We start from the raw sequence: 144,179 nt of genomic DNA on the forward strand, positions 1-144,179 counted from the left end.
ATTAGGCTCGACAACCCGCAGTCCCCTATGTGGCTCGTCACAGGTAACTCTTGCGAGAATGCTGGCACTTGGTGGCACCGTAACGGTATCGTCGGCAACTCGCAGGGCGGATCGAGAACCCTGGTGCGCAGGTTCGTCTGTGGCCATTGCGGTAGTAAATGTCACCAAGCGATTCGGGAGGTCTATGATAGCACCGTGCTCGCGAAGAAAGTCGATGCCAAGGATGACATCACGAGAACATTCGCGCAGAACGAGAAAAGTGGCAACGAATGTGCAGCCTCGGACCGTAACCCGGGCCGCACACATACCGAGTGGTGCGACAAGATGTCCGCCGGCCGTACGTATGTCGGGGCCGTCCCAGGGTGTCGTCACTTTTTTCAGGGCCGTCGCAATCCGTCCGCTAAGGATAGAGTAATCTGCGCCCGTATCGACCAACGCGCTAACCTCCTTTGTGTCGACGAGAACAGGGTTATCCAAAGAGACCCTTCCTTCAGCGCGGCCCGTCGATGCCTGTTGTGGATGACTCAGTCGGTGCGGCGGCGGAAACTGGTCGGCGACTGGGGTTGCGTCGTCGGGGCGATTCAAGCGGCGGGTAGAGGGAAACTCTTCGGCGATGCGGCGTTCGGCATCGGGGCGATTGGGTCGGTGCGGCGGCGGAAGCGGGTCAGCGATTGGGGTTAGGGCATCGCGGCTAGTCTTAAGGCGCGTCGGGGAAAACTACGCAGCGTTGCGGCATCCGACGTCGGGGCTGTTCGGTTGCTGCGGCGGTGGAAGCTTTGCGGCGGATCGGCGTTCGGCGGCCTCGCCTCCAAAGGCCGCCGGAACTAGTTTTCCCGACGAGGGCTCGAGGAACCGCGTTGTCCTGAGGCGAAACGGAGCCCAGAGGGTGAAGACCGGCGTGGAGAAGGCGATCGCGACTCGCGGCGCGGAGGAGACGGCGAACTACGCTGGCGGGTGACATACTCGGCGATGTCTTGAGGGTGCTCTCTAGGCCGTGGACGGGGGCTGTCGATAGAAAATCCGCGTAGTCACATTTCGCGATAGGGGCACCGCCGGTAGAGATGGCCGGCCTCACCACAGTGATAGCAGAGCGGTCGTTGATCCGGGGTGCGCCAGAGGTCAGTCTTCCGCGGTGCCTGGCGCTGATCCGCCCAGTAAGGAGTAGGCTGAGCAGAGTGCACCGCGACCAATGGTGCGCTGTAAGGCAAAGGCCCAGGAGATGGGGCCGCGCGGCGCACGACGTCCGCGTACGTGACTGGCTGGACCGGAGTCGGGTACAGCGCGGGATCGTATGGAGTCGGTTGCGGCACCGGCAAACTGCAGCGTCTGGTGCTCTGAGGGCCTGCCGGACTTCCTCGCGGATGACGCTGGTGACGGAATCGACGCGAGGGGCAAAGGGTCCTTGAAGGTGCTGCAGCTCCTCGCGGACCACTGAACGGATGAGTTCACGAAGGGAGTCCGGATTCGTCCTAGGATCATGGTCGAATCGGTCCAACGTTGACAGTGTCGACGACGGACGCAGTTGCCGGTCGTGGTGTTGGGATCTCTGCTGCAGCAATTTCTCCATGTGGACGGCCTCGGCCAGAAACTCCGCGACGGTGTTGGGCGGGTTCCGCACGAGGCCGGAAAAGAGCTGGTCTTTCACGCCGCGCATGAGGTGCCTCAGCTTTTTTTCTTCAGGCATTGCCGGATCGGCGCGATGACAAAGACGCGTTACATCCTCGACGTACATGGCAACACCCTCATTGGGGAGCTGAATTCTAGAGGACAGGGTGCGCTCCGCGCTCTCCCGGCGGTCGCTGTTGGCGTACGTACTCAGGAGCTGACGTCGAAAGTCCTGCCACGTCGAGAAAGTAGCCTCATGGTTTTCGAACCACGTGCGTGCAGAGTCCTCAAGGCTAAAGTACACGTTACGCAGCTTTGTAGCGGCGTCCCAGCAGTTGAAGGTCGCAACCCGTTCGTAGTGCGCCAACCAATCTTCGGCATCTTCAAACAGGTCACCGTGAAAGGGCTTAGGCGTTCGTGGGGTCTGAAGAGTGAGATAGGTGGGGCTGGCTGCAGGGACAGTCGGAGGCAGGGCGGGTATTGGCGTCGCCATGAGTGTAGGGGTAGTCGAGGGCTCACCGACAAAAGGGAGGGCCTCGGGGGAGAAGCCTCGGATCCTCCGGATGGCACGATGGACAGGGGTGGTCACAAGAGGCGGGCGTGTCGAGTCGTCCTCAGGAGTAGGGAGCATCGGCCGCACCTCCACCAGTGTCACGACCACAGGGGCCGTGGAGATAGGCGTCAGGAAGAAGCCAAGACTGGGAGCCTTCTTTTAATTACAGCGCCAGGTTCCAGGACACCGAACAGAACAAGCGCGCCTCGAGAGCCCCCCGCCGCTTCGTCGTCGTCTTCGACTCAGCGCGGAGGCCGCGCGGCGCGTTAGGCGCGTGGCAATATTTACATTGTACTAATTACGCTTCTTAATTAGAATTGTTTATTTATTTGTGGGTAAAAATGGGACATTACAATGTAAAGTTGAGAAGACCTCGACGAGTAGAATCTGAAAATATATATAACCTTACAGCTATTGTTCAAAGATGGGTGTACCAGGGTAGACCCGTATGATTTTTTTTTTTCAGTTCTGTTCATATAGCGCGACCGAGAGAAATTCCTGCTGAGGTTTTCGGCATTTCCGTTTTCTCGCCCCTTCCGGCTGCAGATCGCAAGTCTGTATCACTAGAGCCCTAAGCTGGAGTGTAGAAGCTCCCATTTTTCAGCGACATGTTTTCAAGTTACTTCAAAGGCAGTGGTAGGTTTCTACAAACAACTGCCAACCTGCTAAGTAGCAGCGCAGCCTTTCGGTAACCCAGACTAAACAGGCACGTTCTTTCTCCGGTTTACTACATGCCTGCCTTGTGGTTGTCAGTTTCCGGCTAACAAACAATATCGGGAGCCCTTCTTTCAGCATGTCGCACTGACTGAGCACTGCCCCCAAGCCTCTTTCCCACCTATCGCACTGCACAAGAAGCGTTCAGAGTCCCGACCTCTCAAGATCAGTTTCCGAATAACGCCTTCTTTAAAGAGCTAGTTCATATACTATCGGAATGGGCTCTGTTATCTCCAAGCAGTTCATGATGTAGCTATTGTTATAGCCAGTTAGACGCTGTAACGCCTGCATGTTTTCGCAACCTTCCCGGGGTACTCCTGAATTACAAGGACCTTCGTCACCAGTGGCCGTCAGGGAGCACCCGCCAATAACGTCTTAGGTATTCCAGCTCAGCCATAACCAGCTGGCTTTTCTCTGCACTATCAGTTACGCCTTCCTGCTGCAAGCGGGTCACCACTTCGCGACTCTCGACAGCGGCATAAAGGCTCCTCGCGGCTGCTAAAAAAAAAGAAGTGATGTCATCAAGGTAGGGAAGCGCGTAATCTTCTCGATTCGTTTAAGGTCGCTATCAATAAGCCGTGAGAAACTAAACGGGGAGTGTTTTGAACTGCTCCCAATTTCTTCAGGACCAGAAATCGTACAGAAAGCGCGCGAAAGGTGCCAGTGGGCGAGATGAACGCCGCGTGACAGCTTGCAGTTTTCGTGAGAGCAACCTCCCCGTGTCAGAAGCGCTGGTTTCCTTCTCGTTATTTTCTAGTTGTTTCTAGTTGTTCGTTGTTTTCTAGTTGTTCGTTGTTTGAGCTCATTTCCTCTCATTAGTCACATTTTGTCAAATTTGCTCTAACTTAACCTAAGCTGTTCTTTCCATTACTTTTCATTGTTTTTAGAACACTTAGTTTTATGACTCAAGCATACCTTGCTCTTTTGTTCCAGCAAGTCCGAATAGTCCATTATGTTTCAATGCGTTGCATAGCTTTATTACATAAAAGGAATTGGTTTTGTTTTGTTATATGTCACAAGGTTGGTGCTTCTAGTAACGAAAAACGCAGAACAATCGTGCGTAACAATTTGGGGTTAGGCATATTGTCACGAAAAGCGAAACATTGTGTGGGCGTGCACACGAAAGTATTCTGCTGTAGTGTTGTATTCGTCATCAGGGGCTACTCACCGGCATCCGGCCCCTCAGATCGGCGAATTGACGCACCACGCGACCTTGGATGCGTTTTATTTGTAGGTGCAAGAGATGGAGGTCGCAGAACGGTAGCGAGGCACTTTGTTGTTATACTTCCTTTCACATGGCGGAAAGGAAATTGAATGTTCATAAACTTCAGGTGTTGTTAAGGTTAAGATTAGCAGCGGAGTGGGAAACTTTCTCCGGTGGAGAGCCTTTATCTCTTGTGTGGAAACAAGAGCTTTTAGTAAAGGCAAGTCGGAGCAACTGAACAAGGCGGCGGTCAGACCAGTCCCTCAAGCGAAAAGTATAAAACAGGTGCATCTTACCTACTCCTCAAGATGCCTCTACCCTGCAGTCGCTGTAGTCAGGCTGATGGTGCTGATGATAAAAAATTAAAAGTGCTTCCTGTTGCGTTCGTCCGTTTGCTTTAATTCGCGTCTCACGCATTTTTCTTAAGTATTGTTCAAAAACTAGTTAAACGAATTATGAAATCATAATGCTGCATTACATTCCCCGTAACGAATTACAGCAAGCGTTTACCGCGATTATCCGTTCCTGTCGGGCACGAGGTAACTGCTCTGCATTTAAGAACATTTTCTCATTATAAACATAAAAAATGATGAATTTTTCCGCTTCTTATATCGTTCGATGTATGCTTGTTTGGTTTGATTCCTTCGTATGCTGGTCCTTCGTATAGTGTCGTCATGGGTGCTTATCCTAAGTTTCTCTTTCTTGTTGTCATTGTTATCATTTTTTTACAGTCTGAGTATCAGTGAGTAGACAATGATGAAGCCGATCATCTTAAATTTTTATTGGCGCTGCCTGTACGCAAGGACCTAGGGTAAGGTGTAGAGGCGGCAAAATGCAACTATTCACGGGTCAGTGTAGCAACGGGATGTTTTATGGTAACTCGCCAATCTGCGCGTACTCACTCAAGCAATTGGGTTCTTTTTGAGAAAGAGCATCTTTACTGGGAAATATTTCACGTGGGCGGGTCAATATTTTGCGCGAGGCAGTACGTGTGTCGAAATTGACCTACTAGCAGAGTCTTGGGATTTCACTGCTCATCTGAAGAGCAATCTCTTGCACCACGCATTAAAGAAAGTGCACTGACTATAAGTCGTAGTAGTAGTTAGGGAGCCGGCCTCTAATGGTATTGTTACCCCTCTGCTCTGGAAATATAGATGTACAAGAAAGCGGCGTACCAATCGATGATCCGATTAACCACTTAAACTTCAATCAACTCGCTCTCTTAGTCGTTGCCTGTGGAGAATAATACGTATATCCAGGTGCCGGAGATCACGAGTGTTGTAGAAGAAAAACAAGACGAATACCTTGTGCCATGGCGTTCTTTTGCCACAGATGCCCTTGCGCAATAAGGTTCATAATCGTCGTTTGTTGGAATTGGTGGTCAAAACAATTATGCAAAATCAAACCTTGTGATTATTTATTATCTATATTGTAGGAATTCATTCAGGTTTTTTTGGCAGAAAATCGAATGCATTTACACTGGTGAAACATTCTCTCGTAACACAAATGTGAATATTTGCGATAAATGACCTTATTCGGGCGTTCCAGCTGGCCAACACAAGTTTGAGCTTCAGTCGCATTTGTTGCTGAAAAATCAATTGACCATGCAATAGAAAATGGCCTTTATTTCGTATTGTGCACTCAGTACATTGAATGGCCGAGAACGACCACAGATGGACAACGCAAGTCCCTCGCAATAAACAGGACTTGCTTCTTGCACCTACAGCTAGCCTTCGGTTGTACGAACAATCTTTATCTATATCAGATTCACACAAACCGTCTCTGCTGTCTTTAACCTAAAAGGTATTGTTGAGTGAATCTTGTTGGGGATATTTATCTGAAGACAATGTTAAGAACATCAACCTTGTTTCGAACCGCTATAATAAAGAGCTATCAAGAACTGCTTCTGATATCTGCTAAATTTCAAACACCGCACTTGAATTCATGCCGGTGCTAATAAACATACCTGTTAACAGATTTGTGAGTGTGCCTACTTGTAATATGATGCAAGAGTTTGTGCGAATAATTTCTATGAGTAACGGGATTAAAATTATTAGGAAGCAATAGGTTTCAGGCCCTAAAAATGCATTACGATCGCACGATTCAAAATTGGACGCAACAATTAGAGACTGCAAGGATATCACATATTTTATTTCATTTCTTCTCATTCTTTATTCATTCAACTCTGATATTTTCAATATAGTGGCTTGTGCAGGCTTTGTATGCAAATATATTGAGAGGCAATTTGGACAAAAGCACAAGATACATAGTAGTTGTACATTCGTAGAGGGTGAGAGGAGGCGTTAGCAACAAACATTTTAATTAGGAAACGCGACAGGCAAGTTTTGCAAGAATACACGCGCATATGCACACACAAGGACCGAAATAAGCGGCATGACGTCATTGCCCTTATCATTCGCCACAAGTAAAATCCCCGGCTGTTAGCATTGGATTTCTTGTCGATGAAGATGATGGGCACTCAAATATGTGTTTTTGCATTTCACTAAAATCAGTGTTCAGAAACGCAAGGTCTTGAACAACAGTAATCAAAAGTCAACGCTGATCTTTGTTTGTTTGTTTGTTTCATGCAGCCCTGTACTTCTGCCGCGGTGCTTTTTCAGTAAAGGTCAATTTCATCACTTTTTGAGAATTCGGTGTTATTCAGGGAAGTAAATCTGCGTCCGCTGTAGGTTAGCAAGACAAGGTTTTCGCGTTATCATTGAAAATGGTAACCGAACTGACGATTAAATTTCGGCTTCTTATAGAACCGGAGGAGGACGAAGACGCTAGATGTGACGTCATGGACGGTAAGATCTTAGATTTCCACAGCCGTCAACCACACCCTGCCGTCCATCTTTGTAGGCTGGGAAAGAAGGCTCGGCGGCCTTTGACTTCCGTTACATTGCTTGCCTTCCTTCAAGCTAAGCTTTGCGTTCTATTATAGAAAGCTTCGTTGAAAACTTACCGTTACCTCATATGACGTCATCTACGATCCTAACTTTGCGCTGTGTGCTAGGGGAGAGCTGACTATTTCTGCTTTTAGTATTCAAAAAGACATGGTAATGAATTCATGGTGCATTTTATGCTCTACAGAAAAATAACGCAAATTCGAAAGCACTTGGATGTCACGAAGATGGCGAAAATAAATCCGACACTTCAGCAGTTAATAGCTTATTCAATGAGTTAATCAATTAGTCAAATAAGTGATTACCTGCTCATAATTCATTGATTGACCAACCAAACAATGAACATTTCTATTTAATGCATCATATCGGTGGCTCTCTTCAATCGGAAAATCTATTCTGAGCTAGTTTATTGTGAGCTAGATATAGCCAGTTTATTGTGGTTTGAACCCCAAAACATATTTTTTTGTGGCTCTCACTGAACGTCTCCGTTTTTTAACAAGCGCAAAGTATTTTAAAATTTCATCACTGTTCTTAATTTACCTCAAAAAGGTCTATATAACGGCTTTCTTCGTAGAGGTCAATCCATTATGAGGATTTGTTAATGTGACAACAATGGCGAAGTGCTTATGCAGACGGCCACGGGGCAGATCTACAAGAAAGGGTTTCTGAATCTCGGCGCCGCAAGGAAATGCGCGCTTGTACCAGAAACCTCGCACTTCCGCTGCGCAGTTTAACACCATGCATGGCTTGATGTTACCGATGGTGACTTGTGCCCGGAAGGGCTGCACCCGTCTTGCGCTGACGCTGACGCCCTTGGGTGCTTCGGGTGGGGAGAGAAAACAGAATGAACATCACGTCATGTTACTAGCGCCGGCAGGAACAAGCGTGTGTAACTTCGAAAAAGTTTCAAGATACACAAATTCTCCTAAAGGTTTCACAGCACAGGTGCATGAGAGATGAGTAATTTTATCTCATAGCAAATATCGATTGCACGTCCTAGAGCACAGAAAGCGCGGACTGGAAGAGAAAAAACGACCACAAGTGCACCTACCAACAGAAATCTGCTAGGTTATTATTCGCATCGAATAAATCCAGCAGTGGCCAAAAGTTACTCAGGAAATGCGTCGATAAAGCTGTCACGTTTGTTCAAAAATCTATTGTAAAGGATTAAGTTATTTAATTATTTTACATTTCGGTACCTTGAGGGGCCAGAGGGCAGTGGACTGAATTGATTAAATTCCAAAATATAACACATGAATGCGGCAAAACAACAGAAGGAAAAAAATAAAATACAGGTCACCTGGAACAAACATGTTTCCGATTATATACTTGAACAGCAGCGTAAAGATTCTTCTGGCATTTCAGGTGAGCAGGTGGTTGCGTTGGTTTGCTATCGTAGTAATAGTTGGGGACAAAATGCGCTAGGTCGACAAAGAGGCATGACTACATTATTAAGGTTATATCTGCAGTGAAAAATGGGGGATGTTTCATAGAGGAAGTCTTATTGAAAGATGTTGAGTGTGATGATAGATTTGCGCAGTAGTGATATTCGAGAGAATTTCCTTCCAAAGCACACAAAGCAAAGGTACAAAGTAGCTTTGATTAAGGACACACTGGATAAACGAGAGAAGTTACGAAGTATAGATCTCTCGCTGCTATTTGTGCAGACTACAATGTTCAAATCAAATCAAAGACAATTATTTTTGTAACGAAGACAAAGAAAGCTGAAGCCAAAGGCGTGTGACGCCTGATGAACACTCAGCTCACTTGTATAGTTTGGAGTAGAGTGCACTTGAAAAGGGTGAGGCGTTACAGTGAACGAAAAGTACGCAGACTGCTTGAAAAATTGGAGAGCCCACTCAAGCTCCGCCTTGAGGGCATGGAGCGATAGCGTTCGTCGGCAGATCGTTCGCGACAAACCCGATGCCACCAACGCCAGCATAGCTTTCGCGCTGAACGAACGGGCAACAAACCCCCAGCTGCGTGGTGAGCGCGCATTGGATGTTCGCTGCTTTGTTCGCCGCTCACCGCGTGATTTCTGCGTCCCCGCACGGCCCCACTGCGCCCGAACGAGACGAGCTGGAGGCGCTGCCATCGTTGCGCGATCTGTTGGGGCAGTGGCGTACATTGCAACGAGGAGGAGGGAGTGGTTTTTGGTGGGCACCGCCTGATGACGCTACGTGCGTGCCAATCGAAGAGGAAAAGTAGTGGAAACGTACTTTCATACTCGTTTAACTGCGAGTTCTGTCATTTCTATGCTCATAACTATTAATATACACGAAGTACCTGTCTCTAAAGCACACTTATAAGACAACACCGTATTCACTAGAAGCGGCTTTGTCGGTTCTAAACCATCGAGCTGGCGTGGCAGAATGGTTAGTGTGGTCATCTCGCACTCCGGATACCCTGGTTCGATTCACCAACTTGGCCGACTTACTACTTGGTTTTATTTATTAATGCCTCTGGGATTTTTCAGTCACCGCCAACGCCGCCGACGCCGACGAAGACATCAGCTGTTTTCTGCGACACGGTTCTTTTAGAGCTACCGCGTTACAATGGTTGCAGCAGAGTAACAAGGCATGACCTAAAATCCCGTTTCTTCTGTACACAGAGACAAATAGATGAAAAATACATGACTGCGTTAGAGTATAGTAATACGTATCTGTAGAAAGTGCATGTCAAATATGCTATGTTCGTGTCAGAACATCGCATCAAGAGAGTTTAAGGGAGTTCGCAATCAATATTCAAAACCAGGATCCCACACATCGCACGCAACATCATATATTGCACGTACAAAGGTCTTCTAAAGCAACATCTTTGAGGAGGAAGGTGCCATACTGAATTACGCCCTAAATATCGAAAACGCGATTGAGGATGCTGACAATCAGTTTATAAGCATTTGGTAGGGCAGATAATCGGTTATGTAAAGACGTAATAATCTGTACGATGTTGCGCGTTCTAGTGAGAAACCTTATATTTGGTAGTCAAAAACATGCGCGCAAAGAGAAGCCATATTCTTGCAAGTTCTTTTTGCTTTGCACTTACTGAGGTTAAGTTGTAGTTTTCAGACGTTGCTTCAGTCGGACATTTTGTCAATGACCGATTGAATTTGTATGGAGTGAAAATTTAAATAATTTATTCTCTATATTAAGCAGTCATGAAGAATATTTAATATGGTCAATCAGGTCATTTATGCATGTAAGCGAGGTTAATGGTCCTAGCTTCTAACAGTGAGGTAAAGAGGCCTAAACTGGAGAAGAGGAATAATCATAGTTGTTGGGATTTACAAACTGTTTTAGAGAAAAATGTCGATGCATGCCAAAAGTTTGAGGCTAATGTTTCGCTTATTAGGCTTTAATCAAAGATGTCGATGTGGGACAATCATCAATAAGGAGCAGGTAAAAAGGAGGTAGTTACTGTCTCGCCGGTCAAACATGGTATTTGGACGGCTTTCAATGCATTGTGGGCTGTTTCCCAGTTCTCACTGACTAGAGAACTTGAATTTCAGTCTATTACCATAGGGAGGGAAGTGGCTGTGTGCACAAAAAGCACATTCTGAGAACTGCATGCGCTTATATAGCTAATTACCTCGATCTATATAGTGGCTCTATGCCAAACCACACCTCAGTAAACGTACTATACGTAAGAGCAGCGTAAATTTAAACGTAAGAGCAGCGGCTTCGAGCTACGCTGCCTTGAAATTGGAAACTTTTATTGCGTAGGCACGATGTGTCTTCTAAGCAGAATTAAACTTCCTTTCGCAGTTAATCTTTTAATTATATGTGTGCATAGTACTTCCTGTAAGCCATAGGAAGGTTTAAAATGTACAAATTTTGAGATTTACGAAAGTAATAATCAAAAATGATGCCTCAAGATGTTGCCTTTCCACGTGATATTTCTTTCAACATGTTGTACCTAATAACATTTTTCACATTTTCATTACAGAGTGGGAAGAACGTACTGTCTGATAGGAATATTGACAAGAGTCATAAACCACAGTCTATCGCACAGGACCTTTGAGCAACAAGTCATCTGAAAGATGAAAATTCTGTGGTTGTTGTTCCAGTTAACTATAACCATATAGTAAAAACGACATCGTGTCCTAGGGGACTGCAATCAAGCTGAGTTCTGTTGACGTTAGTAAGGCGTAGCCGCCACTACTTCGTCTTTTCTTCTGCAAAGTTAGCTATGCGGTCAGGCATAATTAGCTAGATTTTTAATGTTGACATAAAGAAAGAAGTTGCTTTCAAAAGTTGCACAGTGCCTCTAAATGCAGCAGAATGAAATACATACTGCCAGGCACCCTTTGCGCGTATTTTTGTAAGTTTCGAAAATACTGGCACCTAATCGGGACGGTTTGTGACATCCACCAGGGGCCGCTGACACGTCGGAGAAAGCCAGCTGGCGTCACTTTCTAAAGCAGTGCGTTGCTAATGGGAGCAAATCAAATAACGGGATATTTTCATTTAGCGGTAGCGATGGCTCGTCACAGTATCTAGGCATCTCTCATCAGCTGGCATTGAGACGCTAATGCACTGCAACAGAAGCACACCATATTCTTAGCGCCCTTACGGATAATGGTCTTCCGCAACCCCAAGAGGCACTTCTGCACGAGGACAGAGGCAGGCTTTGTTAATAGCTTCGTTCAGCACATGGTTTGCGTCGTGTTCCATGCACGGCCTGCATCTTCCGTCCCACACATCTTCCACCCGATTTTTTTTTAATCCTTGCATCTTTCACTCCATTCATAATTCGTTTTCTTACGGAAGACTCCAGATGTCCGCCTGCTACAAGACTGCTACTGCGCGTTTTCTTTCTTTATGGCTACCACAGAGCGCTATGAAGCCAAGCACGCAGTGCGGCTTAAGCACTGAAAAGGTGATTGCCCTTAGACATATCGCGACTTCACTACGCCCACTGCAGGGTAAAGGCCTCTCTCACGTCTCTCCAATGAATCCTGTCTTGTGCTAGTTGCGGCCACCGTATCCCCGCAAATTTATTTATCTCATCCACCGACATTTCCGCCGCCCCTCCTAAGCTAGCCTTTTCTTATAATCTACTCCGTTACCCTTAAGGAGCAGCGGTCACCTTGCTTTCATATTACATGCCCTTCCGGAAATTTGATATCTATATTCGGATGTTTGCTCATAACTCTCTTAATTGTAAGGCTGTTACTGACACAATTCAGCAACACTTCGCACTGCGAGAGCCAAATTATACACACAAACGGCGCAACGACTGGCTAATAACAATTAATGCAAAACAAACGAAAATAAGTGCCTTTCCATCGTCTTCGTTGTATTCTCGTGTTTAACTACCCTATCTCTGACGTTGCTATCGACGTTGTCCTATTGCGCATGTGTCTTGCTGTTAAGCTTTGTAATAGTCATACATCGGATACGCATATTTCGCGAATATCCTCCGCTAGAAAAAAAGCTCTCCTTTCTAAAACGCCATTTCTGCTCTGTCCGTAAGCAAATGAAGCTGTTAGCCTCCAATTTGCTAGTTAGGTCAATATTAGAAGCATCTTCTTTCTGGTCATGGACACAGCCAAACGTCATTTCAACGATTGAAGCGGTTGAGAACGTTGTCACTAGATTCATTGTTTGACCATACTTCTCGAATATCAGCATATCATCTTCAAAATTTCAGAACCATCTACATACATGATCGTCGCCGCATTGCTAGTTTGTGATTGTTTCTTAGGTTCTTCATTCAAACCTACGAGAAGTGGCATATTGCAGCGGGTAGACAACGACGATGACAATGAGAGATTGCACGGTCTGAAGGCAGACGATGACGACAACGAAGTTCTCGCTGCGTTCTCGGCGCCGCTGGTACTTATTCCCTTTGCTTGTGCAAATAACTGTAAATATTGCCACCGTACGAACCACTCAGTGGCGCCGTACCGCGGCCGAACTGTTTAAGCTGGGACTTGCCAAGCCTAGGGCACTCGAGGTGCTCGAAGATCGTCTTCTTCCTCGCTCGAGCTGCCTGCTGGCTGGCAAGCCCACCTCGTCTACTTAGAACCTGGTCTGTTTCTTCAACAGTTTGTCGGTGACATATTTGGTGAAGCAGCTGGGTAGCGTCCCATGTACTCTAATTGCGAGGACTCTCTTGACGCCTGTTATCCACGCGTGTACTCAACACCCGTCCACAAGGCGAGCCGCCGCCTGCAAGGCCTTCAACCACAGTTCGGCCAACTGGCAGCGCCGGTAAGAGCGGTAAGAGCAATGGCATCAACCGTGGCTAGCCAGACAACTCAGCATTCCGGGAATGCCCCGCCATTCATCCTTCGCCCACCTCGGTCACCGCCACCGTTCCACGGGGACAGGTTCGAGGACGTAGAAGACTGGCTGGCCAGCTTTGACCGAGTGGCGGGTTTCAATGAATGGGACGGCGAGCGCAAATTGCGCAACGTATACTTTGCGCTGCAGAACTCCACCAAAACATGGTTCGAGAACCACGAAGCTTCCTTTACCACCTGGGAGGCTTTTTGTCGAGAACTCCTAGCGACGTTTACCACCAGCGAAAGAAAAGAAGAAGCTGAAATTGCTCTGCACTCGAGGTCCCAGCAGTCCAACGAGAGCGTCGCGATGTTCATCGAGGACATGACGCGACTGTTCAATCGGGCCGACCCTGCTATGCCAGAGGCGAAGAAAGTGCGCCACTTAATGAGCGGCGTAAAAAAACAGCTATTTGCCGGAATGGTCCGTGACCCGCCAGGAACAGTGGCCGACTTCACAAGGGAGGCAACGAGTGTCGAGCGCTCTCTGCAGGAACGGGGCGCGCACTACGGAGGTGAGGCTACTGTAGCAGCCGCTTCCCAGTACACGCCTACGTCGCTTCGTCGAGGAGCTTCGGAAGCTTGTAAGAAGCGTTGTGCGTGAGGAATTGGCGAAACTTTGTTTTGAAGGTCCACAGGCCAGTGTCGTTGCCGTAACGGACGTGGTCTGTGACGAAATCCGACGAGCTGTGCAGCCGCCCCCAGCTCCACACCCCGCGCCATCTGTTATGACGTACAGCGAGGCACTACGAAGTCCTGGGGCAGCGATGCAAGCCTTTTCCCCGGTCGTTCCCATGCCAGTGCCATCTCTGCAGTACCCAAGCACAGCAGTACCATCTGTGCCGCAGGAGTGCAGGCCCCCCATGAGCAAAGCCCACGTGTGGCGAACGCCAAACAATCGGCCGCTCTGTTACCACTGCGGGGAGGCCGGCCACATCCTCTGTCACTGCCCCGACCGGAGAATGGGTTTAAGGGGGTTTTCACCTGACGCACCTCGACCGCGCTACGGTGAAACACCACGGAATATCGAGCTGTACCTGGCCGATAACGTGCAGTCCTCGACCCCGCAGCGGCGTCAGTCCCGATCGCCATCCCCAAGGCGGTTCTCTTCGCCCGGCCGCCCGTCATCCTCTGGCCAGTTCAGAGGCGCGTCCTCACATCGGGAAAACTGAAGACGGCGTCCTCCGGGGGTAGGGCCGCCACTACTGAACCGTGTGAAGTGCTTCCATCCGAAGATTCGCCGCGACGCTCCGACCGACAACGACCTGACCCGACGACCTCAACGACGCGCTGCGACCGACTGGCTTCTGCCGAAATTCCGGTATCCGCGGACAACCACGATATTACCGCACTAGTGGATACCGGTGCCGATTTTTCTGTAATGAGCAGTCGGTTAGCCACGGCCCTGAGGAAGGTTCTGACCCCTTGGTCTGGGCCGCAGATCCGGACAGCTGGTGGCCACGTGGTAACTCCGATCGGTGCCTGCACTTCACGAATCCAGATCCGCGGAGTTACTTTCCCTGGTTGCTTTGCTATATTACCCGAGTGCTCCAAGGACCTCATACTCGGTTTGGATTTTCTTCAGGAGTACGGTGCCGTTATCAATCTGCAGGAGCTAATCGTGTCGTTTTCCACCCAAGGTCCTGTCGACGCCGATACCGAGCCACGTAGGCCTAAGCTATGCGTCTGTGACGACCAGGTACTAATCCCGTCAAGAGCCAGCATGTTTGTTACCGTAGAGAGCGATAACAGCCCCAGCACTCGTGGCATCGCTGAAACCAACATCTCGCTGCTCCTTGGTCTGCAAGTCTGCGTAGCTCGCGGAATTATTGAACAGTGGGCGAACCGAACTAATGGTGACCAATTTTGGTTCTGAACCTCAGTGTTTGCCTGGCAAAACAGCTATTGCGTATTTCGAATAACGTTGTGAATTCGCGACACAGCATGCGTTGTCCGAAATCCCGGCATCAGTGGAGGCACCGACCACTCCCATCAAGACCGACGTGAACCCGAACCTCCCGTCTCATCAGAAACGCTGCCTGGAGAGCATTATCGAATCTTTCCGCGACTTTTTTGCCTCGACCTCTAAAGTTAGGCAGACTCCGCTCACAAAGCATCGCATTATTGTTGACGCCAACCAGCAACCGTTATACCTCCGCCTTATCGAGTCTCTTCGAAGGTACGTGACGCTATTCGCCGACAAGTTCAAGAAATGCTCCAGGACGACGTGATACAGCCGTCGACGAGCCCGTGGGCATCGCCTGTTGTTCTTCTGGCGAAGAAGGATGGAACCCTACGGTTCTGTGTTGATTACAGGCGTCTGAACAAAGTCACCAAAAAGGACATTTATCCTCTGCCGCGGATTGATGACTCCCTGGATCGGCTACGCCACGCCACGTATTTCTCGTCACTAGATTTACGTAGTGGCTATTGGCAGATCGAGGTGGACGAGCGCGATCGGGAAAAGACCGCCTTTATTACACCGGATGGTCTGTACGAATTCCGGGTGCTCCTTTTCGGACTGTGCTCGGCTCCTGCCACCTTTCAGCGGATGATGGACACCGTGCTTGTCGACCTAAAATGGCAGTCCTGCCTCGTCTACCTGGATGACGTTGTCATCTTCTCCGCTGCGTTCGAAGAGCACCTGAGGCGCCTGCGCGCCGTGTTCGCCGCAAGTCGTTCGGCCGGTCTTTCCCTCAAGCCCGAAAAGTGTCACTTCGCTTTCCAGGAGTTGGAGTTTCTGGGCCACATCGTGAGCGCTAAGGGAGTAAGCCCTGATCCCGATAAGACAGCCGCCGTCGCTGCTTTTCCCATGCCAACCGATAAGCGAAGTATGCGCCGCTTTCTGGGCCTCTGCGCCTATTATCGGTGTTTTGTGCGGAACTTCTCCCAGATTGCTGAGCCCCTCATCCACCTCACGAAATATGCCGAACCGTTCTTCTGGGGCCAGGAGCAACAACAGGCCTTCGAAGACCTCCACACTCGTCTGCAAAGTACGCCCATCCTTGGCCACTTCGACGCGTCAGCCGACACTGAACTGCACACAGACGCCAGCAACATCGGCCTCGGTGCGGTCCTTATGCAGTTGCATGATGGTCTCGAACGCGTAATCGCATTCGCAAGCCGCACCTTGTCACGCTCGAAAGCGAACTATTCCACCACTGAAATGGAATGCCTGGCAATTGTGTGGGCAGTGATGAAATTTCGCCCATACTTATACGGCCGCCCTTTTAGAGTCGTCAGTGATAACCATTCGCTGTGCTGGCTGGCGAACCTCAGATCCCTCGGGGCGGCTTGCACGCTGGAGCCTTCGCCTTCAAGAATTCGACGTCACCATCGTCTATAAGTCCGGCAGGAAGCACAGCGATGCCGACTGTCTGTCTCGTGCTCCTGTTGAGGACAACGGAGCTGATCCCGACGCGGATTTTGTTTTTCTCGGCGCCATCTCCACGTCCGTCCTCGCTCAACACCAAAGAGACGACAGTGAACTACGGCCTCTCATTCAGTATCTTGAAGGAAGCGCTGAGTCTCCACCGCGAATCTTCTCACGTGCACTGTCTTCGTTCTGTTTGCGCGATGGCGTTCTGTATAAGAAAAACTACCACCCGACGGAAGCTGTCTATCTGTTCGTCGTACCTGCTGCCTTGCGTGACGAAGTCCTGCAGGCGTGCCATGGTGACCCATCTTCTGGTCACCTGGGTTTTTCCGCCTTTGGAGCGGATACGCCAGAAGTACTACTGGCCCAGGGTAGCTGCAGTTGTACAATCGTTACTTGAGAACTTGTCGCGAGTGCCAACGTCGCAAGACTCCACCGACTAAGCCAGCCGGACTACTGCAGCCTATTGATCCGCCACAAGCCCCCTTCCACCAAGTTGGCACGGACTTACTCGGCCCATTTCCACAGTCCTCGCTGGATAACCGCTACATTGTGGTCGCCACCGACTACCTCACCCGGTACTGTGAAACTAAGCCTTCGTGGTACCGCTGACGAAATTGCGAACTTTTTCGTTCAAAACATTTTGCTTCGTCACGGTGCACCGACCATCGTTGTAACTAACAGGGAAACGGCGTTCACCCCGCTCCTTACGCAGGAGGTTATGCGCCTTAGCGGCACAAGTCACCGCAAAACAACCGCTTACCACCCTCAAACGAACGGACTCACCGAACGGCTCAACAAGACGATCGCCGACATGATCTCCATCTATGTTGACGCAGACCACCGGAACTGGGACGCCATACTTACGTAAGATTCTACTATAATACTGCTCTGCAAGAAACGACGCGCTTCACTCCATTTCGTTTAGTGCATGGTCGCGAAGCCACCACCATGCTGCACGCAATGTTGCTTCCGAGCAGTACTCCCTCTACTGTTGTGGGTGCTGACCACTTCGTTCGTCACGCCGAGGCCGCCCGCCAACTCGCTCGACAGCGCATCTGGCACCAGCAAACCCACGACGCTCGCCGCTATAACCTCCGCCGCAGAGCTGTTAGTTACCAGCCCGGCGAACAAGTCTGGGTTTGGAGCCCAACCCGCATGCGTGGACGCTCCTAAAAGCTTCTGCGCAGATATTTCTGCCCCTACGAGGTACTCCGCAAAGTCAATGAGGTGAACTACAAAGTTCTTCCCCAAGGAACAGTTCGCTCCTCCAGAGGGCCGACCTCCGAAGTCATCCATGTCGCCCGGATGAAGCCGTACCACGCCCGCTAGCGCTTCAGGCGTGTCTACACCTGCCGCCGGACACATGCGGCGTTCCTTCTCTTCGTGCTGCCCACTGCTGCGGCACCGAGTCGGTGCCCTTAAGAGAGGGGAAGCAATGCCACCGCACGAACCATTCAGTGGCGCCGTACCATTGCCGAACTGTTTAAGCTGGGACTTGCCAAGCCCAGGGCACTCGAGGTGCTCGAAGATCGTCTTCTTCCTCGCTCGAGCTGCCTGCTGGCTGGCACGCCCACCTTGTCTACTTAGAACCTGGTCTGTTCCTTCAACCGTTTGTCGGTGACAATATATTCTTTCTCGCAATAATATTTTCGGAACCACACCCAGTATACCCTTTTGCACCGGCCATCCACAAGCGTCAATTCCACCGCCCGGACAGCTAAATTTTCTTCGTCATTCTGCCCTCGGATCTCTTTGCTACTAGAACGGCCTGTTACGATAGCTGGCTGCTATTATGTGCACATCAGTATTTCGTGAGCGTTTCAGCGTGCGGGTTCATGATGAAAATCTTTCGTATATTCAATGCTCTCCAAGAGAGATTCCTTGAGTGTTTTTGTTTTCGTTTCTATGTGTCGCACGTGTTATGTAAAGCCGCCTGACAAAAGTCTTCAAGAGAATAACCTGAAGGAAAAGGTAGAGCCTTCATAATCGCTGAAAAAAATTCGCTTTTTTTTCATTCGGTAGCCGTTGCAATCTAATGCTTCCAAGCTAGTTATCACCGACATGTCACCGGCTGCTGCCATATACAGGGCGTGTCACCTAAGACTTTCCCCGATTTTAAAGGATTCGGCTTTTCAGTTAAGAGAACGCTATCTTCGGCACAGCATTATCAGAGATGTAGTACATCAGAATAGAGCAAAGATTTGCTAACCAGCAGGCTGGTTAACTAATACAGAATAGTTAGCTTTGTAACTATTACTCTCAGGCTCTTTCATTATTGAGAGCCGTTAGCCCACCGTATGTCATATCCACATCAGTTGTTAGACTTTCGAAAGGCGGTTTCGGTTGGGCCTGAGCGCTCAGGCCCAACAATTTCGGCCACATACACTCTTAGAACTAAAGGAGTGCAGAGGAGTGCCCAGAACACACTTTGAAGGAGTATTCGCTTGTCCCATATTCCACTCCTTTTTCCAGAATAAAATTACTCCCTCTGGACAAAGAGTGATCCAACACCTACTCAAGGAGTACTGTACTACTCCTGCAATAGAGTACAGGCACTCCTCCGAGGGAGTAAAGCTACCACATTGAAACAGCATCCTACTACTCTTTCAGGTAGAGTTCCAGGACTCCGTTTGTTAGAGTGACTATACTCCTTCAAGGAGTATCAGCCCAGATCTTATATTACTCCTTCCAAAGGAGTTTCATGTGTTTTCAATGTATCGTACTAATTTTCTTATTTCACATATTCTTCAGAGCAAGTTGGTCATATGTTTTGCAGGATCCACCTGCGCTACATCTACAAAAGAGTAATGAGCAAAAGGGATTATAATCTTTGAGTAGAATAATTTTTGCTCATACAACTACTTTATGGCTACACTACAGTTTGCACATTAGTATGGTTCTCTGTCTGCGTTGGGAATAACAATGGTTCAAGAAATAATGACACAAATGTACAACACTGAAAACTTTTATTTCTCAAGTCATTGCTGTGATTGCTGTGGCTGCCCAAAACACGCTCGGGAGGCGCTCGCTAGGATCAAGCCCCATTAGTGTCTCAAGCAGCAGACAAGCCCGCTTTGTTTTTGGGGTGTACTTGACATTAAATGCCAAGAACACTGCCAAAAGCAAAGTAAACCCATCTACCAAATCCACCGCAGTGAGCTGTAAGCGCTCAAAAGAAACTAAGATGCTGGATGATGCCGTAGCTTGCTCGGCTGAGTGAAGGAGCTTTGGCTATGAGTGCATTTCACCGGGTGCCTGCAAATATGAATGAAAATAATGCAAGTAAGAGTCAACTCCAATGCCCTTTTCATACTATCCTGCATATAACCCCATGAAAAAAAAAGAAAGAATACAACTAGAATGTACTGATCGTGTGTGTCATGTCGCCACTAGTGTGTACCTATATTGTGACCAAGTGCAGACACCTTTCATTGCAAACCTTCATTCAGAGCTACAATTTTATGAAGCCCAATACAATTATCACTATGCTAGTCCTTTCAAAAGCTGTGTGCATGTAAAACAAGCACATATTTACCAAATGAAAATTTTAACATGAGCAAGCTCTTCTGCAAGTATCATGATCAGCCTGACTACGCCCACTGCAAGGCAAAGGCCTCTCCCATGTTCTCCAATTAACCCTGTCCTTCGCCAGCTATGTCCACCGTGTTCCTGCAAACCTTCGCCCATGGAACATTTTGCTGCTTCCTGCTACGCCTGCCTTCTCTTGGAATCCACTCCGTTACCCTTAAGGACCAGCGATTATCTTGCCTTCGTCTTACATGCCCTGCCCAAGCACCCTTCTTTCTCCTGATTTCGACTAGGATGTCTTCAACCCGCGTTTGTTCCCTCACCCACTCCGCCCGCTTCCGATCTCTTAACGTTACGCCTATCATTTCTATTTCCATAGCTCGTTGCGTTGTCCTTAACTTAAGCTGAACCCTCTTCGTTAGCCTCCACGTTTCTGCCCCATAGGTGAATACCGGTAGGATACAGCTGTTGTATACTTTTCTCTTGAGGGGTATTGAAAAACTGCCATTCATGATCTGAGAGAACCTGCCATATGCACTCCACCCCATTCATATTCCTCTAGTTATTACTCTTCATGATCCGGATCAGCGGTCACTACCTGCTCTAAGTAAATGTATTCCCTTATCACTTCCAGTCATTTCTAAAACCACACCTATTGTGCTTGACGGTTCTTGTCACATAATACATTGTGCAGTTTAAAATATAGGGTAACCTTTAATCGGGAAAACACTTAAACCAATGACAGTTTTCTTGCTGAAGAGAAATGGCTGTTGCAATTCCTGTTTCTCAGATACCATTAACTGAATTTCATGCTCTAAAATAGTGAAGGAAAAATTCAAAATTTTTCATCTCAAAGAGGCAGACAACAAATTTCAGTTTGGTTTGGGTTGGTTTATGGGGTTTAACGTCCCAAAGCAACTGAGGCTATGAGAGACGCCGTAGTGAAGGGCTCCGGAAATTTCGACCACCTGGGGTTCTTTAACGTGCACTGACATCGCACAGTACACGGGCCTCTAGAATTTCTCCTCCAAAGAAATTCCAGCCACCGCGGACGGGATCGAACCCGCGTCTTTTGGGTCAGCAGCCGAGCAAATTTCAGTTGCACATTTTTTTTTGTTTTTAATGATGCATAAGGCATTACTATGCACGGATAACCACACAGTATTCGCCTATGACTGCTAAATAATTTGTAATTAAATATCTTCTCTCTCCTGCTTCACTTTTAAAAACTGAGCAATGGCATCAAAGGTCAGTATAAGCCAGGGGAGGCATGAGGAAAACTGCAATATAATTGCGGCTTCGTCATTCATTGTGATTCCGACTCTTAAGGCAGGCTGGCTTTAGCATTGTAACTAATTAAAACGATGAAGTAGCGATATAGTAGCTTTTTTGTGCCTTCCATAACCTATACTGAACATTGATGTCATAGCAATTGCTATGCTATTGAAACAGGGAAGAAAAGAAATCTGGTTGTAATTCTTGATGGAACAGCGCAAAACATCGGGACAAGAGACAAGCGCTGACTTACAACTGGTTTTTATTTCGAAGAAACATTGCTTCTTATACCTTCTTCACCCTCTCAAAAAACACATGCGTCGCAACCATATCGTTCAAGCGTCCACAAAAAAGCATAAGACAAATAATCACAGATATTTATAATCACATTTTTAACATGTCAAATTCTTTCTTAGTCAAAGCAACAGACGGCGTGCTGACACAATCGTCGCGCAGACTCGCTATCGAAGCTGCCTCGATTGTTCCCCGGACTAACTGGTCTTTGTGATTAGCCAAAGCTTTGCATTTTTGGAAAACCGGTGCACAACTAGTTGAAGGGCAATCTCTGCAATGGATTCCCAGGTTCCTGCAAGCTTGCTCGAAATTATTTTTGTGTTCTAGCAGCCTTTCATTCATGCACCTGCCAGTCTGCCCAATGTACTGTTTACCGCAAGTCACTGGCAACGAATAAACAAGGCCTTCGGTGCACTCCACAAAGGGGGTTCGATGCTTTATCGTGCATCCCTGCTTCTTTTTGGTCGGATCGGAGTTGACTCGTCTGCAGAGACTTTTGAGTTTATTAGGAGCAGTCATCACTACATTCACGCCAGCTTTTCGACCTATGCCTTTCAGGCGATGGGAAATATTGTGAAGATACGGAATTGCTACTACCGGCCTCCTTTCTTTCTGTTTCTGTGCATCATCTTGCTGCTCGGGCCTAGCCTGCATCAGGTGCTTTTTCATCTGCTTGGCAACAGATACCAACAGGTGCGAGGGGTAACCCGAGTTGCCAAGCCGTTCCGCCTGGCGAAGAAAGCTCACATTCATTTTGTGAACACAGGATTTCCTCAAGGCATTCGTGAAGCACAAGTTCACAATAGCCCTCTTGGTCAGCTTAGAGTGAGCTGATTGGAAGGGCATTGGCGCTTTCTCCGCTCTGGGCTCATAGGCCCAGCAGGCGTGCCCTCTAGTGAACTCAAGTCTCAGGTCTAAAAACCTGAGTGACCCTTGAGCAGGAAGCTCGTGCGTGATAATAAGTGGCTGCAAAGCCTGCGCAAAGCGACCCACCTCCTCCATTACTGCTTCTAGCGTATTCGCCCTTTGGCCATCACAAAGAACTAGGTAGTCATCAACGTACCTAAATACCTTTTTAACACTAGTACCTGCAAGGGTTACGTTCAGGAACCTGTCTTTTCGCGCCAAGTACAAATCACTGAGTAGAGGCGCGATACATGAACCAATGCAAACACCGCGTTTCTGGAGATACACTTTTTCCTCCCAACAGACGTAAGTTGACCTGAGGTACACTGCTAATAGCTCCAGGAACCCTCTAATAGACATTCCGCAGGCGTTTTGAAATGCAACAGCACCATGCGTATCTATGCATTCTTCTACAGACACCATCAGCTCGTCATGCGGTATGGAATAATACAAATCTTTTACATCAACTGAGCATGCGGCAAAGGCACTGCTAGAATTGTCAGTTAAAAATCTAGCTATATCGTCCGAAGATTTCGCCTGAAATGGGTCGTCAATTGTTAGTAGTTTTAATTTTGCTTGCAAGAAGACACCAAGAATCTTTTGCCACATCCCTCCCTCAGAAATTATTACCCTCAAGGGCCAGTCTGGTTTGTGAGTTTTTACAGTGAAAAACGCGTCCAAGTTAGACTTCTTGCAAGTTTTTATGCCTCGAAGGAAGTAGTCAAGTTTAAGTTCTTTGCATAGCTTCATAGCAGTTACCTTTGCTTTCCTAACAGCTGATGTCTTGTGCTCGTCAAAAACAGAGCTGATGGTTTCTAACGCCTTAGTTTTGTACAAGTCCTTGGAAATCACAGCAAAGCCCCCCTCTTTGTCAGAGGTCAGCAACGCAAGAGAATTGTCTTTCAAGTACCTTACAGTACGTCCCACTGGGAGATTCCTCTCGCAGAGCTGGTAGCGGCCAACGACGTCGGCTCCGTCTGAAATACACCTTGCACTTTCCGACTCAGGGCTTGCCTTGGCAATGCGCCGCACCATGGCAAGAAGCTCCGGTGTTATCTTCTTCGGTTGGATGGCAAACTTAGGCCCAAGGCTAAGCACCTCGCGGACCGGTTGTGGCAGAACATCCACACCAAGCGTGTGGATCTTGTTTTCTTGGCTTTGTTCGGTCATGCCTCTTCTCCTTTCATTGTAGTCAGCGCGCAGCAAGGTGCAAGGAAAGTGCAAGGTGTATTTCAGACGGAGCCGACGTCGTTGGCCGCTACCAGCTCTGCGAGAGGAATCTCCCAGTGGGACGTACTGTAAGGTACTTGAAAGACAATTCCCTTGCGTTGCTGACCTCTGACAAAGAGGGGGGCTTTGCTGTGATTTCCAAGGACTTGTACAAAACTAAGGCGTTAGAAACCATCAGCTCTGTTTTTGACGAGCACAAGACATCAGCTGTTAGGAAAGCAAAGGTAACTGCTATGAAGCTATGCAAAGAACTTAAGCTTGACTACCTCCTTCGAGGCATAAAAACTTGCAAGAAGTCTAACTTGGACGCGTTTTTCACTGTAAAAACTCACAAACCAGACTGGCCCTTGAGGGTAATAATTTCTGAGGGAGGGATGTGGCAAAAGATTCTTGGTGTCTTCTTGCAAGCAAAATTAAAACTACTAACAATTGACGACCCATTTCAGGTGAAATCTTCGGACGATATAGCTAGATTTTTAACTGACAATTCTAGCAGTGCCTTTGCCGCATGCTCAGTTGATGTAAAAGATTTGTATTATTCCATACCGCATGACGAGCTGATGGTGTCTGTAGAAGAATGCATAGATACGCATGGTGCTGTTGCATTTCAAAACGCCTGCGGAATGTCTATTAGAGGGTTCCTGGAGCTATTAACAGTGTACCTCAGGTCAACTTACGTCTGTTGGGAGGAAAAAGTGTATCTCCAGAAACGCGGTGTTTGCATTGGTTCATGTATCGCGCCTCTACTCAGTGATTTGTACTTGGCGCGAAAAGACAGGTTCCTGAACGTAACCCTTGCAGGTACTAGTGTTAAAAAGGTATTTAGGTACGTTGATGACTACCTAGTTCTTTGTGATGGCCAAAGGGCGAATACGCTAGAAGCAGTAATGGAGGAGGTGGGTCGCTTTGCACAGGCTTTGCAGCCACTTATTATCACGCACGAGCTTCCTGCTCAAGGGTCACTCAGGTTTTTAGACCTGAGACTTGAGTTCACTAGAGGGCACGCCTGCTGGGCCTATGAGCCCAGAGCGGAGAAAGCGCCAATGCCCTTCCAATCAGCTCACTCTAAGCTGACCAAGAGGGCTATTGTGAACTTGTGCTTCACGAATGCCTTGAGGAAATCCTGTGTTCACAAAATGAATGTGAGCTTTCTTCGCCAGGCGGAACGGCTTGGCAACTCGGTTTACCCCTCGCACCTGTTGGTATCTGTTGCCAAGCAGATGAAAAAGCACCTGATGCAGGCTAGGCCCGAGCAGCAAGATGATGCACAGAAACAGAAAGAAAGGAGGCCGGTAGTAGCAATTCCGTATCTTCACAATATTTCCCATCGCCTGAAAGGCATAGGTCGAAAAGCTGGCGTGAATGTAGTGATGACTGCTCCTAACAAACTCAAAAGTCTGTGCAGACGAGTCAACTCCGATCCGACCAAAAAGAAGCAGGGATGCACGATAAAGCATCGAACCCCCTTTGTGGAGTGCACCGAAGGCCTTGTTTATTCGTTGCCAGTGACTTGCGGTAAACAGTACATTGGGCAGACTGGCAGGTGCATGAATGAAAGGCTGCTAGAACACAAAAATAATTTCGAGCAAGCTTGCAGGAACCTGGGAATCCATTGCAGAGATTGCCCTTCAACTAGTTGTGCACCGGTTTTCCAAAAATGCAAAGCTTTGGCTAATCACAAAGACCAGTTAGCCCGGGAAATAATCGAGGCAGCTTCGATAGCGAGTCTGCGCGACGATTGTGTCAGCACGCCGTCTGTTGCTTTGACTAAGAAAGAATTTGACATGTTAAAAATGTGATTATAAATATCTGTGATTATTTGTCTTATGCTTTTTTGTGGACGCTTGAACGATATGGTTGCGACGCATGTGTTTTTTGAGAGGGTGAAGAAGGTATAAGAAGCAATGTTTCTTCGAAATAAAAACCAGTTGTAAGTCAGCGCTTGTCTCTTGTCCCGATGTTTTGCGCTGTTCCATCAAGAATGAATAACCAACATGCCCAAGCTGCTGTCCTGGTTGTAATTATTTAGCGATTGGAGACGAATACTGGTTTGGTTTGGTTTGGTTTATGGGGTTTAACGTCCCAAAGCGACTAAGGCTATGAGAGACGCCGTAGTGGAGGGCTACGGAAATTTCGACCACCTGGGGTTCTTTAACGTGCACTGACATCGCACAGTACACGGGCCTCGAATTTCTCCTCCAAAGAAATTCAGCCGCCGCGGCCGGGATCGAACCCGCGTCTTTCGGGCCAGCAGCCGAGCACCATAGCCACTGAGCCACCGCGGCGGCAGGAGACGAATACTATGCAACAATTCTATGTATACGAATGCCCAGCACGTCACTACAAAGAACACACATAACCAAAAAATTGGTGTTTATACTCATTTAAGGTAATACTACTTCCCACGCAAGAACACGACAGCCATGTGTAAACTTTTTGCTTTCATAGTAATAAAATCTATCCAACGACAAGTTAGGCGCAGCATGCCTGCTCTTTATAAATATGCAATACTGACAATGTTTGACACTAGCATTTGGCATGAACGAGATAACTGTGATTACTTCGCACATTACGTGCCAGTCCATACTATTATGCACAATTTAGATTTGCAAATGTAATGTGTAATTCTCTCTGACTGCCACGTTAGTGCACTGCAAACCAATGAAGTTGCCTTGCATTTGCAATGTTCTCACTACTTTTATGCAACACTGATCACTTCAGTATATCTGCATCGTTCTGTTAGACGGCCACGGGATAGCTAGAATTAAGGCTATTTTATGTGATGGAAACCATTGACTAGACAACAAAGAAGAAAAGCCTCAACTACTGTCCTGGTGCTGGGACGTCTAATAAGAGCTCAGAAAGACTCGGTTTCAATACGCCAAACCCTCCGCATAATATTACCCTGTGCGAAAATACCCCACCCCACCCTAGCTTAATTTCTGTCCACATGCACCAAGGCTCACTGCACCTGTTATAAATATTGCCCTAAATATTGCAATCAAGCTGCCCGTGTATGCATAGGCTATCTGTGCATCGAGAAAGATAGAAGTTGTTAGGAATGTTTCACACCAAAAACAGAAAAAAAGGCAGCCTGTTTCTCAGAAACAGCTAAGAGCATGAAATGGTGTGTCCAAAAAGATTAGGCTGCTTTGTACTTATTTATGACAACGAGAACTGTCAGGGCTGCGCTTTCAAAAATTCAGGAGCTTTGTGCACAAACGTAGCTTCCGTATGCACGTCTTGCAGCACCAACGCTTCCGAATTGAAACGACCGATGAATATGCACAGGAAAAAGCAAATAGAGAGCGCTTGAATTTAAAAGAAAAGCTACCTTGCACAATCAGAAATTTCACGACAGAACCTTCCAAACAGTGACGTGTACTGGTTGCGGTATACCGAATATATACCTAGCAAATAAGTGTGCGCTTTGTTAACGAGCGGGATTCTGTGGCGGCAATGCTACAGCTCCAATTCCGAAAACCTAATGCTACAGAAATTGAGTTTTCAAAATACGTGCGAATGCACGATACACTTTTGCACGCATTTAGAACTTTCAGTTGTGAAACACAGACAACGAATCTTGTGTATGCGTCTTCCTTGGCTGGTAAAAAAATTCTATAAGTCTCCAGTTTGCTTGTGTACTCCACAAATTCTAGGATCCCTGTCCGCTACATGTCAAATTTCACTGAAGCGAAAGTAATACAACCGACAGCTGATGATCTGCTAGGGCAACAGGATTTCAAAAGTCTGAGAAGGGCAGTGGGAGTCCAATCCAGGTGGAGTAATGAAATTTGACTAGTAACAGACAGGGATCCTCCAATCTGTGGAGGACACCGGCAAATTGGAGACTTACGGAGGAATTTTTTTACCCGCCAAGGAACACGCATACACAAGAGAGAACCACAGAGGACTACGGCTTTTACCAGCCCTTGTCCTGTGCGGTTCTGTCTTGTGTATGCGTCTTTTTCGGCTGGTAAAAAAATTCTTCCATAAGTCTCCAATTTGCCTGTGTACTCAACAAACCGCAGGATCCCTGTCCACTACTAGTCAAATATTTCAACTCCACCTGGCTTGGACTCCCACCGCCCTTCTCTGTGGAGAAAGGGTGACAGCAGCTGGCAAAGGACAAGGTTAACTGCAGATCAACTGGAGAAGCATTATCCTGCACTGATTTTGACGGCAGGTTCACAAGACAAACAAAATCAACTCGGGGAGCGGGGTGCACATCATGCGACTGAATGTCAATGGCCAGTGAAAATGGCACCAGCACTGTGGAATGCACATGCAGAAAACGAGACGCATTTTTTTGTCAACTTTGAGTAGCAGTCTACTGCAATTTTAAAGAGCAAAGCTCTCAAGTATGGCAACACTGGCACTTTTTGTTTTACTGGGGTGAGGGTCGTCGTGAGGGTTGAAGTCCATATTTCTTTTCCATCCACTGTGTTAATTGCGAGCTATGTTTACCTAATAGGGGCTGGGCATCTAACATCACCGTTATTTCTTTGCAGCAGTTAAAACAATACAGCATACATTTTATAACATGCTTAACGAATTTTTGGGAGCAGCATGCTTTTACCCTTCTACTATTTGTTGCTACTGAATCAGTTTGGCGTTGACAAAAGATCTGTAATAAGGAGTAATTACTCATTGACATCCACTCGAGCACAGCCAAATGGCTACAAAGGAAAGCTATACAGCTTTCACAGAAACTTCGTAGTTAAAGAAAGATTCGTCCTGGTCCGGTGTTCGAACTCAGAACCACCACTTCACAGGAGCAGTCGCTCTATCAATTTGTCCAACCTGGACGGCAAGCTTATGGTAGGGCGAGAGCGAAGTGATCAATAACTCGAGTGGGAACTGTGTTGGTCCAATGTTTTAGGACCCCTAAAGCATTGGACAAACTCAGTTCCCGCTTCATGTTACCTCTAAAACATTGGACAAACTGAGTTCCCGCTTCATGTTACAATACTGAGTGACATTTTGGTCTATACACCAGAAATACCGGTAAAGCATCATGATAGAACACAATGTTTTTTAAAGGGATAAAGGAATATGTTCGTCCTTTCAGAGGGCACATATGCATAAGAGGCAACATGTGTGAAATAGTCTCTGCACCTGAAGCAGTGTAAATTCCATTATGTTAACAGCAGCAGTCAAAAGCTTCATGAGCGACTATTTCATACAGATCATGTAATTACATTCATGTAATTCAGGATCAGATTCATGTGATTATACAGGGAGGTACTGCTGCTAAGTGCACGTAGAGCTCTGCATGCATTTCTAAACCCGGCTGTGAGCCTATGTCTACGAAATTTTTCTAAATAGGCAGGTAAGGTATGCATCACTGGAAAACAATACCTACCACAAACAGCTGAGGAGAGATAGCACAGCCAAAAGCTGGAAGCACGAATGGCCCAGTAGATACTGGCAGCTGGCAACTGCAAATAAATATGTCAGAGCAACTGTTGTCAGTGGCCGTAACAATGTCATGAATGACAAGAGAAGAAATTGTCTACTGCTTCATAAATTAGAATAAGGTAGTAACATAGGAACACAAAAAGCAATGAGAGGGCCCATGACAAAAGAAATGAACAGATTGTACGTGATGCACCGATATACATTTTTTCAGTAGATTTACATGACTGTCACACCCGCATAGAAAGATGAGCAGGCTGGAATACCACTATTTTTATGCATGATGAAAAGAGCGTAACTATTCGAATATAGCATGCACAGGATTTTATTACTACTAGGGTGCTTTGCAGCAGCACCGAAGGTATTTTTAAATTGAACGTAGCGACCAGTAGACCCGTCTGCTTTGCACAAATGATGAGAGGATGGAAAAGGCATGCATTCATTAGCAAGAAGCACGATATCTCACATCACAGCATGAAACGAAAATTGGTATTGCATTTAACAAATCTGCACAGAAATAAAAACTGCCTAGTGGCAATGCAAGTGAGAGCAAGGGAAAAAAATACTGAAGAAAACTGGTGAGTGTGGTGCAGGGAGGTCTGTGGGTAGGGTCTCGTGCCTGGGAATAGTTCCGAGCGCGGAGAATCGCCGGCAGCACAGCTGGTGGCAGTCAACCAAGAATAAATAAGAGAAAGTGAAAATCAATAACAAACCATCACCGATATAGCGAACGACTTGAAAGCGGGCCGCACAAACGAGGGATATAGCAAAAAGCTTGAAATCCTAAATAAGTGCGCAGTTGCATCCCAAACAGTTCTCAAAATCTGAAGGCGAGGAAGCATCGACACCTACACCTCAGGGCAGACGCAAGAACGATCTAACTTTGACATAATACTGTGTCAAATTCTGTTCCATGGGGAAGCACAGATAAAAATTTACAAATGACTAGGCAAGGGATATGCCCCAGCCTTTTACACGCGATCATTGTCCCCGAAAAAATTGTATGACAAATATTAAGGCGTAAGCACTAATCCCACGAGTACACACACTGAGCACTGTCTGTTGGCAGCTGGCCTAGCGCGAGTGCTCTGTCGCGCGGCACTGCCGCTCATCGTCATCTTCTAAGTAGCACAAATCAATCCGACGGGCACCAGCCGCGAGGCAACTCGACCGTTGTCAGTTCCCTTGTCTGTCCGCAGCTGGCCTAGCAAGAGCGCTCTCTAACGTGGCACTGCACGCTCATCATCCTCTCCTACGTAGCACAAATCTATGCTATTGGAATGTAGTAAACTTTGTCTGTTGTTTTTCGCAGCGCTAGCAAGCGACCGCATAACTCTGTTGTGATAACTGGTGGCATTTTTATTTACCGCGGCACCCGAGTACTAAACGCAGATAGAGACTATGGAGCAACAGTTGCCATGCGGCCTATACGCCCGTTCTTTTCTGGTAAAGGCCGATTCACACGATTTTCCGTTCGCCCGCTGCCGCGGCCGACAGCGCGCCTCTCAATGTGGTGACGCATGAATACGTAGTGCGCGGGCCGCGGGCGAACGGACCGTCGTGTGAATCGGCGTTAACGCATTATAGCTGAGGCAACCGCACGCAGACTGCCTGCACTGCCATCCCTATATAGGCGCACACTAATAACGCGTGCGAATAGAGATCAGAAGTAAAGAAACGTACACGGGACTCACCGTTCAGACGGCTCATCAAGGCTTAGCAAAACCGCACATTCTTCTTCGTTGCCTCTCCAGATGACAAGAAGTCGTAGCGCTACCTTTCTTCAGGGCTTTACCCGTTCAAAATCACCATTGTTGATAGGGCGTAATTCTCGTCGTTGGTTTCCAAAACACACTTGTGTTCTTCATACACGTCCACCGCACGAGCACTCAAACAATGCTACGAAAACCCAAATAACACAAAACGTGACGACGGCTGCAGTTTTGCTTCGTTGAAAAAACCTACAAATGCGCTTTTTTTATTACTAATATTTGAATTGTGTTCGCAACAAAAACAAATTATATTTTTTCATTTTATTTCTTTATTAAATGCGAATACCAAAGCGCTTTTAGATACTTTTGCTGACATGTCGTTTGTAGAAGCTGCGATCCTGTGATCCCATCCCCGGGTGTCCTAGCAGACGACGGCGCAGACGACGCTGTTGACGGAATGCAATTTCGATTGACGGCAGCGAAAATCCCTTAAATGCGACAAAAAAGGCAAAGAAACGCACCGTATCGCAAACTGGTCCATATCAAGGATATGTTCGACGCGAGCGGTAGGACAAAGAGCAGCTGCGATGCATTACTCTACGCGACACTGGCATGGTCGACGGAGATCTACATGAAACAGAGCTTAAATGTGACCCGTACAAGCGGATTACTGTGATATCAACTGCGTTACGGAACTACGACGATACTTGCTTCACACTTTAGCTTGTATGCAACAGCGGCCCGCACTCGCCGCATCCTGTTCGAGTGTACTTTCACTAGCAAGAGCCCACATGCATGGAAGCCGACAGAAGCAACTGTCTTTTCGAGTTCAGATTGTTCCGAATAATACGAGCAGCTTACTTTAGCACGTACTCGAATTCAAGTTCTCAGCCTGTGTGTCACGTATGGTGACGATGGCGTCGAGGACGAGCTTAAGAATCGCCTTAAAGTGGCCGCAACGCAGCCGGTATCCCAAGCATTCGTGCGCTAATTGTTGTTCACCTGTACTGCGAACGTGCGCTCAGTCGCAGGCCAGCCGCTAGCTGCTCGATTTGCCAGCCTTGCGAGTACAATTCGCAAGTTTCTGAGCCAATCTTTGAGCGAGCCGAGCTTTCAGCTATGACGCTGCTCGCGAGCGCGCCGCGCGACGAGCTTCGGCCTGCTCCCTGGCTGCCGTATTCGTAGCTAAGCCTAGGAGGTTTCACTTCGATGCCAGAGCTGAGAGCGCTTTGAAACTGGCTAGCGCTGAGGTGCTACTCTTTGCATTGTAAGTACGTTTTATTGTGAACTATGTCTCGTAGTGAAATAAAGATATGTTCGGGTCCACCCGAACGGTGATGATGGCGTCGAGGACGAGCTTAAGAATCGCCGCAACGCCGCCGATATTCCATGCATACATGTGTGCTAAATTTGTTCACCTGTGCTGCAAACGTGGGCATAAAGGCTCGCTCAATCGCAGGCCAGTCGCTGCTCGATTTTCCAGCCTTGCGTGCGCGATTCGCAAGCTACGGAGCGAATCATTGAGCGAGCCGAGCTTTCGGCAACGACGGCGCCCGCGATCGCGCCGGGCGACGAACTGTGCGCTGCTCGCTGGCTGCCCTTGTCGTCGCTAAACCTAGCCGATTTCACATAGATGCTGTAGCTGAATGCGCTTCGAAACTGGCCAGCACTTAGGTGCTACCCTCGGCACCGTTTTACTCTGAACCCCGCGTCATAGGGAAATAAATATATGCTCGGTTTCCGCGACCCCTTCAGGAGCGGAGCTATAGCAGAGGCCAGGCGAACTCCAGAGCAGCAGCAAAGCGGCTATGGGAGGAAATTTGTATGGCTGTTATCGCTTCTACCAACAACTCGACATTGGCTAATGATACTCTATCCCAGAGCTTTGGTCGTGAACAAACAATACCAGTGCATTTTTCTGACGCCGGCATCCAGGCTGGCTGGCCGGCCCCGAGAAGCTAGCGCGCCCTTACGATTGTATGGCCGTAAGGGCGGAGGAGTAAAACAAGCACTGAACTCCCTTGGGGTATGCAGGAGTGGAAATGCCATTTTACTCTTTTGTCAAGAGGAGTGAACAGGACCTTTCACTCTTTCTCGTTTGTAGAGAGAGTAGATTGAGACCTGCAGGAGTAGCGAGGCTCTTTTACTCTTAATGCAGGAGTAGCAGTTCTTAGAGTGTAGCGCCAATACACAAGAGCTTTCGAGAAGCTTGCAGACAAACCAACCACTCCAGTGCATGTCGAAATAGCCAAAATATGTTGGGCCACAGCGCTAATGATAACGTGTTTTCGCCACCGTAAAAGCTGATATAGATATTACTTAAGGTTGGCTACATACCTATGGGTAACAAAGATGCCTAACGATAACAGTTAAAGCAGCCACTATTCAATATGAGTTAACCACCCTGCTAGTTACCACGCCTCAGCTGCATTCTGATGTACTAAACCGCTCACAATGCTATGCCGGAAAAATTCTCCTTCTAACTAAAATAGGTTATTTTTAAAGATTATGGAAAATTTTAGGTGAACCACACTGTTTTTCGCGGCCACTGCAAGCGCAGAGGCGTGTCGGAAGCAGCGCTTCTGGGGTATCAGGTTTTGCTCCCAGAAAGTGGGTCGTGGGGCGATCAAGCAGCATTGCTATCACGTAGGAATGTTTTGTTCTTCGCAGCCTTTCTTTCCAGACACGTAAAAAAAATCAATCAGTGCGAATGGCGCCTGGTTGTGAATATTTAATAGTGCTGTTTTCAAAGATGAACTGAAAATCAGAATCTACAATTCTTTCTCGAAGTCAATATACAGCAAACTAGAATACATGATAGTAACCTTAACTCACTTACTTTCACTCGATAAGACAGCGATTTATTTTCAGAAACGTGGTTAAATTTAGAGGAATGTGCGTCATATCGTGAGAAGGACAAAAAAGTGAAGACAGATATCACGCCAAATGCAAGAACAACTAGTAGAAATCACTACTTTGCTCATAGTTCCTCACTAAACTAGTCCCGAATTTTCTTCCGCGGCAGCATTTTGCCATCACTGCAACGTAGGAAGCATGTCACGGGTCAAAAATAAACAAATGAAAAGGTCTCGATAAGCGTAGCAACGGGATATGTCCAGCGCCTTTTCAAAGTGCTTAAACAGGGCTCCTTGGAGTGTAAAAAGAAGCGAGGACAATGGATAGAGCGATTTTGACGGGCATATGTGGCGGTTTGTCAATTCATTTCATTTATTTTATCTATTTAATGGACATTTGGAGTCAAATTATTATGTCAACTTTGCGTCTGTTAACAGTTTGCAAAATGAGTTCAGTGAATTGATGAAGGTGGTCAGCTTCACTCAGACCGTCAGTCATAAGTTCTACGCTCTCAGCCTGATTAAAGCCGTTATTACGCTTGTGATACTGCAAAGGGCGAGTTTTGGAACACACATTTTCAAAAATGCTACTTTCTTAGGTTTTCACTGGCAAATAAGCTTTGCCGAATGGTATCGCTGCTGGCTGAGCGAGATGAGCTAATATAAGAATGAAAATATCATTAGGCAACTGCCATGAGTTCACGCCTTTTCAGATCGGCTTAGTCACGTGTCCTACCAAACACCGCGTTTTACAACGCACTATATCTTCCGTCTCACTACTTCTCACTTCGGAGATGGCAGGTAATAGAAACTCGCTTTCGGATTCAGAGCGTCTTGATGTTTTCAAATATAGGCATCTAAAAAGTGTGATTCTGAGTTACAGATAATGCTATCTGTCTAGGAATGTGTGATTTGCCGGTAGAGAATTTTGTTTCCATGTAAATACGCCAACTTGAGTAATGTAGTCATTGCTTCGAAATAAAGAAAATGTCACCTACCTCCGCCGGTGATGAAGATACCCTTATGCATGACACCAGGAGAGGTGAGTGTTTTAGGTCCGTTCCGCAGAGTGCGAACTCTCACGCTCACTTTAGTGCACGCCTCGAGTTGTGTGCAAGTGATACTGGTCTGCTCCGGACCTATGGTGGTGTTGTGACACGTGCCAAAGCGGTGCTGTCCAGGGTTTCCGCGACTGCGGTTCTCGTCGATGAAGTCAACCAAGTAGGAGTCGAAGCAACCTTCCGGTCGACTCCAATTAAGGGTGAAGGAGTTCGTACCGATGGCTGCCAGCGTGAGGTTGACCACGTCAGGAGGCCCAGCTGCATTTGTATCATCACGTGACCAATGAGCTTTTATGCAAAGGTACAACGTTATGCTTTCAATAACCGATTCTTGCCCGAGAGTGCATAGAATAATTACAGGACTGCGTTTAGATAAAAATTGACGCAAAGCCTGATTTCGTGCGTCCCCTCATACTGGGAAAAATATTGCCACGCGCCTAACGCGCCGCGCGGCCTCCGCGCTGAGTCGAAGACGACGACGAAGCGGCGGTGGGCTCTCGAGGCGCGCTTGTTCTGTTCTGTGTCGTGGAACATGGCTCTACAATTAAAGGTAGGCTCCCAGTCTTGGGTTCTTCCCGACGCCTACCTTCACGGCTCCTCTGGTCGTGACAATAGTGAAGTAAACTAGCTTTAAAAAAGCGACTTTTCCGCCGTCCTTTCTCTTAGAATAATAAATACAAAAGTATGGTGTTATTGTGCCTTGCGCCACTTGATATAATTACTTTTTTTTTTGCTCTGCAGCTAATACCAAAAGGTATTCCGGTATTCGAATAAGCGACACAAAGGGCACAAATGGTGGGAACACGAACAAGCAGCCGAAGAAAGACGAACGTTATACATTTCCAAGCATCCTGAGGGGTCTTTGAGGCTCGCCAGCCAGCTAAGGAGTTGACGAATCCCGTCCTCGGATGGACGAAATAAAGTAATAAGTATTCTACAGAGCACAAACAAGCAGCTGAAGGAAGACAGAAGGTATACATTGATTTTCCACCTAGAGTTGAGTGCGATCTTCTGAGACAACAAGGTTACCAGCTTCAGCAAAGAATTACAGCTAGAGAGCAGTATTCATGCAGGCGCAACCTAGAAATCAAGGGAATGCCTCAGCTGGAGAGTGAAAACCTTCCTAAAACCCTCGAGCGAGTTGGGGAGCTACTGAGCACGCCCATTACTTAAGGCGACATCGAAGTATGTCATCAGGTTCCTACGAAAAACAAAAACGAGCCATCTAACATTGTTGTTCAATTTAAGAGCCGCTCAGGACGTCACGAGGTGCTCCAGAAAGCAAAGAAAACGCGTATATCAACAGAAGACTTTGGTCTCACGCCAAAGAATCCTTTGTTCGTGAATGAGCATTTGTGCCCTGCTGTGAAACAATTGCTCGGAGCTGCGGTTGCAAAAGAGAAATCTGCAAACTGGAGTTATGTACGGACGAGCGGTGGAAAAATACCGGCCAAGAAAACAGACACATCGTCTGTACTCTACAGTCGTACCGTTCACGATATTGAGGAGATGACGTAAAAAGTGTCTTTTCATTTGCTGGCACTTCTTTCACACTAATAATGGCCGTTTCTCCGAGTGACGTCAATGACAAAGTCAAGTCTTGTAGAAATTTTAGTCTTAGTTGTTTTCACTTAAACATACGTTCTGGCAGACACAAAGATGATGCTCTGTCAGTACTATTGGACGAGTTCGACTTCGAATTTGATTTAATAATGCTGACAGAAACATGGTACACGTCTGGCACGGAAATCTATAAGCGTCAAGGCTACCGCAGCTTCTTTTTAAACAGAGCAAATCGACATGGGGGAGGCTGGTTGGTTGGTTGGTTTATGGGGTTTAACGTCCCAAAGCGACTAAGGCTATGAGAGACGCCGTAGTGGAGGGCTCCGGAATTTCGACCACCTGGGGTTCTTTAACGTGCACTGACATCGCACAGTACACGGGCCTCTAGAATTTCTCCTTCAAAGAAATTCAACCGCCGCGGCCGGGATCGAACCCGCGTCTTTCGGGACAGCAGCCGAGCACCATAGCCACTGAGCCACCGCGGCGGCCTACATGAGGGAGGCGTTGCAATTTTAGCAAAGAATCAAATAGAGCGTGAAATTCTTCCGGAATCTTCTGTTATTTCTGAGGACTTTGAATGTCTATCTTTATTATCTGGCAATTACATTTTCTGTGTGATGTACCGTCCGCCTGATAGCGGTTTGAACTCTTTTATTGCTCACCTTGACAGTCTCTTGAACCATGTCAATGAGAGAAGATGCAAGTTACTACTCGGAGGCGATATTAACATTGATCTGTTGAAAGCTAGTTCAGAGAAAGCATTGCTCTTGTATAATGTAGTATCAAATGGCCATACCGTTATCGCAGACACGCCCACTCGGGTTACTGCGTGCACAGCGACGCTCATCGATATCTTTATCACTAATACAGATACAGATGATGCTTTATCAGGCGCGCTGTACTCAGACATAAATGATCATTTTCCCATATTTTTTTCTTTCGAAAGCTGCCGTCAAACCAAAGCGTCAGAGCATAGAAACGTCATATCAGAACATCACGCCGACAAACTTGGATGCCTTTCATAATAGCCTCATGAACGAACATTGGAATACAGTTAAACATTGCGATTCTGCTGATGCTGCCTACGAACCGTTTATTTGTATATTCAAGCTCATTTACCATCAGCATTTTCCTGAAAAACGCTTCAACAAAAAGTGCACTAAAGGCCGTAAGCCATGGACCAGCCACGAATCTCTGAAACGAATACAGCATAAAGTCAAACTATACAAAAACTTTTTGAAAACGAAGTCGATTGGAGACCTGACTAAATACAAGCAGTACCGCAATAAGTTAAAGTCATTTTTCAGTAGTGCGAAAAGTAAGTATCTACGTTACCAGTTTAGTAGTGATTGCTGCAAGGGAACGGCTGATGTTTGGAGGAAACTTAACGGGTTGTTGAATCGTTCACAAGTGTCTTTGGGCGTTAATGATGTTATTCTGGAAGGCCGTCATATACATGATAGAGACTTGGCTGAAAAATTCAACAAATTCTTTAAGGGCGTTGCCAGTCAGGCGCAGCACGCCTTAACCACAGCATGCGACATTAAGAGAAATAGTCACACCATATATTTAGAACCTACCGATGAATTGGAAGTGCGTGATATATATACATCTGTAAACAATACCAAAGCACGGGATATCGACGATATTCAAATAGAACCGGTAAAATATGTGCTCGATGCCATTACCCCGCTGCTTGCATATATCTGCAACCTTGCGTTATCAACGGGTTGCTTCCCTAAGCTGATGCAAGTTTCCAAAGTTATAGTTTTATTTAAAAGTGGCGACAGAAATGATTCACGAAATTACAGGCCAATTTCCATTTTGCCTATTTTTTCGAAAGGTCTGTAAAAAATAATTTATAAAAAAGTATCCAATTTTTGTCATAAGTTTCATGTTATCAACCCGTCACAGCATGGATTCCTCTAGGGCAAGTCCACTGAAACGGCTCTGCTGACGCAGAAGGAAATTTCTCAAAGCCTTTCAACTTAAGCTATTTTGCATAGGGATTTACGTCCATTTTTCAAAGGCTTTTGACCGCCTGAATCACGAAACTCTGTTTAAAAAGCTGGAATTGTACGGAATTTGTGGGACATCCTTACTTCTGCTTAAGTCCTATCTGCAGCATCGTGCCCAGTGCGTTAGCATTGGAAACGCTACATCCTCCTTGGAGTATATTTCTACAGGTGTACCCGAAGGAAGTATTCTGGGGCCACTGCTTTTCATTTTGTATATTAATGACATTACTTCTACAAGCAGTGACCCGAAATATGTTGTCTATGCAGACGATACTACGTTATTACTTCAAGGTAGTGATATGCAGTCTCTGGTGCACACAGTTAATGACACCCTGTTAGCATTAAATAAATGGAGTGAACTAAACTCACTACTTATTAATACCTCAAAAACAAATGCTGTCTTTTTTCATCCACGGCAACGTGCGATGCCAACAAACTATGAATTATACCTTGCAAATTGCTGAATAACATTTGTTGAGACAATGAAAACTTTAGGTGTTTACTTTAACGCAAACATGTCATGGGATGCCCACTTTGAACATGTCGAAGTACAACTTTCAAAAAGTGCCGGGATACTCGCTAGATTTCGCTGTTTTCTTCCTATTTCTATTAAGATTTTGGTCTATAACGCCTTGTTTCTTTCTTATCTTAATTACTGTTTTTTTGGTATGGGGAAATTCTACTCAGAAGAATGTTACCAGAGTATACCTTTTGGAAAAAAGGTCAATCCGTTATATTGCAAACATGAATTATTATTCTCACACTAAAGGACTATTTAAACGTTAAAATATTTTTCCTGCACATAATTTATATGACTACTGTTCATGTGTTAAGTACAAGAAATGTGTAAATAATAACCAGCACGTCTTTCTGCAGCTAGCTGATCTTAAGGCCAATGTACCAACTTACACACTTCGGCAGCAAGAATTCTGGCACGTTCCAAGTTCTAGAACTCAATTCACTTGCCAGATGTTGTGTTCCACTATGCCACGACTTCTAAATACCTTTTGTACCAGCAACGTACAATTGGAAAAATGCAGCTTGCGTTCCATCAAAACCAGGTTCCTCTCATAACTTGTCAATGTAATTGAATGGTGGAAGAGTTATCTGTACCATGTGTATATTTTTGTTTTCTTAATAGTATTTCATCTACAAACTAACAGAGTATGAATTGATATGTGATTACTTTGTGTGCTATTTCACTGTATGCCATGTACAGGGGGGCGCCGGCGCATTCAAGCGAAACCTTTTTCGCTTTTTGCCGGTGCCTACCCACATCTTCTTGGTGCGAATGAATGAATAAATGAATGAATGAATGAATGAATGAATGAATGAATGAATGAATGAATGAATGAATGAATCATTGATTATTGTTTACAGTGTGAAGCTAAAATTATTTCCCTCATACTATTCAATCAAGAAGCCCTCCGACGGTGCTATTTGAGCCGAAAAAGAATAATGTAATTAGATCGATTATTTTCTCTTTTAGTCTCATAGAACTCTCTGTCAGAGCAAGCATGATACCGAAAGAAGCACTCCACTCGGATGCCAGTCATCACAAACTAAGAGCTGAAACCTGCGCAGGTCGGTATCGGTGATTCTGGGAATGAGGGCTGAGGTGACCAAGGCGAAGCTGACATGAGAGAACTCACAGTTTTTTTTTTCGTTTGGCGCATGCGCCAGTTTATGCTTACATGTCACATCAGCCTTTGTCGTCTGGGAAGCTTTTAGTCGGAAGATAGCGCCTGCAGTGTGTGCATCGGTTCATTGTCCGCCACCTTGGTTTGCTCTATCACTCATGCCATAGGCTACAAATCAACACATACGCAATTAATAGCTTAACTGAGGTGAAGGGGCGTGCATTGAAATATTACATTCATACCTCTAAATTCCATATGTTAAACATTCTGTTTTTCCAGACACATTATGTTGTGGGAAAAGATTTCGAAGAAGGCGGAGACAGTTTTTATGCTGGGGCCTCTAGGAGGTTATTTTTTCTTTAGTTTTACAAACAGATGTTGAAGAACTATGTGAAATACTTCGGCGCAGTTTCTAAATGTAAATTGTAAAGGAAGGCGGCAACCATACATGTTGATAAGGCTGAACGTCAAAAAGAATAATTCAGTAAATTTACCTCAGCAACCTTTTAATTTTATATTTTAGAGACCAAACTATTCTGAAAAATTGATGGCCGCCAACACTGAAGGGATCCCAGCTTTTAAATTTTATTTATCGCAGAGCGGAGCGAAATACCGAAATTAAACATTGCGCATTTCAAATCACTTTGTGTGAGCTTTCTTGCGCTACATGTTTATAAAGCTTTCTCGCTGCGAATGGTATCTTTTCTGAAATGACGTTAACCGCTTCTACGTCATAAAACATGCAAACTGATTATATATTAACTGCATTATAAATTCAAGAAACACCACTTTTTATACTGCAGTGCGGAAAAAGGAAATCTACTACATTTGAAATGCGTATTTTAGACGTTCTATATTTTAAACTTTGAAGATAAAGTTTTGAAACTGGGCTCACCTTTAACATTGAAGGCGTTCAATGCACCGATTGCGCCGTGGACTCTTGGACATTTTAAGAAATAAATGTATCTTATCGTCAGAAACATCATCCCGTATGTGCGAATATGGGTAGAACATACATCCCACTGATCTAAATCATCTGCTGAGAAACATGTGTGCTTGGAGTTTAATGATAATTTTGATTTTCTATTCACATACTGAACTGCAGCTTTTAATATTGCCACGTATCATTGTAGTGTTTGTTCGTTCACGCTCAAGGCTGCAGGAAAGGGCTGTTATCATTTTTGTTCGTGACGCGAGAAGCGACCAGTCTAATCTTGATTGATCGCAGCCATGAAAGGCTGCATCTAGGTTTTTCCAGATTACTGTAGATGACCTTGTCCTGCTATCTGGAAGTTTCTTTGCCGGCTTTAAATTGAGCGATGCCGCGAGCGGCGGGCATTCGTAGTTCCACGATTGACGAGCACGCTTGTTGCTTACGCCGCCACCGAGTGAGGCAGTTCTTTTGCGGGCGCAAGTCAGCCCAAATAAAGAGCTTCGTTTGCAAGTATTTCTGGTGTCTTCCTGACCGCTGGACTGCCGTCACTACAACGTGACAATATAAAAAAGGCTACCGATGCACCTTGTATTTTTTGCGAATCTGTTTAAACCCTTTGCCGCCAAATGGACGCATTTCGGCACATGCGTTGCCAAGCTGAGTACTTACAACGCTACTATACATAAGCTTGATAAAATTTTTGTTCTGAATACGTTCTCAGCTAACGCCTTCAGGACTATCTTTTTGGTGCTACTGTGAGCAAGCTGTTATAAGCATACATGGTGGGAATGTACAGCTTTCAGCCACCTTTGAGCAAATCCTCGATTTTTTTTTCTGGCAGAGTTTAGCAGGAAACAAGAGAGCTGCGGTATAAAAAGTAACTACTCTCTTTGGACCTTCCTGCTCGTTAAAGGCTCTCTAAAAAAAATCAGGCTGGCTGTGCAAAACGGTTGAGACGCAAAATTTTCGGTAATTCGCATCATGTTTATTTCGCACAATTTAAGCGGGGCAAGCCAAATTTAGCTTGTTTGTTTGGAATATTCGTTGACTAGGGGAAATAATGTGGGGCTTCTAAAACGTTCACACAGCCCTCTGTTGATTTCAGACCAGAAATGCTTACAGCCTACCAGAACGTATTTAATGTTTCCAACACCCCCTCCCCCCCCCCCCCACACACACACACATTTTAAGCAAAAAGGATCGCCCTGCTTCTACTTAATTCAATACTGAATTATTTACACCATTTACTTTTGGATTTCAATTTCACATTTCTTTGTTTTGAAGTGATGATTCTTTCGTTCCGAATTTTTGTCTCCACTTAACCGTATTTTGTCTTTAGTTTCGCTAACCTTGTAGCATCAGAGCTATCCCATGCACTGCGTGATTAACACCTCCTCGACTGCCAGCTGTTTTGTGGTCTGGACACGGGATAGCGCTGCTCTTCGAAGCGCTAGGGACGGCATGAGGAGTCTTCTGCCTTGTGCTGCGTGCGACTGCTTTCGCTGTTAAACATCATACCTGGTACGCCGCGGTTGCTCTGTGCTTATGTCATTCGGCTGCTGACCCAAAAGACGCGGGTTGGATATTGGTCGCGGCAGTGGAATTTCGATGAAGGCAAAATTCTAGAGGGCCGTTTACTGTACGGCGCCAGTGCACGTTAACGAACACCAGGTGGTCGAACTTTGCGGAGCCTTTCAGTACTTCGTAACTCATCGCCTGAGTCGTTCAGGGACGTTAGACCCCCAAAACAATCAACCATAAACATCATACCTTTTCTGGCTAAGTAGATGCCCCGTAGTGTGGTTCCAGGAGAGGTGCGTTCGTTGGGCACGTTCCTGTGGGTGTGCACCGAGACTCTGAAGTTTCCACACGTCTCGAACTGGCCACATGTCACTCGCGTCTGGTCAGGATGGATGATGGTACCGTTTCCGCACGAGCCCACACGATGATAACTGCCGCTGGTGCTTCCATTGTTGGCCTTGTATTCGCTAACCTTGACCATGTAGTAGTCAAAGCGGCTCTTTGGTCGCTCCCATGTCACGGTGAAGGAGTCGTCGGTGACCTCTACCAGATGGAGGTTGGTCACATCAGTAAGCACTGCGATGGGAAATTAAACGCGTTTGAGACTGAGCGTCACTCTCTTGCATATAACCAGAGTTTATGTGCGCCTTGATCCTCTGAGTTTAGTGTTGGCTGTCAAAATTAGAGCCGACGAATTTATTAGGGCTCAAAAACAAATTAAGCTTTATACTACTTTTGAACTCTTGAGCACTTTGTTTGGGTAACGAAGTTTATGAGCTCGAAATGTTTTTACACCATGCTCTGTTCAGTCTAAATCGTCCAGAACCCCACAACTGCAAACATGTAGACGCGGACACTAACGCTTGATGTGCCCCGTAAACGAACTGTTTCCGGAGTCTTTTATTTCAGTCTGAATAGTATCGCGTTAAAAAAAAAAATTTGAACAGTTTCAAGGATCGCCGCGAGTTTTGAAAGAACACTGGGGCAATTGAGCAGCGACCTTCCTCTGTACCTCTGTAGTAGGAGGTTACCCTGTCAAATATTGAAGGAATTTGCAATCTTTAGTGACAGTATTTGCTCAGTTTTATCTTCCTGTAGTGTTGCAGATTTGTCCCTTGCATACGAATTCCAAGACGTGCTATAGGACCATGACAGTTAAATAGACAGAAGGGACTGAAAATTAATATGCAGAAAACAAAGCAATGTTGAACGGTCTCAGAAGAAAAAAGCACTTTATGATAGGCAACAAAGCATTGGAACTGGTAAGGTACTACATAAACTTTGAGGAGGTTGCTATCGCACATCAGCGCCGTGAGATGGAATAAAGAGTACAACAAGAATGAAGTGAAGCACATTCGACAGGCGCTCTGGTTTGTTAAAAATGGTACTTTACGAGAACCAATCAAGAGAAAACTATACAGCATGTCCCAGCTAACATAAAACAGGGCTTAAAAATGAACGGATGCACTTTGAATGACACGAACAAATCCGAATTATTCGCTGTTTTTGGAGCAAGTTACAACAGTTTTTTTTTAAATTTCTGATTAACGCATAATAGGTTGATGTAAACCGATAATAACATATTTACCATATCTTTCAGCCGGTTCTGCTGCTGCATAAGACGTGACAAGGCCGCGACGCATGCGTTGTCTGTCCAGTTTAGGCCGGCGGTATGCTTCCCTCGTGGCGGTTTTTGACACTGAGAAGCAGACGCTTATCACTTCCGCTGGCTTAAATCCCACAGCCAGAGCATGCGTCATTGCCCCGTAACTTCTAGGGAGACAACACACCAGGCTGAATGGTTTGTTCGTTTGTATGCGAAATGTTCGTGAGCGCTGCAATTGTGGTGCGCAAACGGGCATGTGACGTAGTATTTTTTTGTTCTCCGCGGGCATCTCCAGTGAGCCGAAAAAACTGTTAATAGATGGAAAGTTCCAAAACTGTTGAATGAGGTGATTTGCGGGCCATTCAAGGAGTTTCTAATTGGGAATTCCTGCAGATTTTTTTTGCTTGCGAAATGGGTTATTAATCTAGGCTAATCTTGCAATTAAGCAGAATATAAAATTTACTGAGGCTTGATCCATGCAATAGCCAGAGAAAAGCGTTTCGTCGCGTCGTCTTAGGTGCAATGGAGTACTTTTAAACCTTGCATAAAGACAGCTGGGGCACTCTGTACGACAGCTTTTATATATCCCGTACGCATAAAAAGGGCAGCATTGCGCGGGATACCGAGAAGAGTAGAACCTAAGTTGAGGACAGCTCAGGGAGCTACGGGAAGAAAAAATTATAGGTGTAACCTTAAGATACAGGAAAGGAGAAAAGCCAGTTAGGGAAATTATTGAGGTCTTAGCCGAGATAACTGCGAATAAACCGGCCTGGGCAGAGCACACAATGTGAATGCAGTAGAAGAGATAGTTATTAAGGGAAACTTTCTACATATGAAAAGAAGCCAAGAGTAGCAAGGGCAGCAGAAGGTCTGATGAGCGGATGAGGTAGGCTGAGTACGGTGGTAAAAGGGGGCGTAGCTGGCACAGGAGAGGGTTTGGGAATTGGTTGTGGCCTTTGTCCGGAAAGGGGCTATCACTACGCAGCTAGCGTACGTCGTGGTAAAGAGTGTGAGGAGTGCTGCCGAACGGGAGCAGGGCAGCAGGAGAATGCGCCGAGAAAACGGGAAAGACCGAAAACGGCTCCGCGTGCGAGTGTCGTGCTTCTCGGCCTCAACGAGTGGGGAATGGTTTCTTCTCGGGTGTCGGTTCGAAACGCGAGACGACGACAGGACTGGTCGGGTGGACAGGCGCTGAGCTTGTTTTCGTTCTCGCTAGCTAGCCAGAGCGGCTAACAGTGGAGCGTGTGTTTTAAACTGTGTTTGTTTTTTTCTTGGTGTAGTATCCTCTAGTATGCTATGGTGGCCTATAGCGAGGAGTGTGTTTTATATTGTATTATATATTATATATTGTGTACTAGTCTTTTGCGTTGTGACCTCTTACTTCTAAACGAGGGCGGGAAAGTCATCTATTTGCTAAAGAGTAAGTTTTGGCGGGAGGATTGTCTATAGGCTGATGATGGAGATTTTGGCGGGAATGTAAAGAGATGGATGCGCGCGAATGAGAGCGCCGAAGTAGTGTGTGCGGCAGCCGGACGGAACGGTCGTGTGCGGGAGTGGTGGTCCCGGGGCCGAGAGAATAGAGTTGGAGACGCGAGTTACTTGAGCGGCGGTCGAACGGGTTGACCGTGTGGTGGCCGGCGGTGGTCCGGAGTCATGGAAGTGAGGTTTTATTTTTAGTTAAAGCGGAGAGGCCGAAATGTTTCGGCGTATATAAATAAGTTGTGTATATTGTTACGGGGATGTTACGGTATTACCGTTACGGTAAGTCTATATTGGCGGCTGCTCTGAGATGGCCAGCACTCAGCTCAGACTCCAAGGGCCCAGCTACCCACTGTCAAAGCTGTCGTCGTCCAGCGCACCGCCACTTCTTCGTTCACGATTCGTTCACTTATTCAGTCACCAGTTTACCAGTAACACTATCCCCATCGGCTGAAGACAACGTTCCGGTGCGTGTTAGGCGCGTGATCTGGAAGGTGGGTGATAGGGCTTGAGGCGAGCCACATGAACGACTTCGGATGTCAGCGGAGCGGACGGGGACTTTGGGTGGAGCGGTGTGGTCTCGTACGTTACGTCGGTCATTGCCCGTAATACACGATAAAGGCCGTGTAGCGCGGCAGAAGTTTTTCACATAACCCCACACGTCGGGATGGGAGCCATAGGAAGACGAGAGATCCGGCAGGGTAGCGCACATCACGCTGCAGGCCATCGCAGCGGTGTTTTTGAGCCTCTTGAGAGGCGGAGAGCTTGTGGCGAGCAACCTGGAGGGCGGCGTCTTCTCGGGCGACAGCGTCTCGCGCATATGTAGTAACAGGGCCGGCTGTGGGTAGCAGAGCGCCGAAGGGCAGTAAGGGGTCTCGTCCAAAGAGAAGATAGAAGGGCGAGTAACCAGCGGTATCATGGCGCGAAGAGTTGTACGCGAAGTTGACAGACGGCAAGCTGATGTTCCAGTCCCGGTGGTCGTCGGAGACATACATGGCGAGCATGTCTGTCAGCGTGCGGTTGAGACGCTCCGTAAGGCCGTTCGTCTGAGGATGCTAAGCCGTCGTGAACTTGTGACGAACGGAGCACGAACGAAGGATTTCATCGACAACTCGGGAGAGGAAGCAGCGGCCACGGTTGGTAAGGAGTTGACGGGGAGCGCCATGGTGTAATATGACGTCGTGCAGAAGGAAATCAGCGACGTCAGTGGCGCAGCTGGTTCGAATGGCGCGACTGATCACGTATCGCGTAGCATAATCGGTGGCGACGGCAATCCACTTGTTCCCTGAGGAGGACTCCGGGAAGGGCCCAAGTAAATCAAGCCCAAACGAGAAAACGCGTCAGTCGGGATGGGACTCGGCTGCAGGTGTCCAGACGGCAGAACAGCGGGCTTCTTTCGGCGCTGGCAGAGGTCGCAAGCGGCCACGTGCGTTGGATGGATCGGCACAGACTAGCCCAGAAGAAACGCCGGCGCACGCGGTCGTACGTACGGGAGACACCAAGATGACCAGCCGTAGGTGCGTCATGGAGTTGTTCGAGGGTAGAGGAGCGGAGGTGTCGGGGAACAACTAGCAAGTGCTCAGCGCCATCAGGTTGCATGTTGCGGCGGTACAGCGTGTTCCCGTCCAGCAAAAAGCGGTCCAGAGAAGTGTCGCGCCGGTCGGTGCTGAGGCGGTAGATGAGAGAAGTGAGGGTCGAATCTAAGCGCTGTTCGTTGACAATGTGGGAGAGGTCGGAGATGGAGAGGACACAGGCATCCGACTCACAGTCTGTAGAAGAAGGAGGATCGACGGGATAGCGTGAAAGGTAGTCTGCACCTTGATGGAAGCGACCCGAGTTGTGAACCACGGAAAAGGTGTATTCTTGCAGTCGCAGTGCCCACCGGCCAAGACAGCCAGTAGGGTTCTTGAGAGTAGAGAGCCAACACAAGGCGTGGTGGTCGATTACAACAGTGAATGATCGACAGAACAAGTATGTGCGGAATTTTCCAATGGCCCAAACAAGAGCCAGGCACTCGCGTTCTGTGATGGACTAATTCTTCTCGGCAGAAAAAAGAAGACGGCTTGCGTACGCAATCACTCAGTGCTGGCCGCGTTGTCGCCGAGCAAGGATGGCGCCAATTCCGTGACCACTTGCATCGGTGCGAAGTTCAGTCGGGGCAGACGGGTTGAAATGGACCAGTACAGGAGGGTTGGTGAGGACGGCGATAAGGCTGGAGTATGCAGTAGCCTGTTCTGGTCCCCAGGAAAAAGGAACACCTTTCTGCAGCAGATTGGTGAGAGGGCGAGCGAAGGCTGCGAAGTTCGGGACGAACCGGCGAAAGTAGGAACAGGGACCGATAAAACTGCGGACATCGCTGTGCGAGCGGGGACAGGGGGGGGGGGGGGGGGGGGGAGTACTGACGGCACGAACTTTATCAGGGTCAGGTTGTATGCCACTCGCATTCACCAAATGGCCGAAGACTTTAAGTTCGCGGCGTTCGAAAGTGCATTTTTTCGAGTTGAGTTGAAGACCTGCGGGGCGGAAAATTGCCAAGATAGGCGAAAGGCGAAGCAGGTGTGTTTCAAAACAGGGCGAGAAAACAATTACATCATCTAAGTAACAAAGACAGGTCGTCCACTTGAAGCAGCGGAGTAACGGGTCCATCATCTGTCCAAATGTGGCAGGGGCGTTACAAAGGCCGAAAGGCATGCCCTTAAATTGGTAAAGGCCATTCGGGGTGACGAAAGCTGTTTTCTCGCGGTCTCTTGCGTCAACAGAGCTTTGACAATACCCGCTGCGAAGGTCGATGAAAGAAAAGTAGCGGGCGCCATGTAAACAGTCCAGGGCATCATCTATGCGCGGAAGGGGACAGACGTCTTTCTTCGTGACCTTGTTGAGATGACGATAGTCGAAGCAAAACCGCCAACTTTGGTCTTTCTTTTTCACGAGCACGACAGGAGATACCCAAGGGCTGTTAGAAGGCTCGATGATAATGTTCGCCAACATCTTGTCGACCTTCCGCTGGATGACTGGGCGCTCAGGTAGCGACACACAATAAGGCCTCAAGTCTATAGGTCTTGCATCGCCGGTGTAGTGCGGTGAGTCACTACCGATGTTTGACCCAGAGGAGCAGAAGCAAAGTAAAAAATGTAGGTGTAGAACACCAAAAGGTTGTGAAGATCCTGTGCATGCTCGGGGCTGAGGTCAGAAGCAATCACCGCAGAAATGGATTGCGGAACGTTGGCCGAGATGTCGGGCGCTTGAGAAACAGTAGAATGCGATCCAGCTGAGAGAGCAGTGACGGTAGAGTCGGTGAGAGAGCAGTGACGGTGGCGTCGGTGAGAGAAGACAAAGCAGCAAGCGATATGCCTGCAGGGAGAACTTGTGTTGACAAGCTGAAGTTGAGGACAGGAAGGTAGGTGCTATTCTTGATGACGCTCACGATGAGGTGCGGAAGAACAACGTTGCGGGAGAGAACGACATCGGCGAGTGGGCAGGCAAGATAATCCCCATCAGGAACCGCAGGAAATGGTGACATAGGCAGATAAACGGCAGAGTCGGGGGGCAGGCGAGCGTACTCGGTGGAGTGAAGGCGGGGCATAGAGCTTGAGAGTGTGTCGGCTCGTCGGGTCGTCGGCATGTCGGCTCCAACCCGCACCTCCACCAAAAGATGTTACGGGGATGTTACGTTATTACCGTCACGGTAAGTCTATATTGGCGGCTGCTCTGAGATGGCCAGCACTCAGCTCAGACTCCAAGGGCCCAGCTACCCACTGTCAACGTCGGCGTCGTCCAGCGCACCGCCACTTCTTCGTTCACGATTCGTTCACTTATTCAGTCACCAGTTCACCGGTACAATATATTTGTAATAAATAATTTCTTAAAGAAAGTCTTCGAAGTGCCTCAGCATGCGAAGACCTGCACATCTGTCTAAACTCACCATGTCACTAAGTTCGTCCCCAGGGTCCCTCACGAGACCCGTCCTCTACCACTGCACGTCAACATCAGGAGAACAACATCAACAAGAAGATAGGGAATAAGTCGTGACTGGGGCCTAGTTAGGAAGATTATGATGTGATTACTCCCTACATTTATCTTGCAGTACTGCATGAGACTTTTTAAGCGCGACGAGTTGGCTATTTGACCATGTGCTTAGGACATATGGCTTCGCAAACGCATGCTGTTTCTTCGCATCGGAAGCATATTTTAGCGTATACTCATTCAGTGTTTTTCTCATGCAAGTTTTATAGGAGCACTGGGTTTCAGTTGTCACGAACATCGTCTGCCAATTTAAATGCAGTGCCTTTTTCTTCACCACAAATTCCTGGCTTTTCATTCGATTATACGGAACACTTTATATTTGTTGAGGCAGCTTTCAGTCACTGTATGAGTTATTGAAAGCCTGTACATTAGATTTCACTAAAAATTCCGCTGCCGATGCTTAAAAAACGGATGCATAATTACTGGCTAGGCACACAAGTTTAAGTGTCATTTGGCAGCTCTTGCATTTTAAAAATAATATCTGTGTTTTCTAAGGAAAAATTGTTACATCGAAGGCAGGGGACTACAATATATTTTTAAAGCACTGATATTCTTACAACGTTGAGAAACATCGGGGTTGGCCTGGAAGAGATACCATTGGTCTCAAGATCACTTTTTTGATCGCATTAACTCTCGTCCCGCTTTTTGTGTTGAGGGGAAAGCTTTAGCCAACTCTGTAAATTGATAGTAAGTGGACGAATGTCGTTCAACTATATCACTGTGACCTCCAAAGATAGTTTTTGCTTGCACCATCAACAATTCAGATAATCATCTCTATTCCCGCAAGAACGTTCAAGGAGCTTACAAGCACCCGTTTAATATTGTGAGAGGGGACCCACGACAGATTATTGTTGAGAGTTCAGCGCACAGTGAACGTGACGTGCACCCAAACTTTGCAGTGATGTGTACAGTGACGTTAACAGTGAAGTCTGCCTACAGTCCCGCGGTAGTGACATTTTCTTGCATGCTTTCCACTGTACCATATCGCTAGTGTGTTTTGCATTGCTACTGTTGACATTCCGACTCAACCACCGAAGCCTCGCAAAGAAAAAACGTAAATGAGATGATACGAGGGGATGTGAGATATCTGCGTTAGCATTATACATTATATATTTTTGCAGGTACAGTGATAGCCTTCCAGCGGCATCTCTGTTTGGATTTCGCCGCCAGCTTTAAATTTTAGTGAGACATACGCTTTGCCTGGGTGCAGACATCTGGATGGTGAAAACGAATGGATGATTGGTGGTTGTTTCGTTTTCAAAGACGGAATTGGGCGTTTCGTGAAGCTTCGATTGAGGTGAGGTGGGTTAGCTGTGGCAATTTCTGAGGAACATGGTGGGCGGAGGACAAATGTGAGTGGGTAGTTGGTGGAGGCTTTATGGAGGGTGCACAGCTTGTTGGTGGTGATATTAGCTGCTTTTGGCGGGTATAGCTGGGTTTTCTCGTGGTAGGTGAATGATTGTTGAGGATAAATAGGGGGAGGGGAAAACTGGGCGGCCACTAGGCGTAGGCCTTCAGGAGGGTGACGGCATCGCGCAGTATCATACAGGCAGATTTCGGAAAAGTAAGGAGAGCAGCGCTCACGCATCAAAGAAAACACTAAATCTTACGGGGAGCGAATTCTTGAGTGGTCGGGTGGCTCCATATGATCTCGCTACCGCACTGTGTGCCGGCAGTGACCTGCACGGAATAATCCTCGTCGCCAGTATGGTTGAAGTCGAGGAACGGGCTCGTTGTGTTCTTGGTCCAGCAGCAATCTGAGTCTCCCCAGGCGCACCAGTCGCATACTTTAACCATGTAAATGGCAACTGGCGTCGGAGACTCCTTCCACTGCGCCCGTACAGAAGTCCCTGTGCGGGCCGCTGTAATGTTCCTCGGGGGTTCTGGGACTAGTGGAAAAGAAAAAAAAACTGGTTTGATATACCACTTGGTGCACCAGTCATCAAACGGGTCCAATAAACGCATCGCGGAAACAAGTGTAAAGGCGAGAAGAACAAATGCATATTATTGAAAGGGTGAACACCAATACACTGTGAACACTTGGGAGCCGAGAGCAGCAGAACCATCTAGCACAAAGCTTCGTGTGCCCTCTATAATATATCTTTTGTTCTTGCACTGCATATTCGTGCATCTGTTCAGGTAGCTGCATATATATCGCCCACAATGGCTATGATTTAGATTAGATTGTCGTTTTCACAGCCGCTGGAATCAAGTGTGCATCCAATTTCAATGGTACAATTTATTGAACGTACAAATGGATATGCATATGTTTTTAACTTCAAAAACACCACACTAATGCATTGTGTACAGAGGATGTCCAAGACGAATTATGTGACAGTTATGAATAATTTGGTCACGAGATTTCACCTGACCTAAGTACCACGCTATAAACTAGAACTATCCAGCCTTCCCAGCAGCATCGCTGTTAAAAGAGAATTCGTTCGCGGACCAGGGCCTTAAAGTGCGATGCTATAGATAATCGTATTTTGCAGTTGTGGTTATTTTTCAGCCATGCGGTCACATTCACAAAATACTAAAGAGGGAATTATTCTATAATTACTAATAGGAGAACGTTCTCGCTCATTTTTCACTTCACCAGGTCAAGTTTTAGAATACCTAATACCTCTTGTGTACTCATCCTTTTGACGCAACTACCGAGCAGTTCTACCCTATTCTGTGTGGCACTTGACAGCGTTTTGATTTTATTGTTGGTTACCTGTCCACATAAATGTATTCGCAAGGCCTACCCATGAGTCCTATATCGTGAGACTTGCTTTTCTCTGTTTTCGTCTGCACCGCAAGAAATGAAATGGGTGTCCGAAAAACCAAAAATATCAAAAATTAGTTGCCATAAGCACATAAGGAATTGTTCGCCCCTCTAGGCAGTGGAGTTCAAGTGCTTTTAATATCGACGCTGGCGTACTGCCAGAAGGAAAGTGACAGCCTTAGGGAGACATATAACAGAAAGGTAAATAAAAAAATCAACATGAACAGGAAGATGCCTGACTCAAGACTTACTATATGCGGCCGATAAACGTGAGAGAGAAGATAAATTTTGTGCATTGGAGCAGAATGTTCAACATGTATCAGAATTGACACACGATTACGACACTCAGTAATGCACCTCTCAGCGCAGCTCTCCAGACGCCGCCTGGCACCACTGGCAGGTGACGTCTTTTCCGCTCTCGCCATGGCAGGTGGCGTTTCTCTATGGTACTACACTCGTCAACACGCCAACTGATGATGATGTCCTCGGGATTAAAGGCACTTAACCACGGCAGGGGATTGGCCAGGGTGCATAAGGGAGGGTGCCACCTGTCAGGTGGTGTGTTACGTAGGCGATGATGATGACGCCGCACATTATTGCATGTCACAAAGGCAACAACAACGACACGGAATATGAGAATGGGCGCCTGAGACTAGAAAAACTTGCGGCAAATTGCCATGCTTTCTCCGACAATATGGTAGCATAGTGTAGTACATCTGAGTAAATTACTGCTCGTGTAATACTGCTAGCATAGTATAAGCGAGATAATCGCAGGTTCTTTGATGCAGCGCTACACACTAACTGCAAGTGCGGCTGTGAGTGACAGACATTTAAGGCAGGAGTGTTGAGGTTGGGAAGAATACAGCTGGCGAGCAGGAAAAGAATAATTTTAGGTCAGTGGGAAAGGCCCTTTGTCCTAATGGGGAGATAGTCAGGCGTATGAGGATGATAATGATTATATATGGCTATAATATAGCTGGTGAGTCGTTTCTCTGCGGTCACGTGTCAACGCGATAGAATTCATGCTGCCTTGTAAAAGAAAAGCGAGTGTCATTGTGTGAACTGAATTGGAATGACCAACTTTGTTACTGGGGTTTGGTGGGAATCGACACCAGGTTCATCTGATTGCGAGACGGGCACCCTACCCAGAGCCCATGAAGGCTCATTTATTCAAGCTGAATAAAAGTGGACCTAGCGATAGCATTGTAGCCTTTCACTTAGTGAAACTTCCTGGATACATTTATTGATGCGTACATGACTACTTATAAGCATGCTAATTAGGAAGTCGGCAAATGAGCGGGCAGTACGGATACTCTTAAAGGTGAAGCTTAAGTGCCCTCCATTTTTTCGCGTTCGTAGGAGCAGGTCACTTTGTGGGGGCTGGGCTTTAACTAAGGGGCTGTATGCGTAGTCTCCATTTGCATGAGGACAGCTCGAAAAATGTGATACGATAGGCCTCCAGATCGATTAAGCACATTTTGTTAGGCAGCGCCTACTGCTCGTTGCAAGTTTTCCCCGCTCTATTACTGTCCGTGTGACATTAGCTATGCTACGCTCACTGAAGCCTGCCAATAGGCTTTAAAGGAAAGATGAAGGACCCCCCGATTAGAACAAATAATTGGCAACAATGGTTTTTGTGCCGTCTGCAAGCGATTTCGAACACGCCCTTCGTAATCCGAGTGCCGCCTTTAGGATGAATTTTTTAAGATGCCTTCATGTATGCATTTTTCAAACATAAAGATCCGAGTTGCCGCTCCAAGGCTTCCGACGCAGCACAGCTGTTAGCGTTTTATTTACCCTGCCGTCTGACTGAACAACCGTGGTAGAAATAGACTGGTGCACATAATCTTTTCGCTCAATGGTGCGATGCCTATCTACTGATCAGTTTCGAGAACAGACTCATCTACAAAGGAGCCCGGGAGGGTGTCCCGTCGCATTTTTTTTCCGTACAGAGAAAAGAAAACGTGCATTACCTTTGCCTGGAATAGAGATGCTTGCGATGGTCGCACCCCTCGATCTGCGCCTCGGGGGTCCGTTGACTTGTGTGCGCAAGGTGAATGAGAGGTTTGTGCAGGGCTTCACCTTGTCGCAGGTAAGCCGTGTCTGATTGTTTGGGAGATGAGCCCCAAAGGCGCAGGAGCCCACGGGGTTGTATTGAAAGGCACCGCTGGCATTTCTGCCAATCGTGGTTTCTACCCAATAGGAGTCGAACCTGCCCTCCGGTTGCGTCCAGGTCACGGTAAAGGAGTTTGGAGTAACAGTTTCCAGGCGCAGGCTGACTGGAGCAGGGGGATCTGCGGAGAATTGTATTTGTTCATTAGTCAAAACAAACGTATTTATCGGCGCTACTGAAGCCAATAAATGATTGTTTAAGGAGCAATGTTAACACTTTGTGGTTTGCCTGAAATGAGCGGATGTTCGTGGTAACATTTTTCTTCATTTCGTTTTACACAGCGCGGGTATGGGCTTTTCCTTCTGCATTCAAACTATCGAGAAAAGTAGCGCAGAACGCCGGAGATGTACCATATAAACGCACGTTGGGATCTCACAGGAGCACGTATTTTGCTATAACATTGACAAATTCTAAATATGCAGCCATGAGAAAAGTAGTGTACACTCGGCGACGTGCTTCCTCTTCTCAACAAAACATGATTATCGCACAGAAACAAAGAAGCTGCCATGAGTGAAGCTAAAAAGATCTCAGCGCATGCGTCGACCGCCGGCATGGCTTGACTATGGCGTGTATGTGAAAGACAATAAAAAATAAAATACTATACAGCTTTTGCACCTTAATGTGTATCCTTATTCTAGTCCCAAAAATGGCTGCTTTTCCGTGAGATTGGGAAAAGCGATGACTGAAAATTGCCTTAGCAGTTACAACAAAAAGCACCTTGATAGGTTAAGATTCATTATTATGTACACTGCAGTAAATTTCCGAGAGGGCGCCACGTCGCAGTGGATGGCCAGCAGAGTCTCGAAGAGCAAGCACAAGCAGCGGATCATTCAGCGGCTGACGCCGTCTTTCGCCTTGAGCGCCGGCCACTGAAGATTACGGAGCCGAAGGTTTGTTTTACAATAATTGTATTTTTTTTAGTTATCTATGGTTTTTATGTTGTAATCCTTTCTTGCGATTTATGCTGCCAACTGACTGCGGTCATCATCGCCATCATCAGCCTGGCTACGCCCACTGTAGGGCAAAGGCCTCTCCCAAGTCTGTCTAATTAACCATCTCCTTCTTCAGTTGCACCCACCGTATCCCCGCCAACTTAATCTCATCCGCCCACCTAATTATCTGCTGCCCCCTGCTACGCTTGCCTTCTCTTGGAATTCAATCCGTTACCCTTAAGTACCAGCGGTTATCTTGCCTTCGCATACATGCCCTGCCCAAGCATATTTCTTCCTCTTGATCTCGACTAGGATGTGATTAACCCGCGTTTGCTCCCTCAACCACTCTGTCCGCTTCTGATCTCTTAACGTTACACCTATCATTTTTCTCTCCATAGCACGCTGCCTTCTCCTTAACTTTAGCTGAACCCTCTTTGTTAGCCTCCACGTTTCTGCCCCATAGGTGAGTACCGGTAAGATACAGACAGCTATTATATACTTTTCTCTTGAGGGATATTGGTAAATTGCCATTCGTGATCTGAGAAAAGCTGCCATATGTGCTCCACCCCATTCTTATGAATTATTTTTAATCCTTGTTTTGAATAGGACCGCAGGCTGTAGTCAGGTTTTCTGTTACGCCTTTTGGCCTTCGCTTTCTTCGTTGGAAAATCAACTGTAAGCCATAATCGAAGGGATGAAAGGATGTTTTTTGGGTAATACTGGGAAAAGTGCCTGAATGCTCTTAGGATTTTTAGATTCTCTTATGGTACAGTGTCCTCTCCGTGCCTGGTTGCTTTTGCTTCGGAACGCAGCTAGCGCTTAATATTAGCCTAAATTAAACCCCAAAATGAATCATGCGATCACAAATTCTGCCGGAATGGAAAAAATACACATCTGTAATACACCTGAAATGCACAGCAAGGAGCACTTTTCGGAATATATATAACGTGCGAGGTTGACCTCTAGGTGTACTTTATATGCTGAAATATAATTCTATAATTTGAAGGTATAATTCTCTCAGCGCTGAAAAAGACGCAGTATCTCTGCAATAGAAAACAAATGCATTTGATTGGCATTGACATCTGAAAGAATTCGTGATTTAAACCAAAGATATTTGAGCACGCAATTTAAATAAAATGTTTTCCTTGCAGTCTGTAAAGATAAGAATAAACGAATTACCTCCAATCATCCACTATGTAGCCAAGTAGAAGCGAATATTTCTCATTGGGCCTCTCTTTAGCAATGCAGTCTATTTTTATTTCTAAAAAACACAGATCTTTGGAGTTTGTGATTAAGTCTTTCAGCAATAGGAACATTGAGGTTAGCGCCGTAGCAGATCAAAAGAAGCTATTCGCCTCAATGTCTTATCCCATCACCGCGACCAGGGTGGAGAGGGGGCAAATACTACATGAATAAATTCCCATCTTTTCCTTTGAAGCGCTCATTGAATGCCTTAATATGAGTGTAATGTAGACGAGAATGAAATGATCCTGCATGAACAGTAAGAAGCCTTTAAAATACATTTTGTTGATTTTTCGCATATGGCAAGAATCTCAGCATTGAAAACAAGGAAACTTAGTTAAAAATGGCCAATATCTGCCATGAATTGCTTTTTGATATCAGAGAGCGTAGTATGTATCCTTTAGTTTTACTGAAACTCACTAAATCGTTAGATGTTTACAGAATACTAAGTATTATGTACAAAATGGGTTCATTTGTGAAAGAAATCTGTTTTAAAAAAACTGCCTGTAAAACAGGTCGAAACGTCAAAAATAGGCGAATTAAAGTGGATCAAGCATGAAGCACAAAAACGTAAGGTACAATGCTATAAAATTAAGAGATAAATTTTCTCTGTGTTGCAACCATTACACCCCCCTCCCCCCCCCCCCCCCCCCAACCACCAAAAAAAACCGCCAGAACGAACAGACAGTAAGCGGGTAGAAACCAGTCTCACCGAAGGATGGAGTTTTGATCTCTAAAACTGAAGGCCGACTTCTGAGGACGCCGCTGCCGCATCGCGCAGTAGCAGTGATGACAATGCAATAATCTTTGCTGACTGTGCTAGCGAACTCCATTGATGTCTGTGACGTCTCAAATAGCTTGCAGGCATGGGCGGTCTTCTCAGAGCATGTGGTAAAGGAGTCGCATACTTTCACCCAGTAGGCATCGATGTTGCCCGACGCAATCTTCGGCGGATCCCAGCGAAGAAGTGTGAGTAATGGGGACTTCCCGACCATGGAAATATTTGACGGTGGATCCGGATCTGGGAATAGAAAAACGAAAATCATAGGCTTTCAAACTTGCCGTCTTTCAAATGTAAAGAGTTTGCAATGCGGGAAGTTTCTCCCTCCAGAGTGAGGAGCCATGAATCGACATATCCCCCCAAAAAAGCACAATTTACAACATTGACTGAGGAAGGAGTTGTAATTTTGGTGGCATTCATTTCGTACATGTTGTAGGTGCCGTCATTTCTCCTGGCAACGGATGAAGCTAGATTCCAGCTCCAAATACGCAATTCAATGGGTTTTAAGACTGCCATGCCCCACACGAGGAAACGCACTTTTTTTCTGTACATTTGTGCTCCGCATCATCAGCAGAGTTCAAATCTTTAAGGCAAAAGAACAATGTAAGGCTACCTTCAAGAAGCTGTTGCTCGCTAGAGCTGCTACTGCACTGATTTTATCTGCACTGTTGTCACAAAATTCGGCGCAATTTTGGGAACAAAGAAACAAAAACTGCGCCGCGCGGACGCGTCTCGCCGGCGCTAGCCGACAGGGGGAGAAGGAAACCCCCGCTGGGCGCCTAGCCTGTGTGCGTGTGCTCTTTCTCCCCTCCATCACCGCTCACCGACACGGCGTGCGCCGAGGGAATCAGTCATCCACGCCGATTTCTCTAGAACGTGCGAGTCGTTTCTACTGCTAACCGGGGGAAGAGGGGGATGCCTTGCGAGCGCTAAGACATGTCCCCCTCCTCTGCACTCCGACGTCGGCGACGGCGCAACGCCAGAACACGCTCGAATCTTCGAGATGCGACCCCCGACCTCTGACCAATGAGGACGCGCGGCCGGCGAGAGAAAGGAAGGGAAACTACAAGGGAGATGCTGCGTGTATGTGCGCGCCTACTTTGGCGCGTATAACAAACAGACGTGAGAGCGAACGCATAAAAGAAGGACGTTGACCGCTGTCAAGTCAGTCCGGACCGCCGTTTAAGCTTCATCGAAGCGCGCCCGTTCGACTCCCGGGAAAACACCACTCGGCCAGCATCGGAACAACGAGCCAACGTTCGCCAGTCAGCAAGACGGCATCGTCGTGAAACTCTGGTCGTCGGACTGCCGCAGTGCCCGGTGAACAAATTGTGTTTTATTTGTTTACCTCTCTCTCTTGTGTGAGTGCACTTTAGATGCAATATTGCCTCTGTATTGTATTCTCTCTCGAGTTTAACTTTCCACGAGCTGTATTGTTCTGTTAATCACTTTGTATGTGTCTGTACTAGTGATTGTGAAATCCTCTGTATCGTCTCGTTGCTGTATAAACATTGTTTTGTTTTGTGAACCTTTGGCTCCGACCCATTCTCTGGCTTGCGACCGGCGAAAGCTGGGCACCAAACGCCCAAAAACCTCTTGTCGCTTGGTAGCTGGTCTCCGCTGAGTTTGCCACGCTGAGTCGAGGGCATCTCCTTTGACTCCGAGACCGCTACCCCCACACGCTCTAAGGGTGTCTGGGGGCTTCACGCGTAAAAGTGCGCGAAGTGTGGGTGACAATGTATTCTGGCGTCCGCGACAGGACGTTTGGTGTTTGTAAGCGCAGAGAACGGAGAAAGAGTCGGAAGGAGTTTACGAAGAGGACGTAAACGAGGGTTAGCAGCAGAGCGATATTGTGAGGTGCCGCGCCGAAGCGGTTAGTGATGTTCACCGTTTAGAGGTATTCAGTGCCTTGAATGTAGAGTTCGGTCTCCAGATATGAGCTTCAAGGAGCTGAAGGAGCTAACAGAGGTCGGTCCCCAGATGGGGATGGCCGGAGCCGAACTGCGAGAATGGGTGGACCAGGAAAGAGAGAGAGCTGAGAAAGAAAGAGAGAGAGCGCGCTGGAGAAGCCGCTGAGAAAGAGAGGCAAAGGAAACGTGAAGAAGAAGAGAGAGAACGGAAAAGGCGCGAAGAAGCGGCCGAAAGAGCGTTTGAAATAGAAATGGCAGTCCTTCAGAAGAAGCTTCCTGAAATGCGGCGTTTGAGGAACGTAACGGATCCAGTGGAGCTTAACCTCAGAGAGGCCGGGCGGAAGACTAACGAGTCTATTTTGTTGACAACTACGGAAGAGGTTGTAACTAGCTCCACTAGTGAGAGTGAGGTTGTGGAACAGCCTGTTCCTGCAACTGAAACCACAGAGAGTGAAGAACAGACCGGAGTGTCGCTTCCTCTGGAAGTTGAAAGTGTAGCTACTGCCGAGGTAGTAGGCACTGAGGAGAAGGCCAACCTGACGCTTCCGTCGGAGGTGATCTTAGGGCAGTCGCCGGAAGATGAGGAAGAAAGCTGGAGTTCCAGCGAGAAGTCAGCGGGGTGCTCGACTGACTGTGGCAGTAGAGACCGTGAGGAAGAGCGGTCAAATTTCGAACAGAACGAAAGCTCCGACGCAGTAATAGCTGAGAGCGCACTCAGAGAAAACCTGGAAACCATTCCGAGAGAACCCTCGAGCAGCGAGGAAGACTTTGCTTATGAGGAAGGCGAGAAAATTTGTGCCTATGAAAAAGGCGAGGAAATTTTTTCCTGTGAGGGAAGAGAATGTGTAGTTGAAGGAAAGGAGCAGAGTCAGGAGAGGTCTGTATACGGCTGCACGGAAAGTGACCAACTGAAGCAAGGAATTGGGAAAGGAGAATTCAGAAGTGAAGAGAATGATTCTCCAATGGCTCCTGAGCCGAGTTCTGAGCATTACGCTCGAAGAGTAGTAAGGAAAAAGAAAAGGAAAGAGGACTTGAAGAAGAAAGCTCAGCCCTCGAAGAACAAAAGAGAGCTGAACCAGTGGCTTCATCGCGAGAAAACACCGCGGATGACGCAATTGACAGTGAAGCGGGCTTGACCCGAAGGAGAATTCGGAAGAAAGTAAAAAGAAATGAGTCGGACACCACCAAAGCAGGTGAAGCCGAAAAGCAGAAGCCCTGGAAAAAATTCAGGAAGAAAATGAACAGAGACAGAACTAAGCTGAAGACAGCTGAGTCGAGTCCAAGTGAACTGCGGGAACATCGCACCAAAGTGAGAAAAAAGTTTACACGAAGAAGCTCAGCTTTCAGCAAGGTCTCATAATGGAGGCGCAAAAGAAGACAGAAGAGCGCGCACCGAAAAAGAGAACACGAGGAGCGGAGCCGTCGTGAGCGAACTGGCGTAAAATTTGTTCGCAACAGACGCGCTAACCACAGGAAAGAAGGAAGGGTTCGAAGCATGAACCGATGCACAGACAGTACAAGTAGGAAGCTGGGTCACAACCGCGTTCGGAAGAGAAGCCTCAGCATGAGCCGGAAGAAGACTACAACCCGCGACAGGAAGAAAAGTCAGAATCGCGTGCCAAAGAGAATTAAAAGCGCGACTGAAAGCTTCAAGCAAACAGTAATTCTCCAAGCCCGCTTTGCAGGCCAAACTTGGAAGTATAGGCGAAAGTGTGCCTTGTATTTGCGTGCTCCATGTTCGTAGCCTTGTGTTAATGTACTGCCCAATCGCTGCGTGTTTTTATGTGCATTGTGAACTTTGCACTTTTTTATGTATGTGAAAGCATCAAGGTATTGATGCGTGTACTTTGGCATTCGCCGTTGACTTTGAGAGCGCATCCATAAGCGCCCGAATTTTGTGTTTTGTGAATATTGTTCCACAATATTCTTAAAGGAAGGGGCAGTGTCACAAAATTCGGCGCAATTTAAGGAACAAAGAAACAAAAACAGCGCCGCGCGGACGCGTCTCGCCGGCGCTAGCCGTAAGGGGGAGAAGGAAACCCCCTCTGGGCGCCTAGCCTGTGTGCGTGTGCTCTCTCTCCCTTCCACCACCGCTCACCCACACGGCATGCGCCGAGGGAATGAGTCATCCACGCCGATTTCTCTAGAACGTGCGAGTCGTTTCTACTGCTAACCGGGGGAAGAGAGGGAAGCCTTGCGAGCGCTAAGACATGTCCCCCTCCTGTCACTCGGACGTCAGCGACGGCGCCACGCCAGAACACGCTCGAATCTTCGAGATGCGACCCCCGACCTCTCACCAATGAGGACGCGCGGCCGGCGAGAGAAAGGAAGGGAAACTACACGGGAGATGCGGCGTGTATGTGCGCGCCTACTTTGGCGTGTAGAACAAACAGACGTGAGAGCGAGCCTATAAAAGAAGGACGTTGACCGCTGTCAAGTCAGTCCGGACCGCCGTTTAAGCTTCATCGAAGCGCGCCCGTTCGACTCCCGGGAAAACACCACTCGGCCAGCTTCGGACCAACGAGCCAACGTTCGCCAGTCAGCGGGACGGCATCGTCGTGGAATTCTGGTCGTTGGACTGCCGCAGTGCCCGGTGAACAAATTGTGTTTTGTTTGTTTACCTCTCTCTCTTGTGTGAGTGCACTTTAGATGCAATATTGCCTCTGTATTGTATTCTCTCTCGAGTTTAACTTTCCACGAGTTGTATTGTTCTGTTAATCACTTTGTATGTGTCTGTACTAGTGATTGTGAAATCCTCTGTATCGTCTCATTGCTGTATAAACATTGTTTTGTTTTGTGAACCTTTGGCTCCGACCCATTCTCTGGCTTGCGACCGGCGAAAGCTGGGCACCAAACGACCAAAAACCTCTTGTCACTTGGTAGCTGGTCTCCGCTGAGTGTGCCACGCTGAGTCGGAGGCATCTCCTTTGAGTCCGAGACCGCTACCCCCACACGCTCTAAGGGTGTCTGGGAGCTTCACGCGTAAAAGTGCGCGCAGTGTGGGTGACAACTGTGGCTTAAAATATGTGGCCACCATAGGGTCATTCCACATCAGACCACCGACATTGCACGCTGAGTGATAAGAGATCTTTTACTAAATGTTTTGTTCACCAGAGGTACTATGGTGAACTTCCTCCTAGGTTATTTTAGTCTTAAAAAATGCCAATACATGTCTATTGTATCTGCTTCGCTTCCAAGCAAGAGAAGAAGCAGTCCGCTCAGAGTAAAACGCCTAGAAAGGCATGCATGGGTCTGATGAACGCCATTGTCGGCTATGGTGCACGCACCGAAGACTCTTTGCCTGCCGCCCAAGAATTCAGTATTCGGGTTCCTACCCTTTACCCGTTCTAAACATTTGGTGTCGAAGCCTAACCCAGGATTACTTGGCACTTTCACTGTATTCCTGAGCATCTTCATAAAACTTTGCTCACATGGCGTCGCGTATAGTCAGGCCTTCTCTGAAGACCTTCAGCACTGATGCGATGAGTGGGTAAGACACTTGCCAGATTTGAAGAGCTTGCTATCCTGCATTACATCGGCCACGGAGGTAAGACACCCAACGTCCTTGAAGTATGTCTCCTTTGTGATGCGCGTCGACTACCATGCAGTGCAGAGATCTGATTCAATACGCACACGCATAGAGAAGCAGGCTTGCTTCTTACGAAGTTCCGTGATGCCCACTTAAGACTGTGATTCTTTTAGTGTTTCCCGGTGTACTTACCAGATATGAAAGTCGCTTACCAGAAATGAAAGTAGCTACTCGACTTTCAGGGTTAGCGACCACACGAGGAACTCCACATTCACGTTGTAGGGTATAGGAGGTGACTACGTCAAGTGCTGGCAAGATAGGTAGGTAGATCTCGCTGGTTGATCTTTTAAAAGATACTGTGCAGCTCCACATGACGGTACGGATCCGATACGCTTCAAGAATCGCCAGAGGAATGGCTGTTGCAGCAGTTCGGCCCTTTTGACAGCGAACAGCGCGTAACAAGTGATGCGCTTGTAGTCAATGCTAATTGCCTCGTTTAGGCTCTGAACCTGTGATTGATTTCACACCGCAGAGTAAAATAGATCGACTCCTGGGTATCATGGCATAGATATTTTGATTTCTGGACCATTGCCGAGCCGAAATACAACAGGTGGTCATCTATAGAGGTAGAGTTCTTGTAATTCGATCGACACTGGGTTCTTCATGTTCGAAAGGAGGCTTTTACGCGGAAATAAGTTGTCTCACTAGGTATGCTCCCCTCTCGCCAAAGGTGGCTAGCCTAATAGCTTTGGACAAGTTGACGCACCAGCTGACCTTGGTTACCTTGGTGGAGGACATTCTAGAAGCGTCCTGCTGCGTCGCAATGAAGCTGCTTCACTCTCCCTCTTCTCAACGTATATTCCCGTATATTCCCTTGAGCGAAGGCATCCATTCTCTCCTTGCACGCTTCTCCTGCCTATATATATATATATATATATATATATATATATATATATATATATATATATATATGACAGAAGCCAACAGCCACAGACACCAAGGGGCACAGGAGATTTTTTTTTAATTTATTTATTTAATTTGTGGTGTTGATCAATTTAGAATATTACTGAACATGTCATCGCTTAATGCTAATTTATTAGAAAAGCAGAAGGAAAAACAACCACATGCCGCCAGTGGGATCCGAACCCACGACCATCCGATTCCCATCCCGACCGTAATTCGGAGGTTGTGGGTTCGGATCCCACCGGTGGCATGTGGTTGTTTTTTCTTCTGCTTTTCTAATCAATTAGCATTAAGTCATGACATGTTCAGTAATATTCTAAATTGATCAACACCACAAATTAAATAAATAAATTTAAAAAAAAAATTCCCTGTGCCCCTTGGTTTCTGTGGCTGTTGGCTTCTGTCGTATTTATAACGAGCCCCTCATTCCCCTTCCCTTGTATGCCTATATATATATATATATATATATATATATATATATAGGCATACAAGGGAAGGGGAATGAGGGGCTCGTTATAAATACGACAGAAGCCAACAGCCACAGAAACCAAGGGGCACAGGGAATTTTTTTATATATATATATATATATATATATATATATATATATATATATATCTATATCTATATCTATATGTTGTGGCTGACTCGTAACTCACGTTTAACGGTCCGAAACACCTGCACCGCTGGGGAGCGGTCCGTTCTGTGATGAAATGTACTGTACATATGCATGCGTGCGCTTGTTTCTTTCTTCTTTTTTCTTTTTGTGTTTTGTTTTTTGTTTTCTTTGTGGTTTTGCTTTGTACTTTCCTTGTTAGAATATTGTTTTTGTTCATTCTGCTGGGTTCACCACCCACACCGAAGGGAGCTCCTCTCCAAACATTCTTGCTGGCGCCTTCTGAGAAGCAACTAGTTCCCTCCCTATCTATTTCTATAGCTTTGTTACCCAAGCCTCTTCCGTTGCCTTCCTATATTTATTTTTTATTTTTCAATGTTACTTTTGCTTCCGTTATTTTTTATATTTTTACGTATAAATGTTTTTCCCCTTCCCTGCCCTTCGCAACTCTCACCCTCTTCCCCCTAAATGGACTGGAGCACTTGCGTCTTTTACCGACTTTGCGTCCCTTTCCTCTAACGGGAAAGAGAGTGGTCTCACCTCTCCCTTTTGCGTACGGTGCCTAGAAAATTGGAAATTGTGGTCTTTCGTGTGTATACCCTGAGGAAGGACGGTCCTCCGTCCGAAACTGTCGGTATTAAATGAAGATAATTGCAATGTTGTGACCCCTTCTTCTATATATATATATATATATATATATATATATTGTCACGGGGATGTTATGGTAAGTCTATATTGGCGGCTCCGCCGAGATGGCCCACACTCAGCTACGACTCCAAAGGCCCAGCTACCCACTGTCAACGTCGTCGTCGTCCAGCGCACCGCCACTTCTTCGTTCACGATTCGTTCACTTATTCAGTAACCAGTTCACCGGTAACGCCATCCTCCTCGGCTGAAGACAACGTCTCGGTGCGTGTTAGGCGTGCGATGTCGAGGGTGGGTGATAGGGCTTGAGGCGAGCCACATGAACGACTTCGGATGTCAGTGGAGCGGACGGGGACTTTGGGTGGAGCGGTGTGATCTCCTACGTTACGTCGGTCACTGCCCGTAATACACGATAAGGACCTGTGTAGCGCGGCAGAAGTATTTCACATAACCGCACACGACGGGATGGGAGCCACAGCAAGACGAGTGATCCGGCAGGGTAGCGCACATCACGGTGCAGGCCATTGTAGCGGTGTTTTTGAGCCTCTTGAGAAGCGGAGAGCTCGTGACGAGCAACCTGGCGGGCGGCGTCTGCTCGGGCGATAGCGTCACGCGCATAAGTAGTGATAGGGCGGCTGTGTGCAGCAGAGTGTCGAAGGGCAGTAAGGGGTCTCGTCCGAAGAGAAGATAGAAGGGCGAGTAACTAGCGGTATCATGCCGCGACGAGTTGTACGCGAAGGTAACAAATGGCAAGCTGATGTCCCTGTCGCGGTGGTCGTCGGATACATACATGGCGAGCATGTCTGTCAGCATAGGGTTGAAACGCTCCGTAAGGCCGTTTGTCTGAGGATGATAAGCCGCGGTGAACTTGTGACATACGGAGCATGAACGAAGGATTTCGTCAACAACTCGGGAGAGGAAGCAGCGGCCACGGTCGGTAAGGAGTTGACGGGGAGCGCCATGGTGTAATATAACGTCGTGCAGAAGGAAGTCAGCGAAGTAAGTGGCGCAGCTGGTTAGAATGGCGCTACTGATCACGTACCGCGTGGCATAATCGTTGGCGACGGCAATCCACTTGTTGCCTGAGGAGGACTCCGGGAAGGGCCCAAGTAAATCAAGCCGAACACGAGAAAATGGGTCGGTCGGGATGGGAATCGGCTGCAGGTGTCCAGACGGCAGAACAGTGGGCTTCTTTCGGCGCTGACAGAGGTCGCAAGCGGCCACGAAGCGTTGGACGGAGCGGTACAGACTATGCTACAAGGAAACGCCGGCGCACGCGGTCGTACTAACGGGAGACACCAAGATGACCAGCCGTAGGTGCTTCATGCAGTTGTTCGACGATAATGGAGCGTAGGTATCGGGGAACACCTAGGAAGTGCTCAGCGCCATCACGTCGCATGTTGCGGCGGTACAGCGTGTTCCCGTCCAGCAAAAACCGGGGCAGAGAAGTGTCGCGCCGGTATGTGCTGAGGGGGTCGATGTTGCGAGGGGAGGGCGGGATCCAAGCACTCTTCGTCGGCAATGTGGGAGAGGTCGGAGATGGAGAGGACACAGGCATCCGACTCACAGTCTGTAGAAGAAGGAGGATCGACGGGACAGCGTGACAGGCAGTCTGCATCTTGATGGAGGCGACTGGACTTGTGAACCACGGAAAATGTGTATTCTTGCAATCGCAGTGCCCTCCGGCCAGGACGGCCAGTAGGGTCCTTGAGAGAGGAGAGCCAACACAGGGCGTGGTGGTCGGTTATAACAGTGAATGATCGACCGAACAAGTATGTGCGGAATTTTCCAATGGCGCCGACAAGAGCCAGGCACTCGCGTTCTGTGATGCAGTAATTCTTCTCGGCGGAAGAAAGAAGGCGGCTGGCCGCATTGTGCTGGCCGTATTGTCGCTGAGCAAGGATGGCGCCAATTCCATGGCCACTTGCATCGGTGCGAAGTTCAGTCGGAGGAGACGGGTTGAAATGGACCAGTACAGGAGGGTTGGTGAGGACGGCGATAAGGCTGGAGAATGCAGCAGCCTGCTCTGGTCCCCAGGAAAAAGGAACGCCTTTCTGCAACAGATTGGTTAGAGGCCGAGCGACGGCTGCGATGTTCGGGACGAGCCGGCGAAAGTGGGAACAAAGACCGATGAAACTGCGGTCATCGCTGGGCGAGCGGGGAAAGGGAAAAGCACTGATGGCACGAACTTTATCAGGGTCAGGTTGGATCCCACTCGCATTCACCAAATGGCCGAGGACTTTAAGTTCGCGGCGGCCGAAAGGGCATTTTTTTTAGTTGAGTTGAAGACCTGCGGGGCGGAAAAGTGCCAAGATGGACGAAACGCGAAGCAGGTGGGTTTCAAACGAGGGCGCGAAAACAATTACATCATCTAAGTAACAAAGACAGTTCGTCCACTTGAAGCCGCGGAGTAACGAGCCCATCATCTGTTCGAATGTGCCAGGGGTGTTACAAAGGCCGAAGGGCATGACCTTCAATTGGTAAAGGCCATCATAGGTGATGAAAGCCGTTTTCTCGCGGTCTCTTGCGTCAACAGAGATTTGCCAATATCCGTTACGAAGATCGATGGAAGCAAAGTAGCGGGCGCGATGTAAGCAGTCCAGGGCATTATCTATGCGCGAAAGGGGATAGACGTCTTTCTTCGTGACCTTGTTGAGATGACAATAGTCGACGCAAAACCTCCTACTTTGGTCTTTCTTTTTCACGAGCACGACAAGAGATGCCCAAGGGCTGTTCGAAAGCTCGATGATGTCTTTGGGCAACATCTTGTCGACCTCCCGCTGGATGACCTGGCGCACTGGTAGCGACACCCGATAAGGCCTCCGCTGTATAGGTCTTGCAACGCCGGTGTCAATGCAGTGAGTCAGTACCGATGTTTGACCCAGAGGAGCAGAAGCAAAGTCAAAAATGTCGGTTTAGGACACCAAAAGGTTGTGAAGATCCTGTGCACGCTCGGGGCTCAGGTCAGTAGCAATCACCGCAGAAATGGATTGCGGAACGTTGGCCGGGATATCGGGCGCTTGAGAGGCAGTAGAAAGCGGTGGAGGTGAGAGAGCAGTGATGGTACAGTCAAGCGATATGCCTGCAGGAAGAACTTGTGGTGAAAAGCTGAAGTTGAGGACAGCAAAGGTAGGTGTTATTCTTCGTGATGATCACTATAATGTGCGGAAGAACAACATTGCGGGAGAGAACAAGATCGGCGCGTGGGCAGGCAAGATAATCCTCATCAGGAGCCGCAGGAAACGGTGACATAGGCAGATAAACGGCAGAGTCGAGGGGCAGGCGAGTGTACTCGGTGGAGCGAAGGCGGGGCGTGGAGCTTGACTGTGTGTCAGCTGAGCTGAGAGGCAGATTCAATCCTAGAAGGCCGCTGGAGCAGTCGATAGGAGCATAGTGAGCGGTTAGAAATTGAAGACCAAGGATCACATTGTGAGGGCAGTGTTCGAGGACGGTGAACAAAACTGGGATGTGATGATCGGCAACAGTGACGCGGGCAGTGCACAGGCCAGTGACGGCAGCAGTGCTGCCATCGGCAACGCGAACGGTGGGCGAAGGGGCAGGGGTCTGGACTTTTTTGAGGAGACGGCAAAAGGATGAGCTAAGAACCGAGACTTGGGCACCAGTGCCAATGAGGGCAGAAGCAGGAACACCGTCCACAAAGACATCGAGGAGATTACAGGGCGGAGGCTGGGTCAGTAGAGGATTTTCAGGTCGGGGCACCAATGCAGCATAACCTCCAGGAGCTGCACTGGCTAGTTTCGCGCGAGGCGGCCTGCAGAGGACGGTGAGTAACTGCGGTGCGGAAGACGTGAGCGGGAACGGTGGGCTGTCGAGGAGGGAGAGCGGCTGGTTGTGCGAGGAGGCGGTGGGGACTCGGCGCTGGGTGGGTCATTCCGAGGCGTGAAGCGACGGGGTCCATAGTCATAGCGGTGGTCAACGTAGGGCAAAGGTCGGGGTGGTGCGGACCAACGGCTGCGGCAGTGGCGAGAGATGTGGCCTACGCGCGAGCACGTGAAGCAGATTGGCCGGCCATTAGTGGTACACCACTCATCTGGATTGCGGTATCGGTAACTTGGGACGAAGGTGTTGCGGGCCGTAGCGGTAGCGGAGAGACAGGACGGGAGAGACAGGGCTCGCACTCCGAGGTTCGACGGGATGGCTATAGGGCGTGCCCAAGTTGGCGACCCCCTGGCGGACGACAGCTTGAATAAGGGATATTGTGCCTAGGGTGTTGTCCGACAAGGGCGCGTTTGTCGTAACTGGAGCCAGGGCCTCCAGTTTCAACGCGCATGATGCGAGTCAGGTTGTCGAGGTTTGAAGGCTGCCTCAGTATCGGCGGATCCTCGCACGTGGAACTGGCAGCTGTGTTAGGCAGGCGGTCAAAGCGGTGTGCAATGCGCCGGTGCTTGGCCTGCTCGAAGCGTCGACAAACCTGCATCACGGAGTCAACCATAGAGCAGTCCCCGGCATAGAAGAAGATGGAAGGCATCGTCGGCAATGCCTTTAAGAATGTGGCCTACCTGATCGTCTGCGGTCATATTGTGATCGACCTTCCGGCACAGTGCCAAGACGTCTTGGATGTATGTGATATATGATTCGGTGCCCGTCTGGGCGCGGGCTGCAAGTCCTTTTTTGGCAGCAAGCTGACGGCCAACTGATTTTTCTAACAGGTCGCGGAGCTTCTGTTTGCAGACATCCCACGTGGCAATTTCTTCTTCGTGGGTTTCGAACCAGACGCGTGCGGTGCCGCAAGATAAAATATCACATTGGCCAGCATCAGCGTGGCGTCCCACCTGTTGTGCTGGCCGACACACTCATAAAGCGAGAGCCAGTTTCGGTGTTGGCGTAGCAGATTTACAACCTGCTCCTCGACTGCCATCGGCATCGCCTGACAGAGTGGCTGGACCATCTAATGACCACAGATGAGTATACCCACCTCACCATGGAGTATCCCACTCGAGCAGCTCCAAGCTACTCGGAGGTCCTCACCAGCCGCCAGAAAAAGGACAGACAAGGTAAAAACTCCCCAACCACACCTCGGATGCATCGACAGGTGGAGGAGCATCGAACACCGGGGTGTCGGGCCAAGATACCACTACCGCACTCAAGGCTTTCGCGCGGTGGAGACAGTACGACATCGTCCGTGACCCACCGCCGAGCCGTACTCCCAACACCAACGCGGCCACCACCTTTTGCCAATGTGGATAGCAACATGATACCCGCTACCTCCTCCAGGGAAGCGACACGAAACAGAAACACCGAGAGACCCGAGTTAACAACAGTCCTACGCACCGGACCCCACAAGCAGCAATCTCCATCCAAGGCTAACCACCTGGATGCACCAACCTCCCGAAGCACAGCACACAAACCCACCGAAAACAGCATGAGGACACCAGCAAGCCCCGGCGCAGCCTCAGGGCATCCAGACCAGGCACAGCGACAAACGCCTTCCGCGGTGGAAGGCCACATGGGTGCCACCACCAGCTAGAAATCGAAAATCCCAAGCACCCCTCTGTCACGTTACGATCTGCGAGAGCGCTGTGGTTCCGCACAACGCGTTCGTCAACACTGACAATCAGGCCGCGTGAGTACGCCGACTCTCTCTTTCTCAGCCTACCGACAGCCTTCCTCAAATAATTCCAAATTTTTAAAGTTGAGAAAAATCGTGGATAAACGAACAAGGCACTAACTACATATCCATAGCCTAAAGATCTCTATGCAATCCAAAATCGCACCGAAAGGTTTACAAATTTCACTAACACCATCAATGGTTAACCTGTGTGGTGAGGAAAAGGATAATTGGAATCGTGTACTAGAATCTGCCTCTTTGGATTTGCTTGGAGTTACGATTGGCCATTTTGAGAGGGTTTTGGGGGCTTTGAAGAAAGAAGAGAGTCGAGCTCGTCAACACATTCCCCTAACCGCGCCTGAGGCCACCGAACTTACACTCTTTGAGGAAAAGAGAACCAGCGAGGTACGCGAGATAAAACGCAAAAAATTTATTAGGGACGGGATTCCACACCTCGCGTGGACAAACCCAGCATCACGCGAAGAATCCGAAACGGAGGTAGCTACTGATAATCATCCCATTGTTACGACAAGCCCCAACAACAAATTCAACGCAACGACACAAACGACATTAATACCAACAACACAAGCAGAACGCTCTGGAACGGGAGCAGCCACTAATGATAAACCCGCTGCTACAAGCTCTGGCTCTAGTTTCCAGGATAGCATTATTAATCTATAATCTAGCGCCATAACAATTGACGAGAGATCTGTTCTTTCTCGAGGCCTTACGTTCTGCCTCACCACAAGTAAATACAATGATTTCTCAGTTTTAAAAGATTTGGACAATTTTGCACGAATGTTGCGACTCAAAGAATACTTTTTTGATAGGCCTCAACTTAGTGCGGACAGCAGAGAATTCTGCGTTACAAACCAACACTGGACTCCTAACATTGGAAGAGACAAACACTTGGACATTTATATTAATGTGGTTCACAACGACATAATTCGCGATTACAAAAGCCACCCTCCAGGGAGAGCGAACCTGTCCAAAAAAGAAAGGGTTGCATTGAAAGCTCTCAGCACACGGACAGATGTAACCATAAATCCAGCAGATAAAGGAGGCGGTATAGTAGTCATGGATAGTGAAGCATACATTGAGGAAGGCTTGAGACAGCTCTCTAACACTTGCTTCTATCAACTTCTTGAAAAAGACCCAACTGCACAATACCAAACAATATATAGCAGAGACTCTGGATCAGCTTGCGCAAAAAGGCGACATAACACTAAGGTTATCTAACGCCCTCACCGCACCACACCCGTCGCCAGGTGGATTCTACTTACTACCGAAAATCCACAAAAAGGATAATCCTGGCCGCCCTATAGTATCTGGCATTGGCACGATTACGGAACCAATTTCCAGTTACATTGACACATTAATCAGGCATACTCCAACAACACACCCATCCTACACACGAGACACAAACCATTTCCTTCGCGACATAGCAGGCCTTAAACTTCCGGAAGGAGCCTTTCTGGTAACATTAGATGTAATCTCACTCTACACTAACATTCCCCATTCCGACGGCACCAGATCTCTGACCCAAGCGTACAAGCAAGATAGAAAAGAGCAGTCCCCTGCCCCACGTGTTCTAGAAATACTTGCGAAAATCGTACTCGAATACGACAACTTTGAATTCAACGATCAACACTACTTACAAATTAATGGCACAGCCATGGGCACAAGGATGGCCCCCACCTACGCCAACATCTTCATGCATAGTATTGAATCTAAATTGTTGCAAGATTCTCTCATCAAGCCCATCCTATACAAACGCTATTTGGATGACATTTTTTTTTAATTTGGACTGACACAGGGCAAGAACTCCTACACTTTATTGAGCAATTCAACCTTGTCCACCCCAACATATCGTTCACTCACGCGTACTCTCACACCACAATTAACTTCCTAGATGTCGAGATTTCGGTAAAGGAAGGCTCCCTTAACACCAGCGTATATAGAAAACCGACGGACAGTCAACAATACTTACACTTTCAAAGTTGTCATCCTCGTCACTCCAAAACAAGTATCCCATACTCTAAGGCACGTCGATTTAAAAGAATCGGTTCACAAGATCAAGACTTCGTGAGGAATTCCAATCGCATGCGAGAAGTCGTCACCAAGCAAAGATATCCCCCCGCCATTGTCGACGATGCAATTCAAAGGGCATCTAAACTCAACCGAGAGGAAATACTGGATGGACGTCGACGCAGTGAAGAAACAGATCACCGGGCAAACTTGGTACTCACCTTCACAAATAATCCCCCCAACGTAAACAAAATCCTTAAAAAACATTTCAACATTCTCGAACAAAGCGAGCGCCTCGCCAAAATTTTCACTACTCCCCCTCACGTAGTCTACAGACCACCGAAAAACATTCAAAACATTCTCGTACACTCACAAACACATAACCACTTTGGGTTGGGTTGCCGACCCTGCGCCAACAGTAGATGCCAGGTCTGCAAACATATGCAAACAACAAGCTGTGCAATAAGCAGAGCCTCAGGCTTTAAATCGAAAATCAACGGCGACTTTAATTGTGACTCCTCCAATGTTATCTACCTCATAGAATGCGGTGTGTGCAGTATGCAGTACATTGGACGGACGGTTAACCGTCTACGAATTCGCTTTAATAACCACCGCGCTCATGCCCTATCTCTACCAAACCTCCCCTTGTCAAAACACATTAATGACAAAAAACACCCATTTGAAGCATTTAAATTAACAGTCTTACAGGGTGGGTTCAACAACACCCGGGAACGGGAGCAACGCGAGTCGTACTTTATTTATAAGTTTGGAACAATCGCCCAAGGCATTAATGAGAACCTGGGCGCTTTGTCTTCAATACGCCTCCTGCAAATCCAGCACTGACGTCGGAGTGCCGGCTTGACAAACCTCGGCTGTTTCTTGCCCTCATACGCTTACACCGATGTCTTCATCGCACACCGCGCTCTTACCTTCCCCCGTTCGACCATCTTGACGAGAGCGGCGCAATCAAAGAACCTTATGCCTCCCGCCATTCACAGTGGCCCCACGCGACAATTCTTCCTCAAAGTCGCCTCCGTTTCCAGCCTTTTCTTTTCCTTTCAGTTTTTTGTTGTTGTTGTTGTTGCTTCTGTGGGTGTGCGCATGTGAGCGTATCTATACCCCACGTGTGTCTAGTTAAATTCCACTCTGCCCGCCTTGACTCATCCTGACAAAGGAGTTACACATGGCGGAAGTTCCTCCGTCCCCCCTCTTTGCTTCTTTGTATTTTGTTTACTCGCTTAAGTGGACAACATTTGAGTGCATCTCAAATATATGGTGTGCTTTGGGCACTGTCTGTCTGCATACATTTTACTAGCTGCCCGCTGTGTTGGGACTCAGGTTCGCCGTCCATTCTTCCCTACCGTTTTTTTTTTCTCTCTTTTCTTCTCCTTTTTTTTCATCTTTTCTCCCCGCGACCGCATACATGGGTGGCGGGCGACGACATTTACTCTTCCCCCTCCCTGTTCCGTTTGTGTATTTTTGTTAATCTTTTCTTTTTTTCTGTACCTTGAGCCATTCTTCCTCGTGCATCGTCTGCATGTTTTGGCTCATGTGTCGAACACCTGTACAGATGAAGACCCTTTAAGAAGAGAAGCAAAAACCATGTAACTTCAGTCTTGAAAAAGGACAGGCTCTGTCCGAAACGTCGACTCCCAATAAATGTTTTCATAAAAGAAGCGTTTCTCAATTTCGCATCTTATTTCTAGCAACCAAGTACGTTTATCTTATTGTGCTATATATATATATCATAAACGATTATTTCTTATAAAATTATCTAATGAACGAAAGTGAAGTCTTGGTAATTTGGCGCGCAATGACGCCTGTCTGGTAAGGAGAAAGCAAGGTACTACCTTATCGTAGTGACTTGCAATATAAGCTACTTGATAATCATCTGATGGAAAGATAACTGCTTCATTCGGTCCCCACACAAATTCAAGCATTTTGATAGATACATTTTTCCTTTCGATTTTTGTAGTTTGGAATAACTAAATGAGAAAACTTGCAGCTAAGTATGCCTAGCTCAATCAGTTTTAGTCCTGAGCCGGTGTTTATCTTTATCAGTTCAAAGCGCCAAGTAGGTAGAAAAATATATTAACCAAATAAGCAGCATGAGCACCGCCCTTGTTATACGGCGGAGCAATCTTCTCTTGAACATAGACCCTAATATTTAGTTCGGCTATAGATAATGCGAATACCATGTTATGAATAATTGGCGCTGCTGACCCTAACGGATAACGAGCGAAGACAAACGATCAAGAGACACCGTCGATAAAGGAAGAACTCGACTTAAAATTACAGAGCCTTTCATGCGCGCAATCAGATATCCCACTTTCATCTTTTTTAGTTCAGTAATGACCAAACTGCCTACATTCTCTCGTCGTATGTCTCGAGACGGAAGACATGCTGTCCATTCCCCCAGCATCCGTTTGCTTAGGGTGACCTGCAAATTAGGTTAACTTTGTGTCAGGATTCTTACCAAACCAGCCGATTCTTATGAGCGTGAGGGAGATTCTAATTATACACTTATCTCCTGGCGACTATGCAGTGAAGATGGGAAAGCAACGTACCTGGACCAGGTATAAAGATGCCCTTGATGCTTACTCCCAAAGATGTGCGTTCAGGCGGACCATGGATGTGAGTGCGTAATGTGAAGGTAAGGGTGCTGCACGGTTGGAGGTGGTTGCAGGTGACTCGTGTCTGGTCGGGGCGCAGTATGCTTCCGTTGGCGCACGAGCCCGCAAGGTGTTGCCCTGCATTGCCTCTCTGACCATGCAGCCCGGTCACCTCGAGCAAGTAATGGTCAAGGCGGCCTTGAGGTCGCTCCCAGCTCACAGTGAAGGAACTTTGCGTCACACCTACCAGGCTGAGGTTAGCCACTTCACGTAGCACTGCAACGAGAAACATTTTAAGGCGAAAGCCTTTAATGCCTCATCGTTGTAAGCAGGAGTTGTCGACAGAAATGTCGCGCTTTTCAATTGGTCCAAATGGTCGTGACGTCACAGAGCGCGAATTTCACACGGACCAATTGTACTTTGGATAGTAACCATGCAACCAATTAAAGGGATGGTATAGTGATGCTCCAAGTAAGTGGGAATCAGTTTAGTTAATTGCTTAATCGCTCAATTAGCCTTATTAACCTTCCTAATCAGGCCACATATATGAAAAAAACCGTGTAGCAAATTGGTCGAGTTCGGGATTCGAACCCCGTTCTCCGGAGAGCGAGACGAGTCTTCTAACCGCTCCGCCATGTCAGCTCCATGGTTGGCAATGAACAAAGGCGCGTCTAGTGAATACGGTGTCTTCGTTCACTCCCATGTTCCTCCCTTCCCGTTACGGCGAGGTTCAGGTGTCCACCGAGGTATGCGAGACAGATACATTTCCTTTCCTCAAAAACCAATCTACGGACTAGCAAGGCGTAGAGACGAACGGGCGATGGCGTTCTGTGGACTCCCTGGCAGCGTTGGAAGATGGTGTCGCATTCCCCTTTTAGAGGCGAAGCTTAACATCTTAACCGCACATCAGTGACACAAGAAGCACCACCGCGCTTAAGGCTTCCGACTCACCACACTTTAGGCCAACAAAGCGCACGCCTGAATGTTTTTATTTGGTCCTGTACCTCATTTATCATTGTCACATGCTTCACGCACACAGAACTTGACACAGCACTCGCGCGTTGTAACACACACTCTGTCCCCGGTGCAGACAAAATCACATACAAAACTCTCAAGAACCTTCCCCCCGAAGCCAACACATTTCTTCTTAATGTCATCAACGACGCCTGGACCTCTGGCACCCTGCCAGTGGACTAGACATCGTCCCTGGTCTCATTAATACCGAAACCCAATAAACCCTCCAGCATCAGTAACGTCCGTCCTCATTCCCTTACCTCCTGCGCGGGCAAGCTCATGGAGCACATGGTGCTTGCCCGCCTGACTTCCCTTCTTCAAGCCACCGACTATCTCCCCCACACCCTCATTCGATTTCGCCGAGCACTACCCACCCGAGACCTTTTCCTTCTATGTCTACACACTTTCTTTAACTCAAATGCCTCAGACGCTGCGCAGGTCAAAGCCTTAGTAACCGCTGACATACGCATGGCTTTCGACTACATGTCACACGACCACATCCTCACCATACTAGCTGATGCGCAGTGTGGACACAGCATGCACAATTAAATAAGAGCTTTCTTCTCCCACCGTTCTGCCCGTATCCGCTACCTAGATAAACTGTCTAACCGAATCCCACTCACTCGTGGCACTCCACAAGGTGCCGTCCTCTCTCCCATCCTCTTTAACCTAGGCATGGTCCTACTCACCCGGGCCTTAGCCGATATTCCCAACCTTCATTTCGTCTTCTATGCAGACAATCTCACGTTGTGGGTCACCACTGGCTCACCGGGAGAGGTCCAAACCACACTACAACATGCAATTCACACCATTTCTTCACACCTCTCCCAAGCGGGCCTGCAACCCGCTCCGGAGAAATCAGACCTTTTACTCATAACACGCAGTAAATATCAACGGACGATGAACCTCTCCATCTCCCTCACCCTTGCCGGACAGCGCATCCCCCGCGTCGAATCTTGTCTCATCCTGGGTATGCCACTCAACTCCAACACTTTCATCTCTGCCATCAATCAGTCCGTACGCTCATGCCACTCAGTAACACCCTTACTGCGCCGCGCAGTTTTAAAACATGCCGGCCTCTCAGAGACACACGCCAGCCGCCTTGCTCAAGCGCTGGCTCTGAACAAATTCCTGTACTACATACCTTACTGCCCACTTACAAGTACACAACAAGACAAACTAACCCGGGCCCTCAATACACTATATAAAGCAACACTAGAACTCCCCCTCAGGCTTCTACAGACACCCTCTACAGAACAGGCCTCTTCCACCCTCTTCAAGCCCTCCTTAACCTGCACCGGAAGAGACAAATCATCCGCCTGTCCAGCACGCCAGCTGGACGGTGGATACTTTCCCAGACTCCCTGCGCACCCATCTCTTTCCCAGTCCCACCGCAGTCTCCGATCTATCCCCCTAACCTCCACCTCGCACCCATTCCACGCAACATGTACGCACACACACACGCAGGCCGCCGCCAAGCGTACGCATACGACCACAAGCCACCTTTGGACGCTGTGGCGGTGGCCTACACAGACGCCTGTCTCACGGAAACAGCGGGCTCCACAGCAGCCTTCTTCCTCCACCCTTCCCTCTCTACAACCAGCACTCACACAACCGGTCCATACACCTCCCCACCCTCCACGCTCGCCCTAGAAATACACGGGATCGCCGATGCCATCACACACTTTCCAACCCTACCCCCCGCCCCCCAATACGTTGTTTATACAGACTCGCAGGCACCTCTGCGTGCCGTCCATGAAGAGCCCTCCCTTTCCCTACTTAATCGGCCTTAGATGCCGCCCTCTTAGCATTAAGCCCACGACCGGTGACCATTCGGTGGATCCCTGGTCACATGGGCATCCCCGGCAATGAGCTGGCTTACCAGCTTGCCTGCGAATCTATACACCGGGCGCCGGGGATCCCATGGACGAGCCCACCGACGGAGCAGACGGTCAGGGCTTACGAACGCACTGTCGACGAATACTACGCGCAGCAAAAATTGGATTTAGCTGATTTACCACCACCAGCCGCCGCGGTGGCTCAGCGGCTATGGTGCTCGGCTGCTGACCCAAAAGACGCGGGTTCGATCCCGGCCGCGGCGGCTAGAATTTCTTTGGAGGAGAAATTCTAGAGGCCCGTGTACTGTGCGATGTCAGCGCACGTTAAAGAACCCCAGGTGGTCGAAATTTCCGGAGCCCTTCACTACGGCGTCTCTCATAGCCTTAGTCGCTTTGGGACGTTAAACCCCATAAACCAAACCAAACCAAACCATTTACCACCACCGCACCCATCCTTATCGATCCGTGAAGCTCGCCTTCTTCGCCGAATACAGTTTAATCTCCTACATACACCTGCCAAACTTTACCTATACCGGTGCACTTCCACACCTCAGTGCCCAAAATGTCCACACACATACGCAGACACAGAACACTGCCTTACACAGAGCCACGCAGCCTTCCAGTTCCCCGCCTACCCTTTCCCCCCACCCCCACCGTGGCCCATCTGGCTCGCCTCCCTGGATCTGAGACTGCAACGTGCCCTCGTCGCCTTGGCCCAGGATGTACTGAACGCCTAATAGAAAGGATATTCGAATAAAAATGTCACACCACCACCACCACATGCATTTTAGTAAGTTACCAGCGACTGCTTGCGCAAAATTTCTCAAGGAATTGATGCTTTATGTTAGGGAACATTGTTCGCTTGGAGCAAGAAAATGGCACAAAAATCTGGGATATGAGAAAAGCAGGCGCTTATTTGGAGCTTTGTTTTAAAGCAGCTCAGTGGGCTTAGTTACGGCAGGAGGTACAGAAAGAGGGAGGCAGACGCTAAGATAGTGCATCACCACCATCATCATCATCATCATTTGCGTGACTACACATATTGCTGGAAAATAGCCTTTTCTATATCTCGCCAATTAACGCTGCCAGGCGCCAGGTTCAGCCGCCCCACCCCGCGATCTTCTTAATCTCATCCGCCCACCTAACTTTATGGCGCCCCCAGCTACGCTTACCTTCTCTTGGTGTGCAGTCCCTTCCCCTATGGACCACAGGTTATTTTCCTTTCACATTAGGTGCTCTGCCCAACCCGATTTCTTCTTTATTTCGTCTAACATGCCATTAACGCGCTTTTATTTCTTGAGCCACTCTGCACTCAATCCTTCCTTTCCTTTCCAGTTTTTTTCGTTACTTCTGTTTGCCCGATATTCGGGCTGCAAGGGTATTTTGTGCAATGCTCCGCGAGGTTTCCTGAGTGCGCTAATATTTCCCATGCATGCTTGTGCTCGCGCTTTCCGCAATTGAGGCAGAGGCATGGTTGACCAGCGTATGCCTTATTGCAAATCCGCGCAATCTGCCGAAAAAAGATATCCCCGCTACTCAGCAGGGGACGACGCTGCCTGAAGTAAAATCCTTTTTTTTTTCTTCGCGTGGGTTCATCTTTTTACCACTGCCTAACCTGACAGATGCCGATTGTAACATTCGGAAGTGATGATTCCGCCCATATTTTTATCGAGTGTTAGATATTTGTTACCCAGGGCAAAGCTCTTTCTCGTTATTTGCCTATTGGCCTTTCTTTTTGATTTTGTCTTTTTCCTCCTGTTTATTCTCCATTGATAATGTGTTCATTATCATTACGTGTTTATGTGATTATGTGTTCATTAGATCATTTTTAACATTAGCATGTTTGCATTCTTTCCCTTGCACTATCGAACTTTGATGACTAAATGATTCAGACTCTATGTTGCAGAACCTCTTTTTAAAATCTTTAAATGCCCTGAATGGAACTTAATATTAATAGAGTTTTTGTTTACTTTTGTATGTTAGTTTTGTCACGCATCAAGATCGATTTGTTTTCAATCTGGATTCCGAGAAATAAAGAACAGGAGTTGCCAGGTCCCTCACAAAGATATCCTAAGCATCGTAAGATAATCCATCCAATGCCTTGTTAGCTTTCAAAGTGCACGCTTATCGTCATTTTCGTTGCAGCTATTGTTATTAACAACTATATGAATTATCAAATGGTCCCTACCGTTGGCTTAACGACTAGTATCGGAGCAGCCATGTAAAAACCATTTTATGGAGTCCAGTCCACGAAAATCCCAGTAATGGCAAATCTTATTACGAGTGCTGACATAGCGATCCTACTGCAAGAAGCTTATAACCTGATATTTCTTACAAATTGATCTGAAAATTTTAACAATTTGTCAGTGAACCACTCTAAGATCTCGGTAACATTTAAGCATGTAGTAGAGGCTCGTAGGCTCAGAAACAGCCGTAAAATAAAGTGAGAATGTTATCTGGCCTTATATAAAATAAAAAATGACACGTGTGTAACTGAAAGACAAAGGGGCACACATTACAGGCCGAGCTCGAGCTAGTGACATTTTACGCGATATCACAAAGAAAGACTGGACCCAGGCGGCGTATGTACGTAATAAAAAGAAACGATTCTGCTTGGTCTCTTGGATGGCAGAACAGATTTCGAGGGAAAACGAAACGTTGTTGGGAGGGGGGGGGGAGGCACAGAAGAATGCGGAATTGCGAGATGATGCAAAAATTTGATAAGATGCACCCTGGAGCTTTAGAGGCATAATGGAGAGAGGTCGTAGCCCGGCAGGATATGTCCTCTGGTTGATGATGATTACTTTTTGGGGATTACAGACAAGAAAGGTTGGCAGTAGAAGCGTTAAAGGTCCGATGCAAGTTTTCTGAAGCTAAAGGGAAAAAAAAAGGTGTCTTCTCTTCTGTGTCATTAGCAGCAATAATGCGCAGGACACAGGTGAGAGGCATAAAGAAGCGCTCTCTTTAGTCCTTACTCTCCTCTGCCGTTTTTCTAGTGTACTCGTTCTCCAGTGCTGTACCTGGCCGCTATAACACACAAGCGTACTCCCCCTAACAACCGACGTTTTCAAAGTGATCCTTCAGTTGCCAATGCAGAGGCAAACAGAAAGCAGCTCGCCGACAGTTCGCTAAGGAAATGAGCCGCAACCGTGTCTCATTCTTGAGCGCTTGTTGCTCCGAGCGGCTTGCCGTTTTGTTTAAACGTTTTCGGATGTTTTGAAGGCGTGGTGTGTTCAGGGTTGTCTGCGGTTCTAATGGCATTGCGATAGAAAAATGTTTCAACAGCGAAGTAATATAACACGGCAGGTGCCCCGTCATGCGTTATATGTACTTGTGTTCACCCTTTCTTGTTCTTCAACAGAAACAAGAACCGAAATATGCATGCATTTCCACAAATACCCTCGGTAAATAAAGTTCATTTCTTTCCTCTTTTAAGAGGTAATAACCATTTTCGATTTTAGAATTATGCGATGTTGTATACATAGTATTTACATATATTACTTTAATATCACATAATACACACATTTCACCATCATATTTACTTATTTTCACTAGAATACGTATTTCATCTCGATCCCACCTTCTGGATGTGGCACATCTTCTGCTAGAGCCTTGTTCAATTGATATCTCTCGTATCATTGCGAAGTAGGAAACAATGCGCAGCGTGAAACACTCCAAGTAAAAGTGAACAACGTATTGAAGTTAGATTTTAGTTTGCGTCACGTTTCGTTTATTCAAACCATTTTTCTGTTGTCTGAGAAAGTGATGCCTGAACTGTGCCCCCTTTCTGTAAATTACTTTTTTTTACGTGATATCTTCTCCTGGTAGCACATACTATGACGCACAGTATGACTAGCAACACGCATCAAGTGGTAAGAGATGGCGTAACGTGGTAAGAGATGGTAAGAGATGGCGTAGAAGGCTACCCAGCACCTCCACCAGATGTCACGTTGTAGTCACGGCAGTCCAGCGTTCAGAAAGACACCAACCAGTCTTGGAGACAAAACTCTTTATTTGGGCTGACTTGCGCCCGCAAAAGAACTGAATCACTCAGCGGCGGCGTAAGCAACAAACGTGCTCGTCGGTCGTCGAACTACGAATGCCCGCTGCTCGCGGCAACGTTCAATTTAAAGCCGGCAAGGAAACTTCGAGATAACAGGTCGAAATCATCTAGACTAATCTGTAAACACATAGATGCCGCTCTTTGTTGCTGTGATCAATCGAGATTAGTCCGGTCGCTTCTCGCGTCACAAACAAAAATGATGACACCCCTTTTGTGCGGCCTTGCGCGAACAAACGGGAACTACAATGATACGCGGCATTAGCCCCCTCCCAAAGAAGCATCGTCTCGATGCTTTAAAATGAAAATAAGCACGGAGAATGCAAACTTCGAGTCCTTTAGCGTTCATAATATGGCTTCAGGCGTACGACATGTACAACTTCCGGGCGTGTGCGCCGTCGCTGAGATGCTGTCGTGCCGTCGGGGATGACTTCATAGTCGAGGTCACCGATTCGACGGAGGAACTTATACGGGCTAAAGTAGCGTCGCAGTAACTTTTCACTCAATCCACGGCGGCGAATTGGCGTCCGTATCCAAATACGATCACCTGGCTTGTAATGCGTGTCTCGTCGGCGCAGATTGTAGCGTCGGGCGTCGGAGTGCTGCTGGTCTTGAATGCGAAGCCGCGCAAGTCTGCGAGCTTCCTCGGCGCGATGAAGGTAGGCGGTGACGTCGAGGTTGTCTTCTTCGGAAACGTGCGGGAGCATTGCGTCGAGTGTTGTTGTGGGCTTCCTGCCGTATACCAGCTGGAATGGGGTAAACCTGGTTGTCTCCTGGACGGCAGTATTATAGGCGAAGATCACGTAGGGCAGAATGGAGTCCCACGTCTTGTGTTCGGCGTCGTTGTACATGGAGAGCATGTCTGCGATGGTCTTGTTCAGACGCTCTGTGAGTCCGTTGGTTTGCGGATGATAGGCAGTCGTCCTCCGATGGCGTGTCTGGCTGTAGTTTAAAATGGCTTGCGTCAGCTCCGCTGTAAACGCCGTTCCTCTGTCTGTGATGAGCACTTCCGGGGCGCCGTGTCGCAGGAGAATTTGTTCGACAAAAAATTTAGCGACTTCTGCTGCGGTACCATTAGGCACCGCTTTTGCTTCGGCGTATCGGGTCATGTAGTCGGTGGCTACGATGATCCATTTGTTACCCGATGACGAAGTCGGAAAAGGGCCGAGGAGGTCCATCCCAATTTGCTGAAACGGCTTAGTTGGAGGTGGTATGGGGTTCAGGAGTCCGGCTGGTCTAGTCGGAGGCGTTTTGCGTCGATGACACTCACGGCACGTTTTCATATCGGCAGCTAGCCGTTGTCAACAGCACTTCTCCTGGATGCGGTGCAACGTTCGAGCAATCCCGAGGTGCCCTACAGTCGGCTAATCATGACATGGCTGCATAATTTCTTGCCTTAGATTTTTGAGCACAACAAGAAGATGCCATGTCCTGTTGGGCGCGAAGTTCTTCTTCAGGAGCACATTATTTTGAACGACGAAGGACGACAGTTGGCGCTTGAACCCTCGGGGAGGCGACGCGGTCTTTCCTTTCAGATAAACAACTAGGCTTTGCAACTCAGGATCCGAACGCTGCTGCTGCGCGAAACTGCTCGCGCTTACCGGTCCTAAGAAAGCGTCGTCGTCTTCCTCTTCCGGTGCTGCGTCGACGGGGGCTCGGGACAAGCAATCTGCGTCGGAATGCTTGCGACCAGATTTGTAGACTTCAGTTATGTCAAATTCTTAAAGACGCAAGCTCCAACGAGCAAGGTGGCCAGACGGATCCTTCAAATTGGCAAGCCAGCACAGAGCATGGTGGTTGCTCACAACCTTGAATGTTCGTCCGTACAGGTAGGGTCGAAATTTGGACGTGGCCCAAATAATGGCAAGACATTCTTTCTCGGTCGTCGAATAGTTGGCTTCGGCTTTCGACAGTGAATGACTTGAGTACGCGATACCTTTCTCTTGCTTACCATTTTTCTGAACGAGGACCGCTCCTAAGCCCACACTGCTTGCATCTGTATGAATTTCGGTTTCGGCGTTTTCATCAAAGTGCCCGAGCACAGGAGGGGACTGTAATTGGCACTTCAGCTCTTTGAAAGCTTCCACTTGCGGCGTTTCCCATTTAAAAGCCACGTCAGCCTTTGTAAGTTGGGTCAAAGGTTCAGCGATGCGCGAAAAGTGATTGGCGAATCGCCGGTAATAAGCGCACAGTCCAAGGAATCTGCGCATAGATTTCTTGTCATTAGGCTGTGGAAACTCTGCGATCGCAGCCGTCTTCTGAGGATCTGGGCGAACTCCATCCTTGCTTACGAATTGACGAAGGAACCGCAGCTCCTCGTAGGCGAAGTGGCACTTCTGTGGTTTCAGTGTTAGTCCTGAAGACTTGATTGTTTCCAGCACTATCTGAAGCCTTCTGAGATGGTCTTGAAAGCTTGAGGACAAGACAACAACGTCATCTAAGTAGACTAGACAAATCTGCCATTTCAAGCCTGCGAGCACCGTATCCATTACTCGCTGGAACGTCGCTGGGGCAGAGCAGAGGCCGAATGGCATAATCTTGAACTCGAAGAGCCCGTCTGGCGTGATGAACGCAGTCTTCTCACGATCTCTTTCGTTGACTTCAATTTGCCAGTAGCCGCTCTTCAGGTCCATCGATGAGAAGTACTTAGCGTTGCATAGCCGATCCAATGTGTCGTCGATGCGGGGGAGGGGGCAGACATCCTTCGTAATGCTGTTCAGGCAGCGGTAATCGACGCAAAAGCGAAGGGTGCCGTCTTTCTTTTTCACTAGGAAGACTGGAGCTGCCCAAGGGCTCATCGATGGCTGGATGACGTTGTCACAATGCATTTAATCAACTTGCTTGCGGATAGCTTGGCGTTCTAGCGGCGATGCGCGGTAGGGGCTCTCTCGCAAGGGTCGGGCGTGTTCGTCTGTGACAATGCGGTGCTTGGCAAGCCGGGCTCGTCGCACATTCGATGCTGATGAGAAGCAATCGCTGTACTTTTGAAGAAGACTGCGTATTTGGTCTTGTCTACTCCGTGGTAATGCTGGGCTGATATCAAGCGTTGGTTGATAGCCTTGGTCAGATGGTTCTACGCGTTGATGGGGTGGGGCAAATATGTCTCTGATGTCTGCCAGCTCGTAGAGGTAAGCGATCGTCGTACATTTGTTTAGGTGCCGGTATTCTTCGGTGAAGTTGTTTAGCAGCACCTGGGCTTGGCCATTTCGGATTTGGGCGACTCCCCTTGCGACGCCCAGTCCTCGATCAAGGAGTAACTGGGTGTTCCCCTCGACGACGCGTTCGGCAGTTTTGGCGTCTCCAGTACCTATGCAGGTGAAGACAATTGATCGGGGCGGCACGCTCAGTGCTTCGTCGAGGACGTTTAAGGCAACGCGATGAGTCGCTATCGTCGCTGCAGATATGGCTTTGTCCGTGGAAAGCTTGATCGATTTGGATCGATGTCGATGATTGCCCGATGTTCATTGAGGAAGTGCATTCCCAAAATAACGTCTCGCGAGCATTTCTGTAGGACCAGGAAGATTGTAGCATAGGTTCGCCCATTTACTTTAACTCCTCGCATGAGCAACTTCACCTTTTCTTCTTCCTTCATGTTCATGTCGGCACGGCGGAAGAGATGCTTCATCTCCTCATTATACACTGCAACGGTCTCGTTTGGGTGTTGAATGCGAGACTGTAGCAGCTGCTGGGCTCTTTCCTTTCGCACGACCTTTGTGAAGGTCTTCAGAAGCTGTTCCTTGAAGGTTTCGCCGTTGGCAAAGCTGGCTTCCTCATTCTCGAACCAGACACTTGCTAGTCCCTCCAGGCCAAAGAAGACGTACCTAAGTTTCGCGGCATCGTCCCAGTTGCTAAAGAGAGCCACACGGTCGAACTGCTCCAGCCATTCTTCGGGGTCGGCGTCAGGCGAAGCGTCGAAGGTTGGTGGCACCCGGGGCTGCTGAAGAATGATTGGAGTGGTCGTCTGGGGCAAGCTCATGGTGGACGCTGCTACTTGCTTTCGCTTCCGCGTAGGGTCCGGCAGAGTCCCGAACTCAGGTGCGTCGCCTAGCAAACGTCGGTTTGCGCGGTGTACTGGAGCCAGGTCCTCCGGTGAATGACTCAGAGGGCTGGCGTCACGACTTGCTGGGGGTGTCCGGTACATAGAAAGCTACCTAGCACCTCCACCAGATGTCACGTTGTAGTCACGGCAGTCCAGCGTTCAGGAAGACACCAACCAGTCTTGGAAAGGAAGCTCTTTATTTGGGCTGACTTGCGTCCGCAAAAGAACTGAATCACTCGGCGGCGGCGTAAGCAACAAACGTGCTCGTCTGTCGTCGAACTACGAATGCCCGCTGCTCGCGGCATCGTTCAATTTAAAGCCGGCAAGGAAACTTCTGGATAACAGGTCGAGATCATCTAGAGTAATCTGGAAACACGTAGATGCCGCTCTTTGTGGCTGTGATCAATCAAGATTAGTCCGGTCGCTTCTCGCGTCACAAACAAAAATGATAAAACCCCTTTCGTGCGGCCTTGCGCGAACGAACGGGCACTACAATGATACGCGGCAATATAGTTTGGTAAATTACATATATAGTCATTATGAAAATTTCGACCTGAAAGGAGTTCTTGAAAGATTTGGTTGCGTTCATTAAATCTTCTGCGCCAGCGGTTTATTTGATTTCATGATCTTGAAATGTGCATGATATGTAACCCTAGAAAAGTAATGCGCGCTTTTCAGCCCGCTCAGCGCAACGGTAAGTTAGTCGATCCTTGCATTAAAACCTGCGAAATCTAAAGATATTGTGTATGCCATTGTACTGAATATGTGCTACGCCCAATATGCTTACTCAGAAGTTCTGAAGCGTTTTTCAACTTCACCATCAATGAGGTTCACAGCTGTACTTCTTTTAGTGCCAAATATATCATCATTGATATACTTCTTCCTCTAAGAAACCAGCGAAAAGCGTTATAGAGTAAAATTCTGGGTGTGATGGGCGAGAGAGTGCAGCCAACCTGACAGCTGTGAGAGAGTTGTGGCCTGTAATTTATATCTATCTCTGCAGGCAGGGAATGTGTAGAGAAGAAAATGATCCTAAGCAGAGGAGGGTTACGTCGTGTAATTTTTAACATTTTTGAATTCTTAGAAAGAATAAAATACTAGACCACACAAGACGTTAAGGGAAAATATTCGATTCGAAAAGAAATATCTTACCAAAAACTGGCGTCCTGATTTCCCCAATCACTGGAAGGCTTCGGTAGACATCCTGATGGCATCGAGCCCCAGTAGTGACCAAGGCACAGTATGAAGTGTCAGGAATGCTCTCAAACTCGAGCCATGTATCCGAGGTTTCTCGTTCGATGCACCCGGTCATGTGTTCTACTCCGTCGCATGCGTTGAATGTGTCACAAACCTTCACCGAGTATGGCCCAATATTTCTGGGTACCTTAGTAGGCGGTTCCCACTGAAGACGAGTCAGAGAGGATGATATGCCGACTATGCTGACGCTCCTCGGCGGATCTGGGTCTGAAACGTTCAGACTTTGTGAATAATTTGATCTTGGTAATTTTTGCTGCCCTGTGAAGAAATCCATGTGACGTTGTACATAGACTCATGTAGACTGAGTGAAACCTTGTCTGTTTGGGGCTTCCCCCGCTTTAAGTTCTGGCTTTCGATTTAATTTATGACAACATGTCTTAAACAAAACTTTTCATTAATTTGTAAAGACCAACTGTCATTTTCGTCTTATTTACTTCCAATCTCTTATCTGCCCTTGAACGGTTGACTGTAGAAAAAGGAATATGCACGGTAGTTTCCTCAACATCTACAAGAATGCATTTTTTCTTCTCTCGCGAATGAACCCTAAACTTATGTATTTAATGAAGGGATACAAAACATTTCTTTTCTAATATGCGTCCTAAATTGCGTTACGCAGAATAGACTATGGCCTAATGTACAAAGTTTGTATTGCATGCAAATGGAACAGTGCATTTCCGAGAATTTGTTTTTTGGCTTTTAAATAAGAAAGACAGGCGTCACGGACACCATTTTGGCATACGCTTTTAGAAGGCAGCGTTACCGTGCAATCCGGGCCAGTCATATACCGTCGGACATGCTGTTAACGTGAAGGCTGTACCGACAGGGAAAAGCCGCTGAATTGGTTTGGTTTAATAGGATTTAACGTACCAAAGCGACTCAAGCTATGACGGACGCCGTAGGGAAGGGCATCGGAAATGTCGACCACCTGGGGTTCTTTAAAGTGCACTGACATCGCACAGCACACCGGCCTCTAGAATTTCGCCTCCATTGAAATCCGACCGCCGCGGCCGGGATCGAACCTGCGTCTTTCGGTTCAGCAGTCCAGCGCCTAACCACTGAGCCACCACAGCGTCTGCCGCTGAATTCAAGAAAAATTTGCTTTGGATGTCTCAGATTTCCTACAGGGTCAGCTCGATCAACAACCGTGAGGCCAGCTGAGAGGCCAGCTATGCTCTAATGAATTCACCAGTGAGCTGATTGATGGTACCAGCGAACAGCTTCGAATGAGAATGCATGTAAACACGAAGTACTCGCGGCAGCTTATTTTGTTCTGCGTTTTGCAAAACAAAGCACAAACTCTGTTGTGTGCACCAAAGATTTGACAATATAACACGGCAGGTGCCCCGTCATGCGTTATATGTACTTGTGAACCGGAATATGCATGCATTTCTACAATTACCCTCGGTAAATAAAGTTCATTTCTTTCCTCTTTTAAGAGGTAATAACCATTTTAGATTTTAGAATTATGTGATGTTGTATACATAGTATCTACATATTACATTTTAATATCACATAATACACATATTTTACCATCATGTATTTACTTATTTTCACTAGAATACGTATTTCTTCTCGATCCCACCTTCTGGATGTGGCACATCTTCTGCTAGAGCCTTGTTCAATTGATATCTCTCGTATCATTGCGAAGTAGGAAACAATGCTCAGCGTGAAACACTCCAAGTAAAAGTGAACAACGTATTGAAGTTAGATTTTACTTTGCGTCAGGTTTCGTTTATTCAAACCATTTTTCTCTTGTCTGAGAAAGTGATGCCTGAACTGTGCCCCCTTTCTGTAAATTACTTTTTTTTACGTGATATGTTCTCCTGGTAGCACGTACTATGACGCACAGTATGACTAGCAACACGCATCAAGTGGTAAGAGATGGCGTAACGAAGCAATGCGAGTCAGGCGCTGCTGCAAAGTTATCTACATAGCTGCTGAGCAGCGTGCCCGCGTGCTTGGTACTGTGCAGCATAGAGTATTCATTTTCTATGAATCACAAACCAGGAGATCGTGGCCGTAAGAGCGCGTCCGATCGTGCGTGCATGTATACTTGAGGAAAATATCACCTTCGACGGGGATGAGGATGCCTTGTAATGTATTTCCTAAAGATGCAAGTTCCGGCGGTCCCCTGCGGTAGGTTTGAAGCCTGAAGCTGACGTTAGTGCAAGCCTCAAGGAAGTTGCAGGTGACTTCCGTCTGATCAGAGTGAACGATGGTGCCTGTGGCACATGAGCTCCCACGGCGCAACCCAGTACCGCCAAGGATATCATCGTCGTCATTGGAGATTATTTCAATTCTGTAGTAGTCGAAGAGAACATCAGGCCGCTCCCAGCTTACAGTGAAGGACCTGTCCGCCGTAGCCACAAGAGTCAGGTTGGTCACATCAGGCAGCTCTGCGGAAACATGTGCAGAAATTTTAGAATTCGGAAATTGATTTTTGTGAATATGTATGGTGCAAGAAATTCTGGGTCCAAAGAGCGCCACGACGCAAGATGTTTTCCGTCTTCTCAAGTTAGTGTCAGAGACCAATTTCCCAAGCATTTCGCCCTAAAGAAGGCGACCACGAGGCCAGAAGAAAGCTTGTGCCGATTGCATCACCGGTAGATACCTGCCAAACTGGGAATCGAACCCCACACCTCCTAAAATTTTGAAATTAGATATCGACCCACTGGCTTCATGGGTAACTTGCAAAGACGAAATGGGTGCTGCGGCTGACTTTAAAAATCAACGTTCCGTGATAAGTTATTTTCTTTAGCAGGACAGTAAAGTTTTCGTACGGTGTTATTGTCGAATCCCTCATGAATTGATTTAATTTAATATCCAAAGAATGCATGCTACAGACTGCCCTGAATATTAGAGAAAAAAACGCGCATATTTAGGGTAGTAATGGGGGTTGATCAAGAAGCCCAACCAGGCCCCCTTTATAAAGACTATGTAGGCATCTCTTGAAGCCAGTAAAGTGAAACTAGATTGGGGAATGTGTATTTTTTTAACAGGCACACAAAAATTAAAATAATTTTAGAGCCAAGAAAAGCCTTATGGTGGAGCCTTCAACCGCTCTTATGGCAGTGGCATAATAAGGGATGAAGTAAGAGGCGTCAAAAAGCGAGTGGACGGCCACAGAAAGATTTCAGCCACCTGGGATGATTAACGTACACTGATATCGCATGACACAGAAGTGCTTTATTTTTTTCTCTCCATCGGAATTTGCCAAGCGTCTATCTACATAGCTCGCGTTCAGCAGGCTAGTTCACCATTCAAACTAATACAGTGTTCCGGTTTACCTTGCCTGCCCGGACAAGCGTTTGTATCCAACCCAATTTGTCCTTGGTTTGCTATTCATCGAAGAATAAAATTCGTTAAACACCTCACATAAAAAGTCGCTGAGCTCATGCAGTGTGTCTTAAATTACGTAAAAAAAATGTTGAGTGCAGATGTTGCGTCAAAACTATAGCCTTAATTCTGGTAATGTAATTTTTTACTTGACTCTCATTGTCGCAACCCAAGCCGTTCTATGAAAAGATAATGAACAGCCTACTTACTTGAATGCGAAGCGTGCTCGCCAGGGAGTGACACCTAAAAAGCAAAAGCAATTTCAGATAACAGCTAGGCACTAAAAAATTACACTTGAGTCGTCTTATGCAAATGGCGTTTAGGGTGGACTTGCCCAAATCTTTGTTCTTCTAAGTGGATAAATAAAATGTGTTGCGAATAGCTAAGACGAGCACGCCAGTGGCTATAGAAGCAAAAAACAGAATCTCAAATGCCCTCATACCGCGATATGAACTGAAGGAAGGAAGTAACAAAGTGCCACGGGCGTCAGTGGTAGCGAATTATGTGCAATCAAAGACAAAGATTTACGGGATGCGGTATGCCGCGGAAAAGTTTTATTTCACCGTGGTGAGACAAACATGATCAATTTAAAGCGTATACTTTCAAAACCTCGCGTGCTTGACCGTTCAAGTAAGCAGCAACTCTCTCGTTACCGAGGCAATAGAATATTAATATTTTTGCCCAGGAATCCCCGTCCAACAAAGTTTTGACAATGTGCGTATGTCTTCAGAACTTTTACATGCACTTTTCTAGTAAAAGGTCGCAATTATCAGGATATTGAATATGTCTCAACATTCGAGGTTTATAGATCTACTCGAGGAAAAGCGGAAGAGGCAAGCCGTTTTAGTGATATTGTTATGCAAGAAGTGAACATCACAGTCTTCAGGAGGTTCCTGGCTTTTCCACTGAGACAAGAGCAGCTGATTCCCACATGGAAATGAAAATAGTTTTTCGCTTACCTTCTCCACATGCCGAAGCCAGTAGAAAGTCACTGCAGGACCTGCTATAATCAGGATTACAGGCAACAGAATCTTTACAACCAGCAACGCTCTCTTTGGGCAGCTGTGCTTTTTACGATGTCTTCGTGGCTCAGACACACCTGCTTGGCTGGTAAAGCGCTCCTGAAGCTTCACAGAGGAATCTTCCGGCACGTACCGAACACTGAGCTCCGTCCTATTTTCGCCCATTTGCCCCTGTGAAGAATATAATATCGTTACGTCTTCGCCACAAAGTTTCTTACATTACTACAAAACAAATAAGAACTTTTCAACAAGGCTGCTGATATCACATTTCTTCGTCCTGGTCTGCCCATGAATTCGTCACCTTCCCCCCCCCCCCCTCCCGAAGATAAAAGAAAACATAACAATATTTCTTCGTTACGCGAGAGGAGGAATGGAGCTCTCACGCAGGAACAACTCGGCATAAAATTACGCAACAGAAATCTTAAGAGCAAAAAACTCACCTTCAGCAGTAAAAGCTTCACGGCAGTAAGCGTTGCTTGAAGGTGTTCCCAGCGAATACTTCGTTGTTGTACTACTTTTGATGCAGAATCCTAACCAATAGGGCCGGAAAAGTCTCGCATCTTGATTCTATGCAAGACTTCCCCGTAAAAACTGGTCAATCGGAGCAAATAGTCAGCAATGAACCTGCGCAATGCTCTTATAATTAGATGAAGCACTTTTGTTTAAAAGTTGGTCGGATGTAACATGGAATGCTTTACCTCACCCGGCACACAGCACACCTCTAGACCTGATCTATATGAGCGGCCTTTCGGTGGTTAAGACAGCCGTCTTCTGCAAGAACAGCCGCGTAGTGCAAAGACCAAATGCTGCGAAAAGGGGCACGAGGAAGTTTTATGACGAATGATCGGAAACTGCTGACTCTATAAGGCCGTGCAAACGCAACTTCCCTTTCGGGTGAAGTGCGCATGGCCCGAAAGCGGTTGTTGCGTCAGTATGTACCGTTTGCCTGCAACTAAACCCCTCCACTCAAAAAAGGAACTACTTCAGTGGGCTGAGAGGCGGAGGGATATGGGAACGTGCCGCCTATAGTAACAGAGGAACACTGTTGCAGCCAATAGCAGCAGTGAAGCTCTAGTTACCGGTACAGTGTACACAAAATTTAAAAACTGTAACTCTATAAAGCATGCAGTCTAAGTAATGTGCTTGCTGTGCACGCGATTTTTCAAACTTTCTGAATGAAGCTGTCATTTCGTGCCCATAAAAAAGTATCCCTTTTCAAAAACGAGAAAAATAACAGACATGGCGATGTTTTACGGTGCCCCTAGAAAGTGCTGCCCAATGCTGCAATTTTTTCTTCGCTCACAAGATGTAAAGTAATGTAAAATTTTACTATAAGAAAAATTGTAGCAGATCTTTGTTTGGAAAAGCGTCTCGGATGATATAGAAAATAAACAATTTTGCATGAACGCTCTTTTTGACGAATACGGGTCCAATTTTTTTATGTCAACGTGCGCGGCGTACTCGAGTTTCTAATCTTTTCGGGGCACTTTTGTTAGTCATGTGAAATAGGGGGCTCAAAATGTGCTGACACAGTTGTTCAGAATTTTCTCGGTACTCTAACATACTGTATGCTGTAAAAAGATTAAACAAAAGGGAATGTGAATTATTCTCTTCAGAGGTTTTTCGCTCACAGTCCGTGTTCATTGTTCAGGTTCGGACATGTATCACAGTTTCCGCATTATTGTCTTCGAACGCTTCAGCACTAAATTTTACTCGCATAATGTTACCGCCCCACTAATTAACCTACTACCAAGCCTGAAATTAAGCCACCATCACACATACAACACAGCACTCCTCCCTTCCTCAGCAGCCAATTGAACGTTCCTACGTCGCCTACTAAAACAATGAGGACTTTTTTTTTTTAAGCAGAATAAAAATCGTAGTACAATAGGTCATCTGAGGCGTGTGCCGAAGTTTATTGCGCATTAAAAGAGTGGGTGGCTGGAATTTGCATTACAGTCAGACACTCGTGACGTCAAGCGTGCTGGATTTCTCGACACAACGCCCCCGCCATTGGTCAAAGCTGAGTTTGCCACTGAATGGGAGCCTTAACGCAGTCGCGTTAGAACAACGCTTTCTCAAGACAGGCATTATCATTTTACATCCTTGATAACAAGGTAAGTGCACTACAGAGTTTACAATGTCCCAAGGCGGAAGCTGTCTAGGATTTCTCAACTTAATACTCGCCGTGTAGACCGTTAAAAGGAATAACAGGTTGATTAGGAGAGAACTCGGCTCCACGGTTCTAAATTAATACAGCTGTGCGGCAAACACTGGTACAGCTTAAACCAGAGATCAGTCAGGCTTAACACCTGGACCAGAAAGCCGACCAAGGCAGAGATTGCAGGGGTGTTACAAAATATGGAAAATTATTTGTATTAGTCGTCGGAGCTATGTCACCAGGGTTACGTTAAACTGGATTCTATTTCCACGTTCATCATTGTTTTTCTTATGAAATTCCTCCGAAATTAATGCCACCTGAAAATATTATCGTGTTAAACTAAAAAAAAAACAGTTTATTTATTGTCAAATTCTTTCGTGCATTCTTCGCAATCACTTCTCCGTCTTGAAAAAAACGAGAGTGGTGATTTAAAAAAAATAACTTGCATGGGTTCATTGGACCATTTCTAGCATTTTAAATGGAACATGAATTTCTTATTTAAGATGCTGTTTGGAGCACGCTTTAGCATTGATTACTATTTATCTCTACGTTAGTTTTCCAGCTAAAAATATGGTCGTATGTTGAGACTTCAAGGCTCATAGCAAGTATGGTGAAGGAGAGTATGGATGACACCGGTGCCTCAATTTTTTGTTATGCAGAGCGCCGACCTATAACTTGGGCATAAATTCAAAACGTTGGGGCGTTAAACCCCATAAGCCAAGCCAAGCCAAAGCTTCAAAGTAGCCTTAAGGAATTCCCAACTGTGTTACTCCGTGAGAGCTGCCTTAGGAATAAAATGAAAAGGCTTTCCTTGACCCCTACGAAGGAAACTATAATTACTGGTGAGAGAGCTGATAAGTGCCAATCCCGTGATGTACAATTTATAACGGTCATCAATACCTTAACGCTTGAAAATGAACAATGGCTTTCTGACGTACCATATAAATAGATTCCTCTGCTTCCTGAAGCAGCGATAAAATTTGTTTTGCGCTGGATGTCAGAGTGCGACCCATAAAGTTCATAAACTGATGGTTTTCCAATCGCCAGGAAGCTACAGCAGGCTGAAATATGGTTGAAGTAGTAAATATAACCTATTCGTGTTTCATCAAAAAATCTCCTAGAGTCGTGGTAGCAAAATATTTGAAACGAAAGCACTTCCTTAAATCAGTTTCTTCATGGTCACACTCTTTTTTTGCATTTCTCGCCCTTTAAGTCAAGGAAACATCTCGTTATGGTATATGAAATCGCCATAGAAATCGCCTCTAATCCAGCAAGAGTAGCCTACGTAAGTGAAGTGGGCATCTTGTGAAACGGCGCTCTCTTTCAGATATAATTTTGCACACCTTTTTTTTCGCACGGCAGACCTATTGAATAAAATTAACGCTCTCATAATTCCGGGCCTTCATTTTTAGTCACTTACCCCAGTATAAGTAGAGAGCGTTGCGTTGGATTCTACAGGCTTCATTGCATGATGTGAACATTGCCTGCTGTCTCTGCATCGGCTTCCGTGTTGGAGTACATTGGGCAGTTTGGATTTTTCTTGTAGTCTTTGTTCCGTGCGCGCAGCTGCTTTATAGCCAAAAGCATGCACAGGGGAAGAGAGAGGATATGAAGAATTACGATGGAACAGAATTGCTGGAATTCGGAGCGGGTAAGTGGATCTTTTAACTCTCTTCGATGCGGCTTGAGGCGCGTACCTGCAGACTGGTAGTGGGTGCGTTTTTTGCGACCGCACCATGTCCGCTAGTCTCTGCACTCCGTTGCTTACGAAGAAGAACCGCATGAGAAACAGATCAACGCTAACTTATAAACCAAAAACAAAAGTTGAGCAGAACTTATCGGTCAGTGATACGCCTTGACTTTTTAAGGCAAGGACGCACTAATATGAGCACAGATTACCTCTCGGCTGTAAGTAAGTAAATATTTCCACAAAACTCATTATTTCAAGTAGTAAGAGTTTGATACTGGTAGTGATGAGAGCAAACGAAGGGCTACGAAAAAAAAACACACAGACTTGCATGCCTACTTTGATACGACTGAGAGAATACACGCAGGCCACTTATCCGACACCATTGCCTTAGTTTTGGCCAAGCGATCAATGCTGGGCGTCGGGCTGATGTGCGAAGGAGAGCGCCTTGAAGGCGAATAATAAGTGACAAGCTTTAAGTTTGGTGCGCAAGCTTAAATGGAATACCCAAAACGAATTTTACAATAAAATGTTTCGCCAATCGGTGAGCGATAGCGATATCCTCATGTTTCATTGATTTCTTGAGATGGTTGATAGCGAACAATTCTGGACAGAAGCGTGTTTTAACGGGAAAGAGTTTATCAGGGCAATTTCTTCATATATTGCAAGATTTGCATATTACAATCGAAATACCCCCAGGTTTCTCGTCGATGGTCTTGTAAGTATTGCCAATAATTTTTTTGCTATTGTCAAATCCTGTTCCCCGTTGGCATTATAAGGAAATCTCAACTGCGGGATGCGAGTGATCAAACCGCTATAAAAGAAATATTTTGCTAAATATCGTAAGAATAGACCATTACCTTGAGTTTTTCGGCGCCAGTACCTTGCATTTTTCGAATATTCAAATTATTTATTATCACAGCTTAGATAACAGAAAAAGCAAGTAAAACCAGCCCAAGAACTACCAAGGTAATAGTTGTTAAGAGAGAACATGTTAATGAATGCTTTGGGGAAGAGAGTGAAGCACCATTGTTCTCAATCATTTCTAGCAAGCGAAGACAATTACAATTTAACGTCATTAAGCCACGTTCCTTCTCAACAAAACGTCATGAACAGAATTTCGCCGCTCACCTGACATTGCATAATATTGCCCTTCTTGAGGAGGGCATGCAACTGTTAATTTGTGTAATTTATTTTCTATGCCTGCAAGATGTATTAAATTGCGAGCCCGAAACAGTAGGGTATGTAAAATTCAATACCGGACTAAAAGCATCAGCGCCGGTTATCATTAGCACATCATGCTTCTTAGCTTTTCGTGCTCAATGAATCGTTTCTTCGGCAGCAGCGTTTTCCTTGCGTGCTTTGCATGCGAAACACAGCTTAACGAACACATTTTGTCTAGATTGTCGCCGAGCTCTTTGGGCATTCTTGTAGTGAAATTTTCAAGACAGCCCCTAGTTAATAAACACGTTTTCATCCTGAGCTAAGGGCCATCACGAATGCTTGAGAGCTTCACGATTCTGCTGCCTTTGGCTGCAACAGATCGTTTTCACCATCAGGACTTGGCTCCCATGCGCTATTCTACACTAGGATTCGGTGACTAAAAGTCTTCCCTTTTCGTTTCGCAAAGCTATCGCTTCATCCTTCCTGCCTCCGCTTGTTTGCAGGCCTGATACCATTTTCAGCCGGAAACGGGGGGCTTGCTGGTGTTTGTCTAGCGCAATGCTAGCAGCAAGGAAGTCTCCAGTCAAGGAAGTCTTGATAGTTGGAGAGTTCGTGCCGGGGTGCTCGGCTGTGAGCTTGTCTCTTGTGGATATCGATAGCCAGCCTAACTGGTCTCCTCGACGGAAGGCGATCTGCTGTGAGAAATAAATACGCCAAAACGGCTTAACGGGACCTACAGGCGCGACTAACCTAGCTTAGTTTTGGCAGTTTTCATGGTAGTGTTGAAATGATCTTGGTGACCCACCGAGCTATGCGAGGAATTAACGCAGCAGCACTGCAGGAGTTTTGTAAGACCTGTACAGCGAAGAATCACAGTGCACAAAATCATGGCTGACACAGATATACCGAGATTCTTTTCAACTTTATGCCTTTTTTTTTGTAAGAACCCAATACCAAGCGCTCAGTAAGTGAAATGTGCCTGCACTGTCGGGTGTCACGCAGAGGCCTGCTCTTGTAAGGTGGAAAGCTGGGTGAGATTAATCTTATTTATTACGTAGTAAGCACCAAAAACGAGGACCAAAGTGGGAGAAAGACACAACACAAGCACTTTTTCGCAACTCCGGCTTTTTGGCTGTCTGCTTTTATTATTGTGTATAAATGACTTTGTTTCCCATATAACGATCATAGTTCGACTGAACGTTGATAGCCGTTGCATTTTCCGGCAAATAACTGGTGTAGAGGACTGCCAATAATTACTGATTATCACACGTTTTTCTGCGGTGCCAGGCGTCGAAGACGGACGCTAACCTGCCCACAGTAATCTCTTTCACATTACGCTCAACCAATATCCTAAGCCTACAAATTTCAGTATGTTAGCTTGTTTTTAGATGGGGCACAGTTTAATATATAGCACTTGTTTTCTGGGGAAGAGAAAAAAGGGATGTCGTTGAAGGCTTCCCAAGGAAAAAGAAGGCAAAAAAGGGCCTTTGAGTAGCCCTTACATGGTAGTACGGTTTATGCTGTTCTATGACGCCATCAAATGTCTTTGTCGGCTTAAACATCTTTAGATGTGAGACATTGTTTTGTAAAAATAATGCAGTGATACTTTGTCTTTTCGAGATACCTGTAACACTCGAGAATTTATGAAAAGTCTAAGAAATGTTCAAATCTAAAACTTTTGAAATTTCCACAGACGACAAAATATCAGTAAATAACGACCGGTTCAGTGGCAGCATTCTGTAAGGCAGAACCGGTTTTAAACTAAAACAGTAACCTGCCACTGGTGTATTCACAGCCATTTTTTATCATGTAGGCTCCTTCTCTGTGTTTGTTTCTCGTGATTTTTGTTTCTAGCGCTAACGTCGTTCCATGACATTCAACAAATATCACAACAGCCTGGTTTATTCTTTTGCTGCCCTCAGTTTTTAAAAACAGCCGCTGCATATTGGTCTCGAGTGCTGGAGGCGAAAATATTTGTGTTTAAGTGAATACAAAACAACCAAGTTGTCAGTGACGGCCAGAACACTTCTCGGATGAAAAAAAAAATGCTTTCCGTGTTTTTCTAGTAAGTGTCTAAGAGATGCTGCTTAATTTAATCTTAATCAAGGAAAGCACTGAGGAAAATAAATCTGCTGAATGGTGTATTGATTGTTGACTTTGGTATCAATGCTTCACATCAATAAAGCAATGTAGGATACAAGGCTATTAAGGGCATAAAAGCGTGATTATTTTTCCTCTGTCAGCGTACGCATGCGCGTCGTTTGTACCGTGAAATTATGCATAGCCGTTAGCTTTCTAGAAAGCAGTACCGTTATCAGTTTCATAAAACTCGATGAATTCGGCACGGTGGGTGCTGCTTGCAAAGAAAGTTGGATTCTGCGCTATTCTGGCCCAGGAATTGGCACATTTACATCTCTAGTGGTAATAAAATACAGTATACGATCAGGGCCCGTGAATATCAGGCGTTTTTTTTATGTTACATGAAAGTGTTGCACTTTGGTGCTCTGGCGGTGAATGTTGGTAAGCAATATTTTATTTACGAATTGCATGATGTTCGCGCGTTCATGACTTTTTGTGCTTCTTGAGTATAAAGCGTTGCCAGCAGTTTCTCATAAAACACTACAGCGTTTATTATAAGAACCTGAATGGCGACAGAAAAGAGCAGAAAATTAAACTTGCGGGCTGTATTCACCTAGTTAAGATAAATAGCTCAGGAATTCTGTAAACCAAAAGGAAAGTGAACACGGGCGAGTAGATGAGTTAAAGTGTACTTAGCTAACGATCTGCACATTATTTTTAAAAGAAATTATTTCAATATTTTTAGAACAGCGAAGGAAGAATTTTGATAATATGGCTTGTTAACTGCCATTAGTTTTTTTTTACTTTTCGACAGTTGATCTTTGATACCAAAACAACTTTCCTCTTTTATGCATTCTTTGCCTCGGAAAGCGCGAAGGAGGACGATCGCCCCTGTCTAGTTTATAGATATCGAGTTTGGCAAAATGAGCTTGTGAAATAGCTTTGGGACAAAATCTCCACTTACGTTGAAGCCTGACATGTATGTGTCAATGTGTACCATGCGCTCAAAACACTTTCTTTAACCCTTTATGCAAACAACTGGCTGGTCAAGAGCCAACGAAAGCAACACTGTCGTGATAGTTCTTTGCCCCTTATTCTAACGGAGCATCCTCAGCGCTCCGTTTTTTAATCTTGGATTCTCCAAAGCCGCATGCCTTGTTCATTGGATGTCTTCGACATCAGTGTGGTGCAAACATGGGGCATGTGTGCTTTTTGTCATACAGCTACCCTACATACATTTGCTCATCAACGTACGCGCATTATGTGATGAATTTTATGCTTATTATGTGCTCATGCAACGCCGCAACAAATCAACAGTATAAATTCGTGGGATGAAGACCGAGATATCGTTTGTCTTACTCCCGACAGCGGTGCGTTTATCATCAGAGGCTCGCGTCGTCTCAAAATTCGTGCTGCGAATACTAATCAAAGAAACACATCCTGTGACCGAGGAAAGTTTGGCAACAATCTCGATTAGGTAAGACAACTCACCGCGCTAGCGTACATTGGCAGTTACAAAAATTTGGAGTTTATTGCGCGTGGCCTTAAACCTAGGGTGCTACTTAATAACGCCAAAATAAACGGATTAACGAAGTATCCTTTGGAAAAGCTTACCCGACATGGACTGTCAGATGGTGTCTAATATATATTTTAAATACAAATAAAAGGCAAACAGAAAGAGATGAGCCAAGGTCACAGCTAAAATATCTTGAAAGAAAAGTACCTGAGAATTCAATTGTCGAGTTGATTTGAAGACCCAGCAAACACGCAATCATAAGCGTGGGTCTTCTTGCAGGGGGACGTTTGGCGATGTAGGCGACAGAAGTCCACATTATAGCATTTGCCAGATCAGGGTGATCGAGGAAGTTCTGTGAGCCCCTTGTGGCAATTCAGAAGTGCCACTCTGAATTCACGCTGAAGAAAACACTCTTAATCACTTTGCGTAGTCATGCTTTGCTCGCAAAACTGGCAGGGAAACCAATGACTCAACTCGGGAGCCTGTTCTTCCCAATTTAGCAGCTGACGAAGTGCGCTCAGTTAAGTTTTTCGATACTAAATTTCCACGTAATTCTCACAGTCTCTCCTCACACATAACCCTCCAACGAGATTGCCGTTAAGGCAGGAGAGAGGTTTGTTTTCCTGAATAGCACAGACCTTAATTGGGGTAATCTTTCTAGAGTGTGATGGTGCTGATCAATACAGCACTCCAGGAAGAAATGCGATGAGGAATCGTTTGAAAGATTCTCTTGATGTCGCCAAGTCGAGGATCAACCCAAGAAGCAAAGGTAATTGACCCAATATTGGAAACTTATTGGCAATGGTCGGTGCGACAAAAGACCAGAGCGAAACCATCCATCTCCAATATTGGGTCGGTTACCTATGATGCTTAAAAAGTTATTTGATTTTTTTTTTTTGTGAATATTTCACACACATCAAACTTTTCTTCTGCGATAACAGATGGTAGATGAGTACCGTAGAAGCGAACTCGCCGAACCACAAAAGTATTGCAAAATATATTCTATGCCTACAGTCAGAGTTTCATTTCTTCTGTATTTCATGCGTAGCATTTTTGAAGAACGTTTCAAAAGAGTGCTCTCTTTCAGGATTCCGCCTCTTGGTGGGATAGTGCAAACACTGTGCGGCTAATGCAAAAGCAGGGGGCATTACGCTAGATATTACGGCTCACTAAAACAGTTTCGTACAGGCATAAAGTCACATAACGAATTCTACTCAATCCTACCACTGTTTTTAGGAACGATGATAGTTTGTAGCAGTATGAATTACATGAACAAAAGAAAAAGTTTTCTGCTGCTTTCATGGCTTCAGGCAAAATAAACGACTGAACTCAGGACTACTCAGATACAACACATTTCGAGGGTACTCTTGAAGTCTGCTGTGCACTTCTCATAAAGAAGAAACCTTAAACATATATGAGGATATAGAATGAATAAGCAGAATTCAAGCGCGTAGAATATTTTAAGCGTCCCTATAACGTTCTTGAAAAAAGCAGCGAATATTTCTAGGCGTTTTTATTGCAGTAGACTAAGTTCGCATTCAATTATTTTGAAGCAAAGGTGCTAAAATCTAAAATTTGTGCATATAGGTAACAGCATTAGGTATGCTGGCTTTATGTGCAAGACCCCGAGGTTCATATCGCCTATCAGAGAAGAAAAATAATTAAAGCAACAGGAGCAGCCCCGCGAAATACTTTTGAACAAAAAAGAATTTTGCATGGTAAGCATATTCCAATTCGAAAGTTTTCAATGGCTGATCATCTTTCCATACCTGCTCATGGGATCAGCATGCGGTAGTTTTTTTCTTCCTCGCCCGACTCTTTCGTGGAAGCATGATCTCCTTACCGAGGAAAGCAACCAAACATTTTGTACCAAAACTTTTTCGAAAGCCCAACCCATGCTTTCTTCATCCAGGGAAGAATTTCGCCTAAGTTCACTCTTAAGCAAGCGAAGCGAATCCACGGTATGACGTTAGGACTTAAACACCTAGGCGTAGGGCCATTTGCGAAAAAGCCTATTTTTCAAAATTTACCAAACCACCCTCAGTAGATTGACGGCAGCTCATTTCGAGGTCTCAATTCTGGTCTTTTTTTATGGATTTATATGGCCACGGAATGTCGCGGCTAAAGAAAGCCATACGCTGCAGTGGAATGAAAGGATGAAAGAAGAGTGTCGCGTATACATGGCATTTGCAGCCATGTATGCAATAGTGATACCTTACACCCTGAGCACGACATTGCCAAAGACTACGCCAGGTCATTGTGATAGCCTCGGCTCCTGCTTTTGTAACGTATTAAGAGCAGTGCTGCCAATATGGAACGGAGGCGTTACGCGCTCTGCAGCGACCTCATTAACTCCACCAAACCGGAGACGCTACGCTCGGCAATCGCACGCCTCTTTTCTTGCCTCTTATGTTGGTTTCGAGCGAATCGCCGATGTTTTATTCATCCCTGCAAGCTCATACACATGAACACAAATTTCGAGTGAATAAAAGTAAAATCTCTGCCAAGAGATAATAAGAGTAAATAGCGAAGGAGCGTTCTTATAAAAGAATATGAGTTTCAGCTTCATCTCGCAAGGCCGTCCTCCTGCGTAAAGGTTAGCTGTGGTGATGCTTTTGTGAAGGCCGCCGTAATTTGTAAAACGTTTATAATTGAGTATTGAAATAAATTCTTAGTCAAGTCGAACGTTTTGCTTGATGATCGCTGCATGTTACTGAGTAAACAAGCTGTGTTCGTGCAGCTCTCTCGCTTTTTTTCTGGCGTTTTTTTTTTCTGCAAAAACAGGTAGCATCAAAATATAGGTCACATAAGCCAGTAATGCAGCCCATGGGTCAGGTAGCCCGCGTATCATAGTACCTTGCTTATTTGACGCCATCTCTTTATGCAGACACGAACATACTTATCAGGGTCTGCCCGGAAAAATAAGGCCATATCTGCTGCCCCTAGCCAAGCATTATGAGGCCCCCATGATCAACGTAGGCAAAGAGGGCTAGGATTGGCTCGTAAACAAGGCCGCCGTAGCAGCTTCAGTGAATGCAATCCTGAAATAGGAACAGCAGCTAGACATTTATTACTGAATTTCTCGAAAAATATTTTCGACAGCAACTCGAACAAGTAACCCATTTCAGAAATCAAGACACAGAGAATACACCTAAGTCTTCTCCACAATCTTCCATTCTGAAACCATCTTTTCGGACTCTGCGGTTTCGAAACGAGCTCTGCTGTTCGAAAAACATGTGGCAGAGATGTTGAGACCGAAATACACGAGAGAGTACATATTCAAAAAAAAAAAAGGCTAAGGCTGGGTCTTGAATCTATTATTGCTTGCAGGCTCGTTCAATTTTATCAATATTGAGACAAGCAAAGTAGAATGCTTGATTCAGGTTTGCTCTCCAGCGAAACTACGGGCGCCGTTCGTCCTATCCTCGAGACTGTTGTGCTGTCTTGACCCGTGTGTTTGCGTAAGTTGATTCGTGTTCGAACTGCTGCTGCTTCCGGAAAAGGACAGACCTATTTTCCAAGAACAAATAGCGCCTTGTTTCTATGCCTGCGGCTTGGGTGTGGTTTACTCATAAATATAGATCCTGTTTTTTCAAGTGACAAAAGTAAATACCTGCAGTGCATGCAGTAATGGAGATTCGGGATTTTTTGGATTTAGAAAGGCAGGGGACACTATACTGTTTTTGTTGTGCGGAGGTTTTATGTATTTGAAGGTTTAAATGCTGCTTTCAATTAAACAAGTTTCGGGAACGACGTGTGCGGTCTCTTTGCCTCCTTTTCAGGTACTGTCGTGAATGGCACGCATTCTGCAATGTGTGCAGGATGAAGTTCTTTAGAATGTACGGTTAGTCGCTTTACTTTGAGCAACTATGCCCATTTTATAGTGAAATCCAAATATGTATTTGCCGCTGATGTAATTCGGTTGCTCTATTGGCACTGCGATCGTGTAAGCAAAATAATTACCCCCCCCCCTCCCAGATTGCACGCTGCTCCTGACAAAATTTTTGCCTCAAATTTAGGGCCGTATTGTACAAAGCTCGAAGGCGACTGCGAGTGGTGAACTGACCAGCTAAAATATTCATTCTTCAATGCGTAATATTTTAGGCTGGTCAGTCAGGTGTCACTGAGTGGCGACCCTTCATGACCACGGCTGGGCTTACCGCGTCCACGGAAATATACATTTAAACATTTCTCCTGCTTGACATGTAATGCCGATATAGAGGGACAGGGACTTACATCTGGAGGAGTATTGACGGGAAGAATACATTTTGGCCGCCTGCGTTCGTAAATGAGCGGAAGAAATATAGTCGAACGCTGTGCATGAGGTTCTTAATTCGTCTCGTCCAACCGATAACTAATGCAGTCCTTTCGGTGTTTACAGGTAACGTCAGGATTTTTAAAGGCTCCCACTAGACTGAGATTTACTGCAATGCAGACCTTTCGTTCACCTCGGCTTCTCATCCGTCTCTTTCCTTGAACTCTTTGAAGCTCTGAGCACGCACTTCGCACACAGCGAGCTTGCTCTTTCTTTTAATTGTATGAAGCAGTTATTTTCGTTTTGTTTAGGTTCAGAAGAAATCAGCACTCTGAGTATCGTATATATGTACCTTTCTGTGACCGCTAGTCAAAAAAGTTCATTTTTTTGTTATAGCTTTATAGTTTAACGTGTGTCTTCGACACAGAAACTCAATCCAAAGTTTCTCAGGCATTTGTTATTTGTTTGAGGTATAGCCTTACTTTGATACCACAGTTTCGGACCATCCTGAGGCTTTGTACAAAATTTTGCACAAGCTTATAGCAAATTAACCACTGTGCGTTGAAAAGCTAATTACATTGGCTTCTGGATGTCTAGACATATTTATGTCCGGAAATAAAATTTATTTCGAGTGGAAATAGCAAGGGACGTTTCAAACCTTAGCCTGCGCCGAAATCGAAATGCGCAGCCGTTTTTTCCACATTCTCTCCGTATAGATGTCACCGGTGCAGTCAGGATCGAACACGAATTTTTGTAATAAGCAGTAGTATGCAATAACTTTTAAGCCGCTTCTTTGAGTCCTTTCAACTCGGAGAACGATTCCGGAAAACTAACTCTTCTGTGCGTATTAGTACATATAGGACGAAACAGATGGAAAGGCGCAAGCTAGATGATCAGAGCACAGTCTCGCACGGCCTCAAGAAGAAAGCGAGCATAGAAGACAGCGAATGCAAGCAGATGGTTTTCTGAAAAAGCCAAGCTCATTTCAGTTCGGTGGCTCAAGTTTGAGCACGTTCCGACATTTAGCGACTCGGAAAATGCGTTCTCGCACTTTGGTGTCTAGAGGCTGCCTAGAGGTTCAGCGATGCGCGAAAAGTTCTTGGCGAATCGCCGGTAATAAGCGCACAGCCCAAGGAATCTGCGTATAGATTTCTTGTCATTAGGCTGTGGAAACTTTGCGATCGCAGCCGTCTTCTGAGGATCTGGGCGAACTCCATCCTTGCTTACGAATTGACGAAGGAACAGCAGCTCCTCGTAGGCGAAGTGCCACTTCTGTGGTTTCAGTGTTAGTCCTGAAGACTTGATTGTTTCCAGCACTATTCGAAGCCTTCTGAGATGGTCTTGAAAGCTTGAGGACAAGACAACAACGTCATCTAAGTAGACTAGACAAATTTGCCACTTCAAGCCTGTGAGCACCGTATCCATTACTCGCTGGAACGTCGCTGGGGCAGAGCAGAGGACGAATGGCATCATCTTGAACTCGAAGAGCCCGTCTGGCGTGATGAACGCAGTCTTCTCACGATCTCTTTCGTTGACTTCAATTTGCCAGTAGCCGCTGTTCAGGTCCATTGATGAGAAGTACTTAGCGTTGCATAGCCGATCCAATGTGTCGTCGATGCGGGGGAGGGAGCAGACATCCTTCTTCGAAATGCTGTTCAGGCGGCGGTAATCGACGCAAAAGCGAAGGGTGCCGTCTTTCTTTTTCACTAGGAAGACTGGAGCTGCCCAAGGGCTCATCGATGGCTGGATGACGTTGTCACAAAGCATTTAATCAACTTGCTTGCGGATAGCTTGGCGTTCTAGCGGCGATGCGCGGTAGGGGCTCTGTCGCAAGGGTCGGGAGTGTTCGTCTGTGACAATGCGGTGCTTGGTAAGCCGGGTTCGTCGCAGATTTGATGCTGATGAGAAGCAATCGCTGTACTTTTCAAGAAGACTGCGTATTTGGTTTTGTCTGCTCCGTGGTAATGCTGGGCTGATATCAAGCGTTGGTTGATGGCCTTGGTCAGATGGTTCTGCGCGTTGATGGGGTGGGGCAAATATGTCTCTGATGTCTGCCAGCTCGTCGAGGAAAACGATCGTCGTACATTTGTTTAGGTGCCGGTATTCTTCGGTGAAGTTGGTTAGCAGCACCTGGGCTAGGCCATTTCGGATTTGGGCGACTCCCCTTGCGACGCCCAGTCCTCGATCAAGGAGTAACTGGGTGTTCCCCTCGACGACACCTTCGGCAGTTTTGGCGTCTCCAGTACGTATGCAGGTGAAGACACTTGATCGGGGCGGCACGCTCAGTGCTTCGTCGAGGACGTTTAAGGCAACGCGATGAGTCGCTGTCGTCGCTGCAGATATGGCTTTGTCCGTGGAAAGCTTGATCAATTTGGATCGATGTCGATGATTGCCCTATGTTCATTCAGGAAGTGCATTCCCAAAATCACGTCTCGCGAGCATTTCTGTAGGACCAGGAAGATTGTAGCATAGGTTCGCCCATTTACTTTAACTCCTCGCATGAGCAACTTCACCTTTTCTTCTTCCTTCATGTTCATGTCGGCACGGTGGAAGAGATGCTTCATCTCCTCATTATACACTGTAACGGTCTCGTTTGGGTGTTGAATGCGAGACTGTAGCAGCTGCTGGGCTCTTTTCTTTCGCACGACCTTTGAAGGTCTTCAGACGCTGTTCCTTGAAGGTTTCGCAGTTGGCAAAGCTGGCTTCCTCATTCTCGAACCAGACACTTGCTGGTCCCTCCAGGCCAAAGAAGACGTACCTAAGTTTCGTGGCATCGTCCCAGTTGCTAAAGACAGCCACACGGTCGAACTGCTCCAGCCATTCTTCGGGGTCGGCGCCAGGCGAAGCGTCGAAGGTTGGTGGCACCCGGGGCTGCTGAAGAATGATTGGAGTGGTCGTCTGGGGCAAGCTCATGGTGGACGCTGCTACTTGCTTTCGCTTCCTGGTAGGGCCCGGCAGAGTCCCGAACTCAGGTGCGTCGCCTAGCAAACGTCGGTTTGCGCGGTGTACTGGAGCCAGGTCCTCCGGTGAATGACTCAGAGGGCTGGCGTCACGACTTGCTGGGGGTGTCCGTTACATAGAAGGCTACCCAGCACCTCCACCAGATGTCACGCTGTGGTCACGGCAGTCCAGCGTTCAGGAAGACACCAACCAGTCTTGGAAAGGAAGCTCTTTATTTGGGCTTACTTGCGCCCGCAAAAGAACTGAATCACTCGGCGGCGGCGTAAGCAACAAACGTGCTCGTCGGTCGTCGAACTACGAATGCCCGCTGCTCGCGGCATCGTTCAATTTAAAGCCGGCAAGGAAACTTCGAGATAAGAGGTCGAGATCACCTAGAGTAATCTGGAAACACGTAGATGCCGCTCTTTGTGGCTGTGATCAATCGAGATTAGTCCGGTCGATTCTCGCGTCCCAAACAAAAATGATAACACCCCTTCTGTGCGGCCTTGCACGAACGAAAGGGCACTACAATGATACGCGGCAATATAGTTTGGTAAATAACATATATAGGCAGTTTGAAAATTTCGACCTAAAAGGAGTTCTTGAAAGATTTGGCTGCGTTCATTAAGTCTACTGCGCCAGCGGTTCATTTGATTTCATGATCTTGAAATGTTCATGATATGTAACCCTAGAAAAGTAATGCGCGCTTTTCAGCCCGCTCAGCGCAACCGTAAGTTAGGCGATCCTTGCATTAAAACCTGCGAAATCTAAATATTTTGTGGATGCCATTGTACTGAATATGTGCTACGCCAAATATGCTTACTCAGAAGTTCAGAAGGCAGTGAATGTGTAGAGAAGAAAAGGATCCTAAGCAGAGGAGGGTTACGTCGTGTAATTTTTAACATTTTTGAATTCTTAGAAAGAATAAAATACTAGACCACACAAGACGTTAAGGGAAAATATTCGATTCGAAAAGAAATATCTTACCAAAGACTGGCGTCCTGATTTCACCAATCACTGGACGGCTTCGGTGGACATCCTGATGGCATCGAGCGCCAGTAGTGACCAAGGCACAGTATGAAGTGTCAGGAATGCTCTCAAACTCGAGCCATGTATCCGAGGTTTCTCGTTCGATGCACCCGGTCATGAGTTCTACTCCGTCGCATGCGTTGAATGAGTCACAAACCTTCACCGAGTATGGCCCAATATTTTTGGGTACCTTAGTAGGCGGTTCCTTCTGAAGACGAGTCAGAGAGGATGATATGCCGACCCTGCTGACACTCCTCGGCGGATCTGGGTCTGAAAAGTTCAGACTTTGTGAATAATTTGATCTTGGTCATTTTTGCTGCCCTGTGAAGAAATGCATGTCACGTTGTACATAGACTCATGTAGACTGAGTGAAACCTTGTCTGTTTTGGGCTTCCCCCGCTTTAAGTTCTGGCTTTCGATTTAATTTATGACAACATGTCTTAAACAAAACTTTTCATTAATTTGTAAAGACCAACTGTCATTTTCGTCTTATTTACTTCCAATCTCTAATCTGCCCTTGTACGGTTGACTGTAGAAAAAGGAATAAGCAAGGTAGTTTCCTCAACATCTACAAGAATGCATTTTTTCTTCTCTCGCGAATGAACCCTAAACTTATGTATTTAATGTAGGGATACAAAACATTTCTTTTCTAATATGCGTCCTAAATTGCGTTACGCAGAATAGACTGTGGCCTAATGTACAAAGTTTGTATTGCATGGAAATGGAACAGTGCACCTCCGAGAATTTGTTTTTTGGCTTTTAAATAAGAAAGACAGGCGTCACGGACACCATTTTGGCATGTTGTACATCTCTATTCCTTTTCAATGTTATTTTTTTTCTTTCTTTGTAGTGTTCTTGTCTTGTTCGTACAAATCTTGAGTTTGCTCCCCCCTTATGTAATGCCCTCGGGCCTTTTAGGGAAAAATAAATGAAATGAAATGAAATGAAATACGCTTTTAGAAGGCAGCGTTACCGTGCAATCCGGGCCAGTCATATGCCGTCGGACATGCTGTTAATTTGAAGGCTGTACCGACAGGGAAAAGCCGCTGAATTGGTTTGGTTTAATAGGATTTAACGTACCAAAGCGACTCAAGCTATGACGGACGCCGTAGGGAAGGGCATCGGAAATGTCGACCACCTGGGGTTCTTTAAAGTGCACTGACATCGCACAGCGCATGGGCCTCCAGAATTTCGCCTCCATCGAAATCCGACCGCCGCGGCCGGGATCGAACCCGCGTCTTTCGGTTCAGCAGTCCAGCGCCTAACCACCGAGCCACAGCAGCGTCTGCCGCTGAATTCAAGAAAAATTTGCCTTGGATGTCTCAGATTTAGTACAGGGTCAGCTCGATCAACAACCGTGAGGCCAGCTGAGAGAACGTTTGGTCTACGCTCTAATGAATTCACCAGTGAGCGGATTGATGGTACCAGCGAACAGCTTCGAATGAGAATGTACGTAAACACGAAGTATTCGCGGCAGCTTATTTTGTTCTGCGTTTTGCAAAACAATGCACAAACTCTGTTGTGTGTACCAAAGATATGACAATATAACACGGCAGGTGCCCCGTCATGCGTTTTATGTACTTGTGTTCACAAGAACCTGTTCACAAGAACCGGAATATGCATGCATTTCCACAATTACCCTCGGTAAATAAAGTTCATTTCTTTCCTCTTTTAAGAGGTAATAGCCATTTTCGATTTTATAATTATGCGATGTTGTATACATAGTATTTACATATTATATTTTACTATCACATAATACACACATTTCACCATCATGTATTTACTTATTTTCACTACAATACGTATTTCATCTCGATCCCACCTTCTGGATGTGGCACATCTTCTGCTAGAGCCTTGTTCAATTGATATCTCTCGTATCATGGCGAAGTGGGAAACAATGCGCAGCGTGAAACACTCCAAGTAAAAGTGAACAACGTATTGAAGTTAGATTTTACTTTGCGTCAGGTTTCGTTTATTCAAACCATTTTTCTCTTGTCTGAGAAAGTGATGCCTGAACTGTGCCCCCTTTCTGTAAATTACTTTTTTTTACGTGATATGTTCTCCTGGTAGCACGTACTATGACGCACAGTATGACTAGCAACACGCATCAAGTGGTAAGAGATGGCGTAACGAAGCAATGCGAGTCAGGCGCTGCTGCAAAGTTATCTACATAGCTGCTGAGCAGCGTGCCCGCGTGCTTGGTACTGTGCAGCATAGAGTATTCATTTTCTATGAATCACAAACCAGGAGATCGTGGCCGTAAGAGCGCGTCCGATCGTGCGTGCATGTATACTTGAGGAAAATATCACCTTCGACGGGGATGAGGATGCCTTGTAATGTATTTCCTAAAGATGCAAGTTCCGGCGGTCCCCTGCGGTAGGTTTGAAGCCTGAAGCTGACGTTAGTGCAAGCCTCAAGGAAGTTGCAGGTGACTTCCGTCTGATCAGAGTGAACGATGGTGCCTGTGGCACATGAGCTCCCACGGCGCAACCCAGTACCGCCAAGGATATCATCGTCGTCATTGGAGATTATTTCAATTCTGTAGTAGTCGAAGAGAACATCAGGCCGCTCCCAGCTTACAGTGAAGGACCTGTCCGCCGTAGCCACAAGAGTCAGGTTGGTCACATCAGGCAGCTCTGCGGAAACATGTGCAGAAATTTTAGAATTCGGAAATTGATTTTTGTGAATATGTATGGTGCAAGAAATTCTGGGTCCAAAGAGCGCCACGACGCAAGATGTTTTCCGTCTTCTCAAGTTAGTGTCAGAGACCAATTTCCCAAGCATTTCGCCCTAAAGAAGGCGACCACGAGGCCAGAAGAAAGCTTGTGCCGATTGCATCACCGGTAGATACCTGCCAAACTGGGAATCGAACCCCACACCTCCTAAAATTTTGAAATTAGATATCGACCCACTGGCTTCATGGGTAACTTGCAAAGACGAAATGGGTGCTGCGGCTGACTTTAAAAATCAACGTTCCGTGATAAGTTATTTTCTTTAGCAGGACAGTAAAGTTTTCGTACGGTGTTATTGTCGAATCCCTCATGAATTGATTTAATTTAATATCCAAAGAATGCATGCTACAGACTGCCCTGAATATTAGAGAAAAAAACGCGCATATTTAGGGTAGTAATGGGGGTTGATCTAGAAGCCCAACCAGGCCCCCTTTATAAAGACTATGTAGGCATCTCTTGAAGCCAGTAAAGTGAAACTAGATTGGGGAATGTGTATTTTTTTAACAGGCACACAAAAATTAAAATAATTTTAGAGCCAAGAAAAGCCTTATGGTGGAGCCTTCAACCGCTCTTATGGCAGTGGCATAATAAGGGATGAAGTAAGAGGCGTCAAAAAGCGAGTGGACGGCCACAGAAAGATTTCAGCCACCTGGGATGATTAACGTACACTGATATCGCATGACACAGAAGTGCTTTATTTTTTTCTCTCCATCGGAATTTGCCAAGCGTCTATCTACATAGCTCGCGTTCAGCAGGCTAGTTCACCATTCAAACTAATACAGTGTTCCGGTTTACCTTGCCTGCCCGGACAAGCGTTTGTATCCAACCCAATTTGTCCTTGGTTTGCTATTCATCGAAGAATAAAATTCGTTAAACACCTCACATAAAAAGTCGCTGAGCTCATGCAGTGTGTGTTAAATTACGTAAAAAAAATGTTGAGTGCAGATGTTGCGTCAAAACTATAGCCTTAATTCTGGTAATGTAATTTTTTACTTGACTCTCATTGTCGCAACCCAAGCCGTTCTATGAAAAGATAATGAACAGCCTACTTACTTGAATGCGAAGCGTGCTCGCCAGGGAGTGACACCTAAAAAGCAAAAGCAATTTCAGATAACAGCTAGGCACTAAAAAATTACACTTGAGTCGTCTTATGCAAATGGCGTTTAGGGTGGACTTGCCCAAATCTTTGTTCTTCTAAGTGGATAAATAAAATGTGTTGCGAATAGCTAAGACGAGCACGCCAGTGGCTATAGAAGCAAAAAACAGAATCTCAAATGCCCTCATACCGCGATATGAACTGAAGGAAGGAAGTAACAAAGTGCCACGGGCGTCAGTGGTAGCGAATTATGTGCAATCAAAGACAAAGATTTACGGGATGCGGTATGCCGCGGAAAAGTTTTATTTCACCGTGGTGAGACAAACATGATCAATTTAAAGCGTATACTTTCAAAACCTCGCGTGCTTGACCGTTCAAGTAAGCAGCAACTCTCTCGTTACCGAGGCAATAGAATATTAATATTTTTGCCCAGGAATCCCCGTCCAACAAAGTTTTGACAATGTGCGTATGTCTTCAGAACTTTTACATGCACTTTTCTAGTAAAAGGTCGCAATTATCAGGATATTGAATATGTCTCAACATTCGAGGTTTATAGATCTACTCGAGGAAAAGCGGAAGAGGCAAGCCGTTTTAGTGATATTGTTATGCAAGAAGTGAACATCACAGTCTTCAGGAGGTTCCTGGCTTTTCCACTGAGACAAGAGCAGCTGATTCCCACATGGAAATGAAAATAGTTTTTCGCTTACCTTCTCCACATGCCGAAGCCAGTAGAAAGTCACTGCAGGACCTGCTATAATCAGGATTACAGGCAACAGAATCTTTACAACCAGCAACGCTCTCTTTGGGCAGCTGTGCTTTTTACGATGTCTTCGTGGCTCAGACACACCTGCTTGGCTGGTAAAGCGCTCCAGAAGCTTCACAGAGGAATCTTCCGGCACGTACCGAACACTGAGCTCCGTCCTATTTTCGCCCATTTGCCCCTGTGAAGAATATAATATCGTTACGTCTTCGCCACAAAGTTTCTTACATTACTACAAAACAAATAAGAACTTTTCAACAAGGCTGCTGATATCACATTTCTTCGTCCTGGTGGCCCATGAATTCGTCACCTTCCCCCCCCCCTCCCGAAGATAAAAGAAAACATAACAATATTTCTTCGTTACGCGAGAGGAGGAATGGAGCTCTCACGCAGGAACAACTCGGCATAAAATTACGCAACAGAAATCTTAAGAGCAAAAAACTCACCTTCAGCAGTAAAAGCTTCACGGCAGTAAGCGTTGCTTGAAGGTGTTCCCAGCGAATATTTCGTTGTTGTACTACTTTTGATGCAGAATCCTAACCAATAGGGCCGGAAAAGTCTCGCATCTTGGTTCTATAGCAAGACTTCCCCGTAAAAACTGGTCAATCGGAGCAAATAGTCAGCGTGAACCTGCGCAATGCTCTTATAATTAGATGAAACACTTTTGTTTAAAAGTTGGTCGGATGTAATATGGAAGGCTTTACCTCACCCGGCACACAGCACCCCTCTAGACTTGATCTATATGAGCGGCCTTTCGGTGGTTAAGACAGCCGTCTTCTGCAAGAACAGCCGCGTAGTGCAAAGACCAAATGCTGCGAAAAGGGGCACGAGGAAGTTTTATGACGAATGATCGGAAACTGCTGACTCTATAAGGCCGTGTAAACGCAACTTCCCTTTCGGGTGAAGTGCGCATGGCCCGAAAGCGGTTGTTGCGTCAGTATGTACCGTTTGCCTGCAACTAAACCCCTCCACTCAAAAAAGGAACTACTTCAGTGGGCTGAGAGGCGGAGGGATATGCGAACGTGCCGCCTATAGTAACTGAAGAACACTGTTGCAGCCAATAGTGGCAGTGAAGCTGCAGTTACCGGTACAGTGTACACAAAATTTAAAAACTGCAACTCTCTAAAGCACGCAGTCTATGTGTGATACTTGCTGTGCACGCGGTTTTTAAAACTTTTTTAATGAAACTGTCATTTCGTGCCCATAAAAAAGTATCCCTTTTCAAAAACGAGAAAAATAACAGACATGGCGATGTTTTACGGTGCCCCTAGAAAGTGCTGCCCAATGCTGCAATTTTTTCTACGCTCACAAGATGTAAAGTAATATAAAATTTTACTATAAGAAAAATTGTAGCTGATCTTTGTTTGGAAAAGCGTTTCGGATGATGTAGAAAATAAACAATTTTACATGAAGGCTCTCTTCGACGAATACGGGTCCAAATTTTTTATGTCAACGTGCGCGGCGTACTCGAGTTTCTAATCTTTTCGGGGCACTTTTGTTAGTCATGTGAAATAGGGGGCTCAAAATGTGCTGACACAGTTGTTCAGAATTTTCTCGGTACTCTAACATACTGTATGCTGTAAAAAGATTAAACAAAAGGGAATGTGAATTATTCCCTTCAGAGGTTTTTCGCTTACAGTCCGTGTTCATTGTTCAGGTTCAGACATGTATCACAGTTTCCGCATTATTGTCTTCGAACGCTTCAGCACTAAATTTTACTCGCATAATGTTACCGCCCCACAATATTAACCTACTACCAAGCCTGAAATTAAGCCACCATCACTCATACAACACAGCACTCCTCCCTTCCTCAGCAGCCAATTGAACGTTCCTACGTCGCCTACTAAAACAATGAGGACTTTTTTTTTTAAGCAGAATAAAAATCGTAGTACAATAGGTCATCTGAGGCATGTGCCGAAGTTTATTGCGCATTAAAAGAGTGGGTGGCTGGAATTTGCATTACAGTCAGACACTCGTGACGTCAAGCGTGCTGGATTTCTCGACACAACGACACCGCCATTGGTCAAAGCTGAGTTTGCCACTGAATGGGACCCTTAACGCTCTCGCGTTAGAACAACGCTTTCTCAACACAGGCATTATCATTTTACATCCTTGATAACAAGGTAAGTGCACTACAGAGTTTACAATGTCCCAAGGCGGAAGCTGTCTAGGATTTCTCAACTTAATACTCTCTGTGTAGACCGTTAAAAGGAATAACAGGTTGATTAGGAGAGAACTCGGCTCCACGGTTCTAAATTAATACAGCTGTGCGGCAAACACTGGCACAGCTTAAACCAGAGATCAGTCAGGCTTAACACCTGGACCAGAAAGCCGACCGAGGCAGAGATTGCAGGGGTGTTACAAAATATGGCCAATTATTTGTATTAGTCGTCGGAGCTATGTCACCAGGGTTACGTTAAACTGGATTCTATTTCCACGTTCATCATTCTTTTTCTTATGAAATTCCTCCGAAATTAATGCCACCTGAAAATACTATCGTGTTCAACTAAAAAAAAAAACAGTTTATTTATTGTCAAATTCTTTCGTGCATTCTTCGTAATCACTTCTCCGTATTGAAAAAAACGAGAGTGGTGATTTAAAAAAAAATAACTTGCATGGGTTCATTGCACCATTTCTAGCATTTTAAGTGGAACATGACTTTCTTAATTAAGATGCTGTTTGGAGCACGCTTTAGCATTGATTACTATTAATCTCTACGTTAGTTTTCCAGCTAAAAATATGGTCGTATGTTGAGACTTCAAGGCTCATAGCAAGTATGGTGAAGGAGAGTATGGATGATACCGGTGCATCATTTTTTTGTTATTCAAAGCGCCGACCTATCACGAGCACAAATTCAAAACGTTGGGGCGTTAAACTCCATAAGCCAAGCCAAGCCAAAGCTTCAAAGTAGCCTTAAGGAATTCCCAACTGTGTTACTCCGTGAGAGCTGCCTTAGGAATAAAATGAAAAGGCTTTCCTTGACCCCTGCGAAGCAAACTATAATCAGTGGTGAGAGAGCTGATAAGTGTCAATCCTGTGATGTACAATTTATAACGATCATCAATACCTTAACGCTTGAAAATGAACAATGGCTTTGTGACGAACCATATAAATAGATTCTTCTGCTTCCTGAAGCAGCGATAAAATTTGTTTTGCGCTGGATGTCAGAGTGCGACGCAAGGATAGAAAACAAAGATGCTATCTTGTTTACGCATAAAGTTCATAAACTGATGGTTTTCCAATCGCCAGGAAGCTACAGCAGGCTGAAATATGGTTGAAGTAGTAGATATAACCTATTCGTGTTTCATCAAAAAATCTCCTAGCGTCGTGGTAGCAAAATATTTGATACGAAAGCATTTCCTAAAATCAGTTTCTTCATGGCCACACTCTTTTTGCATTTCTCGCCCTTTAAGTCAAGGAAACATCTCCTTATGGTATATGAAATCGCCGTAGAAATCGCCTCTAATCCAGCATGAGTAACCTACGTAAGTGAAGTGGGCATCTTGTGAAACGGCGCTCTCTTTCAGATATAATTTTGCACACCTTTTTTTCGCACGGCAGACCTATTGAATAAAATTAACGCTCTCACAATTTCGGGCCTTCATTTTTAGTCACTGACCGCAGTATAAGTAGAGAGCGTTGCGTTGGATTCTACAGGCTTCATTGCATGATGTGAACATTGCCTGCTGTCTCTGCATCGGCTTCCGTGTTGGAGTACATTGGGCAGTTTGGATTTTTCTTGTTATCTTTGTTCCGAGCGCGCAGCTGCTTTATAGCCAAAAGCATGCACAGGGGAAGAGAGAGGATATGAAAAATTACGATGGAACAGAATTGCTGGAATTCGGAACGGGTAAGTGGATCTTTTAACTCTCTTTGATGCGGCTTGAGGCGTGTACCTGCAGACTGGTAGTGAGTGCGTTTTTTGCGACCGCACCATGTCCACTAGTCTCTGCACTCCGTTGCTTACGAAGAAGAACCGCATGAGAAACAGATCAACGCTAAATTATAAACCAAAAACAAAAGTTGAGCAGAACTTATCGGTCAGTGATACGCCTTGACTTTTTAAGGCAAGGACGCACTAATATGAGCACAGATTACCTCTCGGCTGTAAGTAAATATTTCCACAAAACTCATTATTTCAAGTAGTAAGAGTTTGATACTGGGAGTGATGAGAGCAAACGAAGGGCTACGAAAAAAAAAACAAACAGACTTGCATGCCTACTTTGATACGACTGAGAGAATTAACGCAGGCCACTTATCCGACACCATTGCCTTCGTTTTGGCCAAGCGATCAATGCTGGGCGTCGGGCTGATGTGCGAAGGAGAGCGCCTTGAAGGCGAATAATAAGTGACAAGCTTTAAGTTTGGTGCGCAAGCTTAAATGGAATACCCAAAACGAATTTTACAATAAAATGTTTCGCCAATCGGGGAGCGATAGCAATATCCTCCTGTTTCATTGATTTCTTGAGATGGTTGATAGCGAACAATTCTGGACAGAAGCGTGTTTTAACGGGAAAGAGTTTATCAGGGCAATTTCTTCATATATTGCAAGATTTGCATATTACAATCGAAATACCCTTAGGTTTCTCGTCGATGGTCTTGCAAGTATTGCCAATAATTTTTTTGCTATTGTCAAATCCTGTTCCCCGTTGGCATTATAAGGAAATCTCAACTGCGGGATGCGAGTGATGAAACCGCTATAAAAGAAATATTTTGCTAAATATCGTAAGAATAGACCATTAGCTTGAGTTTTTCGGCGCCAGTACCTTGCATTTTTCGAATATTCAAATTATTTATTATCACAGCTTAGATAACAGAAAAAGCAAGTAAAACCAGCCCAAGAACTACCAAGGTAATAGTTGTTAAGAGAGAACATGTTAATGAATGCTTTGGGGAAGAGAGTGAAGCACCATTGTTCCCAATCATTTCTAGCAAGCGAAGACAATTACAATTTAACGTCATTAAGCCACGTTCCTTCTCAACAAAACGTCATGAACAGAATTTCGCCGCTCACCTGACATTGCATAACATTGGCCTTCTTGAGGAGGGCATGCAACTGTTAATTTGTGTAATTTATTTTCTATGCCTGCAAGATGTATTAAAGTGCGAGCCCGAAACAGTGGGGTATGTAAAATTCAATACCGGACTAAAAGCATCAGCGCCGGTTATCATTAGCACATCATGCTTCTTAGCTTTTCGTGCTCAATGAATCGTTTCTTCGGCAGCAGCGTTTTCCTTGTGTGCTTTGCATGCGAAACACAGCTTAACGAACACATTTTGTCTAGATTGTCGCCGAGCTCTTTGGGCATTCTTGTAGTGAAATTTTCAAGACAGCCCCTAGTTAATAAACACGTTTTCATCTTGAGCTAAGGGCCATCACGAATGCTTGAGAGCTTCACGATTCTGCTGCCTATGGCTGCAACAGATCGTTTTCACCATCAGGACTTGGCTCCCATGCGCTATTCTAGACTAGGATTCGGTGACTCAGTCTTCCCTTTTCGTTTCGCAAAGCTATCGCTTCATCCTTCCTGCCTCCGCTTGTTTGCGGGCCTGATACCATTTTCAGCCGGAAACGGGGGGCTTGCTGGTGTTTGTCTAGCGCAATGCTAGCAGCAAGGAAGTCTCCAGTCAAGGAAGTCTTGATAGTTGGAGAGTTCGTGCCGGGGTGCTCGGCTGTGAGCTTGTCTCTTGTGGATATCGATAGCCAGCCTAACTGGTCTCCTCGACGGAAGGCGATCTGCTGTGAGAAATAAATACGCCAAAACGGCTTAACGGGACCTACAGGCGCGACTAACCTAGCTTAGTTTTGGCAGTTTTCATGGTAGTGTTGAAATGATCTTGGTGACCCACCGAGCTATGCGAGGAATTAACGCAGCAGCACTGCAGGAGTTTTGTAAGACCTTTATAGCGAAGAATCACAGTGCACAAAATCATGGCTGACACAGATATACCGAGATTCTTTTCAACTTTATGCCTTTTTTTTGTAAGAACCCAATACCAAGCGCTCAGTAAGTGAAATGTGCCTGCACTGTCGGGTGTCACGCAGAGGCCTGCTCTTGTAAGGTGGAAAGCTGGGTGAGTTTAATCTTATTTATTATGTAGTAAGCACCAAAAACGAGGACCAAATTGGGAGAAAGACACAACACGAGCACTATTTCGCAACTCCGGCTTTTTGGCTGTCTGCTTTTATTATTGTGTATAAATGACTTTGTTTCCCTTATAACGATCATAGTTCGACTGAACGTTGATAGCCGTTGCATTTTCCGGCAAATAACTGGTGTAGAGGACTGCCAATAATTACTGATTATCACACGTTTTTCTGCGGTGCCAGGCGTCGAAGACGGACGCTAACCTGCCCACAGTAATCTCTTTCACATTACGCTCAACCAATATCCTAAGCCTACAAATTTCAGTATGTTAGCTTGTTTTTAGATGGGGCACAGTTTAATATATAGCACTTGTTTTCTGGCCCATCGTGCCTTGCGATGCTTACGTATATTACCTGAAAGCGAAGGCAGGCCATGTGCTAAAATCCCTGAGATTATATTTTAGGCATCCACCACTAGAAAGAGGAAAAAAGAACAGATACGTAATTTGCGCATGCGACACGGGGGTACGCTTGCAATAGCTGAGACCCTTCAACGGTGTCCGACATATAAGTACGACATCGCCTACACTAATGAGCTGCAGGCTTCGTGACAGCCAATTATGACTTATTTACAAGCCCCGACGAAAGTTTTTAAAACTCTGCAGGCTGTCTACACAAAACAAGAAGAATATTCCTACGCTGACTGCATTTAATGCCCCAATTCATAGAACAGAACACGGTAAAGAAAAATATAAAAACCAGCTATTTCTATTCATTATCTGAGAGAACCTGCCGTATGCGTGTCACCTCATTCTAATTCTTCTAGTTATTCGCCTCTCATGATCCGAATCATTGGTCACTGCCTGCTCTGAGTAGAGATATTTACTTACGGCTTCCAGCACCTCGCAACTAACTCTGATACGCTGTTTCCTTGCGAGCCATGCCAAGTTGCATGGAAGCATTATGTCAGCGCACGTCGCAAATTGGCCAACGAAAAACCGACAAGAAGGAAAGCAACGATAAGAAGAAAACATGTGAACCATAATTCAGCGATACATTCACAATAAAAAAATCGAAAGCTAACAAAGTAACTCAAATAATCGAAGCCTTCACGACGATGGGACTGAAAGAAGAATATGAGAGTAGCCAGTGACTTTGTGTGACAATGCTTTTCACTTTTTTTTTAAACCTATCCCGTCCGAATAGTAAAACATTTGAATGTTTAGCGCTCGTTCTGTTCATCGTCTCTCTTTCCTTTCCCAAGTCGTTTCGTCAAAGTTGGAGCTACCCAGTGCAAAAAATTGATTAGGCTCGCCTAAACCGTACTAAATCTGCGCGGATTTTCCGCAGGACTTGGCAGCAGTGGCAGCGCTCACAACGGATGTCTAATGTTTGCTTTTCAATTTGTGCAGGTTACTTCTCGTACCGAAATTTGCATATTGTCATTTCTCCTATGCGTGGATGTTGCTGCTGCCCAAGCTAGTATTTTTTTACCCTGAAATTTCCTGGTTGTGTTCTCGTTTCGTAGATACAGTACTATGACAAAGGGTGCAAAAAGCAATGACAGAGGCGATCGCACTTAAAGCCGCGGTCATCGCTCCGAAATGGCCGAAATGAAAGAAAGCTGAACTTTCATCTGCGACAAATTTTAAACGTTCAAGAAGCAGCTCAGTGCTATTTTGGCACAAAATCAAGAAATAAAGAAAGACAATGAGTGTCTTCGCAATAAATGCACTGAAAATGAAAAGCGAATAACTTTAAAGTAAACTGGTTCAGTGCGAGCAGTATTCGCGCCCATGTAACTTAGAGATTAAAGGAATTACTGAAAGCGATCAAGAAGACCTTGAGTCGATTGTCGGTAAAATAGGTAATGCTGTGGGAGTGGCTATATCTCCGGCTGATATCGAGGTTGGCCATCGCGGACCAACACGCAACGCAGAAGTGAAGAACATCATCTTGCAGTTTAGAAGCCGTAGGCTATGGGACCATGTTCTTGAAAAGGCTAGAAAACAACGTCTTAAAACTGCTTCGCTGGACTTCCCGCTCCCACGGTGCAGGCTATGATCAATATTAACGACAGTGCTGACGACAGTGCTGTCGGTGCCGTCAATGCTGCTCCAGTGTACGTGGATGAGCACTTATGCCTCCGTTTGAAATAACCTTCTATCCTTGGCCTTTGCTAGAAAGCGCAGATTTCACTGGAAATTCGTTTGGACATGAAATGGACGCACATTCGCACATCAAGTCGAGGTTGAAGTCAACTATGCTGAATCTGGATGCCTTAATATGATTGCATAGAACAAGGCTATTAACGACAAGGGATCTTTCATTTTCCATAGCTGTGTGCGAAGATTATCAGGAGTTTTGTTTGTCCCAAATTGCTGCAACTTTGTTCTGATGACCAAAACGTTGAAACAGTTCTTCCTGTTAACGCTTGCTCCCTCTTTAACAAAGCTGATCAATTCACGCTGTTTCTTTTACAATTTGCTTTCAAGTTTACTATTATAGTGATAACCGAAGTATGGTTTTCTTCACAGGATAGTGCCTGTAACCAAAGTGGCCATATGGTTTTTTTCTGCGCACCGAAATAGAAAACGTGGTGTTGGTGTAACAATTTATATTTCGGACGCAATGACTTCTGATCAATTGCCCAATTTTGCTGTTGCCCAATTATGAGGCCCTATGCTTGAAAAACAGCAACACTCTTTACTGTGTTATGTATCGCCCTCCTTTTGCTAATACTAGTGTTTTTTTTTTTTTACTTTGTTGACTCTGCTCTTGATTTTGCCGCTAATAATGGCTTGAGGTTGGTTTTGGGGGGGTGATTTGAGCGTTCAGCTTTTTACTGAAATTGTTGGAACCAGAGACTTCATGAGCAGAATAACATCATCAGGTTTTCGGAATCTAATCGTTACACGTACTCGTGTAACTCCAACGACTTCTAGTATTTGGATCTGTTCATAAGTAATGATAGTTCTCCAGCGGTGGCGGTTGGCACTTTAAGCTCTGGGGCTGGTGATGATTGTTTCATATTGTTAGCTTATTCGTGATCCACTCCGCGAGTAAAGCGAGGACTGCCCATAATTAAGCATCAAAGCATTACTTATTCTAGTTTGGTCTTATTTTGTGTCAAGATCCAGAACTCCGACTGGTCTGTGGTTCTCAAGGAAAACATGACCAACGGCGCCTACAGTACCTTTATGTCTATGTTTTTGAAAACCTACAGCTCTTGTTTTCCTCTAAAAAAGCTTAAGCTTCATAAGCATGCGCGAAAACCTTGGATCCATCCCGAACACATGCAGTTAATTCGTGAAAAGAACAAACTATACGATGCATTTTTCAAAAGCAAGGATCTGTTAACATTGGCAGCATTGGAAAATCTTCGCAAAAAGACTATGGCCACACTGAGAAAAGCAAAATTACACTATTACCACCAATTGTTCATTGAAAAGTCTATGGTTCGACCAGGCCGAACATAGCGAATCATCAATGACATGCTTGGAAACTGCCCTAACCGTAGTAATGCAAAACTATTGGAAAATTGACTATCGATAGTATCGATAGCTTTTTTTAAACTATCGATAGTCTAAAAAACTATCGATAGTACTACTATCGATAGACTATCGATGGTATTATCGATAGGCTACTATCGATAGTAATAATATTGATTCTACTATCGATTGTATTACTATGTATTACTATGTATGTATAGTAATACTATAGATAGTATTACTACTATCGATAATATTACTATCGATAGTGTTGATATCGATAGTGCTACTATCGATAGTACCGCTATCGATAGCAAGTCTGTCGATAGGGAAACTGTCGATGCTAACACTATTGATAGCACCAATATTGATATTATGCATTTGTTGGCCAGCAATATAACCAAAACATTTACGATACCTGACTGGAGGTCCCCGAGTAAATTTCGACCAGCTGGGGTTCTTTAATGTGCAGTGGGACAATTCGGAAAAATATGTGGAACTGCGGCCGATGAAAGAACAAACAGCACAAGTTGCGCTGGTTTGCTGACGCAACAGCTGCTGAAATGCTTTTCGCACACATCCTTCGGAACTAGGTCATTCGCACGCTAACATTTCATCCAGCAACTTTACGTAGGGAACGTCTGCAGAGCTCGGTGACGCGTAGGCTGCGAAAACGGGCGAGTCCTGTCAGTTACTCATACCATCGCCTCCATACCACACACCCGGAAAACCAAGTTTATGATGCAGTGGGTACGCGTGGTTGATTTTATAGTATCGATAGTACTATGTATAACAAGTAGTATCGACACGGCTATCGATAGTATTATCAATAGAACTATCGATAGTACCATCGATAATACTGTCGATAGTCTTTTCTACTATCGATAGTTCGATAGTGACTCAACTATCGGTAGTATCGATAGTACTGTCGATATTTTTGCATCACTACCTAACCGCCCTGATATGCTCGAGATTGTCGTTGATGGTGAACGAGTTTCTGGATCTGCATTATTTGACCGCTTTAACGCTCACTTTGCTGCCAGACCAAAAAAAAAGACTCGTGACCAGGTAGGGTCTCATGCTCCCCACAGATAGACTTTGCTGAGACCATGTTTTTAAAACCAACAGATGAATCTGAAGTTTATGACACGTTTCTAAGCCTCAAGGAAAGCAAAACCCTTCACATTGACAGCATTTAGATTAAATCTATAAAGCATGGTGTTCTCCTGTGTCCGTACTTAGTGCATATATTCAATCTTTCGCTAGCATGTGGCACTTTTCCTAACGACATGAAACGTGCAAAGGTTTCTGTGCAAAGGGGGTGCGAACCTCTGTAAACCCAGTCATAGGCTTTTTGGGTGTACCCCTAACATCCTTGATGTTGAAATAAAGGTATTTGTTTTTGTACTTGTATTTGTATTTGTGTATGGAAGGAAACAGGAACGATGTTAGCTACTACAGGCCAATAGCTATACTTCCAATCTTCTCAAAGGGCCTTGAGGAGATTGTGCTTACCCGAGTAGATTGCTTTTTTCTAAACACATTATCTTATCAGAAAGTCAGCATGTTTTCCCTTTTGTTACAAAACGAAACCATCATAAAATCATTGAAGCTAATAAATACGCACTGGAAATATATAGAAACTTCAATAAATCCTTTGATTCAACATGTCACACAATCCTCCTTAATAAGCTAGATCATTATGGTGTCCGTGTGCTAATAAATACTCTTTTACCGTCGACCTAACCGGCCGATCCCAGTGTGTTCCCTTTACTGGTTACTATTGCAATTTCCAGCAGATTTCATCCGGTATTCCACAGGGTAGTATTCTTCGGCTGTTTTTTATGTAATGTCTACGTAAATGACCTTATGTCTACTGACGACAATGCCGTATTTGTATTATATGCGGATGATTCAAGCTTGTTCTTTAGCTCAACTAATGAAGTAGATTTGTTTAAAATGGGAAATAATGTTTGGAAACCACTGAAATGGTCCGAAATAAACATCTTAAAAATAAATGGGGGAAAAAAAGCAATTTCATTTGCGCTTAAAAATAAACGCTTGGCCTCTAGTTATGAGCTAAAATAGGACCTAATTGAACCGATATCGTGAAAGGCCACAAGTTTAAAACCCCCGGAGTTTAAAATCGCCTATGTCTTTGTCTGTGTTTCAATCGAATTTAAAAAGTTTGCTTTTGCAGCAAAATGTGGAGTGAACTGCTTCTATTCCCTTTAGAAAATTCTTGTCCTTAATTATTTGCTAGAAATTTCTAATTTGTTTTTTGTTTCTTGACACCTGTATCCTTGTATTCGTTTCTTTGTCTTTCCACAACGCTGTATTTTGTACAATATTATTTATAGTGGGTTGTTATTCTTGTTTTGCTTGTCTGTTTGTTTTTGCCCTGCTAATCTATTTCATTCTCACTATATAAATGTTACTTATTTGAATTACCATTGTTATTACTGCTAATTGTACCTGTCTGTGATGCTGCTTGTTTTTTAATCAAGTTAGTATTAATCTACCGGGGGTCCCGTGACAGTCGCTTGATTTTGGTACCCTCGCCTGTATGCTTAATTTATGTAACCGATCTGTACACAATAAATTCTTATCTTATCTTTTATCTTAATACTAGGTGTCGTATTCTGCAGTCAGATGACTTGGGACAGTCATGTTGTGCAAATAGCTAAAAAACTCTTATCTGCTGTTGTAGGTGTTTTATTTCGAACGCGTGATCTGTTTCCGATATTCATTAGACTACAAGTTTACCACATCCTCTTCCTTTCACAGCTTAACTATTGCTCACTAGTATGGGGAGCGACTACAAAAAAAAACGTCGGTATACTTCGGCGTCTAGAATAAAAGCCATGCATTGCACAAACAATGCACCATATTTACATCCTTTAGCCGAGCTCTTTCGTCAACATGATGTCATCAATATCGAGTCTCTTTACAGTTACCGCCTTCCCTACCACTTTTATTTTGCTAATAAAATGTATAAACAATTCCTAATAACACTCTCAGTTGCAACGTTACGCTGCAATGTTTCAGGGACACGTGTCTCTGAAAAATGGCTGATTCCCCACCACCGAACTAATTACCTGCTGCAGTCATTAAGCTATACAGTTGCAGTGTTACTAAATAAGATCAGTCTATCTAGTTTTAATAACGATCGAATAACACGTAAAATTTTGCATTCAAAGTTTTTGGTCCCCGCAGGGGGGCGTCTGCAGCATGCAGACGTTGGTGAGTGGCAACACCGCGGGGTTTCCCGAGTATCCGCAGGGACATCTCCGCAGGGGGTGATGGTGAGCAGTGCGCCACCACGGACCCGAGCATCCGCGCTTAGCCGTGCGTGGCATCGCCGTGTCCGGAGAAAAGGGGACCCTGGTGGTTGAGCCAATGCCGAGAGTTCGGACCTTTAAGGCCCCTCGCTGGAGACAACACACCACTTTGGCCCCAGCTTCCCGTAGACGGCACCTCCGGCCTGACCCGACCGGGGGAAATCGGCAGTCGCCTTTTCCTATCCTCCCCTCAACCTTTCACTTTCCTATCTCTTTCTTACAACTCTCCTGTCTCCTCCTCTCTGTTTTTTTTTACATTTTTCATAGGCGGCTAGGGTTAACCTTGTGTGGCCACCTACCCTGAGTTGCGTCATATTTGGTGATAGTTGAGGTGTACAGCTGGCGTGGGCAGGGCTTGGGCTCCATGGTGGGTGGCTGGCACCATGACCGAAGAAACTACATTTTATATGGCTCCTCCCCCTTCACAAAATGATCGCCCTCAAAACAGAGTGCGGAGCGAAGTGACTACCCAGTACTCTCCGAAATCGAAAAAAACGTTCCCATAGTTTCACGTTGTGCACAGTGAAGCAACACATTAGACTGCCCGAACAATATCCCCATTCATAGTAACAAGAACCCTAACCAGTGCCTTGGGCACAAGTTACAAGCTAAAAAAAAATGCCTAGCGGTGACCTCCTACTGGAACTGAAAGACAACGACCAATATTAGTAAAATGGTAACGCGTACAATAAAAATATACACATAGTAGTTTTACGGCTCATATGTGAAATTATCGTTTCTTTTTTGCGGTATCAAGTGCATGTTAACCCTAGTCTTAATATAACATCTCGATATCTTTTTTTATTTATTTACCTCACCTCTTATTTTTGTAAATTCATGATAAAAGGTGACTGTTTTTTTTTAAGTATAGCAATTGATATCTTGCATATTATGTATTTTTGTACTGCTGTCACTGTTGCCTGCCGCCGGCTTCCAGGTCTCGTGAAGCTGTTGCTACAGCTTTTTGCCTGGGAGACCATCAACATTGTGAAATGCTAAAAATAGAGGTGAATTGAATTGAAAAAAATTTAACATTGACTCCAAAGAACAACGGCTTTATATAATGGTCCAGAGGAAGCAATGTACTATTTAGCGTACTTGTGCAAAAAGGTTCCTCTAAACAAAAATCGTGTATAAAGCTGTTCCACAGGTACACGCACTTATGCATCACCTAAATTCTTTGAAGACATTTTATTTTCACATTTAGCGAAATTAACAAGAATAAAAGGAGCCTGATTTCTTTATTCCCAAAAATTGAGTAAATAATGATTAGGAACCATCCAAGCGCTGCCATCGGCTGCACTGGAAAGGGTTTTCGCAGAAGCCCCGGAGACGTAAATTGGGTCTATCCGTTTGAGTATCGAACCCGAGACTTGCGCCTATCCTTGGCAGTCGCTGAAGATTAGGCTGCTACACTGAACTTATGGTCACTCTGTTCGGATCATTAGGATTTTGGGCTATTGAACCAATCGCCAGCACTTCCTTATGAAGGGTGAAAAATTCTACACATTTCTGTTTTAATTATTTGCTTGAATACCATTTTTATTCAGTAACCTGAAAGTCGGGACACAATGACGATCAGTATCTGACGGCAGCAAAACCGCGAGATTGGAACTTGCGTCAGCAGCAAAGCATACTCTCGATGCTGCAATTCACAAGTCGTGGTTTAAGTGACGAAAAACGCCGACAAATATGGTTTGAAAACCAAGCAAGAAGTTTTATTCAGACAATGCAAACTTAGGATTTATATGGAGGGTGTTTGAGAGAAGATTTGAAGTAACTTTCAAAAATAGGCTTTTTGATGTAAAAATATGGTTTTGCGACAGTGTGACTAGTGTTGGCAGACAGCGGAAGGATGGTGAGTTGTATTAATTGTTAAGCTGGTTAGCTAATTCCTGATTATTAAATTTTTGGCTACTACAGCTAGCCAACTTGCTGCAATTAAAGATTTGTAGCCGGTCGTTGGCTAATTTCGAAAATGCGATTATCCGCGGTGCTGTAGCTCGATAAATTTTGGATAAATCTCGCCAAAACACTTGCGCTATCCAAAAGCACGGAGACGAAACAACCTCTACTCAAAAATTCAGATTTTGTCGAGCCATAGTGCCAATGATATTAGTATTTTTGAAATGCTGAAAACTCATGTGACTATTACTAACAACCGGCTACAGATGTCTAATTAAGACTAGGCTCCTAACTTTGCTCGTTATAAGTTGATTATTAAAAATTATTTAACCGGCTTGCAATTTCAGACGATTCACCCGTTTTCTAACGTCGGCCAACGCTAGCAGTATTTTGCTGAAGAAGCCACATTTTTCCTCGATAAAATATTTCTGAGAATCACGAGCGGGTACCCAGAAGAAAGCGGACTTATTTTTGTTTGAACTTATTTGTTCACATTTTAAGCACACACCTTCAGTCTCCTTCAAAGTATTCCCCACTTGCAATGATACGCTTGTCGAATCTTCCATTCCATTTTTCAAAACATTGTTTAAATTCATCTTTTGTGATGCTTGACAGTGCCTCCGTCGTTTTTTTCTTCACCTCAGCAACATCAGCGAAACGCTTTCCGTTCACCTTTATTTTCATTCTAGGAAACAAAGAAAGTAGCACGGGGCAAGGTCAAGAGAGTATGAGGGCTGAGGAATAGGGGTCATGCCATTTTTGGTCCAAAATTGTCGTAGAGACAGGGCTGTGTGAGCAGGGGCATTGCCATGATGGAAAAACCAGTCACCCGACCGATACAAGTCTGGCCGCTTCCACCGCACACTCTTGCCCAATCTTTTCAAAACATCCAAGTAGAAAGCCTGGTTAACTGTCTGACCCTGCGGAACAAATTCTCAATGGACGACCCCTCTCACGTCGAAAAAACAAATCAGCATTGTTTTGAGGTTTGGTTTCACCTGACGAGCTTTCTTGAGGCGAGGTGAATTTGAAGTTTTCCATAGGCATGATTGTTGCTTTGATTCAGGATTCGATTCAGGAACACTTCAGTTGTCCCCATAGCATCGTCCTTGTACGTCTTTCTTAATATTTCAAGAGTTTCCATTCAACTTTTTCCGAGCAAAAATCAGAATTTCACCGGCGCGCGCTGTTCACGAAAATAAGCCATTGCAAAAACGACATTCACACAAAATAGTCGTCACTCTAAAACTCTGCATAAAGTCTGACCGCCTTCAACGACGGCACTCGGCTTACTGACTCTGTAATGTTCGTTCTATGCGCCCCTAGTGGCAAAACGCGGTACCATAGAAGCTTTGCCGACCAAAAAATTTAGTCCGGTTTCTTTTGGGTACCCCCTCGTACTTACTGTTTCTTGAAGCATCCTGTATAAAGTGGAACATTCAAGTGGAATATTCTCTCTGCGAACCCACGAGGCCAGCGACTGGCACCTTTTTAAGACTAAGCCCACCATCGCGACGCTGCATGCCGAACACGGGGTGCCGCTACAATGCCTCGGTCTGGCTGCCACTTACCCCTTGCATCGCCCCTCTCGTCGACGCAGCATCAATAAATGTGTCCCACCAGCTTGGGCTTCCCCATCCACAGCTGACTGCATTACTTTCAGAGAACTTTCGAAAGTTGACAGATAATTCTTTCGTGTCCTCCTACGTCAACCATTTGTTCTTGTAATGTTCCGGCTTCTGATAACACCAACTTCCTGAGCATTATTCTTGATTCAGCTCTTAAACTTTCCGTCCATATCGCTCATCAAAAAAAAAGATCTATGTTTGGCATCAGAGCTCTAATTAAGGCGCGTCCATATTTTCCATGCAACCTACTTCTATCTTTGTATTATGCCTTCATACATAGTCACATCACTTATGGAATTATTGCATGGAGAAATACTTATCATTGCCATTTATCGTCCCTTTCTCAACTAATGCTCGTTCTTTATTGCAGGAGCACAATATTTTACCACTCCACCAGCTTTTCCAGTATCACCTTGTAATCATATTCTTTAGATTACTACATGGCACCCTACATTTTCAGTTTGTAGACCCCATTCAGCTCATCAATCACAACCCTACCAGATTTGCAACAAGAAACAATTTTCTGCTCCCCAAAGTCCATAGCAATTATGGTAAATCGACGTCGTCTTTTCAAGCAATCTCATTTTGTAACACATTGCCACCCACTATAAAAACATCAATTTCCTTGCCTGAATTCAAAAACAAGCTCAAAGTAGTTTTATTGGAATGCTGACGTGTTATTCTCTTTTTGTGTATATTACCTGCGTTACCGTGATTTTTTACTCTGTTTCTGTGAAGTATTGATTTGATATTTTCTATATTTTGTATTTAACCGCTAACTATGCTGTAATCACTTTTTGTATTATTGATTTATCGAGGGTCCCGGTGCAGTCCTTGACTTAAGGATCCTCGTGTGTACTTTTATGATGTTTTGTATATTTTTTGGGACCAATAAAATCTAATTTTCTTTCTTTAAATAACTGATATTTCCCTACGCCAAAATTACGACAATCGCAAACTGCTCCAATGAATTGCTTATGCAACTAATTATAAAACAGTCCAAGTTAATAGGTGTCCCTAGATATCTAACATTTCGCCTCCGTACTAAATCGATAACATTCTTATAGAAACCGTGGGGTCATGAAAATAGCTCGGCGATTGCATGACTGCAATCGTGAGCTGCCCTTTTTCATAACGAGCGCAAAATTGACCAAGCTAATTGGAAGGCAGGGTACAAACGAAGAAATATTCTTAATATTTCTTCTTCATTGAAGTTGGTGCTATATAAAACAATAATTTTCACGAAATTAGAGCATATGAAAGGCTGGTATCAGACTGTACTTATGATAACTTCATGATAGCTCCAAAGGTGCAGGAAAACAACTCAGTGCGTTTCATTTTCACAAAAATAGCTGCAAAAGAAGCATAATTACTATAAAATGAAAGCTTTCCCTCAGTCACTGTCACTGCATAAAAAAATGTCTCGCAATGCATTTTTTGCATGTTATAATGTCATTCTGCGCGACTCTATCGCCTCATTTCTCTGTATTATTTATCTCGTAGCACTGACCATCGTAAGAAACCCGACATTAATTTATTGAACACTTCACATTTCTGCAGATAACATTTACCGCGCTTCTCGTGTGTGTAGAGTTACTATTCCGCCGCTAATGACGGAATTGGTGGTAATTAGCAGCTCTGTGCTGAAGTACCTTACGTTGTGTAGTCAGATGCGATTTATTTATATATGCAGCTGCTCCATTCTTTTCGTGTATTTTCGTTTTTTCCCACTGTGATGGTTCTCACCCTGCGGGGTATAGTAAAAGAAAAATTTAAAAAAAAAGCTCCGAGTGACTGTGGCTGAGCGTGCGACCGAGCGTCACACTTCGCTCTCTCTATATAATTGCTTGCTGCACCACACTAATCTAGCACTCTCAACAAAAGACATTCACTGGGCATTGCCGGCGGTGCTGAGGCGAGTGCAGCTGTAGAAACCCAAATTTGCACTCAGTCTTTCACCCACTTCTGTGTGTTTTTGTTCGTGCGATTTTTGTCCGGTATATACAATTCTCGGTCGCAAGCACTACAGTTGGAATTAGCATTTTGTGTGGTCCTAGATATCTCCGATGTTGCGTTTCCAGAAAAAGAAAGTTTTGCGAATATTTTTTGTCACTGTAAACCCTCTGCGTGTGTTCCTGTAAAAAAACTGTAGTTACATGTTACACTTATGAATTTTTCCCACTTACGTGTTCGCCAGCACAGACGCTGGACAAAGCTGCTACTACGTGCACTAAATGACTAAAACATGTCAGGTTGTCAGCAATGAGCTGTTTGTGTTTCGAGAAGTCTGCGTGGAATTCACCCAGCAAGGTAGTCTCGCGACATCGTGGACTTAACCAGCAGAGGGACACTTGTCGGCAAGTCGTGTGGAGGCACCAAGACGCACAAATTTATGACCCGGTTCCAACTTGAACTGCACAGATTGGTCCGTTGTCTAGAAAGCTGTTTGCACTGAAGATGTGTACGAGTGAGCCGTTCACAGCATTTTAGGAGTACTGGTCTCCGTCCTCGCATATTCGGTCGGGCGCTGTGCCTTTCAGTAGAAACGGTGGCCGGCCGATTCACGAGGGCCAGGCGGTCCCATTTTTGCCTTCGAAAGGCTTAGTTCAGTGGCAGTGGAAGTTGAGTAGACGTGAAGTAGATTGTACGTTTGAGCCTCTATAGACCAGAAGTAGTGGGTCGGGACGCAGAGCGAATGAGGCCGGCGCGCTGTTTCCAACCTTGCGCCGGCCGATGACAAAGAAAAAGAGCCCGCGGTGAAAGGCGTGGAAAGGCGTGGAATGAAAGGCGTGGAATCCGCGCAACGGATGTTCACATGATTAGGACCACGACCGTACACGGTCAAGGTCACCAATGCCAACTGGGCTACACCTAGTGATAGACCATGGCACACAATACGCCGTGAAAAACCCACGTTAGGACAACAATGCGGCTTTTAATTTTGATTATTATCTTAGTGAAGCTTCAAAGCAGCTATTACTGCCTGTGAACACTACTATTGCCTGTTTTGCAATGAAAAAAATGAGTTTTTCTTATATATAGCAGAAAATCGAAATCGTGTCCAGGCCTATTGTGGCTCAGTAGTTATGGCCCTCGGCTGCTGGCCCGAGAGACGCGAGTTCATACCAACTACGGCGGTGAAATATCAATGGAGGTGGAAGTCTAGAGGCCCTTGTACTGTGCGACGTTAGTGCGCGTTAAAGATCTTCAGGTGGTCGATATTTACGGATCCCTTCACTACGGCGTCCATTATAGCCTGAGTCACTTTGGAACGTTAAGCCCCCATAAACGAAATTTATTGCCTGTCAAGGTGAATGTATATATATGTATACCATTTTCCCTTTGTAAATAATGAGCCTGGGCGGGAGTACGAAGGGCTGCGAAGCATTGATCCGTGAGGCCGTGTTTAGTACTCTCCGACGCTGTTCATGCTAAGCGATAGGCTACGCCTCCAATAAGCACTAAAAACTCTTTACAGGTGATTCTGACGCTTCTTGATCGCTGCTTGGCAAGCTTATTATTGACTGCTATACAAAGCCATCAGTATACTCACTGAGGAAAAAGTATGTTTCAACTCACGTTACCTCCTACAGGTGCGAACAGTTCAGTTAACACTTGCGGCAATTCGAGGCGTCATGTGAATGCGCACGAACGTGCATTCATTTCGCAATTGATGCTCTGATTTTACCGCCAGCTTCACGGATGAAAGGAGTTCACATTACGAAGCAGGAATAGTAAACCTTTTGTTTCTATTAAATATAGGCATCCAGTTGCGCACTGGGTCGTCTCTTCATTTCTACATAGTCATTCTACATATTTGGGTCTATATTTTCAGATGTGCCTTTTAACTCGCAACCTACCACATATTAAGGATGAATGAAAAACCATAATTGCGCATTATAATTTCCAATGCATCCGCTACGAAAAGTGTCCTCAAAGCTTCACTTTGCTAAATTTGTGAGAGCCGTATTAATCCAACTCCTGGCGCTTAGAGTTTCTTGCATTTCAACTACTACAGGAAATGCGTTGGTGGATGAAGTAATTTGGGCGTATTCAGGTACGTTTATTTGATGGCTGACATAATGAAAATTTTCTACAGAGCTGCATTTAGCTTATGAAAAAATTGTTGTCACCCTGTGGCCGAGATATATACATGCAGAGCTCGCGTTAGCCTTGTATGCTATGCTCGCGCAACGCAGGTTTCTGCTTAGAAATCGACGTCTCATCGCCCATCTAGTAATTAGAGGGCACTCTCCAGCGGAACTATAGGGACATAGACATGGAAGAAAAGTAGATGCAAGCACCTTGCCCGAAAACCAGGTGCTGCTTGCTAATTTCACCATTTTATTTTGCATGGTGACAATGCACGAGCGCTCTAAACAAAGTTGACGTAGCCTATCCAGGTGCGGAAAAAAGTAGAAGCGGCAAGCAACTGCAGCTGAACCCGACGGTACGCATGCATATACTAGAAGTGGATGATGGTGCGCTATTCCATAAACTCATGATGATTCTTCATTCCCATTGCGGAAGGCGTGATTACATTAATGACGAAACAGCCAACTCCATGCACTAACGCCCTCACATCTACAGCGTTTTTGAATATTACAATAGACTTTAACAGCGAGAAATTTTGTTTACTAGAGAGATACCCATTCAATGCGCAACCAGGTAGTGATATTAAGACGCACAGTCCTTGCTCTCCTTTAGCAGAAGATTCCACTCGTTAGCAGTCTGGTCTTGTTTAAAAATACAGACTCTACAATAGCACCTGATTCGAATACTGAACGGTTAAAATGCTTAAAATTTTGCTTCAATCCCGAATTAGGTCGTAATCAATAAAAGCAAGATGAATTAGCTCCCGATGGGCCGTTTATGAGCAAAAACTCTAATACACAATTTGTCGACGAAACAACACATATATACACCAACATATTAAAGATTGAAATATATTATTTATATTATCGAAGGATATTAGCTGGAAAAGATATATTATCATCAAGTGGGTTAGTAATTTTTGAAAGAAGAGCAGGTTTTAAGTTTCAGAATCGCAAGGAAGCACACGATGTGCAGAGATTTATTTTTATAAAGTTAAATGATCGGATTTGCAACATTCAGAATTGCCGCCGTGATGGCTCAGTAGTTATGCTGCTCGGTTGCTGACTGGAAAGACGCGGGTTCAAACCCGGCCGCAGCGGTCGAATTTTGATAGGGGCAAAATTCTAGAGGTCTGTGTGCTGTGCGACGTCAGTGCACGTTACAGCACCCCACGTGGTGGAAATTTCAGGAACTGTCCACTGCGGCGTCCCTCTAGCCTAAGTCACTTTGAGACTAAAACCTCATAAACCAAACCAACATACAGAAATCTCAGTTTTATCAAACGTTTCTTAAAATATCGCATCCTGTGCTGTAAAAATATTCATCGGGATTAAATACCCATGCAACAACTTCATGCCAACAGAAGAGCCCATAGAGCCGCTAAGTTATGTTTCCGCAGACTGCTTTTCTCTCCTGTGTTTGATATATAAAATTGCCGGTATTGTGTGAGACCCTGCACAGCAATTATTAATTTACAATTTTGATAGAATTCACAAGCGAGCAACAACGTTCGTCTTCGGCAGGTACGGGTGAAGAGATAGTTGTTCAGCAATGAAAAGTGATTTTCATTGTGAAATTCTTGCTTCTCGCAGCAGGAAGTCAAGGCTACAGATCTTGTACGTAATATTTCCCGAATAAAACCGGGATTAATTGTGAAAACTTTCCAAATAATTTTTTTACATTTCTGAAGGATATGTCCAATATTGTAAAATTTGTGATTACCGTGCAAGGACGAACGTGTTTGCGAATTCATTTATGCTAAAACTCTGCAACAATGAAATCGGCTTTCGGAAATACCGGTGTGCTCTCTAAAAAAAATGTGGTTTTGCCAATATGTGACCCCCTACTGTACACCTTTCCGCAATACGGGATAATTCTTCATTAGATAATAAAGAATAAAGTTGCTGTCCTTCTATGAAGAAATTGGCGAAGCTTTAGGCGGAAAATAGAGAAAAAATTTCGTTTCTTTAACATGCTAAGATCACAACGCTATCAAATATTTGCTTTTTTTTCACATTCACGATCCAATACAGAAGATTTTACGAACTAAAAGAGATAATTTGAAAAAAAAATATTCTTTTTTTTGAAAATTTAGAATATTTCCAGTCCCTACACAAGTGCAAAGAACATTCGCTTCAAAACGCGTAGTTAAGGCAATAGTTGTCCCTCTAGCTTAGCGTCCAATTATCTTTTGTCGTCCTATATCAGCCTGAAATTCTACCTAAAGTCTGCGTCTAATTAACTAACATGCTGGGCCGTCACTAACAGCGGAAAAGAATGTCTGATAGGACTATTATTACGGTGCAATTACAAATCTCCGTCGCATGACACTGACTTGCATAGGATAGAACCCTTGACAAAAACTATTTATCTGGATCCTTACTCTGGAATGTTGGAGCAGTTGTCAGTCCATTTAGATAAATAAGCAATAATAAGCGATCTGAGCACTTCATAGGCCATGAATGCAGTTTAAAAGCAATCGTGCTTCAAAGGTGAAATTAATTTCCTTCGCACCTATTTCTCAACCCACTGCACTTCTCCACATGGCATTTTAATTCTCGGACGACAGATGAATAATGCAGTGACTCTACTACGTTCTTATCTTTTATTCCCTTTCGTACGTGCTTTTATTGAGGTTTTTAGCCCGTCGCTTTGAATATAAAAGCTGAGATTCATGAAACAGGATTTAAAAGGAGCCCATCGTCTATCACTCGCCGTCTCCTAAGCGCTGCAGAGAGGTACGAGTCGCAGTTGCTGCACATAATTTGGTTGTTTTCACGCCACACAGTCCACATTTTTTTAAAAGTAGGATTCGCACTAATTGGAAGAAAATGCTTGCCATTTCTGTCTAGCCTAGGTGCTAATAACCGTATAAAAATGGTGGTTATATATTTACTTATAATTATCACTGTAGCTATTATTTTTGGCGAAAGCAGCCCCGACCTCTGTGCGGTAAGAACGCCCCGCTTTGTTGAAAATAATTTGAACTACGTAATCGGCTAACTAGAACCAGAAGTAAATTTTTTCGAGAATCAGAGCCTGATTTAAACGCTAATACTTTGGCGACTCCCCTTGGGGGGCTTTGAAAATATATCGTTCGTGTAAACAACAATTCAAGCTGGCGAAAATAAGAATATGGCCGTAATTGCGGCAACAGTCACTACACGTCAAATGAACTACACTGCTCTCGGCTATCTTCAGTTTCTTTAGAAACGATCATAGAATATAATGCTTCAGTGGTAACCAATTTTCCCACTTTATTTTGGAAAAGAAACATTTTTCATGCCTAGGCCACCAAGCTAATTTCGTAAATGAAATCAAAACAGTGTTATAAGAAAGCTGTAAAAATATGTATTTGACGTAGGCAAGAAATGGTCCTTTTCAGGTAAAGACGGCAGTGCTCTCTATACATTTTATACGACATAAGTGGGATTGCTTTCTTTTTTCTGAAACTTGAAACACCCAAAAAGTACAACAACATGATTGCTTCAACGTCTTTTAATTATGTTCATAATATCGCAGTTGTGGTTCCAGCTATTTTCTACATGTGACGAAAACAAAGAGGCCGAAAAAAAATTTTTCAGGATTGGAAGGAATCTATATCTTATCGTAAAAATGTTTCAGTTTTAGTAGGATTTGCTTTCTCTGGCGATTGCGCCGTAAATGTACAATGGGGGCGTTCCATGTTGAATTAGGAACGGTAGCGCGTTGCCGAGAATCAGTTTATAATATTTATTTTGAGACAGTTACAGTAAATATGTTTTGTTTTAAACGAGAAAAACTTTTTAAATTTTAGGCGCTACACTCCACGCGACTCCGGCCAAATACCCTGCTGGTCGTCGTTACACTGCATGCAGCCACCGATGTTAAATTGGCAGGGAACCAGCGCTCCAGTGTCTGATTTCGGTGGTTTACTGGGGACGGAGAATTCGCTCAAGGGCACGGCTGTGAAATATAAGACTTAAGCTAACACGTAGCAGGGCCATAACTAAACCTGATGTGGTACGCATCGCTCTGCGACCTGAAACGCCGTTAAGTTCACGGGCAGCTTTCAGTTCTAGCCACATCCCGCTGGCCACTGTTCTAGCGCGGAATTAGTTTACAGCTAACGTTCTGAGCGAAACGTCACTTTGCGGTCAGATAGCGAGCAAAGTGAAAGCCATTGCTTGGTATCATACTGTGCTCCGTGGCCACAAAGATAACGCTTTCGTTGTCATTGTAGTGACCCAAGGGAAACATGTCAAGGTGAGCCAGCTGATCATTAGTCGTCTCTCAATAAGATTATCAAATACTGCCCCCCTTCCCCCCCCCACCCCCACACACACACCTTTTAGCGTTTTTGGCAGTGGATACGCTTAGCTTTTCCAAACAACATGGGATAGGGACAGAGGGATGACGAACAGAATAGGCGCTCGTTCTGTTTGTCGTCTCCCTGTCACTGTCCTAAATTCTTCGTCAAAGTTATCGCTACCCACTGCGAAAAATGTTGTACCAACTAGCCCCAGTCGTCGGTTTATCACCTATTCACGCTAAGCTTCTTTGATGAACGGAAGAAACGATCACGGCTATCGTAACCCACTATATGCCAACAGGTAGTCAAGAAAGAGAAATCAACTTCATTTCGCTCTTTGTAGCAGCGGCATCTTCGACAGGAGCACAAGCGCTTATTACTCTTTAGTCTGCAAGCTGGATTTACGTCGTGCTTGACCAGAGAAGTATTTCTAGTTGTTAAATATGAATGAGCGGTGCCAGCAGCCTCTGAGTAGGCAAGAATCTGGAGCATCCACCTGTTCAAGCGGGTAGCCCGTTGTGTCGCAAGACGGTGCGGGCAGGGCACTTTTTTCTTATTTATTTTAAGCCCACACTAGTATCTGTTCAAGCGGGTAGGCTCATCTGTGTAGGCTTAGCTCCTGCAGCGGCCTACATGACAGTGGTATGCGCGCACGGAATATCGCAGGAGCAAGGCGCACGTCATCAAAAATATATTTTGGCGCAAACGCGAAAATTGTTTTCTATAAAGTTCTCAAACAAATATCGTCAATTTGTACTCTTCATCAACTTACATTTGCATAATATCTGGGTAGTCTTGGCTCCTCAGGCTGCCTACACTGCAGTGATATGTGTGCATGGAATACCGCCTCATTATACAACTTATGGTTGCATATGAGGCAAAATCCAAATTTTTCGAAGTTCACGAGTTTTTCCTCATATAACGTACACTGCGTGCGACCCAAAACACTTTTTTTGTCCGCGGTTTTTACAGAATATGAAAACAAGATGGACACTCTAGTGTGAGGGCACAAGAGTTATCGAAAAAAAAATGAAATTGCCGTAGGCTTGCATTTTCGGAGGGTTTCATATTTGGAAAAGAATTAAAAACTTTTTCCATTTAAATTTATATGCTAGCACAGTGACCTGTACTGACATAAAGCTTCTCGTGCATGCGCAAAAATAATAATTGTTTTTAAACCAGTTTACTGTGCTTTGTTCTGCTATCTTTTGCGAACTCCTAATAGCGGAGAAAGTTTACTAGGTTTTTATTCGTTAAAATGAAGCCGTAAGAACGTTTTCCAAAAGAGCACCATAAGCCATAACTATTGAAGAAAAATAATGACCATTCAGCCTAGAATCGGTTATCTAGCATGGAATAAACTTAACTGTTACAAAAAATGCAAACATGTTTAGAATGATACCAGCAGACAATTCGTGCATCTGAAAACGTAAACAAGAAATCTAGTTAGGTGGTAATATTACGAGAATTAACGTAACCTTTAGTTAAACGACGTTTGTGAGTTATTCAAACTTTTCCTCAAAAAGAAGAAAGAGGGCATAAACAGGTAACGTAAAAAAAGGATTTTTTTTTTCAAATTCTGCTGCACAAGCGGCATTCCAATGAGTTTCAAAATCGGCATTCGTCATGGGTGCGTTTGATGCAACCGGAGCGGAGGAAGCCTGCGCCGTAAAGCCAGAAAATAAATATAGCCAATCTGCTCAGGATTTTTCATGTAGAAGGGAGAGAATACCAGTAACACGAGTTTGAGCGTACCTGTTCATTACAGATCTTTTTGTGCGAATGATGAACAGCCAATCAACATAGCCACTGAGCAACCGCGGCGGCTCGACCATGGGCTTTTGCAATGCAGAAGATTCCAAGGTGGAAAAATGTAGACCTTGACAGAGTAGACAGAGGAGGGTGATTAAGTGGGGAACGGCATTGGTGTTAAGGACGCTCCACGAGCAAGGCCGCACAGAGAGAAGTAAAGTACGCTTCCAAAAATGGGACTGCCTAGACAGGAATGGCATCCAGAATCGGATCGCCAGCTTATGGCTGCTCCCCTGTCAGCGTGTTCTCTTCGTCATTGGCGCCACAATGGAGACTGCTGACAGGTGTTATCTCTAAAGCGCAGCTAAATACTGATTTTATATTCAAGTATTTAAATGCTCATGTTTGCCATTCTTTCCGCAATTATAGCAAAGTGAGCAGTAAGCGTATACATAGTGGCCGTGAAAAGGCGTTAAATTGAGGGGAGCAGGTCAAGCAAGTGTACAATCGCCCCGCCCTTGATATCGAAAGCGAAAGTGAAGTGTTTTTAAAAATCCCTGAATTGTATAAAATTTTCTCCCTCTATTCCAGGTCGTAGAAATCATGGGAAGCCTTTCAGTATTCGTCGCTTTCGCAGCCTTGATGACTGGTATGTTCATGGGACGAATCAAATGTTGAATATTTGAAGTATCAGCTGCCAATAACAAGCGAAGAATCATATTTAATAATTGGCAAAATGAAGGCTGGTATTTCATTAGTGCACTTGTGGGAAACGACACCGTTGGAATGATACTGCGCTCAATGTTCACAGGCATGAGGACAAAATACAATTACGCGCTGCAGGAAGCAGCAAAAACGAACGAAAAGCCTACTTACCAACTTCTGCCAGCATTTCGAACACAAGCGTCTGTACAGTGCATCTCTACTTTCGAAACCATTTTCTTGCATGCAGCGCTGTTTTCCTCAAACAATTCCCGTTTTTGCGAACCCCGTAACGCACCTAACGCTCAAGTTTGCTTAATGCATACCGACGGTAGCTTTCAAGAGTGGTATCAAAGCACAACACCGTTAACTGCGGATATAATGCAAGTGCCACATTCCGAAAGGCTTGGAACTCATCTGTTTTCACTCATATTTCTGAATACTCATGAGCTCACTACAACGTGTGGCGTTGACTGGTTCGATTGAAGTGAGGCCACGTTCAAGGCTTCAGGCTGACTGGCCAAAATGCAATAAGTTACTGGGCGGAACATAAAGAACAAACTGGTTGCGTACCGACATTCCTTTTTCTTTTTTTGCGCGCCGATGCTCGCCTTGGTTGCATGGATACGAATTGGTGAATAAGCGACTGGGACTGATCTTTGGTGGCGAACGGCGGGGTGTGATTTACGAACCATTACTGTACCCGGCCTAATCGACACAGGAAGCACCATGCACCCCTATCTAGATTTACTAGACAGGCCACTCGAATCGGCATGTCGCATATCCCTAACTGTTGAAGAAGTTTGCATTAATGCTGAGATATTACCATGAAAAATATTTCCGTTTGGTACTGAAGTTCATAAACCCTGGCATTGGCTACCCCCTTGTGGATTAAAACTTTTTCATAGATGTTTTGTGATACAAGCCTGCCCTAAAATTAGAAAGCTAATAACACCCGGTGAATTTTTTATAGCCAGGTAATGGTAATGGCTTCTGCTCCTGTAAAATCTTCAAGGTACCATCCAGTGTAAATTTAAAGATGAGAAGAAATTTTTAAGGCGACCTGTACTGAAGAATAATGACGAAATAAGTGAGATATAGAGTACGATTATTAGGAAAGTGCATGCCCTGATTGCCTATCGCATATAGTGCATTGATCAGCTAAGGGGACTATTCGAATAGTTACCAGTTTGAACTAATAGCTTCATTGTTCGTCCCAATGCCACTGTTTTTTTTATTTCTGCTGGAATAGATGTGCAACGTTGAAACGTTTCTTCACATATTGAAATTCAAAATCACCATGACCAGTTATTTTGCCCCACTACAAAATATACTAGATTGATTAGGTGCTTACTATTTGCAGCGTTGTCTTAGAGGGAGAAGCTGTAGGTCATGCGCAAGAACACAGTGGTTATAAACCCTGTCCCAGCGCAATGCTTCAGCGACGAACAATCGGAGTGGCAATAAAATTGAAAAATTCAGGCCTTCAGAGTGGTCTGATCCTCGCGACCAGTAACGATATCGCACTACTTCACCAGAACAAGCCTTAGCTACCCTAGTGAATGAGCCATAGCTTCCATAAAATACACCAGATAACTCCCGGTCCTCAGTTAGGTGCAGCTGAGGAGCGCACTAACAAGTGCGGTGGTCGGGCCTGTGGAGCAGCAGAGGTTGCTAAGCATATCTCGTTCCGGATCAGCCACGATGAGAAATTGAACTTTGCAGCTTCTAAATGTACAACCTTATCTCGCGAGGCTAGAATTTCAGTGTTGTTTGAGCAATTAGAGTGTTTTAAATGGGATATCTTCGGCTTTGTGATCCTAGGAGGGCCTTGTACCCTACAGTGTGAAAAAGGGCAGGCACGTGCAATGCTACCAGATTTTAGCGGATAGACAATGAACAGACTGGGCATTCATCATAAATTAGAATATAGTTGCCAATGTTGACGAATTGAACAGAAAATAATGAGACGGCAGGAGTTATTGCCACTCCCATGAAATACATGTTACAGCACAAGATGGTACAAGTCATCGCACCTACATCCTGTCACAGTGACCAGATGATTAATAGTTACCACGAAGACATGGAATCGGAAATCAGTGCAGTAAACCCACAGCGCACACTGCACTGCTGGGGGCTTCAGTGACAAATCAGGTGGGTAGAGACAGGAGTCAAGGCAGTGCTCAACCTTGACTTAGCTTACAGGACCAGCAGAAGGAAGGGCATAAGAAGAGTTCGAAGAGCAAAGTTGTTGCACCGGAAAAGTATAAGGCCTGCTCGATGAAGGCAATGGTTGATTTACAGGCCGGAGTGCAAGAATGTAAGATGGCGTGCAGCCGAACGGTGCATCTCGCTGGCACGAGAGTCAAGCTCCATTCGGAGGAACTTCGGCGTCATCGTCTTCGGCGCCTGGTTCTGCTCCTGCAACGTAAAGCCGCTGCTGCTGCTAAGTAGGTCCCTCCGCTAGTGGAGGAGCCCGGTGAAGCTGCAAGCCGGAACGATACTTTCCGCTGCCGAGGGGTAGCGGGGAAAGATGGCGCAAGAGGGCAGCCGGCCCGTTGAGGCAGAGAAACCACACATGTAGGCCCAATGTGTGGGGCGTCTTCTGTGAAGGCAGGCTTCAAACGGTCGAGGGAAATTGAGTCAGTGCACACAATAATGTCCACGATGAACTTCGGTGTTCTTTCGAGTACACGGAATGGGCCGTCGTAGGAGCGCTGAAGCGGCTTGCGGACAAAGTCTCGGCGAACAGAGACGTGTGTGCAAGTCGCTAGTTTGGATGGAACGTATGAAGATGGCCGAGACTGGCGTCGCAAATGTGTCGCTCGGAGGTGTGCCGCTCGGAGATGACGGCAAAAACGGCGGAGCTCCATCACGTAATCACTAGGGTCGGACTTCGGGACGAATCGGTGGATTCGAAAAATTCACCAAGAAGACGCAAGGGTGAGCCGAAGACAATTTTCCGTCGGTGTGGAACGAAGATCTGGTTTTAGTGTAGCACGGGGGCTGAGCAGAATCAGTGGTAGGGATGCAGTCCAGTGGGTAGTGTCGAGTTGGGCTTTGAGGGATGTTTTTAGCGAACGATGGAAACGTTCGATCATGCCGTTGGCGATGGGATGGTAAGGAGTAGTTCTTATTCGGGAAGTGCCAAGTAAACTCATAAGCTTATTAAAAAGGGAAGATTCAAACTGGGCGGCACGGTCGGTGGTGATGGTCGAGGGAACCCCGTACCGGGAGGCCCAACCGGTGACGAATGCTCTGGCGATGGTGTCACTGGTGGCGTCAGGCAGAGGAAACGCTTCGGGCCAGCGACAAAAAAAAATAGATGCAAGTCATCATCATCATCATCAGCCTGACTACACTCACTGCAGGGCAAAGGCCTCTCCCATGTCTCTCCAATTAACCCTGTCCTTTGCCAGTTGCCGCC

The 144,179-nt window shown here is 45.8% G+C and overlaps 1 protein-coding gene across 1 annotated transcript; it reads right to left on the reverse strand.

Moving 5' to 3' along the window:
• Window positions 1-7,533: 7,533 nt before the first annotated feature.
• On the reverse strand, window positions 7,534-113,634 carry LOC149328805 (fibronectin-like). Its single transcript, XM_089559098.1, has 13 exons — window positions 113,407-113,634; window positions 112,657-112,690; window positions 111,181-111,507; window positions 108,830-109,141; window positions 89,752-90,078; window positions 87,578-87,889; window positions 75,430-75,750; window positions 57,537-57,845; window positions 54,451-54,771; window positions 51,321-51,599; window positions 42,852-43,178; window positions 34,864-35,184; window positions 7,534-7,802 (listed from the first exon to the last, which is right to left on the reverse strand). The coding sequence occupies exons 1-13, from the start codon at window positions 113,632-113,634 to the stop codon at window positions 7,534-7,536; spliced, it is 3,687 nt and encodes a 1,228-aa protein (XP_089415224.1).
• Between the last annotated feature and the right edge of the window lie 30,545 nt (window positions 113,635-144,179).

The sequence above is a fragment of the Amblyomma mixtum genome, chromosome 9, assembly GCF_055824585.1.
Source record: "Amblyomma mixtum isolate Tamu chromosome 9, ASM5582458v1, whole genome shotgun sequence".
In the NCBI taxonomy this organism is placed as follows: Eukaryota; Metazoa; Arthropoda; class Arachnida; order Ixodida; family Ixodidae; genus Amblyomma; species Amblyomma mixtum.

Excerpts from the sequence above, each read along its gene's own strand:
- LOC149328805 (XM_089559098.1), bottom strand. The coding sequence starts at position 113,634 with ATGGGCGAAAATAGGACGGAGCTCAGTGTTCGGTACGTGCCGGAAGAT. Across the intron at positions 112,691-113,406 it reads GGCTTCGGCATGTGGAGAAG|GTGTCACTCCCTGGCGAGCA; the intron begins GTAAGCGAAAAA and ends TTTGCTTTTTAG. Across the intron at positions 51,600-54,450 it reads CATCTCTATTCCAGGCAAAG|TCCCAGAACCCCCGAGGAAC; the intron begins GTAATGCACGTT and ends CTTTTCCACTAG.